The 126,830-nt window shown below is 39.3% G+C and overlaps 2 protein-coding genes and 5 long non-coding RNA genes across 13 annotated transcripts; 3 read left to right on the top strand and 4 right to left on the bottom strand.

Annotated features, from left to right (window-relative positions):
* Positions 1-10,020: 10,020 nt before the first annotated feature.
* Positions 10,021-12,653, bottom strand: LOC134219978 (uncharacterized). The gene is made up of 3 exons (XR_009981733.1): positions 11,870-12,653; positions 11,644-11,796; positions 10,021-10,743 (listed from the first exon to the last, which is right to left on the bottom strand). It is a non-coding gene; the product is annotated as an uncharacterized LOC134219978 (long non-coding RNA).
* Positions 12,654-19,016: 6,363 nt separating this feature from the next.
* LOC134220998 (uncharacterized) lies at positions 19,017-20,209 on the top strand. Its single transcript, XR_009982158.1, has 3 exons — positions 19,017-19,280; positions 19,354-19,504; positions 19,581-20,209. It is a non-coding gene; the product is annotated as an uncharacterized LOC134220998 (long non-coding RNA).
* Positions 20,210-23,398: 3,189 nt separating this feature from the next.
* Positions 23,399-25,076, top strand: LOC134219145 (uncharacterized). 2 transcript variants are annotated; one of them, XR_009981497.1, is made up of 4 exons: positions 23,399-23,723; positions 23,807-24,059; positions 24,114-24,174; positions 24,848-25,076. It is a non-coding gene; the product is annotated as an uncharacterized LOC134219145 (long non-coding RNA). The 2 variants fall into 2 exon arrangements; XR_009981496.1 differs by having other exon boundaries at positions 23,404-24,059.
* A 9,880-nt stretch (positions 25,077-34,956) lies between these two features.
* On the bottom strand, positions 34,957-40,831 carry LOC134220970 (uncharacterized). 2 transcript variants are annotated; one of them, XR_009982142.1, is made up of 4 exons: positions 40,698-40,831; positions 40,392-40,592; positions 36,473-36,682; positions 34,957-35,385 (listed from the first exon to the last, which is right to left on the bottom strand). It is a non-coding gene; the product is annotated as an uncharacterized LOC134220970 (long non-coding RNA). The 2 variants fall into 2 exon arrangements; XR_009982143.1 differs by having other exon boundaries at positions 34,957-35,354.
* A 21,451-nt stretch (positions 40,832-62,282) lies between these two features.
* On the top strand, positions 62,283-72,680 carry LOC134227713 (regulator of telomere elongation helicase 1 homolog). 3 transcript variants are annotated; one of them, XM_062709367.1, is made up of 4 exons: positions 62,283-62,904; positions 70,351-70,453; positions 70,544-70,956; positions 71,023-72,680. In XM_062709367.1, exons 3-4 carry the CDS (start codon positions 70,547-70,549, stop codon positions 71,237-71,239), a joined length of 627 nt encoding a protein of 208 aa, XP_062565351.1. In that variant the 5' UTR covers positions 62,283-62,904; positions 70,351-70,453; positions 70,544-70,546; the 3' UTR covers positions 71,240-72,680. The 3 variants fall into 3 exon arrangements, with proteins under 3 accessions (XP_062565351.1, XP_062565350.1, XP_062565349.1); XM_062709366.1 differs by having other exon boundaries at positions 70,342-70,453; XM_062709365.1 differs by having other exon boundaries at positions 70,292-70,453; positions 71,023-72,679.
* Positions 72,681-72,803: 123 nt separating this feature from the next.
* LOC134227714 (uncharacterized) lies at positions 72,804-78,091 on the bottom strand. Of its 3 annotated transcripts, XR_009983740.1 has the most exons (8): positions 77,899-78,089; positions 77,735-77,821; positions 77,269-77,662; positions 75,807-76,910; positions 74,470-75,480; positions 73,836-74,413; positions 73,632-73,771; positions 72,806-73,457 (listed from the first exon to the last, which is right to left on the bottom strand). It is a non-coding gene; the product is annotated as an uncharacterized LOC134227714 (long non-coding RNA). The 3 variants fall into 3 exon arrangements; XR_009983741.1 differs by having other exon boundaries at positions 72,804-73,457; positions 73,632-74,413; positions 75,885-76,910; positions 77,899-78,091; XR_009983739.1 differs by having other exon boundaries at positions 73,632-74,413.
* A 44,351-nt stretch (positions 78,092-122,442) lies between these two features.
* On the bottom strand, positions 122,443-124,742 carry LOC134221571 (uncharacterized). Its single transcript, XM_062700761.1, has 3 exons — positions 123,378-124,742; positions 123,153-123,307; positions 122,443-122,884 (listed from the first exon to the last, which is right to left on the bottom strand). The coding sequence occupies exons 1-3, from the start codon at positions 124,740-124,742 to the stop codon at positions 122,443-122,445; spliced, it is 1,962 nt and encodes a 653-aa protein (XP_062556745.1).
* Between the last annotated feature and the right edge of the window lie 2,088 nt (positions 124,743-126,830).

Raw genomic sequence — 126,830 nt, 5'->3', positions numbered from 1 at the left:
AGTACACATTCACATTTGATTTTTGTCATTACATCGAGTTTTTTATGCGTCGCTGAATTTACATCAACGTACATTACAATAATTTTTGCTGTGTAGGTCCTTTTGAAAAGTTATGCGGGAAATGATTTTTGATTTTTGTCATTACATCGAGTTTTTTATGCGTCGCTGAATTTACATCAACGTACATTACAATAATTTTTGCTGTGTAGGTCCTTTTGAAAAGTTATGCGGGAAATGTAATAAAATGCGTAAAGCCAAAACTTTTTGGGAACTTGCAAGTGTTCTGATTGTTTAAGTTGACTTTTTGTAAATTTATTGGTCAATATTTAAGAAGTGCAGTTAAAAGAAAAGTGCATACTTAGTTTTTTCAAATTTGATTCAGACTATCTTTTGAAAAGGGTCAAACTTGTTTTTACTGATTTTTTCAAATGGATATAATCGAAAAACGACCCTTCCTACAAAAAAGTGTTGTATGGGTGACTATCGCAAAATCAGTCAAACTTTCTAATAAAACTTTTTGAAAAACTCAAAATTGAACCCTACACTAAAAAAAATCGATTTAAAAAAATTAAAAGTCGATTTGCAAAAAAACGCCCTTTTCGATTTGGACGAAATTTTGTCTCAAGATAGGTGATTATGTTCCCTACACACTTAATCACGGCTTCCCTGTTCGGTAATTTTTTTTACGGTTTTCGAACCGTAAAACGTAAACAATACCGAAAATTCAGTAATTCGACAAAATATTATCGATGGTCAGTGATATGCTTCTTGAATTACTGAATTCGGTAATGACAAATACCGACTTTACTGTAATAAGTGATTGTTTACTTAGTGTTTACTGATTAGATTGAAAAGTCAGTAAATACGAATACCAAAAGTTCCGTATTTCTTCATTTCTACCGACTAGCCCTTCAAAAGTAAACGTCAACTGAGTTCGTGGTTTGAAAAGTCAAGAAATTTCTTTTACCCGCATTTTTCATTTCAAAGTTCTGGAAGCAAATACTGGTTTTTTTTTTAACTCTGGAAGAATCTATTTGTAAATCTCGAAATCGGATTAGTTAGCATCGCCAAGAGCATCGCTGAAGATTACGGGTGCACTAGTGAATCTCCAGTAGAACAAAATAGAAAGTCCTCTCACATACCGGCTGCTGCTGTTTTCATTCGTCATAATTATATTTTAGAAATTATCTGGTTCCCAGCGACAATCCATGCCCAAGCAGTAATAGGGATGGAAGAAGTTCGTACTTGTCGGTTCCAGCTATATTGAGTACAAGTACATCACCCAATTAAAAATATTGAGAAAATTTCCCTATTTTGGTTGCAAATCTTTGGTCACGGTCTTTGGACATCAAATTATATCCAGTAGGAAGCATCAATTTTCATTGCATAAACTCATTTATATAACTACATATCGTTGAAGTTGGACAACGATACATATTTCCTCCCATTTTTTAAATTTGTTCTGCCTGTGATGGCTAATTAAATGATTTAAAACAAAAAAATAACTGGAAAATTCGGTAAACCACGGTAAACTAAATAATTACCGAGAAACTCAGCGAAAAAATACTGACTTTACCAGCATTTTTTTGACATTTTATGAGTTCGAATCATTACCGAATTTTCGGTATCATCTGAAATTACCGAGTTAAGTCTGCTGTTCAAAAACCCAGTAAAATTTTACCGACTTCGGTAATCGAAACTAACTGTGTACCAACCGTCCATACATCACAAGCAGGGCACTTTGAAGGGAAAAAAAATTTCTTACAAAAACTTTTTCTTGACGGAATTGATTTTTTCAGTGTCTTTAACCCTTAAAGGCGCAAGGCGATTTTTTTAGTAATCGTCGGAAATATTTTTAATGTAAATAATCATTGAAATTATTAACATTGAACGTATTTTCGGTTTGTTGTTTTAAAACAACATTGCGCATTTAAGGGTTAAGGGGTGGATTTAACATATGTATACATAATATACTCATATTAAGTATTCATGTACAGTCAGGCAGAGTACAATGTTTTGGTCGTAACTGGTCGCAACTAGAAATACTAGAATAAGAGATCGGCGAAGACGCCATCTTGGTTCCAATCGAACCGTCAAAAGTGGTTCCATTTCGACTTGTTTACTTTTTGCTTCCATAAGAAGCAAGCAAAAAGTTCAAGTGCTGCCAGTATCATTGTCATGATTTCATGCATTTTCATACGTTGCCATTTCGACAGTTTTTCACTCCGCCGGTCTCTGGTTTTAGGGTGGCTAGCTAATAATGGAATATAATATTTTTTTGAAGATATAAACCCCTTCTTAATATTACTCTTAATTTAAAAACAAACTATATTTAGTGACTAAATAAGACAATGTATCATAAAAATAGATTTGCTTGGGGTTCTATAACGATGGCTTTCATTGGTTTAATTTCAGATGAAAATACACTGAAAATAATTCCGACAAGAAAAAGTTTTTGTTAGAAAAACTTTTTTCCTTAAGAGTGCCCAGCTTGCGATGTATGGACGATCGGTAGGAAACATAATCACCTATCTTGAGACAAAATTTCATTTAAATAATAAAGGGCGTTTTTTCGCAAATCGACTATAAAATTTTTAAACTGATTTTTTTCAGTGTAGGGCTCAATTTGGATTGTTTCCGATATTTTCACTAGAAAGTTTGACTGATTTTGCGATGGTCACCCATACAACACTTTTTGTGGGATGCGTCGTTTTTCTATTATATCCATTTGAAAATATTAGCAAAAAATTTCAGCTCTTTTCAAAGGATAGTCTAGATTAAATTTGAAAAACATTTTTGTTTTCATTTCGGATCATCTGGTGATTTTTCATTTCTCATTTTCATTTCTTACTTCTTACTTTTCACTCCTCACTTCGCACTTCTCACGTCTCACTTTTCACTTCTCACTGCTCACATCGGCCCATAGGGAAAGAAATGGCAGAAATGACGCTTAACTTTTAAAAAGAACATATGTCACCTTTTTTCATGAATTAATTTGTGTACTGCAATCAAAAGCTATCATATTGGTCTGTTGATCGCAATATTAAAATTCATTCATGAAAATATATTCTTAGGTCATTTGAAAAAATAAACGAGAATTTTCAGTGTATACATGAAATCTTAAAATAGGTACTTTTTAACTCATTAATGGGTCTCTATGTTTCTTTGTGAAGTTTTTCTTCCGTGTAAGCTGTGTATTCTATGCTGTCAGTGTGCCGGTTTCGAATAAATTGTGTCTTGGGAGAACATAACCTAGAAAATCGATAGCTTATTTGTTACGAAATAATGATGTCTCATAACTCTTTGAATATTTACTATTTTTTTAGAAGTGCCATCATTATGAAACTCAATAGTGAACAAGAAGAAAACATTCCCCATCGAATGCAACTTGTTGTAGCAAAATCGATTCAGGTTTAGTACTAGAAAAATTGGCTAATGTTTCAATGTGCACACACATACGCACACACACACACACACGGACACACACACGGACAGACAGACATTTGCTCAGTTTGTCGAGCTGAATCGAATGGTATATAATACTATGGGTCTACAAGCGCTCTATAAAAAGTACGTTTTGGGAGTGAAATGAAAGCCTTTCTGGTACAACTTTGTTGTACGAGAAAGGCAAAAACAGACGTCACCTCAGTTTGTCGAGCTGAGTCGATCGGTATATAACACTATGGGTCTCCGGGCCTTCTATCAAGTTTTTTAGCAATCATATAGCCTTTCGGTACAACTTTGTTGTACGAGAAAGGAAAAAATGCATATGTTACAAATATGCGATCGTGCGGTAGTACAATGATTAGCGATAGTAAATACAATGATTAGCGCAACGGCGCGTTTTGAAAAATACATATGGATTAAAATTCGATATGTTTCCTGATTCCCACGTAGTGTTTTTCACCAATGTAATATTAAAGTTCAATCATACTACATAGTTGTATGTCATACATTGATTTTGCATCCCTTTGTGTAATAATTGTACAAGTACATTTGTGAAAATGAAACCAACAATTCACATAAATATAAATGAAAAAAAAAAGCCGCATAATATGGAAATAAGGAGGTGTATGAAAACGAACGTTATGTTCAAATCACCCATATGCCCAAACTACACCATCATTTCACCCAAACCACCCAAACCAAAAAGCAGTTAGCTTTAATGACACGCCTCTTCTTTCCTTCCAAAGCATGAAACAAAATGGCAGCAAACGTAACGAGCGCACGAGAAAGCATGTACGTAGGTATGCGATTTTTATTTCCAACGACGAAACTTTTACAGCTGTGTTGAGGCGAGCGGATGAAGTCATCGGCTTCGGGTCTCTAGCGCGTGTGTGTTCGTCCATTAGTTTTCGTGTTCCACATTTGAAGCTTTGGAAAACTTTGCTTGAGAGGTTAGCATCATCAATAAAGCACGAAAGAAGCAACACAAACATTCATGCTGTCAGTTATATACACGGTGCGAAATTTATTCACCGCATGCAGAAATGCTACACCCTTAATTTGTTTTACTCAATATTGTGCGGTTACTTGCTAAGTTTTTTTTAAACTTTATTAAGTGTTATTTTAATCTCCAGATTATGTTCAACACCGTACTTGCTAAATGGACACGGTCGGTTAAAGTAGCTGTTCCTTAAATAGTTCGTTAAAGTAGTCGCTAGATTATTCGCTGTTGGTTTGAGCGAGACAGAGTATATGTCAAAAAAAAATTAACCAGCAATCTGCGGTGTATTGTTCGAAATGAACGTTTATCAGCAATGGACTGTACTATAGATCTCGCATAATTTATCAAAAGGACCTAAGTAACATTTTTTTCATGAATTAATTTGAGTACTGCAATCAACAGAACAACATGAAAGCTATTGCGATTCTTTTCTAAAATTAGCATACTGGCTCACCAGTTACGCGCCGGGTCCCATGCGCCGAGTTGTGCGCCATGCAAAAAGTAAATAAACCAATGTCAAATAGATGTGAGCTTTCGGTGAGCTTTTCCACATTCGCTTGTAAGGTATGTAGCATATTGTCGTCCCTTTACGAAAAGATATTTTTAAGTGAAATTGTTCGAGGTTTAGTAGTTTTTTGCTTTTCTTTCGCCTGCGTTCGGGATATTGTTTAAGTGGATATTAGTAGTGCGATTATGTTTAATTTGTGATGTAATATTCTACACTTAAATTGAGTAAAGTACCATAATATGACACAATACCTTAGCGGCGCACAACTAAGCGAGGCAGAGGTGAATGAGCAAAATGCTATAATATCTCGAGAATCACAATATTGATTGCAGTATTCAAATTAATTCATGAAAAAAAAAGTTACTTACGTCCTTTTGAAAAGTTAAGCGAGAATTCATGAAAAAATTTTACTTAGGTCCTTTTGAAAAGTTATGCGGGAAATGTAATAAAATGCGTAAAGCCAAAATAGAACTTTTTGGGAACTTGCAAGTGTTCTGATTGTTTAAGTTGACTTTTTGTAAATTTATTGGTCAATATTTAAGAAGTGCAGTTAAAAGAAAAGTGCATACTTAGTTTATTCAAATTTGATTCAGACTATCTTTTGAAAAGGGTCAAACTTGTTTTTACTGATTTTTTCAAATAGATATAATCGAAAAACGACCCTTCCTACAAAAAAGTGTTGTATGGGTGACTATCGCAAAATCAGTCAAACTTTCTAATAAAACTTTTTGAAAAACTCTAAATTGAACCCTACACTAAAAGAATCGAAAAAATTAAAAGTCAATTTGCAAAAAACGCCCGTTTTGGTTTAGACGAAATTTTGTCTCAAGATAGGTGATTATGTTCCCTACCAACCGTCCATACATCGCAAGCTGGGCACTTTGAAGGGAAAAAAATTTTCTAACAAAACTTTTTCTTGACGGAATTGATTTTTTCAGTGTCTTTAAGGGTGGATTTAACATATGTATACATAATATACTCATATTAAGTATTCCTGTACAGTCAGGCAGAGTACAATGTTTTGGTCGTAACTGGTCGCAACTAAAGAAGCTAATAATGGAATATAATATTTTTTTGAAGATATAAACCCCTTCTTAATATTACTCTTAATTTAAAAACAAACTATATTTAGTGACTAAATTAGACAATGTATCATAAAAATAGATTTGCTTGGGGTTCTATAACGATGGCTTTCATTGGTTTAGTTTCAGATGAAAATACACTGAAAATAATTCCGACAAGAAAAAGTTTTTGTTAGAAAAACTTTTTTCCTTAAGAGTGCCCAGCTTGCGATGTATGGACGGTTGGTAGGGAACATAATCACCTATCTTGAGACAAAATTTCATTTAAATAAAAAAGGGCGTTTTTTCGCAAATCGACTTTAAAATTTTTAAACTGATTTTTTTCAGTGTAGGGCTCAATTTGGATTGTTTCCGATATTTTCACTAGAAAGTTTGACTGATTTTGCCGTTTGCGATGGTCACCCATACAACACTTTTTTGTGGGATGCGTCGTTTTTCTATTATATCCATTTGAAAATATTAGCAAAAAAATTTCAGCTCTTTTCAAAGGATAGTCTAGATTAAATATGGAAAAACATTTTTGTTTTCATTTCGGATCATCTGGTGATTTTTCATTTCTCATTTTTCATTTCTTACTTTCTTACTTTTCACTCCTCACTTCGCACTTCTCACGTCTCACTTTTCACTTCTCACTGCTCACATCGGCCCATAGGGGAAAGAAATGGCAGAAATGACGCTTAACTTTTAAAAAGAACATATGTCACCTTTTATTCATGAATTAATTTGTGTACTGCAATCAAAGCTATCATATTGGTCTGTTGATCGCAATATTAAAATTCATTCATGAAAATATGTTTCTTAGGTCATTTTGAAAAAATAAACGAGAATTTTCAGTGTATACATGAAATCTTAAAATAGGTTTAATGGGTTTCTATGTTTCTTTGTGAAGTTTTTTCTTCCGTGTAAGCTGTGTATTCTATGCTGTCAGTGTGCCGGTTTCGAATAAATTGTGTCTTGGGAGAACATAACCTAGAAAATCGATAGCTTATTTGTTACGAAATAATGATGTCTCATAACTCTTTGAATATTTACTATTTTTTGAGAAGTGCCATCATTATGAAACTCAATAGTGAACAAGAAGAAAACATTCCCCATCGAATGCAACTTGTTGTAGCAAAATCGATTCAGGTTTAGTACTAGAAAAATTGGCTAATGTTTCAATGTGCACACACATACGCACACACACACACGGACACACACACGGACAGACAGACATTTGCTCAGTTTGTCGAGCTGAATCGAATGGTATATAATACTATGGGCAGGGACTAATACCGGGATCCGACACTCGCGATTTTCTCGTGTTGCGCTTAATTCTCAATCGGTGTGTAGGAGTCCTAGGTATACAACTGAAAAGACACTAAAGACGCTGTCACTTTTCCGCGTGTTTCTCTCACCGTGCATTACTGACAGCATAGTTGTTTTTGTTATGCTTGTCAAACGCTCGGTTTTTCTCTCTTCTAGCTGCGATTTTTGTAAGTATTTTTCGTAAGTAATTTTCAATAAAAGAGTGAAATAACATTGGTTTAACTTCCGTTCCAAGAACGCTCGTCAGCGGTTATCCGGTTTTACCATCACGCTCTACAGCCGGATCTGGACTGTAACAAGGGAGCACAGCAGCGTCGTTGCAAGAATCGCGCCTAGCGGCTGAATTTTTTTCGAATATTTCTGCATCCTTTGATGACTTCCCCTTCGCACCGGCGGCTTTTACACTGAGTGAGATCGTGTCCAGAACCATGTTCCGCCAAGTGTGATTCGTGTACGTCGCGTTATGGACGGATTTGGCGCTTACCAAGGGTGCAGCAAATGACCATGTATCAGTGCGACTTTGCACGAAAAGAAACCGGGATCCATCCAACCCTGGGCCCATGCCAAATAAAATCAGGAAGGAGTCCGGAAATACCAGTTGGTCCAGCGAATGCACGAGTCTGCTGCTAGGTCTGTTCCGCGGATGATGCTGCCAGCAGAAACGCTCAACCGGTTGGTAAACGTCCGGGTGGCGGCCACTGCTCGAGCTGGAGGGTTCGTTTGCGATGGACTCGGCTTCCGAGTCTGAAGTGGAATTCAGTGCCGTGGTAGCAACGGTTTTGCACAGACCGTTTAGAGTTTATTTTGTCTTTTTTTGAGAGCCTTTTAGCCCATGGCTGGCTCGTCTCTAGGACCGATCAGAGTTAAATCTGTTTCGGATCATTTGTATTAAGGAAAAATAATATAATAATTTCTTTTGACCCTTTTCGAGTTTAAGTTCTATTCTATTGACTGCATTACAGTAAGAAAGTGTTTATTTCATTATTGGGGGAATGCTTTTCTAATTTTCCGGTCAATTTCACCAAATAGTGCATGCACTCCTGTATATGCACGATTGTGATGCAAATTGGGCACGTATACCTGGCAATCTAAATGTATTGATTGTATGTCGTTCAGAATTCCCTATAAGGTTCCGTTAAAATATCACAAATTATGTTGGTTGTTTTTGCAAAACGGAAATCTGCAAGCACACACCTGAGGGAGGAAACTTAGATAGTGTGGGGATCGGTGTCCAGTCCATAGTAGCGCAATTCCGACACTAAAACCAAAACCTTTTCCACTAGCCTTTAGTCCTCTTGGCCACCAATTAAGCAATACATCGGGAGATGTGGTTGTTTGTCCAAAGGGAGAGAAAAATACAATGAGTAGGGGAAAGTGGGGTCAATTTCCAATAGGAGGCAAGATCGTTTATTATGACACTATTTACTGCGCATCATATTCACATTTTTTATCACGATTAACAATAATGTCATAGGGAAATAAAACTTAAAAACGCATTTCGGGTATTTATTCAAAAGGACGTATGTGATTTTGTGAACAAAGATTCAAACGTCGATTTGTCCGATCTGATAGCCCTCCCATGTAAACCGTCACCATAGACAGGGAAGGCTGCGGCTACCTGTTGGTGGTGTTAGTTTGCGTGAGAGTGCCATTAGATTGCTAAATCGACGTTTGAAGCTTTTTTCACAACATCACATACGTCCGTTTGATTAAGCACCCGAAAATTCGAAGTTGCTTTAGTTTAAATTCCACTTTTCTTATAATTTTGTGATAACATAATTTAAAATTTACAGCTAAAATTATTAATTTTATTGCATCGATAACAGGGAATCAATATTCGAGCAACGCCTAACAATATACCCTTTGTCGTCAATAGAGTTTGTTACTGACAAACGCACTTAGCGACAAACCTTTATCAGAACCCGAACACAATATGACAAGAATCATTTGCCTTGCATGCTCTGATATTTCCGAAAATACAATGCTAATTTTGTAATCATTGTTCGATTCTCGAATATTTCTCCAAAAGCCAGAAACTATGATAGCTCTAGAAATAATGCAAAATAACGGGATGAAAAGTTAGCAACAAGATTGTCTTCTTTTTTGTTGCTGACAAAATTTTTCGGATCTTTGTCATTATCTCCGACAAAAACAAAGCTTTATCGTTGGTTCTCTTTTGTCGCTTGTTTCGCAAGCGCATCAGAAAAATTGATCAATGCTTTTAAATGGTTATAGCTTCTTATCAACATTTGCGTTAAACTTGATGTATCATTAAAAAAACACAATAATAAAGTTAAAAAAATTATCAACACACAGCTGTTCACAAAGCCATTACATTAGTTTTTGCTTGAATTAGAGATACTAAGAAACAACGAAAATAACTTTGACGATGTAAATAAGCCTAAGGCTAATTGAATTATAGTCATATTATACTATAATAGTTTTTATATAACTTATGGTCCTTGCTCTTCTTACCTCTAGAGAGGGTGGCCTTATTACCCCGTATAGTAAATATGAGCATCACAAAATCATCTTTTATAAAAACCATTTATAAGATACTTCAACTACAATCAAGGTATGTTGAAACTGATATGAAAGAAAAAGCATTACAAATAACGATCATTCAGTGACAACTCTGCGACTATATAAATCCTATATCCTTCCTGTGCCATGAGTTGCATGAGCTGCTGGGAGAACCATCCATCGTTCACACCGCGAAAATCGGACGACTGCGGTGGGCCGGGCACGTAGCCAGAATGTCGAGCAGTAACCCGGTGAAAATGTTTCTCGACAACGAACAGACGAGCACAAGAAGACTAGGTGCGCAGCGGGCAAGGTGGATCGATCAGGTGGAAGATGACTTGCGGACCCTCCGTAGACTGCGTGGTTGGTGACGTGTAGCCGAATGGAGAAGACTCTTGTATACCGCACAGGCCACTTCGGCCTTAGTCTGGGTAAATAGTATTAATATCCTTCCTGTGCACTTCAAAGAGAAAAATGATTAGACGTCAGAAAGCTCAATTGTTGATGTTAAACATTGTTTTTATTTATGTTAGAAACGGAAACATTTTAATCTTTTTTAATCTATTTCACGGCTAAAAAGCTACGTTTTTGAACACTTCGCTAAGGTGGATTCATGGATCATTTGTTCAAGAACGGACGATGAAGGGATGCGCCTGCAGTCGTGGCCACAAGTTCAAGAAGTATCCCACCGGGGGAAGTAAAAATGTTGCGTAGCATGGGATTTGGAACACTATTGCTACCGGAATTTGTGCCGCCAGCTGGTAGAGTAGTCTGCGCAACTGCCTGCGTCGAGTTGGTGTTTTGCGTGGATTATGCTTTTACGTGTCTTATCCAGCGGCTCCATTTATGGCCAATGTTTGAATTTTGCATTAGACCTGAAAAAAACAAAATTGAAAAATAAGAAGTGGAAGCTGCAGAACCATCATTTGGAGTTTTTTTTTGCTTGGTATCGATATCAAGGACTACCCACACTATACTATACAACGCAGAGTTTACACCCTCTCTTGCGTTATGCCATGCTGAAAACAATCTCCTAATCATTTGATGCCTAATTAAAATAATTACAATTAATTTAACACTTTTGATCGATCCCGGGTCAGCCGGCTGTGACGCGTTTAAAGTATGTTCCATGCGTGCCCCCCACATTTAGTAATATTACGACTGCTGATCACTTATGATACTAAATAAAAGATCGTGATTTAAATAGAGGGAGGTAGGCGTAGTTATTAGTTATTGCTTATCAGTTTAGCACCACCAGGGGGAACTTGGCCAGTACCCACTGCACTTTTCTTTCGACAATAATTTGTGATATTTCAACGAAATATTATTGGAAAATTTGAAAAGGCACACAATCAATGCAGTTAAATTGCCATGTAATACGTGCACATCGTAGCACTGGTGATGCATCACAATCGTGTATACTGCCGTCATACGCATATTTCTCCCATGTTTGCTGGGATTTTCTATGTACATGGGACAGTTATGCATATAACGGCAGTATATACAGGAGTATATGCACTATATGATGACATTGACCGGAAGATTAGATAAGCATTTCCCCCCAATAATTAACTATTTCGCAAATTTCTGCAGAAATTACAAAGGAAAATACTGTTACAATTACTTTAGAAATTCCCCCGGGAAATTTATTCAGGGAAGAATTAAACAGTATTTGCCTTTGGAATTTCTGAAGAAATTTGCGAAATAATTAAATAAAACAGAGATTCCTGGATTGTGTGAAATATTTGTTCTAATACAATCTAAATTATACTTACTCGTGCATCAATCGTATCTTTTTCCCTCCTCAAACAACCAGTTGTTATTCCGGTAGGTACATTTCCTACTCTGTTGTGCAGTTGTTTGCGTTAGAAATTTGGCATTCTCTTTTCCCAGGCAGAATAAACTTTTAATACACGCAGGTCGATGGTCTGTCAAAGAAAACATTTTTATTGAAATTAGAATAATTATTGTTCCAAATTATGCAGCAAGTTATCACCCTACCTGGTGGAAATTCGATTGGATGGTAGGTCCGCTTATATCGGATGAATGTCCAGCTATCGTCCTCAATCCAGAAGAGTAAAAATTTGGCCAATCATTGAAGCATACTTTAATTTTGCACCCGTCCGTGGCCGCGACCGTTGGCGGCCGAATGAGCATTTGGTTCTTGCGATCCACCACCCCCAGCTTCATGCCCGGTATGAAGTCCATTGGCTGTCTAGCTGCAATAAGCGATTGGTCAGCCGGAATAATGGCCTTGCAAATCCGTCGCAACTTCATGCGGATGTACTTGATGTACTTGACCAATTCGAGTTCACCCTTGATTCAGCTGATTTGCGCCTGAGCCGGTTGAATTGTGGTCGTTCATTGTGGAATCGACGTTGGTGGCTGTTTTCTTAATGAGAGCCGCGTTCGGTTAGCATTGTTGGCGATTATGATTTTGCGCTTAAAATCTGTAAACGATCCTGGCGAGAAAGCGGTGGGGTAGCGGCAACGTCGTGTTTGTCCAGCGGTTGTGTTTTTGGTCCAAGATGAGAGTTTCCGAGAGGCGGTTAAAACGCCAGTGGTTTCAAGATTGACCAATATCGTTTACCTCCGGTTACTTCCAAGACTTGCAAAGTCTTTCCCAGACCCATACAGTGTGACAAAATCCAACCTTATTGTCTCGGGTCCGTTCCAAACTTTCGAATCACACGTAAAGTTTAATAATAAACAGTTTTCCTCGCGAATTTACCAGTAATCGTTATTAAATAAATTGTTTTTAATAAATATCAAACAAAACCGAACCGGAGGCATTTTTACCATTTTCACGTCAAAACAAGGCGAACAAGAGAAAGAAGGAATCTGTCAAAACTCACAGCAAACACTTCAAAATAAATTTACCATAATATGAGTAAAATACACTAGCGCCTCTGGCGGTGCTGGTCTCGTCAGCTCATCTGGGTTGCATGAATTTTAAATCGGTTCTTCGGGACTCCGATGTCCCGGTTATTAGTTCCTGCTATGGGTCTACAAGCGCGCTATAAAAAGTACGTTTTGGGAGTGAAATGAAAGCCTTTCTGGTACAACTTTGTTGTACGAGAAAGGCAAAAATGTGAATATCTAGAATATCTAGTTTGCAAAACAAATGTGAATATCTAGAAATATAATGTAGTCGATAATGCGTATTTTCTTTGAATGATTTTGCAAATATTCTTCTCAAAATTAACAAATTGTCCATTTCATTTAGACAAAATAAGTATTTATTTACCCATTTTGCAGGAAAAATGCTTCCCCATGATGGGTAAAATAATACCCATCATTTGACAGAAACATGATTTACCCATTAATGGGTATATCGCTTTTACTCATTAAATGAGTAGTGGCGGTTTTGACGAAAATGGGTGCCATAGTACCCATTAATGGGTTTTAGCCAGTAACCGTGTAACAAAAGTGTTGCAGATCTGTCTAATTTTAGTCTCATTTTACCCTAAAGTTAGTGAGAATGTTAGTGTAACTTTCTAACAGGTTACACTCATATTAGACTCAAGTTAGAGTCACCTTGTTTGCTGGGTTATTTATTTCAAAGCTCTTAAGGCCAAGGGCCTCATACGCCTGTCACTGGCGAACAAAGCTCGTGTACTCTGCATCGAACGCATCGAAGCTTAGAACCACTGTTAGGGCGCAATCGTTAATGCGAACATTTTTATATTCGGTTAGTTACTGCAAATAAATTCTTTTTCGAGTCCCTTTAATCAAGCAGGTACACACTTAAATTATTTCGCCGAAGCCGGCAAAACAAATCGCCGAGAATCCAACAGCTGAGATCTCGGCCAAAATCTCGGTGAAAGTTCAAATTACCGACTGGTCGTAAATTGTGCGAAACCCCCAACTGTCAAAATTTACCGATCTGTTCGTAAATGCTTCACCGATCTTTCGGTAATGTTTTACCGAACTCTCAGTACAATGTTTTGCTGAAATTCAGTAAATGATTGGTTTGTTTATTTTCATTGCTCTTTGAAGTAAATCAATTGAAATGCAAACACAAATAATGTACACATGTGATCATAAGTATATTTCGATTTATTTTCAGATATCGTTAACACTCACATTATTATTATTATTTAATCAGACTAAGGCCGAAGTGGCCTGTGCGGTATATAAAAGTCTTCTCCATTCGGCTCGGTCCATGGCTACACGTCGCCAACCACGCAGTCTACGGAGGGTCCGCAAGTCATCTTCCACCTGATCGATCCACCTTGCCCGCTGCGCACCTCGCCTTCTTGTGCCCGTCGGATCGTTGTCGAGAACCATTTTCACCGGGTTACTGTCCGACATTCTGGCTACGTGCCCGGCCCATCGCAGTCGTCCGATTTTCGCGGTGTGAACGATGGATGGTTCTCCCAACAGCTGATGCAATTCGTGGTTCATTCGCCTCCTCCACGTACCGTCCGCCATCTGCACCCCACCATAGATGGTACGCAGCACTTTCCTTTCGAAAACTCCAAGTGCGCGTTGGTCCTCCACGAGCATCGTCCAGGTCTCGTGTCCGTAGAGGACTACCGGTCTAATTAGCGTTTTGTAGATTGTCAGTTTGGTACGGCGGCGAACTCTATTCGATCGGAGCGTCTTGCGGAGTCCAAAGTACGTACGATTTCCAGCCACTATGCGTCTCCGAATTTCTCTGCTGGTGTCATTTTCGGCAGTCACCAGTGAGCCCAAGTACACAAATTCTTCTACCACCTCGATTTCGTCACCACCGATGCAAACTCGCGGTGGGTGGCTCACATTGTCTTCTCTTGAACCTCTTCCTATCATGTACTTCGTCTTCGACGTGTTGATGACTAGTCCGATCCGCTTAGCTTCCCTCTTCAGTCTGATGTAGGCTTCCTCCATCTTCTCAAAGTTACGTGCCATAATATCTATGTCGTCGGCGAAACCAAATAGCTGGACGGACTTATTGAAAATTGTACCACTCGTGTTAATCCCTGCTCTTCGTATTACCCCTTCCAAAGCGATGTTGAATAGCAAACACGAAAGACCATCACCTTGCCGTAACCCTCTGCGGGTTTCGAAGGGACTCGAGAATGCCCCTGAAACTCGAACTACGCACATCACCCGATCCATCGTCGCTTTGATCAACCGTGTCAGTTTATCCGGAAAACCGTGTTCGTGCATTAGCTGCCATAGCTGGTCCCGATCGATTGTATCATATGCGGCTTTGAAGTCGATGAATAGATGATGTGTGGGCACGTTGTATTCGCGGCATTTCTGCAGTACTTGGCGAATGGCGAACACCTGGTCCGTGGTGGAGCGTTCGCCCATAAAACCCGCCTGGTACTGCCCCACGAACTCCCTTGCAGTTGGTGCTAGTCGACGGCATAAAATTTGAGAGAGTACCTTGTAGGCGGCGTTCAGCAATGTGATTGCGCGGTAGTTGCTACAATCCAGCTTATCGCCCTTTTTGTAGATGGGACACACGACACCTTCCATCCACTCCTGCGGCAAAACTTCACTCACATATTACTCCCAAATTTGCACTGGATTTATGAAAATGAAGCAAGTTATCCGAAGTATACGTAATTAGTATACCAATTTACTATGAATGTTCAGGAATACGCTTGATAAAAAATCTTAATCCACTTGAAAACAGAAAAAAAAACAGCTATACATAAAACTTATCTGATGCGCAGTGTAGCTTCGGTAAATAAAAATCGCGTCGTCACTTTTAAAAACAATTGCATAGTTTTCATCTGGATGGGAAATTATAAATGCACATCACGTGTTGAGCTATATAGTTTGGAATGATTCATCCATCTCGCATTCGGCACAATCCGTAGCTGCCTCTGTCTGATTCGAATATGTTCCTTGGGTACTCTTTGTGGCGGCTCGTTTTGGAGTCTCATCCTCGGTCTCATCGAGATTTATGAATTTGCTTAAATAAATAAACTAATAGTTATTAATTTGTTCTGTGTTTTTTTTCAACGTTTTGCTTACCAATAGCAGTTTTCCAAAAGCATCTATGTATGCTTACAATAAAATAATTTCAAAAATTTTTTTTCGCCTTTTCGTTCCAAAACGTGTGATGTCTAAGTTTATTTTTGACAAATGAGCTTTACCGAAATCCGGTGAGATTTAAAGTTTACCGATCATGACTGCAAAATGGATTACCGAGTGATTGCAATCAACATGAAGTACCAAATTTCGTCAAAATTCAACGAGATTTCAGTCAAAGCAAAGTTTGCCGACCGTGTTCGTTGTTTTGTTTTACCGAAATAAAATTTCGCTTTTAAGTGTGTATCTCAAGCATACCACCTCGTTATGTTTCTACATGATTGAGTGTTTAATTTTGATAAAATATCGAAAACTAAAGTGTGCACAAAAATTCCCTCGCCATAACTAAAAGTTGGTAGAGAATTAACACTGTTGTTTACATTTTAGAACCAGAACATGTCGGGGTAGGGATTCAGTGCTCCACCTTCTCCCCCTGCTTAAGGCACGCTTACAACTCGGGAATTTGGTCCGCGGATTTTTTCCCCACACGGTTAGATGACTTTACCCAGAGTCTATTATATAGAGTTGCGCAAAGAGGATCTTCTTACACTTATTCTGAATGATCTTCTTGTTATTCTGTTTGCAACTTTCATTTTTGTTCAACCCTTGAAGTGAATTCACGGGAGTGTTCACTGCTAAAGCTTTTTAATTCGATAACTAAGTCACCCACAGAGTGCAAACACGTGAGTTTCTTGTTGCTACTTTATTGGGGGGTGTATTGAAGTTTTTTGAAGCTGTTTCTAGAACAAATCTAATACATTTCAATTCATGCGTTTTAATTCCCTATTAAAAATCATTAGGCGATAACAATACTTCCGCCTTACCAACAAGCATTTGTTTACTTTGCTCGATAGGTAGACGGTTTGACAGTTCAATAGGTAGATTTGGCTTCACTCTTTGCGTAACTCTATATATGATAGACCCTGACTTTACCCATTAATGGGTACTGTGTTATTATTGATATTATTCCCACCTATAGATAGTGGAATATATAGATGAGCGAAGATAAATCCACTGTCTCCAAACGAACTGTCAAACGTGTCTCCAAACGAGCATGACATCACGATTTCAATGGAAACGTTAAGGGCTGTGACGTCATATGCGCGTGTGCACGGGCAAAAAAATCGACTCAGCCATGCATTCGCTCATCTATAGATTCTACTATCTATATTCCCACCGTGAAAAATTCACCCATTTTCTTCAAAAAGCGCCACTACTCATTAAAATGGGTAGTGGCACTTTTTCAAGAAAATGGGTGAATTTTTCACGGTGGGAATAATATCAACAATAACACAGTACCCATTAATGGGTAAAGTCATCTAACAGTGCATGTATTTTTGCATATGCGATGTTTTCGGAATTTGGGCACGGAAAATCAAAATCCCGGCGGAAAATTTTTTCGAGGTGTAAGGCTGGGTGGTGCGGATAGAATCGATTTGGTTGTCAAACTGAAGCCAAAATTTTCTATTGTGCCGGAGCCAAACATTGAAGAGTGTGGTTATGTTCGTTTCTGATCTAATATTGAGAAGTATTGTTATTATTTGGGGAAAAAATAAAAATAAACTTTGATTGAGTTTTGTATTCTTTGTAACTAATATTCCCACATTATATTTCGAGTGGAAAATTAGTAGGAATGCAACTAGAAAGCACTCGTTACGAATTTTCACGAGATTCAGCAGCTGATTGGAGCATGAATGTATGTAAACAATTGTAAAGTCATGTAGAGTCTAGCGCATTTGTGCGCCCTCATGCAGCGTGGAAAGAGAAATTCGAAGAGCGGGAAATGTTTGACAGCCAAGTAACTGCAAAATAATTTTGTTTATGGGAGTGATTTCAAAATATCCCTCTACTCGCTTGAGCGCAGAAAAGCGGCTCTATCCGCAGCACCCAGGTGTAAGGTAGCCTTTATGATGGTTTTTGAGAATTTTAAAATGAAGCCACACAAGTCCCGCTCGACAGAAACTGAATTGAATACTGTGGCTTCTAAGAAGTTTTTCACCCATTAATGGGTAAATGATTGGTACAGGAAAATGGATAAAAAATCCCCATTATTGAAAAAAATAAAATACCCATTTTTTTGACAGCTCTATATACCGGCAAATTATGTATACTTTTTACTCATTAAAGAGTATTGTCAGGTTTACAGTGCACATGTAGTTCCGTGTAAAGAGCATCGCATCAGCAGAGTGAAGTTGGCTGCGATGAGGATTAGGGCAGAGTCTATTATATAGAGTTGCGCAAAGAGGATCTTCTTACTCTTATTCTGAATGATGGTCTTGTTATTATGTTGAAAACTTTCATTTTTGTTCAACCCTTCAAGTGACTTCACGGGAGTGATCACCCGCATAATAAAAAACAACATGTTATATGGTCAGAATCATTATTACGATGTAAGATATAGCTTCACAGTTTACGTTGCGGTTATCAAATATTTTTCGGTCGATTCAACCATAACTACTCGACATCATCACTAAATGTCAATATACAACATGCTGTTACTAAAAAGTTTTATATTTCCTGCATTATACGTCAACATTTTATCATACTGTCGAGCGAAAATTTTGCACGCGAATACGGCCGATTTTTTATGGTGACATAACTTAACAACCCATTCAACATACTGTTATTTGTCAAATAACCGTACCACAAACTGTTGAAACTTTTCATGAGATTGTTCATTTACAGTTGTCAACAGTAAAGGATACTGTGGCCGAACGCACGGGAAAATATCCATTTACAGTTTGTAATTATGCGGGCACTTCTAAAGCTTTTTAATTCGATAACCAAAGTCACCTACAGAGTGCAAACACGTGAAATTCTTGTTGCAACTTTATTGGGGGGTGTATTGAAGTTTTTTGAAGCTGTTTCTAGAACAAATCTAATACATTTCAATTCATGAGTTTTAATTCGCCATAATAATCATCAGGCGATAACAATACTTCCGCCTTACCAACAATCATTTGTTTACTTTGCTCGATAGGTAGACGGTTTGACAGTTCAATAGGTAGATTTGGCTTCACTCTTTGCGTAACTCTATATATAATAGACTCTGCACGCTTAGATTAGATTACCCAAATGTAGGTACTTCATTCACCCATATTTGGGTATGTGATGCATCACCTATATTATTGGTAAAATTTACCGAGAAAGTTGGTAAAATTCACTCAAATTGTGAAAGAAGTAATATTACCTATATATGAGTGATTTCATTTTACCCATATTTGGATGAAAAATAAAAATTTGAAACCACTTTCCACCATCGCCGCCATTATATCTATAAGTACAATCAAAAGAAGTATTTATGTTCAGAACTAGATTTATTAACAATAATTATTGTTGTTTAAATTTTGATGAGTGCATCGAGGAGTGCATTATTATATACGTAAGTATTTCTAACTTGAAAGGTTAATTCAGATTATTTGCGCTCGAATTCACATTTGTTTGTTTTCATATAGCTTGATTTTTCCAGCGTCTGATCAACTGAATGTCAACATGTCCAGATCCGTATATTTCCAAACTAGGACTGGAATATCGACTTAAACAACAGATTAGTTAGCCGGACAGGATTAGGATCCGGTTAGGACCGGCTTTCAATCGGATTGATCGGTGAGTATTTTTTCCGGAAGTTATAACCGCAAGACTGATTTTGTAACGCAAGGCTTTTTTTCTATTTGATTTGCAGTTTTCGTTGCAATTTCTATCCGTCGGATAGGAATTACCTCCGGGGTCATCAACTAAACGGAAGTGATCTTGATATGATGGATTTGAATGATTATGCCCATTGATCTCCGGGCAGAAAGAGACGTTTCTGTCAGTGATAATGCTACCCGAAAAATGAAATTCCTCACCGAAGCTAAAGTAGCCATCGTTAAGACACCGATTGATAGTTCGTGGATATTTGTTGCATCTCAAGTGTTAAGCCGATTCCATGGACAATTCACTATGGTCCACATTTGTGATAGCCACGTAACCTTGATGTTCTTTTCCTTGTATCGGAAGCAGGAACTGGGACTTGCTTTGGAAAGCAAAACGCGAATCTCGTTGGCAGTGAGTGACACCGAACCGTCGATTTTATATATAGTATTCGAGGATGTCAACGATTCAAAATCCAATATGTGTTTCTATGTAATGTATTAAAAACACAAATTTGTATGCAGGGCCATATGGCGTATTAGGAACAGTTAAGAAAAATTGTCAGTGAGTGAATGAATGATGATCTAAAAGTAATAAGCTATAGCTGAAATCGTGTTTATGTGAACCATAGATTGTTAATAAGAACCTGAGTTATGAAACCAAATAAAATTATGCATAAGCCCCTTCTTAAAAAACCGCTTTTCTATTCAAAACAAAACAATTGAAAAGTTATTTCATTTTGATTTATAACAATTCCCACGGTTAAATTAATAAAAAATCACCCAAATATGGGTGAAATTTACCAATATTTCTCCCTTGTAAATGTACTCATATTTGAGTAAATCACAGTTACCCAAATATAGGTAAACGCTACTTCACCCATAAATACGTATGTGTACTTTTTGGCGATTATAGGTATTCTTCACCTATATTTGGGTGAACTGAACTAAGCGTGTGGATTAGGGATCCTATTTATTCAGAGATATGCGAAAGCGGCCATCTTGAGCCAATCGAGCATTGAGAGATGTCAGAATCTGAGCCAAATGAACATTGTTATCGTTGCGGATTGAGAGGTATTGCGATTGTAATGAAAAAGATTGTACGAAAAGTTTTGTCGAATAAACAATTTGTTTTTACAATGGCAAGTAAAAGTAGTCTAGTTTATTAATGGTATTATGTTCATTTGTATTGCACTTTTATTTTAGTGATAATGCATTGTTGGATGTTAGATAACAAAATCGACTGGTGCCATCATAGGCAAAGTCATGTTCGAGCTCCAACATTTTGTGCCGCGGCAAGCGCTGGCAGCGTTTGTCTACGAAAGTAACAGCGTTGCTAAATCGTCTGGAAAAGTATTCGCACATCTCTTAATATAGGATCCCTAATGAGGATGGTGACCGACACGAAATGTCAAAATTTAACAACAAAGCCAGGGATATAGCGCAGCTGTCAACCCCATACAGATGCACCGTAGTAAACATAAATTTGACATTTTTGGAAATTTTGACAGTTTTGGGCATTCTGACATTAGGCTTTCAGCGATCGTGTACGTACACGCACGTTTCACTCACACTTTTACTCGGTTTGTTTGCAACCACGAGCAGCTGTCACGGCAAAATTAAATGGGATTGTTTGCAACCACGAACCTGCGTTTGTGTTGATGAGAAATGTCGGCGAGACCCTAATTCTCGGTTTGTGCACGATTAATTCAGTTGACCTTTTTCCATGAGTTTAAACGGGGTTAACTCCTGTAAATGACTCGTTTTTTTGGCGTGTACGTGAGTGCACTATACACGACTCAGAGGAACAAATCATTTTTAAGTCATAAATCTGTGTAAGTCAACGAATAAAAGAGTAAACATATTTAGGTATGTATTTTATGTTTGCTTCGGTGATTTTGACTTTTCAAGACAAAATTTTCAAAACGACTTAGCTGCTTTTGTAAACAAAGATTCAAACGACGATTTGACGAATCTGATAGCTCTCCCACGCAAACCAATACCACCAATAGGTAGGTGAAGGTTTCCGCTACCTGTTGATGGTGTTGGTTTGCGTGGGAGAGCTATCAGATTCGTCAAATCGTCGTTTGAATCTTTGTCTACAAAAGCAGATAAGTCGTTTTGAAAATTTTGTCTTGTTTTGCTATACCCGTGAACAAAGCATCCTCCAAGTCAGCTCGATCTTCTCGGCACAGACAAACAGATATGACAATCAATACAGTTTCCATCGTTTACTGATTTTAGTGGTTGAATAAAAAATCAGTAGATTGACGATAGGCCACGGCGGCGCTCATGTCGTATTCGACATGTGGGCCCGCTTGTCTAATGACGGTGTTTTTTTATTGTTTTCTGTGTTGTTTCCAGCACTTGTTGCATTCGGTTGTCTAAGAGTGATAGATTTTTTTCTGCATGAAAAAAAAATCAAATTTTCTACGTCTGTTGTCTGTGATTTTTTTCATCACAGCATTTGATTTGTTAGTTCTCTACCACCTTTTTGTTATGGCGAAGAAATTTTTATGCGCACTTTTGTTTTCGATATTTTATCAAAATTAAACACTCAATCATGCAGCAATATTGCGATTAAAGGTTGCATGAAGAAGAAGAAGTCGAAGGATGATATCTGAAAAATATTGCACGGAGAAGCATACGGGAAGTTTTTTAAAACTCTTCTAAAAAATTCTAGGAGCAATTTAATTAAAAACGGTTAGCAGTACGGGGTTGGACTTTCCTTCTACTGCATAATAAACGCAATTTTTCGATTTTAATTTTTTTATGATATCATACTTGATACACAGTATAAGAAAAGTCCAACCCCGTACTGCATTCCGTTTTTAATTAAATTGCTTCTAGAATTTTTGAGAAGAGTTTGAAACAATTTTCCGTATGCTTCCACGTGCAATATTTTTCTAATATCATCCTTCGACTTCTTCTTCTTCATGCAACCTTTAATCGCCAATAACGATGTGGTATGCTTGAGATACCTGCTTGATTAAAAGGACTCGAAAAAGAATTTATTTGCAGTAACTAACCGAATATAAAAATGTTCGCATTAACGATTGCGCCCTAACACTGGTTTTAAGCTTCGATGCAGAGTACATGAGCTTTGTTCGCCAGTGACAGGCGTATGAGGCCCTTGGTTTATCTGATAGTAAAAAAGAAATTAAAGTGTCAAAATATTTTATTTTTTGTGAGAATTCCCCGCGTGCTGCGTCTGGTTGGCTGGTTGGCTAGTCACCGGACAGACACACAGGGCTATTATATATATGTATGTATGTTTTCTAATAGGACTAATCTGCAGACCAACTTAAATTGCACAGTTGATTGGGGTTTCAGAACGAGTCTGCGCAAATCTGTAATAAATAAATATTGAGGTACGTAAAGAGCAGCAACATTTCGATTTAAAATCAAACTGTATCAGTGTCATTGCGAAATATGATAAAGAACGTGATTATAATTCCATTTTATTTAAGACAGCATACTTAAGACGAAATTTCTCGAGATAAGAGCTGATGAAGCTTATCTCATAACTTTGCTTAAATAAATACGAGACGAGCCAGCCTTGGGCCTAAAGTCTAAAAAAAAACTTCGCATGAGTCAAGTAATATTCCAAAGACGCGATCGCAATGGATCAATCAAGGTAACTCATTTTGCACTCACCGCATCGAAACAACGGCGGCACTGTATACGCATATTTCTATTCGTGTTGTTTTGACAGAACATGTCTACGGTGGCTCGATCTGTTCGTTTCATAGCGGCAGTTTTTGCTTATTGATTGATCCATTTTCATCAGTATCGTTCAAACGCTACAGTAGTGAAGTTTGAAAATATATCGAGTGTAAATTTTTAAAAAGGACACAGTAAGTCGAAATTATTTGAATCAGATTCCAGAATATTTTGACGTATACACAGCAAAAAAAGTTGTTGAATATTACATCGAAATCGCTGTTTATGCCCACAGACCGGGTTATTTTTTATACAGCTGAAACGGCATAGCGAAATTCAACATATTGAATGATTGATTTCGCTGTCGGTTAACATTTTTCTCGGATCGTTAGTATTGTTCGCCTATATAGAGTAATGATTGGTTGTGCTGCTCGGGCCATCCGCAGCGTAATTGGTGATGGAAATATCACCAGGGGTAGCATTTCGCCTTGAATATGATCTTCCGATTCTGTGAAATGACATGACGAAAGGTGAGGCTGCTCAATCGAAATTACCAGGCTTATTTGAGATGAATCACCACCGTGGAAATAATTCCCCATAAAAAATTTGACAGCTCCCAAATTTCACAATCATCCGACGAAATCGGGTGACTATCAAATCGACCTATTTTCATACCGACGAAGTCGATTATCGTTGACTACTTATTTTCGTCGGCAGATTTATTGAATAAATAAATCGGTTGCTGATTTCATCGGTTAAATAATCGATTGATTGTATTTGTTGCCTATTTTGATCGCCTGATTAATGAACGTACGAAATCGGGTGCCTGTGATTATGAATTAAAAATGAAGCAAGCTCGGAAGCAAGTGAGTATTTGATAATTAAAATATTTAAATTCGACTAATTTGAGAGTTTTTCAGACCGAGGTACGTTAAAGAACATGCCGGAAGACTGGTTTTCCGATAATTAGCAGTAATCAAGGTAAGTAATAAGTTTTGAAAGATTTTCACATCTGTGTGGATAACTGGCTCCCAGAGAAAGTTCGACAAAAGTTTGGAAATGGTTCTTTAGATACTCCAGTAGAATGTAACCATTTGACCGTATTTGAAGTAACCGGATCATTGATTAGGTTTACTTTCCTTGTGTTATTTGACAAATATATGGAGAAAAAAAGTCTGAAGCAAAATTTTCCCACGATCTGCGGCTGCAGTTGAAGATAGATATTTAGTCACAGTTTAAAACGGGAAGGTGACAATTTTTGTCGTAAAGAGATGGGATATTTGATCCGTGCCGATATTTTGTAACTTTCACTCTAGAAAATACATCTAACTAAATACCTGAAAACAAAAGGATATTTTCCAAAATGTCATTAAATAGTTTTAAAAAAATATAAAGATTGAGAGTACATAAAGGTAGCATTCGTCGGACTTTGGTCCCCATGTATTCTGATTATGGTCAGATTGTTGATATTCCGTGCTAATTAATCACGTTGAAACATGGGGGCGTACTACATATTCGAGGTGGAAAACTATCTTGCCGGATGATCGCGTCCTAAGGTCCACGTCCTAAGTATTAAAAGATTTCATTCGATTTCAGTGTGTATTCCTAGAAAACTTCATAATTTTATTTACGTAATTCCTTATTTTTCTTGCAGAATCATGAAGTTTGAGGCGATCCCGCTCGATCGAAAAAGTGTTCGTGCACTCTTGTCTGGGTCAAGATCTTCGGAAGTATGGACATTCCTCGAATAATTGTCCAAGGCATCCATTAAATCGATTAAACACCCTATTTGGTCGGATTACAATATTTTGCACACCGATCAATCTCTAGATTTAATCTGATACACTAGATGATGAAATTAAATAAACCGATTTAACCCCATATTTCGTCTGCTGTTAATTATTTTCCTCATAAATTAATCTATAGACTAAGTCTGATCTGCTCCCTGGTGAATTTTAATGAAGCGATTCAACAACCTACTTTGTCTGATTTGAATATTTTATACATCAATAAATCTATATATTTGATCTAATCTGATCTACGATGAAATTTAATAAATCGATTAAACACCCTATTTCGCCTGATTTCATTATTTGCCACACCGATCAATCTATAGATTATTTCTGATTTGCTCAATAATAATTTTTAATAACTCGATTAATTCTCGCGTGATTTTTGAAAACGTCGTAAGTCCAAAAGAGAGACTCTCTTTGTTTACTTTCTCTTTCGATTATTACAAAGCCATACTAACATTTATATTGGATTTTCCAGTACCGATCTAAAGAAAATAGCTTTGTCTAGTGTGCTGAGGTGAAAATATTGCAACAAATTTTAAACTAGCCTAGATATTAGCAAAAGAGAGCGTAATAAAAGAGAGTCTCTCATTTGGACTTACGACGTTTTCAAAAATCACGCGAGAATTACTCTATTTCATCTGGTTTCATCACACATCATTTAATACGAAATTGACCTATGATTCATTCGATTTTGTCGATATTAGTCTACCCAGGTATCTGGCAACCCCAATCCTACCCACTACGTTTGACAATAGCCAACATCTTTGAGTTTCCCATTGTTCTATTGAAATTGGGTTTCCCACTGACAATTCTGTTTTGTAAACAAACCACTATTCCGAAGTGATTTTTTCCAAATAGACGTAATTATTTTTCATAATTTTTCAAGAACTTTTGCGAAAGTATGAATGCGAGGTGCTATTTCAACAAGAATATTGATGCCTTTAATAAATTCTCATATTTCAAACGGCACCAAGCGCTCTACTTCGCCAAAATATCACGATATTCAAAATACATTTTCAATGACAGGTTTCAACGATTATGATTACGCCTTCGTATTAAATTAATCGATGATTTTGATGCTGGCATCAGAAACATGGCCGCTTCGCAGACCCCTGAGTCTACCGATTTCGTTTGACGTCGCGTCGGTGGTGTCCCCTGTAAAAGTCCCATATGGCTTGGTGAAACAATCTATAAATTCGTCGGGTCCTACATAGATCGATCGTACCGACGTGAACCGATTAAGTCGGGGGGAAAGTCGGGAGGATTTTTTATGAGGAACATCACCGTGCGGCGCGGACGTAGGTGTTCTTGGACGACATCAAACACTGAAAACAGGTATTCGCAATGATAGGTATTATATCTGGGTAGATTCATTTAACATGTTTGGTTATTCTACGAAATAACATATAAGACTATCACTGATGATTCACCAGGATGTAAAGAAGTTAACGGGAAGAACCTCCGCAAATTACGAAGGGAATCCTTCTTCCAGCATTGCAAAGCATATCTTTCTGGGATTCTGGGAAGCGAATCCATCTGGGATTTGGAAACGAACCCTTCTGTGATTCCGAAGCGAATCCTTCTGGAGTTTTGAAAGGGATTTCTTCTGGGATTTCAAAATAAATCCTTCTGGGTTCCTGAAAGGATTCCTTCTTGGATTTCGAAGCGAATCCTTTTGGTTTCGGGAGCGTATTCTTCAGGTGTTTGGAAGCGTGTTCTCTGGGATTCAGAAGTGAATCCTGGGATTCTGAAACGTTCTGAAACAAATCCTTCTGGGATTCTGAAACAAATCTTTCTGTGATTCCGTAGAGAATCCTTCTGAGTTTCTGAAGGGATCCCTCTTGGGATTGAGAAACAAATTCGTCTGAGATTCAGAGGCTAATCTTTATTGGATTTGGAAACAATTGCGTCTGGGTTTTCAAAGTGGATCTTCTGAGATTCCAAAGCGAATCCTTTTAGGATTCGGAAAGGGATTTCGAAAAGAATCTTTTTGAAATTACAAAAGGAATCCTGTTTAGTGAATTGAAAATCCTTTTCGGATTCCAAAGAGATTTTGTTTGGGATTCCGGAGGGAATCCTTCTTATATTCAGATGAAAGTAGTTACGGGACTCCGAAGGTAATTCTTTTGAGATTCTTAAAATAATTCATCTGCTAGGCTTCTTTTTGGAAAAACTAAAGGAATCCTTGTGAAATTCCGCAGATAATCTGAAGAGATTTTTTCTACGATTCGTAAGCGAAAGACTCCGAAGAAAATCCTTCCGAGATCCCGAAAGGCATCCTTTTGGGATTCTGAAGGGAAGCCTTTTCGGATTCCGAAGGGGTATCTTTTGAGATTCCAAAAGGAATTCCTAGGGGATTTCAAAAAGAAGTCATTGGAGATTCCAAAGGGAATCCTTCTATGATTTCCAAAGGAATCATTTTGGGACCCCTAGGGATTTTTTTGGGATACCGGATTCCGGATGGATTTGGGATTTGAGGATTTTGAAGTGAATTAGAAATCCTTTACGGATTCCAAAGGAATTCCCGTCGAAAGCCCGACAAGATTCTCGTAGAACTCCCGACAGTATTCCCGACAGAATTCCCGTCAATATCCCGACAGGATTTTCGTCGGATTCCCATAAGAATTCCCATCAAAATCCCGATAAGATTCGCGCCGGAATCCCGATAAGATTCCCGCAGGAATCCTGAAAAAATTCCCGTCGGAATCCAGAAAGGATTCCCGTCGAAATCTTGGTAGGATTCCCGTTGGAATCCCAACAGGATTACCGTTACAATCCCGAAAGGATTCCCGTCGGAATCCAGAGAGGATTTCTGAAGGATTCCGACGGGAATCCTTTCGGGGTTCCGACGGGAATCCTTTCGGGATTCCGTCGGGAATCTATTCGGGATTCCGACGGGAATCCTTTCGGAATTCCAACGGTAATCCAGTCGGGATTCCAACGGGAATCCTACCAAGATTTTGGGATTCTGGCGGGAATCTTATCGGGATTCCGGCGGGAATCTTACCGGGATTCCGGGGGAAATCTTATCCGGATTTCGGCGCGAATCTTATCGGGATTTTGAAGGGAATTCTTATCGGAATCCGACGGAAATCCTGTCGGAATATTGATGGGAATTCTGTCGGGAGTTCTACGAGTTCAACGGGAATCCCTTTGGAATCCGAAAAGGATTTCCAATTCACTTCAAAATCTCAAAAGTATTTACCTTTGAAATCCTCAAATCCTAAATCCTTCCGGAATCTAGTATCCCAACAAAAATCCCCAAGGGTTCCAAAACGATTTCTTTCGAAATCATGAAAGGATTCCTTTTGGAATCTCCAAAGAATTCTTTTTGGAATCATCTAAAAATTCCTTTCGGAATTCCTATATGAATTATTTCGGGATTCCGACGGGAATCCTTTCGGTATTCCGACGGGAATCCTCTCGGGATTCCGACGGGAATCCTCTCGGGATTGGAAAAATCCATTAATTACGTAACGCAAAAATTGGACTTTTTTAACCCCCCCTCCCCCCTATGTCACACTCTTTGTATAAAGCTTCTGTAAATTTTGTATGGATCGTCACACTTCACTCAACCCCCTCCCCCCTCTCAGCGTTACGTAATTTGTGGACGTTCCCATTCCGACGGAAATCCTTTCGGGATTCCGACGAAAACCCTTTCGGGATTCCGACGGAAATCCTTTCGGGATTCCGACGGGAATCCTTTCGGGATTTCGACGGGAATCCTTTCGGGATTTCGACGGGAATCCTTTCGGGATTCCGACGGGAATCTTTTCGGGATTCCGACGGGAATCTTTTCGGGATTCCGACGGGAATCTTTTCGGGATTCCGACGGGAATACTTTCGGGATTCCGACGGGAATCCTTTCGGGATTCCGACGGGAATCCTTTCGGGATTGAAAAAATCCATTAATTACGTAACGCAAATTTGGACTTTTTCAACCCACCTTCCTCCCTATATCACACTTTTTGTATAAAGCTTCTGAAAATTTTGTATGGATCGTCAGACTTCACTCAACTCCCCCCCCCCTCTAATCGTTACGTAATTTGTTGACGTTCCCATTCCGACGGGAATCCTTTCGGGATTGGAAAAATCCATTATTTACGTAACGCAAAAATTGGACTTTTTCAACCCACCTTCCCCCCTATATCACACTTTTTGTATAAAGCTTCTGAAAATTTTGTATGGATCGTCAGACTTCACTCAACTCCCCCCCCCCTCTAATCGTTACGTAATTTGTTGACGTTCCCATTCCGACGGGAATCCTTTCGGGATTCCGACGGGAATCCTTCCGGGATTCCGACGGGAATCCTTTCAGGATTCCGACGGGAATCCTTTCGGGATTCCGACGGGAATCCTTTCGGGATTCCGACGGGAATCCTTTCGGGATTCCGACGGGAATCCTTTCGGGATTCCGACGGGAATCCTTTCGGGATTCCGACGGAATCCTTTCGATTCCGACGGAATCCTTTCGGGATTCCGACGGGAATCATTTCGGGATTCCAACGGAAATCCTTTCGGGATTCGGACGGAATCCTTTCGGGATTCCGACGGGAATCCTTTCGATTCCGACGGGAATCCTTTCGATTCCGACGGGAATCCTTTCGGGATTCCGACGGGAATCCTTTCGGGATTCCGACGGGAATCCTTTGGGATTCCGTCGGGAATCCTTTCGATTCCGACGGGAATCCTTTCGGGATTCCGACGGGAATCCTTTCGGGATTCCGACGGGAATCCTTTCGGGATTCCGACGTGAATCCTTTCGGGATTCCGACGGGAATCCTTTCGGGATTCCGACGGGAATCCTTTCGGGATTCCGACGGGAATCCTTTCGGGATTCCGACGGGAATCCTTTCGGGATTCCGACGGGAATACTTTCGGGATTCCGACGGGAATCCTTTCGGGATTCCGACGGGAATCCTTTCGGGATTCCGACAGGAATCCTTTCGAGATTCCGACGGGAATCCTTTCGGGATTCCGACGGGAATTCTTTCGGGATTCCGACGGGAATCCTTTCGGGTTTCCGACGGGAATCCTTTCGGGTTTCCGACGGGAATCCTTTCGGGTTTCCGACAGGAATCCTTTCGGGTTTCCGACGGGAATCCTTTCGGGTTTCCGACGGGAATCCTTTCGGGTTTCCGACGGGAATCCTTTCGGGATTCCGACGGGAATCCTTTCGGGTTTCCGACGGGAATCCTTTCGGGTTTCCGACGGGAATCCTTTCGGGATTCCGACGGGAATCCTTTCGGGATTCCGACGGGAATCCTTTCGGGATTCCGACGGGAATCCTTTCGTCGGAATCGGGTCCCGGAAGTTCCCGGGTCCCGAAAGGATTCCCGTCGGAATCCCGAAAGGATTCCCGTCGGAATCCCGAAAGGATTCCCGTCGGAATCCCGAAAGGATTCCCGTCGGAATCCCGAAAGGATTCCCGTCGGAATCGAAAGGATTTCCGTCGGAATCGAAAGGATTCCGTCGGAATCCCGAAAGGATTCCGTCGGAATCGAAAGGATTCCGTCGAATCCCGAAAGGATTCCGTCGGAATTGAAAGGATTCCCGTCGGAATCCCGAAAGGATTCCCGTTGGAATCCCGTCGAAATGCCAAAAAGATTCTCGTCGAAGTCTCTAAAGGCTTCTTGTCGGAATCCCGAAGGATTCCTGTTGGAATCTCGAAAGGATTCCCGTTGGAATCTCGAAGGAATTTCCTTTGGAATCTCGAAAGGATTTCCGTTGGAATCTCGAATTATTTCCCGTTGGAATCCCGAAAGGATTCCCGTCGCAATCCCGAAAGGATTCTTTTCGGAATCCCGAAAGGATTCCCGTCGGAATTCCTAAAGGATTCCCGTCAGAATCCCGAACGGCATCCCGTTGGAATCGCGTCGAAATCCCGAAAGGATTTCCGTTGGAATCCTGAAATGATTCCCGTCGGAATCCCGGAAGGATTCCCTTCGGAATCACGAGAGGATTCCTTCGGAATCGAGAGGATTCCGTCGGAATCGAAAGGATTCCCGTCGTAATCCCGAAAGTATTCCCTTCGAAATTCCGAAAGGATCCTCGTTGGAATCCCGATAGGACTCCCGTCGAAATTCCGGAAGGATTCCCGTTGGAATCCCCGAGCCGGTGACAAGCGCGGTGTCATCATCATCAATAGACGTAGCCCGCTGTCATCATTGAAATGCAGTATGAAAAAATTATAGGCCAGGACATCCTGGCTACAATCTGGAGCTGGGCTAAACAATAAGATGTCAGTAGCTTGGGATTTCCGTCGGAATCCTAAATTGATTCAAATCGCAATTTCAAAAGAATGTTCATAAGAATCCCGAAAGGATCATTCTCATCAAAACTCTGAAAGTATTCTCATCGAGATTTCAAAAAGATTTCCATCGATAATCCAAAAGGATTCCCTCCGGAATTACAAAACTATTATCATCAAAATTCTGAACGGATTCCCGCTGGAACAGATGGTAGTTCTTCGCGGTAACACTTGCAGTGGCAAAAATAGCTCCCAATCAACAATACATACCATGTTGCATCCATCTGGTGGTAGTCTGAAACTACGCCTGAAAGCTTGTCTCTGCTGCAGCGATGTGTGAACAATTTTCAAAACCATGTCCGGTCCGGATCATCCTAGACATTGGTGAAGTTTGGTGGTGAGCGTCGCCTCGATTATTAAAAGCGATGTTGGCAAATACACCCCTTATTCCATTAAACGATTGAAAATCCGGAACACAGGATGAGATCGCCCGTCATATTGATCAGAGCTTGTTTTAGCAGAGATTTTGCTCATTGGAACCTGTCATCGCTTGATCACCCGAATCACATAATACGTCGTTGTTCGATTCCAGCTCTTTCCGGTAAGCACCAGCACCGTTCCTATAGTGAACTATCGAGTTGTTTCCTCCATCACTCACTGGACGTCGTTGACCTCCGTAGTCTCCGTAGATTGGGTGTCCTCGAGAAAGTGTCATAGAAAGAGCGGTTCTAAAAAAAGTAGAAAATGTCACTAATTTTTCGGGCACTTATCCTCAACCGATTTGCTCGCAACAAATTGCATTCGCGGCAGAATCCTGTTCCATTGTTTCCTATTTGAAATTGGCCAGATCGAACTATGGGATCGAAAGTTATGGCCAAAATACAAATTCATACGAAAAAATCGCGTAAAAAATGTCACTCATTTTTCGGGCACTTATCCTTAACCGATTTGCTCGCAACAAGTTGCATTCGACGCAGAATCCTGTCCCATCGTTTCTTTTTTTAAATTTGGCCAGATCGGACTATGGGATCAGAAGTTATGGCCAAAATATAAATGCATACGAAAAAATCGCGTAAAAAATGTCACTCATTTTTCGGGCTCTTATCCTCAACCGATTTGCTCGCAACAAGTTGCATTCGAAGCAGAATCCTGTCCCATTGTTTTCTGTTTGAAATTGGTCAGATCGGACTATGGGATCAGAAGTTATGGCCAAAATACAAATTCATACGAAAAAATCGAGTAAAAAAAGTTACTAATTTTCCGGGCACTTATCCTCAATCGATTTGCTCACAACAAGTTGCATTCGACGCAGAATCATGTCCCGTTGTTTCCTATTGAAAATTGGCCATATCGGACTATGGGATCGAAAATTATACCATTTTTGCCTTTCTCGTATACTAAGTATACGGTAAAGGCTATATGATCGCTCCAAAAACAAACTTTTTATAGAAGGCCCGGAGACCCATAGTGTTATATACCAATCGACTCAGTTCGACGAATCGAGGTGATGTCTGTGTGTGTGTGTGTGTGTGTGTGTGTGTGTGTGTGTGTGTGTGTGTGTGTGTGTGTGTGTGTGTGTGTGTGTGTGCAAAACTACTCAAAAAATGTCACTCATTTTTCGGGCACTTATCCTTAACCGATTTGCTCGCAACAAGTTGCATTCGACGCGGAATCCTGTCCCATCGTTACTTTTTTTAAATTTGGCCAGATCGGACTATGGGATCGAAAGTTATGACCAAAATACAAATTCATACTTCTGTGCTTCTCAGGTCGCTCGCCACAGATTGCATTCGACGCAGAATCTTGTCCCATTGTTTCCTATAGAAACTTGGCCGGAGCGTACAATTGAGTCAAAAGTTATGGCGAAAATACTAATTTTAAAACTACCAAATAAAACGCCATTTTTTGCTCTTATGCTCATCCGATTTGTTGGCAACAAATTGCGTTTGGCGAGAATTTTTTTTATGCATTTAAACAAATGTGGAAAATAAGACTAATCCACATATTGGTATTAATTTAGATTTTTCCAAACCTTTTGAACGAACGAGAAAGGCACCATCACCGCTAGGTGGATTAATCTGGGTTTTTGCTGTGTAGAGTTACGTCCTTCGGTAAAGCTATCAGTATTGTCGGCGTAGCACCAACTTAGAATTCGGAAGTCCGGACTTCCGAACCGAACTTTCTTCCGAAGTTTTATCTGTCAAACTAATGGATGCGTTGTTTAGCGCATCTTCAGGGGAATCCAGCGCACTACTTCCGAAGTTGGGAAAGTTGCCTGTATCTGGAGAAAAATCCAACTTCGGTATAAAAAGCGGTATAAATTTATTCCGGATACACAATACTGTAAGTGTTGGTTAGGTTATGTCGAGAGTGTTACCGAGAAATCCGTGTTTAGTGTAGTGTATTTCGTGGAATAAATGTTGTAAATGCAGGTAACACTCGTGTCTCAGTGTAGGTTTTTCCCAGTCAGCTCCCTGTAGTAGGCTAGACCTTAAATTGAGCTCTACCACCACCCTACGCAGCCAACCACCCACTGAAGTACAGTGTCCCACCACCAGAGGACCAAGGAAAAGCCCTTTGGACGGCCATGAAGGGGTGGCGTAATGTGGCCATTTGGTTGGAAATGAGGTCACTGCCCGAGGGACGAGGTCATAGACCTCAATGCATGGTATTACCGTCTCCTGTCCACAGAACTCTTCACTAACGAAAAAGTCGTCGACCAAGATAGTTTGAGTTGGAAAATTAGGAGCTAGCAATTCGAAAGTATTACATAGTGAAAGAGAAAGTGGACAGTGGAATAAAAGTCGGTGCAGTGGACATCAGGTAAACGGTAGTTACCTCGTAGTAGCAAAACCTGAACGCATTATTCCTCCAATTATCAGAACCCCGCCGTTTTTTGGACAAAAACCAGAAGGCCGCCGTTTAGAGTCCCGAAGAAAGCCGTGGTGTACCGTCCTCGGCCAATACCGGCATAGTATCCGCCGAAGGCCAATCCGTCACCATATTGGCAGGTCGAGAGTGCGCGTCTCCGTCCCGGAAACTACAACGGACGCCCAAGCCACCCCGAAAGACAGTGGGACGCCATCGCTAGTCGCCGGCGTTCCTGGATTAGCCGCCATTGAAGAACAGGAAGCAGGAAAGGAAGGGAAGGTGTGGTGGAACTGTGGAAGGAAGTAGGGGCCCCGAAGTAAGGTTAGATTAGCGAATAAGGAAGTGGGAAGGAGAGATTAGAAGGGAAAGAGGTTAGAAAAGAGAAGCCGAATAAAGTGTGTCCTGTTAAAATACTGTGGTTTTCCTATTTGGAGTGCGAGAATTACCTGTCCGCGAGTTTCTGGAGGTGAGCGTGCCGACCCTGAGGCCGTTTGATTCAGGGAGTCTCTGTGTTGCTCGAGGTATACTTACCAGTAATTACACTTTGGCGCCAAACATAAAGTTGACTTACCATCAGTTTCTTGTTGGCAGCTCGGAAAATCGCACTTGAAATAGCTGGTCACTACAGAGGTCTCTGGGAAAACTTCCAGGCCTTCACGAAACAGTTGACATTAGACAGTATTTAGGAAGTGAATCTGTGACTTAACTGGTTCGGCTTCTAACCGTATTCGGAGGGTTTTGATAGTCCAAAAAGAGTGAAAATAACGATTGTTTGAAAAACAAGTCGGCAATTATTTAAATAATATCGGAGCACATTTGTTCATGCGTGTGTGATTGCGGACTTTGTCAATAAAACACAAAAAGAAAAGTGGTTTATTCCCGATTTCTTAAACTAGGATTTTTTTTAAATTATTAGAATATACAATTTTTCATTTTTTTTAACGTGCAAAACCGTTCAACATAAAACTAGGTAGTTCTTTTCTAATTTTTCAATTTTTTTTAACGTGCAAAACCGTTCAACATAAAACTAGGTAGTTCTTTTCTAATTTTTCAATTTTATTTAACGTGCAAAACCGTTCAGCATTTAACTAGGTAGTATTTTCAATTATCCAATTTGCATTATGGAGCTAGCCCATTTGCAGGTGCAGTACCACTCGCTGGATGCTGCACACCTCGCGGATGATGAACTTCATCATGAATTACTCATTCGTAACATCGACATGAGAGATGAATCGCGCAGCAAGCTGGAACGAAAATTGAGAACGAAGATGAAGGCTGAAAGAGAGAATAAAGAATGCATAAAGTACAAATACGACGATATTGACTCGATGAATGAACTAACTGAATGCGATGCGAAGCTACAGACAGTGAAAGTGGTGTTAGAGGGTAGAAAAGTGCTGAAAGCACCAGAAAGAAAGTTTAAATCTAAATTGCTACACGTACTGTTTAGAATGCAGCGATTGAAATCACGTGTGGATTCCGAAGAAGAGTTGAACAGCATAGCAATGATAGCAGGAGAATGTATTAGATTAGTGAACACGTTTTACTCTATTACTTCGCCAATAACAGCAGTGAGAGAGGCTGAGATGAAAATTTTAAATGATAGTTTGAAACAAATTCGTGAGCAATCAGATAAGCAAACTTTAGGAAAGGAGTCAGTTACGGTAGAAAACGCGAATGAGGATACCAACAAAAACACCGAAAATACCCAGATACGCGAAGATAGGCAGACTACTGAAGTTGCAGGCGCGGTAGGATTTACGGTTGAAACAAACGATAAGGAAAAAATGGAAGAGCTTTCGCAGGAAAATGTAAAACTGAAGGAAATTGTGAATCAGCTGATTCAGCGGATTCAAGCTTTGGAAACTCCGGCAGTTCCAAAGCTTCGCGAGATAGAACAAGCCAAGCAAAGCTCTAGTACGCCAATGGAAAGACGGTCGGTTCAAAATGAGAATGTTGTAGAAGAGAAAACTAATAATGAGCATGATTTTTATGAATGGGTAAAAACAAAATATGGTTCGATGGAGAGTATATCTGAGAGAAGCAGGCATTCTCAATCCATCAATTTAGATGTTAATGAGAACGCACATCCGAGAGAAGTAGAAAGGCCAAGAAACAATCGATTACCAGTCCATAAATGGTCGGTTAGGTACGATGGAATGGACAACGGAGAAAACTTAACGAATTCCTAAAAGAAGTGGAATTTAACGCGCGGTCGGAAGGTTTCTCGGATGCGGAACTGTTTGTTTCTGCGCATCATCTTTTACGCGTAAAGCTAGGTCGTGGTTTATGGAGGTCAACGGTAATAACGAATTGCGAACATGGGCTAGTCTAGTTAAAGAATTGAAGAGTGAGTTCCTACCTGTTGATATCGATTACCAATACGAACGTTTAGCCAATGCGCGAAGACAAGGTCCGCGGGAGAAATTTCAGGACTACTATCTAGATATGGTTCGAATCTTTCGTAGTATGTCCAGACAGTGGGATGATGACAGGAAATTTGACGTCTTGTTCCGAAACACCAGGATCGATTGTAGAACAGCAATGTTAGCTGCAAACGTGACTACCATTCCTAGAATGAGAGAGTTTGGTAAAAGTTTGACTCTATCAACTGGCAAATGTACGCTAGAAAAGACATTCGATTTGAAAGGCCTAAAACAGAAATAGAAGAAGTTAATCAATCACAGTACAGAGGACGAAATGAGTCAGATAATAGGTTCCAATCTAATTACAAAGGAGGGTACCAAGGACGGAATTACAACCATAATTACAAGAAAATGGGCAACCAATATGAACCCACAAAATATAGAAAAGAAGAAGTTAGTATTCAGCAGAAATTTCAACCCAAACCTAAATCAACTCCGGTAAATTTTCAACCGCAAGAAAGAAGGCAGGATGAACAAAAACCCAGTTCCAGCGGAACTAGCGCGTTACAAAGGATTGTTAAGGCATACACTCCTATCAAGCGTGGTTTATGTTTAAATTGCCATGATGATGGACATAGTTTTCGGGAATGTCCTGCGGAAAGACACGATTTTTGCGAAAAATGTGGATTTCCTGGTTTTCCCACACACCAATGCCCGTTCTGTCAGTCAAAAACTTGAAAAGACTGGTCAGTGAGGCAGAACAGTCTTTTAAATTCGGAAAGTCCTCCGTCTAAATTGTCAAATGATCCAACTGCTATTCTACGTCAGTTAGGCTATTCTAGGATGGATGGCATTCCCGAAAAGCAAGACGAGATTGCCACTTTGCTTGTCAAACTAAGTGGAGACGCCAGGCCATTTACAAGAATAGATATGATGGGAATTGAGCTAATTGGTCTCCTTGACAGTGGAGCTGCACGGACTGTTCTAGGGATAGGTGCGAAGAGAATTATAAAACAATTAAATCTTAAAATGGAACCCACTTCGGTCACTCTGCAGACAGCCTCTGGAGATGACTTAGAAGTCCTTGGATGTGCTTATATACCAATCACATTCAATGGTACTACAAAAATCTTGCCGGTAATAATTGCTCCGAAACTTAACCGTCGGTGTGTACTTGGGTACGACTTTTGGCAAAAGTTTGGCATTAGACCAACAATCCAGGATCTACCAATTGATGCACTAGACGACGGTGTACAAAATGAGTTGGATATTGAGGAAGAATTAACAGACAATCAAAAGGAGGAATTAGAAAAGGTTAAAAAGGAGTTTCTAGTAGCGATACCAGGCGATTTTGGAAAAACGAGCTTAATAGAACACACGATAGAGATGAAAGAAGAGTTTGAGAAGGCAGATCCAATTAGGAAGAACCCGTATCCCTGGAGTCCAGAAATCCAACGGAAGATACATCTGGCGTTGGACAACATGATTCGTGACGGTATTGTAGAGGAATCAGATTCTGACTGGGCGCTACCTGTGGTTCCAGTCAAGAAAAGAGATAGCGAAGACGTTAGGCTGTGCTTAGATGCCAGAAAATTGAATGAACGCACAAAAGGGACGCGTACCCATTGCCACATCAGAACAGAATACTGAGTCAATTGGGAAGAGTTAGGTTTCTTACTACCATTGACCTATCCCAGGCCTTTTTACAAATTCCTTTGTGTCGTGGGTCAAGAAGGTACACAGCATTCTCAATCCCAGGTAGAGGGCTATTCCAATTCACTCGGCTACCATTTGGATTGGTAAATAGTCCTGCTACGCTGAGCAAATTGATGGATCGTGTGCTGAGCCACGGTGCGCTCGAACCTGCAATATTCGTGTATTTGGACGATATTGTAATCGTGAGCCAAACATTCGAAGAGCACATACAAAAACTGAGAGACCTAGCGAAGCGTTTGAGGGAAGCCAATCTGTGCATTAATTTACAAAAATCAAAATTTTGCTGCCAAGAATTGCCGTACCTTGGATACATTTTGTCCCAAGAAGGATTGCGGCCTAATCCAGATCGCGTTCAAGCGATCCTTGGATATCAGGTTCCTAAATCGGTAAGACAGCTTCGTCGATTCCTCGGTATGATAAATTATTACCGTAGGTTCATCGCAAACTACAGCGAAATCACGGCACCTCTCACTGACTTATTGAAAAATAAGCCAAAGAGGGTGCAATGGAACGCGGCAGCCGAAAATGCATTTCAGGTCATCAAGGAGAAACTTATCTCGGCTCCTGTGATGACCAACCCAAATTTTATGCTCCCTTTTACGGTCCAAACGGACGCGAGCGACAACGCTATCGCTGGTGTGCTCACCCAAATACACGACGGAGAGGAAAAGGTCATAGCTTACCACTCCGAGAAGCTCAAAGGAGCTGAATTAAACTACCATGCGGCAGAAAAGGAGGGACTCGCTGCACTGCGCTGCATAGAAAAGTTCCGGGGTTATATAGAGTATAGATAGTAGAATCTATAGATGAGCGAAAGCATAGCTGAGTCGATTTTTTTGCCCGTGTACATGCGCATATGACGTCACAGCCCTTAACGTTTCCATTGAAATCGTGACGTCATGCTCGTTTGGAGACACGTTTGACAGTTCGTTTGGAGACAGAGGATTTATCTTCGCTCATCTATATATTCCACTATCTATAATATAGAGGGAACCAAATTCACTTTGGTAACAGACTCTTCTGCCCTTACTTTTATTATGCGAGCGAAGTGGCGGTCATCCTCCAGGCTGAGTCGATGGAGCATCGAACTGCAGCAGTATGACATGGAGATTCGCCATCGTAAGGGAAAAGAGAACATAGTGGCAGATGCGCTCTCCCGATCGATCGAATCGCTTGATGAGGAGCCCGAAGACGGGTGGTACAAAAATTTATTTGATGCTGTAGAAGAGAATCCGGAAAACTATATGGACTTCAAAATAGTAGACGGTCTGCTCTATAAGTTTGTAACGGCCAGATCCGACCTACTGGACTACCATTTCGAATGGAAACAATGTGTGCCCGCTTCAAAACGAACCCACATTATGAAGCAAGAACACGACCAAAATCTCCACATTGGATTTGTTAAATGTGTCGAGAAAATCAAACGCCGGTATTATTGGCCTCACATGAGTGCCGATATAAAAAGGTACATTTCCAAATGCGTATCATGCAAGGAAAATAAGCATTCGACTGTGTCTACCGCTCCCGAAATGGGGAAACAAAGAATTACCACACGACCATTCCAGCTAATTTGCATGGATTACATTCAATCACTTCCCAGGAGCAAGATGGGCAACACTCACTTATTAGTGGTCATGGACCTGTTTTCTAAGTATTGCCTACTTGCACCTGTGAAAAAGATTTCTAGTGTATCTCTATGCAAAATACTGGAAGAGCAGTGGTTCAGAAAGTTCTGTACTCCGCAAATCGTTATCACCGATAACGCGACCACATTTTTGTCGAAAGACTTTAAAAATTTACTTGAACGATATGAAGTTCAGCACTGGGCCAATGCGCGACATAGAAGCCAAGCAAATCCCGCTGAACGACTAAACCGAACGATCAATGCTATGATACGATCGTATGTAAAGCAAGATCAAAAGCTTTGGGACACCAGGATCTCTGAGATGGAATTTGTGTTGAATAACACATTCCACTCGACAATTAAATTCAGTCCACATTGCGTTATATTCGGGACAGAAATAATCAGCAAAGGTTCTGAGCATAAGCTACACGAAACCGCTGACATATCAGTAGAGCAGAGAGTGGATAAGTTGAGAGGAGTGAGCAAAAGGATTAGTGAGTTGGTAAAAGATCATCTCCAAAAAGCTCACGTAGATACAAAAAGACGTTACGATCTCCGACATAAACGTTACTCACCGACGTTTGACGTGGGTCAACGAGTCTTCAAGCGGAGCTTCCGCCAATCGTCGGCAGGCAATCAGTTTAATGCCAAGCTCGGACCGCAATACTCGCCTTGCGTCATCCTGCGCAAAATCGGCACCAGTTCGTATGAGGTAGGAGATTCACAGGGGAAATCATTGGGCGTTTTCTCCGCCGCCGATTTAAAAGCTTAGGTACCTAAAACGAATGAAAGTTAAAGTTCTAATCGTCGATAATTTTGGATAGGGAACGAGGAAGAGATTTTGATAAAAATCATCTCGAAATACTCAGCCTTCTTGTCACCTGCCAGAAGTCGACAGACAGTCGAATCCCGGGTAGTAGAAGTAAATATGTACGTAGATGTCGTCAGTTGAGATGTCCAGTGTACGATCATAATTAGTTGCAACGTTGCTCAATAGTAGGCAGTAGTATTTTCGTCATAGTCATTTAGTCGTCGTAATTGTCGAAATGCATGTTTTTGCCTTTCTCGTACACTAAGTGTACGTAAAGGCTATAATATTGCTTCAAAAACAAAATTTTGATAGGAGGCCCGGAGGGCCGATTTTTATATACCGATCGACTCAGCTCGACGAACTGAGGTGATGTCTGTATGTGTGTATGTATGTATGTGTGTGTGTGTATGTGTGTATGTGTACAAATTTTGTAGACACACTTTTTTGAACTTCCCATTGTCCGATTGGCTCGCAACAAGTTGCAGTCGACGCGGAATTCAGTCCCATTGTTTGCTATTGAAAATTAGATCAATAGCTCATCGCAATCTGGAGTTATGGCCAAAAAACTGTTTTTGCGTATAAAAAAATAGCAAAATGTTCTATACTGATTACACCTAGATTCGAACTGCTGACCTCTGGGGCGCAAAGCGCTTGCTGTACCACATAACCATCGGATCACACTTGGTATGAGTAAACATAAGTCGTACAGTATTCATCAAAATGGTATATGTTCATTTCTTTTCAAAGCCACAGAGTTCACTCGCTAGGGTGACGGTACCAATATTGGAAGTATTATTGAATCAATGAAAGAAAATATATAATTGATAATTCGAAATTGGTAGTTTTAATGCATTTACTTAAAAGACAAACTTTGAATTAGCTAGAAATGAAATTGGATTCATTTCGTCTTGATAATTAATCTAAATTTCTTGGAAGTAAAATGAGCTCCACTATACTGCCGTCGCAAGCATAATCGTCCAATATTGATTTTGCTGGAAGAAAATATGGAACAGTTACGCTTACGGCGGCAGTATATAGGTAGGAAAGCCAATTTGTTGGGGAAATTATTGTTTTCAATTAGTATTTATAATGGCATAATTACAACGTGTCGTTTCAAGTAAACCAAACGTTCAGTAATGCAATGATGAACAATATTATTAAGAACCCATTGTCTCCACTGAGGGCATGATCGCCCTATAAGTGTTTATTTGGGTAACCTTTAACGAAGAGAAATCTGTTCAATAATTATTAATGTTTCTCTTTACTAAACGTACTCAGGCCCATTTTTTCTATTATTTTGCTATCATGCGCTCGCATACCCTATATACGAGTGAACTTCTCACGTGGTATCTTTTTTGTGGCGTGCAATAAGCGTATGGGAGCGCAGTTGGTTTGCGTGAGGACGCTATGCAAGCACATTTCGGCGGGAGCGAACGGCACTGCATTCGCTTCAGTCGCTTGCCGTCGGATGAATATCGCAGAAGGAAGCATCACCAACACACCGCATTGGCCCTGACGAAAGCGAGTAAACAAAATGGGGTCGGATGATGCTTTTTTATTTCACCCGGCAAGGGATATAGGGCGTCAATTTTAAAATGGTTGTTAAAAAGTTAAAACACATTTTAACCGAAAATAGTTGGATTTTTCAGGTTCGAAATTTAATTTACTTTTAGATTGGCAACACGAAAGTCTAATTATTTCGATTAAACAACATGTGTAAATATGTAGCCTGATATATTGGTGAAAACTTCGGCTATCTGTTGGTGGTGTTGGATTGCGTGGGAGTGCTCTCGCCGCTTAGATTTGACGAATCGATGTTTTAATCTTTGTTTACAAACGCAAAGAAGTCGTTTTAAATATTTGGTATTGAGTTATAGAAAATAAAAATTGTATAAAGTTCATTGGTATTATACTAGAAAATATATTTAAAAAAAAAAAAGAACCGAACGAGCGTCAAACATAGACTCTCGAGGGAGAGCCTAGAACATTACCTCTTAGCTATCTTTACATCTTGGAAGAGTGGTGATCGAAGTATAACAGGTTATACGCAATTTGCATTGATCATCGGCTGCTTGTGCATTCGTGCGGCAACGCGCGGGTGCTGTGTTTAGGTTCCGTGGCATATTTAAATCATCTGACGTTGAAAAACATTACGATTGAGTTTACATCATATGCTTTTGTGTCAATTCGGTCAATTCATTTAAATATGTCACCTAATATTCATAATGTTTTGGTGTGCCGGGAAGCAACTTCAGAATCAATTTCAACATTTAATTTGAATCCATTCTTCCTGGCATTGCAGCAAATAATCCATATTGGCAAAACATGGCTGGCCTAACAATTAATTTGTTAATAAAACAATTTATTTTAGTAAATGGTTTTGATTTTTCTATAAATATTAATTTACTATATTCGTATCTTTCCGCTTGCATACCTTCTTTGTGGTTTTTGATAGACTTCGCTAGACCAATTAATTGGAACATTCATAGTGACAACATATCTGTTTGAAGATTTCAAATAGCACTCGGATTATGTGGAAGAAGAAGCTGAGTTTCTGAAGAATTCGGAGAAAAATTTTCATTCTTGCAAATCAATGGAAATGTATCCAAACTTTTCTACAATCCACGCATGTTTTGGATCATGTAGTAATCTAAGTTCGATCATTTAGTTTGTCGGTGACTCATTCCGGAGCTTAAATTTCAAAACGTGTTTTATGGTGGACTTCTGGTGCGAATATTGTTCCACAGCTCTGCCCTACAGTTTGTTTTTTTTTTAATTTAACTAATAACAGAGTTAAAGCACTAGTTTGTAATAACTTATACTAAATGATAACAACATTATTTTTGCCTTTCTCGTACACTAAGTGTACGTAAAGGCTATAATATTGCTCCAAAAACTAAATTTTGATAGGAGGCCCGGAGGGCCGATTTTTATATACCGATCGACTCAGCTCAACGAATTGAGGTGATGTCTGTATGTGTGTATGTATGTATGTGTGTGTGTATGTGTGTATGTGTACAAATTTTGTAGACACACTTTTTTGAACTTCCCATTGTCCGATTTGCTCGCAACAAGTTGCAGTCGACGCGGAATTCAGTCCCATTGTTTGCTATTGAAAATTAGATCAATAGCTCATCGCAATCTGGAGTTATGGCCAAAAAACTGTTTTTGCGTATAAAAAAATAGCAAAATGTTCTATGCTGAATTCACCTAGATTCGAACCGCTGACCTCTGGGGTGGAAAGCGCTTACTCTACCACAAAACCATCGGAACACACATAGTATGGGTAAATATAAGTCGTACAGTATTCATCAAATTGGTATTCGTTCATTTCTTTTCAAAGCCACAGAGTTCACTCTGCTAGGGTAACGGTACCAATATTGGAAGTATTATTGAATCAATGAAAGAAAATATATATTTGATAATTCAAAATTGATAGTTTTAATGCATTAACTAATAGACAAACTTTGAATTAGCTAGAAATGAAATTAGATTCATTTCGTCTTGATAATCAATCTAATTTTCTTGGAGGTAAAATGAGCTCCACTATACTGCCGTCGCAAGCATAATCGTCCAATATTGATTTTGCATGGAAGAAAATATGGAACAGTTACGCCTGCGCGGCAGTATATAGGTAGGAAAGCCAATTTGTTTGGGAAATTATTGGTTACGGGTGCCCCTCAGGTTACGGGTGCCCTATGGAAATTACTAACAGTAAACTTTTTACGATAGGATATCCGTTCAGTAATTAAAAATCCTCTTCTCTGCTAAACGTTAGACATGACTTTTCCCATGTCTTTTTGCTATCAAGCGCTAAGAAAAGCACAAATACCCTATATATCAGCACTGTGCTTTATTCAACACGTTCAACGTTCTCCCGTACGAATGCGCCTAAAAGAAGGAATGGCAATGTGCCGTCGCGCAGTGGTGGTCCCCCATACAAATACTCGACTAAACTTACGATTGCGCTTAAAATTTAGCAACAGTAATTTTGTAACGCTGCATTCATTTTGAAATTTAAATAGTTATCCGACATATACTATGCTATCCAAAGACTTCCGGAAGCCCATGACTTAGGATCTGCAGCCACAGTAGCGTCTCAATTCTAACCTTGAAACAGTAAATTTTCCGTTTTGGCGCAGCAAGGCGCAATTCGCCAAACTAAACACCGTTAAGTAGACAAAATATATATTTCAATGCATGATATCAGTTCTTTCCGATAAAGTTTCTTCAGTTTCTTTTGCGATAAAAAATTTAGTCAAATTTAATTTTCCTATACATTAATGTTTAGGAGATACTTCACAGCATCAACTTGAACCAAGTCACCAAAAATTAAATTTACCAACTACAATTAACAAATTGAGGAATTATCATTGACTGAATGTGCAAAATTAGATTAATATCAGCTTCACGAAAGAACGATTTTGTTTTAGGTTTTGTCTGGGTTTCCGCCACTGTGGATGGGTCGGCTTAACCATCGTAGCATCAGCGGCAAGCCGTGCTTCTGGTGCTTCTGTTCTATTTTTACGCATATGCATCTTTCTTTCGTTCAATCAGCATATGCACTATAGGATTTCGGGCGGTCATTAATCGAAAATGTCATGTCTTCCGAATTATTTTAAAATATTTTCTCTCCATTGTCAATACTCTAATTAAGAGAAATTCTGAATTTGAAGTCTCTAGGTGCACTAGTTCCAAAGATATAAGGTGGCAAAGTCAGAAATGGGTAAAAAAGTTAGCAAATTTTCTGAAAAAATATTTTATTTTCAACTATTTATTGAAATATTTTTTAAATGTTTTTTCTTCAATGTTAATACATCATTACAAAGGTTATTGTATAAGCTTTTAAATGGTGTGCAAAAACTAATGGTTACACTGTGAAAAAATTGAAAAAATGCGGAAGCAATATTTTTTCCAAAACGACGCTATTTTCAACTTTGATAGTGAAGAACTTTTTTCCTCAGGAATCCCCAGGTTCTTTTATGATACACATCAAGGACAAAGCTTCGACTAAAATGTCCTGAAAGAATTTCTTGCCAGTATTTGCAATTAACAGAGTTAAGTCACTCTGATTTTTTTCATTTGTTTTTTACCGTGTTTTGCCTCTCTCGTACTCCAAGGTTAATGCTCATTCCAAAACGAATGTTTGATAGAAGGCCCGGAGACCCCTAGTGGTATATATCAACTAACTCAGCGCGAAGAATTGAGGTGATGTCTGTATGTGTGTGCATGCGCGTCTGTATGTATGTGCGCAAAAGAACGCAATCGCCATTTAGACACTTATTTGTGTCCGATTTTCTCGCAACAAGTTTCATTCGACGGGAAATCTAGTCCCATCGTTTCCTATTGAAAATGGGTCAGACTGAACTATGCGCTCAAAGGGTATGGTCAAAATACATTTATTGGTAATAACTTCGACTTTATTTATAACCATTTGAGCTCATTTAATTAACTTTTCAAAGGAGTAAATGAATAAAACCCCCAATGCAATGCAGCACAACGGTAACGGAAGGATTTAACAGTTCGCTCATATATTTCCTGTCAAATTTTACCGTTTCCGTCGCCATTCCGCTGAAATGCGTTTGGGGCTTGAGTGGTTTGAGTCATTCTCTAAACCTAATTTTCTGAGCTATTCATTAGCTACTGATGGAGAACTAAATATGAGATTTCATAATATGTAAATATTTATAAATCTCCTGGAATCAATAATTCTGACATGTTTATTGCAAAAGTAAAGACGAACAATATCTTAGTTAGAACGGAGCGTATGAAATTCCTGCTAGTGTTCATGAATGTCTGGCTAATGGTAGGGAAATATTTATTCACTCATCTACACTTTGAGGTTCACTGGCTGAACAACCAGCGGAAAGTCAATATAAACAGTTGAAGAAATTTAGAACTCATAATGCAAGAAAATGATCAAGAGAGGCAAATGTTGACATTTTCCTTCGTGCCTTACATGAATCAGATCCATTTTAAGCTCGATTTGGATAACGAGGAGACGTTGGAAAAAATTTTTCACTTAGTTATTCTTATGCCATGCGTAATTTTGTAATATTTGAAGATTTTCAAAAGTTCTTTATCTTCTAATACTTTAGATGAATTTATCTCATCTTCCATCGTTGATGGAATTGAAGAAAATATCATTGAAGACTTAAACCTTGACACAGAAAAGAATGATGCTGTATATAACTTGTAGAAATCATGAAAACAAATCAAAAGTAATTCAAATAGTGTTGTTATTTAAATTAAAAGAATTTTGCTTTTCGGAAGAATGGAGCATTCTTACATTCCACAATGAATGTCCACATTTTTTGAGAATATATTAATCTCATTTTTTGAATAACTTGTACACGTAAAAATGTCATGGGATTGCGATTTCTAATTTGCTAATACCCTTTTTCAAAAGTTATTTTCAATTCTGATTATTTGATTAACATTTAATGCTTTATGATCCTTCAGATCCTAGTACTTTGTCAAACAAATTCAGCTGGTGTGCGTGAGGACGCTATGCAAGCATATTTCAGCGGGAACGAACGACACTGCATTCGCTTCAGTCTCTTGCCGTCTGATGAATATTGCCATATAGGAAGCATCACCAACACACATCGCATTGCGTGAGGCAATGTTCTATTTTTAGCTCAGCTGGGTTGAATGTTGATCCGAGCAAATAAGATTTGGGGGAACTGGTTCATGAGCATTAGGAAATAAAAAGAAAAATTTGGATAGCTCCGCGGAAATAACGCGTAGAGGGAAATCCCCGGTCTTAAGACAAATCAAGGTAAATCAAAAGCTATTTTGTTTCTGCTAACTTCTCAATTTATGCATTTATGTTTCATTTCCTACCTCCATCATCTAAAGTTCAGACCTGAATTCTTTCAAATATCCCAAATAATCAGAGGGATTCAATTATAGAAATGTCATGAATATAAATATAAACAATACACACCATTAGGTTCCATTGATTATTAGCATGGAAAATATAAAATACAAAAAAATATTTGAATTTTCTAGTATTCAAATTTTTCTTGCAATATTATACCACACACCTAGAAAATATGAGTTTTGAAAAAAAGATGGCTAGCACGAGGATCGAACATAAGTCCTCTGAATGAGAGCCTATTACGTTACCACTGAGCTATCTTTATTTCTTGGGAGAGCAGTGTTCGAAGAACAAGACTTTACGCGATATGCAATAAATAACTATTTCACTGCATCAAGACATCGGCTGCTTGTGCATACGTGCGGTAACGCACCGGGTGCTGTGCTTTGGTTCGGTGGCATATAATCTGATGTTGAAAAATATAAACCGTTTTGACTCAAGTCCCGAAAAGGACTCATATTCCGAACGCTCGCATTTAAATAGCTATATAAACCTTATCCGCGTGGTTCTTTCCATAGGATATTCATTTCGTTTGCAAAGCACTCGGATTTTGTAGGAGAAACTGAGTTCTGGAAGGATTTGGAGAAAATTTTCTATTTTTGGAAGTCAGAAGAAAAAATATCCAAACTTTTCTATAATCCAAGTATGTTTTAGGTCATTTAATAATCTTAGTTCGATCATTAACAAACTACAATGACTCATTCCAGAGGTTAAATGTCAAAACGTATTACAGTGGAGTTCTAGTGCGAATATTTTTCTATAGCTTTCCCTAATAGTTTGTTGTTTTAATTCAACTAATAACAGAGTTAAAGCACTAGTTACTAATACTAAATGATAACAAAATTTCGATCAGTCTGTATAATAAGTTACTACAACTAGTGCTATTACTCTGTTATTAGTGCAATAGAAACAACAATTAGGCAGAGTTGTAAAAACCTTCGCTCTAGAAGTCCTCCACATATCACGTTTGAAATTTAACCTCTGGAATGAGTTATTGACAAACTACTAAATTATCGAACCTATATTACCAAATGATCGAAAACACTCTTGCTACAATCCATAACAAATTACACGAAGGCAAGCTGATAGCATATCAGGTATGTTATCATTACGATATAAAGTATTGCACAATATGAGCTCAAGAATGCTGGTTTTGGTAACACTAGCTCTGTCACGCGTAATTTATCAGATTTTGTACTTGGATAGTTTACCTGTAGAGTGATCTGATAAATAGATTTGGATCAGTTTAGAAATTAAAATAATCAATTTTAACCATGCATTCATACCAATTACTGCGAAATGCTTTCCATCTAAAGAAAAGCAACCCCAGTAGAATTCTCTTCAGATTTTTTTTAAGTCGGTTCAAATTCATAAATCTTGTTGAAAAGTATTTGAATGATAATGACAAAAACGGAACTGCTTATCAGCAAAAATTGACCTTTCCCGTCAAAAATTTCTATTCGCTTAACAAATGTGAATTTTCAATTCAATCTATCTTTATTTAGCTATCTTTATTCACGAGATTTTCGACCCTAGGTCGGTTCATCTGATATAAACAAATGTGAAAAAAAGTCTTATTCACCAATTGTTATTTTAGACTTTTCATATATGTTTATCAACCATTTTGAACGAGCGAGAAAGGCATCATCACCGCTAGGTGTATTAATCAGGGTTTTTTTCTGTAAACTTAGGAATTTTTTTTAATTAGCATGTTGTAGCAGTAGTTTAGGTCTTGTTTTAAAATGTTTATTTGGAAGAGTTAGTTGGTCTCGTACGCAATATTGCAAGCAAGTTTTCGTTTGTAATGTATTTGAGCGAAAATTGTGTGTAGGAGATTGTAAAAATGTGAGTAAATTGTGCAGAAGTAATTCCGAAGTGTCGCTGCGTCACTGTATCACAAAAACAAAAGCAAACACTATTCATACCCACCATTCAATGCCACGTGGTGCACCATAGAGAAGCAACTGATGAGCTTCTAGCAGGAAATTAGTTACGATCAACTTAGCGAAAAACCAGAACCAATGGATAGATCAATTGGCCAATATTTAATAAAACACTACCCACGATATTAAGGTTTTTCGTAGCCGGCAGATCATAAAAATTTCGTGCTAAAACCACATCGTACTTACCACATGATAACAGCATATTGTCCGTGCCACATTGAACATCCTTTTGACAGTTTTGACAGAACCGAATCACGCACACAAGAGTAAATGATAACGTTATCTCGAATAACGTACTAGAATAAAGTCCGACAACACAAATGAAATAATTCATAATACATTTTGTTTGAATTTATTATTATACAATGCTCCAATTTATTTATTATTAGTATTTATTATATTTTAATTTTTATGCATGTCGTATTAAAGTTTTTTTTTAAGGTGTTTTCCAAGCAATCGGTGAATAATTCGACACGGTTGTTTCATGAGGGCCAATGTCGCAAACGTAAACAATGCCTTTTCCTGCAAATTCCTCAACAACTACGACCGCTCCCAGCTAACAACCACTTGGAACTGGTGGCGCTCCGCGCCTTCTATCGAGCGGAAGTGGAAAATACCGCCATAAGTCTTTAATCTTTCAGAAATTAGCAGAAGAAGTCAATGTTTACGTTTGAGACTTTCGCCCTTTTGAAACAACAATGTCGAATTGGTAAAAATTGCACAGAGGTTGCCAGGTTTAAAAACCTAGGAATTTGTACGCAGGAGACCGGAGTCACAGACGGTGATGGTCAGTAATAACAAATGTTTATGAAACTGAGTTGAGTTGATAATTTCAACAATGATAACTTATGACCCCGTAACTCAATTGCAATATTGCCCAAATTCACACAATTTTTACTGTTATTTGTTCTATTTTAATCTAGTACGTCATGGGCGAAAAGTTTCACAGTCTACAGTCAAAGAAGTTAATACTGTCTCTATGTTGGTTTTTCGTGTTGTGCAGGTTCAGAGGTACGTGTGATCAGTGAAAGCTAGTGAGGTTTGCAGATAAAAAAATATTCACTTTGTAAATATTTTTTACCTGAGCTGGGGAGAGTGTAAGTGTTGGTTAGGTTATGTCGAGAGTGTTACCGAGAAATCCGTGTTTAGTGTAGTGTATTTCGTGGAATAAATGTTGTAAATGCAGGTAATACTCGTGTCTCAGTGTAGGTTTTTCCCAGTCAGCTCCCTGTAGTAGGCTAGACCTTAAATTGAGCTCTACCACCACCCTACGCAGCCAACCACCCACTGAAGTACAGTGTCCCACCACCAGAGGACCAAGGAAAAGCCCTTTGGACGGCCATGAAGGGGTGGCGTAATGTGGCCATTTGGTTGGAAATGAGGTCACTGCCCGAGGGACGAGGTCATAGACCTCAATGCATGGTATTACCGTCTCCCTGTCCACAGAACTCTTCACTAACGAAAAAGTCGTCGACCAAGATAGTTTGAGTTGGAAAATTAGGAGCTAGCAATTCGAAAGTATTACATAGTGAAAGAGAAAGTGGACAGTGGAATAAAAGTCGGTGCAGTGGACATCAGGTAAACGGTAGTTACCTCGTAGTAGCAAAACCTGAACGCATTATTCCTCCAATTATCAGAACCCCGCCGTTTTTTGGACAAAAACCAGAAGGCCGCCGTTTAGAGTCCCGAAGAAAGCCGTGGTGTACCGTCCTCGGCCAATACCGGCATAGTATCCGCCGAAGGCCAATCCGTCACCATATTGGCAGGTCGAGAGTGCGCGTCTCCGTCCCGGAAACTACAACGGACGCCCAAGCCACCCCGAAAGACAGTGGGACGCCATCGCTAGCCGCCGGCGTTCCTGGATTAGCCGCCATTGAAGAACAGGAAGCAGGAAAGGAAGGGAAGGTGTGGTGGAACTGTGGAAGGAAGTAGGGGCCCCGAAGTAAGGTTAGATTAGCGAATAAGGAAGTGGGAAGGAGAGATTAGAAGGGAAAGAGGTTAGAAAAGAGAAGCCGAATAAAGTGTGTCCTGTTAAAATACTGTGGTTTTCCTATTTGGAGTGCGAGAATTACCTGTCCGCGAGTTTCTGGAGGTGAGCGTGCCGACCCTGAGGCCGTTTGATTCAGGGAGTCTCTGTGTTGCTCGAGGTATACTTACCAGTAATTACAATACACTGTTTGTCATAATGACAAATATTTGTCAAGTCAGCCTGATATCCATGTCGATTTCTGGTCAGTCTGATAGATATCCGGATAAACTTGACAAATATTTGTCATCATGACAAACAGTGTACTGAGGGCTTAAGATACACTACTAAAAATCCACACATATTTATTGCACGTAAAAAAATGACCTTGGCAAAAAACCATTCGAAAATACTTATACTCTTGATTATGCCACCTAATGAATGATCCCATATCAAAAAGCTAATAACATTCATAAGTCAATGAAAAGTATTAGTTTCCGAATGTATGTGACTAATGCGATGTATAAGTTTTTTCTTATACATGTCATTAAGCGCCTGCTTTAGCAAAAAGTATTAGAAATATTTATAATAAACAAAATCAATTTTTTTATGGCAAAAATCCATAGATTTAATAGGTCTGTGCTTTATGTGTGGTCTTGAATTAGCAAATGTTTATTTTATGTGTGGTTCCATATCGATTATATTTGGGTGGAACTATTGCAAAATTTTATAATGGCGATACATATATTATATAGATATTTTCAAGCTTCAAATGTGGGACCGTCACGAAAATAGGTCAAAAAGTATGAGCTAATAACTCAGCCGTTTTTCAACGGATTCCGGAGATTTTGGTACGAATCGATCAGTAAACTCTCTAAGATTGTATACACTGCCAAAAATATCTATATAAGATATATGTGTCGCCGTTATAAATTTTATAGCAATAGCTCCACCCTAATATAATCGACATAGAACTACACATAAATTAAATAATTGCTAATACGAGACCACACATAAAGTTTATTTAGATATATATTTTATTAGTAGTTCGCGTGGAGAATGTTTATGTGTGCGCTGATATACATCATAAGTTAAATCTATGGATTTTTGCCAATAAATATGTGTGGATTTTTGGTACACACTTAGAAATTATTACAGACTTCGGTTGTATTTTTTAACCGGGCCAGATCGGTTCACCAATAAAGAACCGAACAACCGTTTAAAAGCAAAACAACTAACATATATTTTTAAATTTCACCGAAAATCGGTATTATTGTTGATAATATGACAGTTCGGCACGCTAGATAAACCGAACACTCCGGTTAACCGATTGTATGAACGAGCTCGGTTCATTAAAACCGAGAATACTCGGTTTCAAACCGTTTTGACGTATATCGAAACCGAAAAACTCGGTTGACGCATCAGTCAAGTAAAGTCGAAGAAACTGTCAGCCATTTCTTTTTGTCCGAAGTTCTTTCTCACAGTTTTCATGTAACTAGTTTCAAAACAATGATCATGGAAAACTAATTTCAGTATGGAGATCAAGACCAAGAATACATTGGGTAGCGTGAGAGAGTGGATAAATGTAAAGTAAATTACACATCACTCATATATGAGGTAATCATGTTTTTCTAATTCCAGACAGATGAAGACTATTTTAGAGGATCCAGCCTCTGTTAGGATCGTATCAATCTTGGCTACAATGCAGCTGGATGTTGCCGTTGCACTTGAATTGTGGTTCTGTGTTGGTGTGGTGATTAAATTTGAACTAATTCCATGATTTTTCTTAACGTTATATGAATTTTATGTATTTTTTTTTATCTTTAGTAAATAAAAATAAGATTGAGAATTGATTGGAAAGAGCATATTTTCTTCTAATTATAAACTGCTACATATTTGTGCGTGATCCTGGGAACCGAATTCCGTTATTGCTACCGAACTTTCGGTTTATTTGACATCTCTCGGTAAAATTTGAAGAAAACTGAACAACCGAGGTTTTTTCATGAACCGAGTTTTTTCGGTTGTTTTGACAGAAAAGGCTTGCTGAAAAGTTTTACGACTGCTCGGTTGTTAACTCTTGAACCGAGCAGACAACCGAGCGTTCAGCAGATAAAAACTCGGTTAAAATTTAACCGAATTCGGTAAATTTTTTTAAGTGTGTAGTGTACAACTATTGTAAATAATTGATTCAATGCATTTTACTTTTGAAAAATTTAATTTCGCTAGCCAATGTTAAAATTGCACATTAAAAGTAAATTGCCTACATTTCGGCTATTAGCCATCCGGCATAAACATGCATAAAATGTTGATGATCAAATTTCGTATGCACTATCGCACTATACACTCAGAAATATATTTATACCGAATAGTTTAAAAGTCATTCTAAATGGCTATTCGCCTGGTTGACCCCAACCTCGTATTCGAACCAACAATTCTGGGATAGTATAACTTTTAAAGAATCGTTCGTTAGTATAAGTTGGCTTTATAATGTTTAGTTTACTGTCGTTTATCGTTTCTATTATGTTCGTTTGTTTGTTTTTCTTATTGGAAAATACACACGTAAAAAAATAACCTTATATGTTATGGCAAAAAACCATTCACGTCACCTACTTGGTTGACATGATGTGTACAAAAATACATTTGAGAGAGTTAGTTCTGAAAATGTATTGCGAGAGATCGGCTGGTACCTGGTGCTGGGAATTTGGTTTCATCAGTACCCGCTAAGCTGCGGTGGACGACGAAGGTCCTTCGTAGCTTAGTAGGGAAAGCACCTGTCATGCGAACTGGGGTCGTGGGATCAAACCCCACCGAAGGGGCGGTTACCCTCCAATACCTTTTCCGAACTAAATCTATCACATGTTGTACATATGCATAATCAAGTTTCAGACATAGTAATTAATTTCCACTCCGGGTGGCTTAATACCCGGCATATAGGCAATTAACTTTGAATGTACTGAAGTAAATTGTGAAATTAACATATTGTATTTTCCCTTGAAAAAGTAAGAAAAATTACCAAATGGTTTTCCAAATAGTGAAAGATAAGACATACGGTCATACGGTTCATTGATTTTTTTCGTATCATAATATTATTCAAACCTTGTATACCATATTGTTTCAATCTGAAACATGGATTGTACTAGAGTCCTACAAGAAGAGTAACGTCATGTGCCACGTTTGACAGGTCTCCTGCTCGTTTGGAACGCGCATTTGTATGGAACTGACAGACGATTCTGTTCCAATTCTGACACTTGACGACACTGTTATTATAGTCACTGTAGATTGTACATGAACCATATCATATAGCATGCAGTGAAAAAAATGTACAGGAAAATGACCATTTCTAAATAGTAATTATACTTAACCGCCTATTACCCACATGGTCGTTTTTCCAACAACAACATACGGTATTGCGATGACCATTTATGACGAGGTTAGTTTATCTTAAGTAAGTACAACAGTCAGAACAGTAGGGATAATGTTATTTAAAGTTATGAATGATCTGAGAAATGTTACGCTTATGGTTCATGATTATGCGGGTCTACACTCAGAAATAAATAGTTACTAAATAGGTTAAAAGTCATACTAACTGGCTATTCTCCTGATTGGCCCCGCATTAGTTTAAACTTGGATAATACTGAGATAGTATAACTTCAATTTATTAGCGCATAGTATAGCCCGAATAGATTAAAATTATACGTGTATTTTTCTAGTTATCGTTTTTTGATTATAGTGAATTGTAATTGAATTTTTAATGGAATCATAAAAAATATCGAACAACAATTATACCATGTATAATATTTACGATACGGTTTATAATAATTTGGTATTGGATGATACACTGAATGGGTTGTTAAGTATCGTTACCATTCAAAAAGCCAACTTTTCCGAATATTTTTGCTAAGCGATTTTACCAGATATCATTAGTTTATCATCATGTTTTTTTCAAATGTTATGATTGGGATTATTCCAACGAAAAAGATTAATAGTATGATTTTTCTCAAATCGAATTCGAGATAAAATAATGATTCAGTGATAAATTCAAATTGAAAGATGCATAATAAACATTCAATTATACGATAACCGTATTATAGGATGTATAATACTGTTTTACGAACTATGATACTGCATATGATAGTTAAAGACCACTACTATTGCTCTTAAATTATGTTATTTTCGGTTTATATTTAATTAAATAATTGAGCACAAAACATGTTTTTATTATATTTTATTTACAATGTTCTATAATAATAAAATAATGTTCTTAATCTATTCGAAAAAATCACCAGGTTTTTATAACATATTGTTATTATCAATGTTCCACCGAACCGTAATCATCAGATATCTAATTGTATCTTGTAATTTATTTTTATGTTTTTCTTGCCTAATTTCATCTTTTTCCAATTTTCTGGCAAGTTTTTGGTATCACTCAAGCAAAAAAGCCCATCAGATTCATGTGCCGACCCACATGGATTTTTGCAATGGGGTTTGCCCAATAAACAGTATGTGTAAAGCTCATGGATTTTCTCCAATGTTCAGTTCTATTTAATTCATATTAGCATATTATGGGATCCATAAAATTGGCACATACTTTTTATAGTCTTTATTAATGAAATACATTCATGCTGCAAATGGTTTGAAATGCTGCTTTTTTTATATTTTTTGTATATTTTCTTTTTTCTATTTTAAGAATAAATGAAAATCATTCAAAGTATGGCAAGCAATTGATACAAATGCATATTTTATTCTTCTATCACATGATATTTATAATTTCTATTTGATTCCGAAAAGTTTGACTAGCGGAGCTGGATTTTCTCCCATTTCGGCCAAAAACTCAACATTGGAAGCTGTGAGCTGTTCTCATTTAGAAGTTACACCGCTTTTGATGTTGAGTGCGAGAGAAAGCTTCATAATCTCGATCTCACCGTCGATAGAAGTTGTCTGATACGCTGTCGTGACATGAGAGTCGTGAATTTTCCGTACTACACGGATAAAAATTAAAAAGCTAAAAAGATTAAATTCTAATCTAAAACCATATTCGGTCCATCCACTCATTGCTTTGTATAATTCTACGATAAGCCTATGAATGAATACCATAAATTTAATCATTGGAAGGATTATTCCTTTTTTATCTAATAATGATTAAAGTTAATTAATTTAGTCAGTAGATTTTTATCCCAAAACAAAGACATCTGACTTTTCAAAATAAATAGAACGGAATGTTGTTTCAGCTGTGGCTTTTGCCGTCACGCCGGTGAAAATGATTTTTGCCGGGTTCTGCATGGGCATAAAACCGAGATTAAAACCTTGATGAAAACGTAAAAAAAAACAAAAACCAAAAGTGAGCTTCTTTAAGTATGGTGGGTTCGAACGAGGGTGATGGTGGTTCGATTTTTCTCAGCCTTATCGCGGGATCATATGGGAGAAACATTGTAATAATTGTTGGATTGCCAGGGAGAACAACACATATTTTTCCAAGCCGTTTGCCAATGCCGAAAAGATATCATGCAGCCAAGAAATACAGCAAAACCCGCACAAGAATATGCCGTCTTTTTCGGCTTGATTGCTTGGGGATTGCTTTGTCGTTTCGGTGCAACTCCAGAACAAGTGCGAGAAATAGTTTCTGACACGATTTTTCGTATTCTTATCGCTGACTGCGCAAAGCCGAACTCGGAGCGGACGGAACTGACGTAATCCGATCAATATGGGCTGGAACCACCTGAAAAAAAAAATCTGAAGAAATTTGGCACCGATTCGACCTACCTTGATGAGCGACAAATATATAATGAATTCTCAAGAGTAGCAATGCGAGCTTGTTAATCACGAGGTTAATCATTCAAAAGTTTATATTTCAGAAAATCATTGCAATGCTTAAATAGCAACCCATGCTAAATTTATTAATAATCCTTGCAACATTTAAAATTTGAAAAAGCATAAAAAGGAATAAATATTAAGCTAATAAGCTTTTTTCATTTTATCCGTGTACGGCATTTTCCGGTGGAATCTGAAATACATATGTGGTCGGGGTTCTGCCAACTGACACCAAGCGCCAATGCAAAATTTCAATTCTTTTGCCAAAGCTTTTTTCGAACAGATTCAATTAATTACAAATCGCATCGGACATCGTTCTGCGCCCTAATTGTACAACAAATGTACACATGAATTGACATAAAATACTTCCTGTTTTCTTCTTGTGGACAAAGTCTGAAAAAGCCGCTTGTTGTGGTTTGGCTGAACCCCGACCATGTAGTGCACCGGATCCAGCAATCGATATAATATGTTTTGCCTTTCTCGTACAACAAAGTTGTACCGAGAAGGCTATCATTTCACTCCGAAAACGAACTTTTTATAGAGGACTCGTAGACCCATAGTGTTATATACCAATCGACTCAGTTCGACGAACTGAGCAAATGTCTGTCTGTCCGTGTGTGTGTGTGCGTATGTGTGTGCACACTGAAACATTAGACAACTTTTCTAGTACTAAACCTTATTCAATTTTACCGCAGCAAGTTGCATCCGATGGAGAATGTTTTCTTTTTGTTCACTATTGAATTTCAAAACGGTTGAACTTCGCAAAAAATAGTAAATATTCAAATAGTTATAACATATGATTATTTCGGTATGAAATGCTCTCGGATGAAAAGGTTATGTTCTCCCAAGACGCACAATTCGAAACTGACAGCATTCAGTTTTATAACAAGTTCAGGCTCAGCATCATGATGTCACATGAAAAGGCCTTTTCCATCGTACACGGAAGAATAAGTACAGTATACCCCCGCTGATCCGACAAATGTATGGCCGGACTAACGGGGTTTCTCTCGTTAATCCGACTGTCAAATCCATACAAATGAATCAAAACAAAAGCACAGCACAAATTTGAAAACTGACAGCATAATGTGTTTAAATGGGTGTTGATACTTTTTAATCCGGAAAATTCCGAATAAGCGAGATCCGGACTAACGAGTCGTCGGATTAGTGAGGTCCGGATAAGCGGGGGGATACTGTAGCTACACAGAAAAACATAAACCCATAATGAGATATAAAATACCCATTTTAAAGTTTTATACACGGTAAAATTGGAATACTAATTTTCGGAGTAATACTTTTAAATCAATTTAGAGAATATTGCTCATATCTAAAAAATGCGATCCTTAATAATATTTATTATTACCGAGGGGTATTTTTCACGTTTTCGAAAATGTATACTTGACATTTTGACAAATGCATAAAAAGTAGCCTTTTACGAGGGAAGACATTTCCAGTCTAGTGTCATTGCCAAAATGGGATTTCACAATTGTTCTTAATTTAATGGACTTAAAATGTCTAATGTTCACTCAGATTTCCCTGAATTTTCCGAAGCATTTTTCATTTACACTAATAGAAATCCACACATTTTTATTGGCAAAAATCTAAAGAAATTTACAACTAAATTTGATGTGTGCGTTAATAACCACCCGCTATTGGAAAATCCACATAAAGGTTATTAGTTAACAAGGTTTATGAGTGTTTCCACATATATGCTATGCAAACTCATATAGCCGTTATGTGGGAAATGCTATAGTCAAAATTTATGTGTGCTAGGGTCTGTTCACAAATTACGTAACGCTTTTGGAGGTAGGGGGAGGTCCAACTTGCGTTATACTTTGTTACACTAAAAGGTGAGGAGGGGGTGGGTACTACCAAATGTTACGCATAAGGGCATCTTTAGTAATGTTACAGTTATAGTTATATTTATTTCCCGAGTTTTACATTTTATAACTGTCAAAGATATAAAACAAGTAATGCATCTTCAGTAGCAGTTATAAACTGCACATGTTTTATACTGGAAAAAGAAAAAATAATGTTCCGAGGCCAATTCAAATGTCAAATTGTTATGCTGTCGATGCAACAGTATTTTTTGTAGCTGATGACGTCATCTTCTATTGTTTTGAACGAAATAAAACTCGAGTAAATTCTGTTGCAAATTCGTGCAAAAATACAACTGAGCAGTATTCCAGTTATAAATTTCCAGATGAAACTGTTCGAATTTTTAAAACTATAACGTCTGTTGAAGACGGCATTTTTACAGTTCCAATTTCATTTCCTAACTCCCATACGATTTATAACTCTACTAAAGATGCCCTAACGCGAATGAAAATCTATTTGAATGTTTTGCCTTTCTCGTACAACAAAGTTGTACCAGAAAGGCTTTCATTTCACTCCCAAAACGTACTTTTTATAGAGCGCTTGTAGACCCATAGTATTATATACCATTCGATTCAGCTCGACAAACTGAGCAAATGTCTGTCTGTCCGTGTGAGTGTCCGTGTGTGTGTGTGCGTATGTGTGTGCACATTGAAACATTAGACAACTTTTCTAGTACTAAACCTGAATCGATTTTGCTACAACAAGTTGCATTCGATGGGGAATGTTTTTTTCTTGTTCGCTATTGCAAACTTTGCGCCGTGTTCGACTCCCACGCAAAAAATATTGTCCCACCAAAATATGTTCCCACCATAGTTTCTCCATATATGGATGACGTCTCCACTGCAAGAAAGAGCTGTTTGGGGTGTGAGATAAGGTGCAAGAATTATGTTTTGGATTGTGCTTTTGCTAATTTCTATACAATTGGACGTGTGAGCATTTGTTTTGGTACTTCGAAAAATTTGCACGGTAGTCTATTCTTCGGTGAAAAAAGCAATATTGAATTTCATAATGATGGCACGTCTCAAAAAATAGTAAATATTCAAAGAGTTATGAGCAGGGTAGAAATATTTCACAGTCAATGCAGTGAAAAACATGGATCTCAGTATAATCTGCAGTCGCCTTCATCGCCGCCGTGGTGAGTGCGACTGGGTGCAGCCGAAAAATCACTTCCAACACCGACAGTTCAATTTCGCATTCAGCCACTCACAAGTCGCTCTGACAGGCTGCTCAGTTCGCGCCGTACCGTATGACTGTGAGTGGCCCATTTAAACGCGTGGTGAATTTTTTCAATTTGGTGGGTGAATGTGTACATTTTGCTGTGGTAAATTTCATCTTCGCGGCGCAGTGGGTGATGTGAGTTCTGTTGTTTACTTTTCTGCCTCTCCGGGAATGTGAGGTTGATTTCAAAGCAGGAAGAAAATAAAAACATGATATAAAAAAACATCACCTTCATCCAGTGCTGCCGAAAATTTACAACCCTGGTTATGAGACATCATTATTTCGTAACAAATAAGCTATCGATTTTCTACACACTTAAAATAAATCGCCGAATTCGGTAAAATTTTACCGAAATCTCAACAGCAGAACTGTTCGGTAAATAATTTAACTGATTTTCGGTGATTTTGACAGTTGAGCAATTGAGAAAATTACAAACAATCTGTAAAATAAATTACCGAACAGTTCAGCTGTTGAGATTTCGGTAAAATTTACCGAATAAGGGGCGATTCAAATATGACGTCCACTACTTTTTGGGATTTCTAGACCCCCTCCCCCCCCCCTCTGTCACGCTTTTTTGTATACCTAGTACATGTACTGTCACAAAATCTTAGACCCCCTCCCCCCCTAAAACATGTGACATCATTGTTGAACGACCCCTAAGGTGAAATGCAGCCCGGTGGCATCCCTACACGCTTAGTTCAGTTCACCCAAATATGGGTGAACAGTACCTAAAATCCTCAAAAAGTGCACATACCTACACTCAGAAATATAAGTAAGCTTGGAAAGATTTGAAATTAAACCTTTTTGTTATTTCTGAATATTATACATGGCTTAGTGTAAAAATGTATACTATCTACATTATAATTTAAACTAAGCCGGTATAACGCGAATATATATTTGGTTTGTATAAATCTGTCTCTAGCAGAATTAGATATTTTCTTCTCGCGCGTAGTTAATTTAATTCGTATCGGGTCATAGCCATTCCTTTTATTCTTTATCTACAAGTGTTTAAATATGTTTTGTAATGAACAGCATCTGAAATTCCTAGACAAAAACTGTAAGATACTGAGTTCAGTTTAAAATATGTTTGTGGATGTTCAATGTAAATTATTTTCCCTTAGCAGCAACGGCATCCGGAATCGAAATTTTTTTTGCGCGTCATCAATTCTGGATCAACGGACTCTTTACCGGAGGAGGAGGAAGTTCTACACATATTCATCAAAAACTGAGGAATAAATTGGCGTGAAGGCATGAACGAGCAGCCAAACAGAAGAGGGGCAAAGATGCCTTGGAACTGCAACGCCAGCGGATTGTGGCGGCACCCTTGTGCAGCCAGGGGCCCAGGCGGGTGACTTCGAAGACCTTGGTAGTAATTTATGCCGTTCCGATGAAACTCTTCCAGGAAACTAGTCGGAAAAATCGTAATGCCGTGACACTTTTGTGGATCAGTTGACGAGATGAAGAGAGTGTGTCAAATCACTCACTCGCCGCTGCATATTTTTTTATCGATTTTTGATGCTAAGATCTCGGCTAAGATACATAACTTTATTTAAAACATAATTGCTCTACTCCATTGATTTGGCCGTACAATCTACGCCCTGTTCCTTGCCATCCGTCTGGATATAGTATATTTTTCGGTAATTTATGAATTAATAAAGATGAAAACACTAGATTGTTTTGAATTTGATTGGCACCATTTGAAAATAAAACTAAGAAAATGCATACACAACCTAAAAATCCTGGATAATAATCTGCTCGGAAAGATAATCTAAATAATAATAAAGCTAACTTATACTAATTCACAATAGACTAACGCAAAATGAACTCCCCCTATAAATTATGACGTTTGAGCGGGTCGCATAATGAACGCAAAATGAACTTTTGTTCGAGAAGACGACCCGCTCAAATGTCAAAATCCATCAGGTGAGTGAATTTGATGAACTTCTGCACAGGTCTATTAACTGAAAGTTATACCAGGAACTAATAACCGGGACCAGACACTCGGAATTTTTCCGTGTTGCGCTTGAAGTCTCCATCGGTGTGTAGAGTTCTAGGTATACACTTGAAAAGACACTAAGCAAGTTGTCAGTTTTGACGTATTTCTCCATGTTTTTTTCTCCGTGCAGCTTTGTGTTTTCGTTTTTTTTTTGCACCTCTCCAGTCACCTGCCAGGAAAGCCGAGAAAAAATCCTTCTTATCCAGTTGTGAATTGTGATTTAGTGCAATTATTTTGAACCAAAAATGAATAAATTCGTTTACTTGTCGGAAAATTGAGACTGAGGAGAAATGAAACATCACGTGGGAAAGCCGAGGAGAAAGCTTTCACTGGATATAGGAAACAAGAAAAACAGTCGGATCTTGACTTTCATCGCTGCGTTTTCCCATCGAATGTACATCGGCTGACGAGACGAGTCGTTCCCAAAAAAGTTGCTTTGGTGCTTTGCTAACGAACTGGCACTGGTCTTCCAAAGCCTGCATCAGATTTACAACCGGAAGTTAAACTACTTAAACGGATAACTTGAAAGGACATAATCAAGATATTCATTACGGCTTCACTGCGCGCCGCTTCTGCCGATACTACCAGGTATGTTTGCGTAGGCCTTCGCGTCGTACGGTATTCGCTGTAAATATCCAGAATCTACAAGAGTGCTCTAGCCCGGGTTCCAGGTTACCGAAACACGCTGCTAAGCGGACATCGTAAAAATCGTCCCACAGGCACGAAAGACCACCGCCTTGTCGAAACTCTGCGCAATTCAAAGGGACTCGAGAATATTCCTGAAACTCGAACTACGCACATCACCCGATACATCGAAGTGTTGTTGTTTTTCAGCCGTCCAATCTACTGGATTTCCTTAATACACTGCCATAGCCGGTTTCGATCGATTTGTATCATATGCGGCTTTGAAGTTAAGGAATGGATGTTTTTTTCTCTTTTTTTTTAATTTCGAGGAATAGATGAAGTGTGGGCACGTTGTTTTCGCGGCATTTCTGCAATACATTGGGAGAGTACCTTGTAGGCGACGTTTAGCAATGTGATATACGATACCTTCCATCCACTTCTGCGGTAGAACCTCATCTTCCCAAACCTTGGTAAATACCCAGTGGCTCACCTGTTTTAATAGCATTCCTGGTAGTTGGTCAACCTCAGGGGATTTGTTGTTTTTCATCCGGACAATCTCCTGGAGATCCGGAAAACGTATGTCCTACGTGTCCCTAGGCTCGTCACCATACCGCTAACGGTTTTGCCACATCGCCGTTCAGGTGCTTTTCGTAATGATGCCGCCACCTGCCGGATTACCTCACGCTCGATCTTAAGTAGATTCCCTAGTAATGGAATACTAGTATACGAAAACACAATTATTTTTAGAAAATCAACTATCTTCGATTGTACGACATTTCGCGGTAAAACATTCCGCAATTAACCATTTCGCGGTGTGCTAGTTCACGGCCTACCGCTTCGCGTTCAGTATCATATCGCGGTTTAACATTTCGCGGTTTATATTATTTAGCGGTATACCATTCTGCGGTTAGTACTATTTCGCGGCCAATACCAATTCGCAGGTTTAATTTTACTAATGTTACGTTACAAGTAGTTCAATAATGTGTTCTTTAGCTTTGTAAAGCCTCAACATTCATTTAATTGTTATGTAAAGCGAATAATCATTGAGTTTACACCAGACTTGTATAAATTCAAATCCCAACAAAAAATAAATATTTCAAAGCAAAACATATTTGCAAATGCGACTATGTAAAGAAGGCGAAACAACATAACAGTTTGCTTGTCATAAGACGAGTTTGAACCATCCCATTTAATTCCACCACTTGATTGTAGCTTGACAGATACGTATTTCGACCTCAACAGTAATGTCGTCTTCAGTGTCTCGTATTTAACTCGACTCAAAAGTCGGTAAAGACAATAGAAAAAAAATAAAAAGATTTATTATAATTGAATATTGTGCACACATGTTTGTACTGATACAAATCTGAATTTATCATAAAACTTGTTTTTTTTTTCAAAAACCACTCTCCATGGGGCAATATGGTCATACCCAGGGATTAAACTTATCATTTCATTATCATTTAGTATTCAGCCAATAACTCATTCCAGAGACGGAATTCCGAAAAGTGTTGTATGCCGGACTTCTAGTGCTGATTCCCCTCTACAACTTTGTCTAAGAATCAGAGCATAAAATATTCACTTTCATGAAGCACATTCACTCCGACTTTTGACATTCGTGTTTTGATTATTCAAAACATAGAATGACTTACTCAGTTTACTTCTTCATAAATTCATTCATTTGATTACCACTGAGTATGGTAACCGCGCGCAAAAAAAAACAAATTTGTCTTGATTATATTGACATTCGGCGCTAAAAATGCCCCTCAATTGAACGTCGGGATTAGATCTATACGTGCAAGTCACTATGGGGGATCCCCATACAAGCGAGCGGTCAAAAATAAAATTGGACTTTTAAAGTGATTTTCCACTTAGTTTTAGCTGTGTATGGTCGAAATAGCATGAATATACAATTTCCAACCCCCCCCCCTTTGGGGATCGTCTATGAATTACGTAATTATTTTTTTCATAGGTTCGATTAACGTGACAAAGCAAACCTATTTGGGAAGTTGAAATTTCGTGCGTTTTCTTAAGGAGAAGGAAGGGGCTGTACAAAAACTAAGTTCAGCAATTTATGGACATTATGGCGGCGATCATGTTAAATGACATTAATTTCATGACATTCCGTGATATTTTTTGTTCTCACTCTCATGCCTCACAATTTGTATTTAGAACAATTTGTTTGACAAAGTACTAGGATCTGAAGGATCATAAAGCATTAAATGTTAATCAAATAATCAGAATTGAAAATAACTTTTGAAAAAGGGTATTAGCAAATTAGAAATCGCAATCCCATGACATTTTTACGTGTACAAGTTATTCAAAAATGAGATTAATATATTCTCAAAAATGTGGACATTCATTGTGGAATGTAAGAATGCTCCATTCTTCCGAAAAGCAAAATTCTTTTAATTTAAATAACAACACTATTTGAATTACTTTTGATTTGTTTTCATGATTTCTACAAGTTATATACAGCATCATTCTTTTTCTGTGTCAAGGTTTAAGTCTTCAATGATATTTTCTTCAATTCCATCAACGATGGAAGATGAGATAAATTCATCTAAAGTATTAGAAGATAAAGAACTTTTGAAAATCTTCAAATATTACAAAATTACGCATGGCATAAGAATAACTAAGTGAAAAATTTTTTCCAACGTCTCCTCGTTATCCAAATCGAGCTTAAAATGGATCTGATTCATGTAAGGCACGAAGGAAAATGTCAACATTTGCCTCTCTTGATCATTTTCTTGCATTATGAGTTCTAAATTTCTTCAACTGTTTATATTGACTTTCCGCTGGTTGTTCAGCCAGTGAACCTCAAAGTGTAGATGAGTGAATAAATATTTCCCTACCATTAGCCAGACATTCATGACCACTAGCAGGAATTTCATACGCTCCGTTCTAACTAAGATATTGTTCGTCTTTACTTTTGCAATAAACATGTCGGGAATTATTGATTCCAGGAGATTTATAAATATTTACATATTATGAAATCTCATATTTAGTTCTCCATCAGTAGCTAATGAATAGCTCAGAAAATTAGGTTTAGAGAATGACTCAAACCACTCAAGCCCCAAACGCATTTCAGCGGAATGGCGACGGAAACGGTAAAATTTGACAGGAAATATATGAGCGAACTATTAAATCCTTCCGTTACCGTTGTGCTGCATTGCATTGGGGTTTTATTCATTTACTCCTTTGAAAAGTTAATTAAATGAGCTCAAATGGTTATAAATAAAGTCGAAGTTATTACCAATAAATGTATTTTGACCATACCCTTTGAGCGCATAGTTCAGTCTGACCCATTTTCAATAGGAAACGATGGGACTAGATTTCCCGTCGAATGAAACTTGTTGCGAGAAAATCGGACACAAATAAGTGTCTAAATGGCGATTGCGTTCTTTTGCGCACATACATACAGACGCGCATGCACACACATACAGACATCACCTCAATTCTTCGCGCTGAGTTAGTTGATATATACCACTAGGGGTCTCCGGGCCTTCTATCAAACATTCGTTTTTGGAATGAGCATTAACCTTGGAGTACGAGAGAGGCAAAACACGGTAAAAAAAATAAATGAAAAAAAATCAAAGTGATTTAACTCTGTTAATTGCAAATACTGGCAAGAAATTCTTTCGGGACGTTTTAGTCGAAGCTTTGTCCTTGATGTGTATCATAAAAGAACCTGGGGATTCCTGAGGAAAAAAGTTCTTCACTATCAAAGTTGAAAATAGCGTCGTTTTTGGAAAAAATATTGCTTCCGCATTTTTTCAATTTTTTTCACAGTGTAACCATTAGTTTTTGCACACCATTTAAAAGCTTATACAATAACCTTTGTAATGATGTATTAACATTGAAGAAAAACATTTAAAAAATATTTCAATAAATAGTTGAAAATAAAATATTTTTTCAGAAAATTTGCTAACTTTTTTACCCATTTCTGACTTTGCCACCTTATATCTTTGGAACTAGTGCACCTAGAGACTTCAAATTCAGAATTTCTCTTAATTAGAGTATTGACAATGGAGAGAAAATATTTTAAAATAATTCGGAAGACATGACATTTTCGATTAATGACCGCCCGAAATCCTATAGTGCAAGTATGCGTGTCTTTATTTAAACCATCAAACATGTGTTTAGTTTTACGATTATTTAGTAATTTGCGATATTCAAATAAATACTCACTGACCCATATTCATTCTGAAAATTGACGGTACAGAGCCGAATATGAATATGTTTAGAAGTGAAGTGACAAAGAAGGCCGATGGGCTTCATAAAAAATAATCGAATATTTAAAGCTCTGCTAAGAATACATTGCTGTCTAATATTCACCGCGGGAAACGCTAGTATCATTTGATATATTAAATGATGATAACACTTATTATCAATTAGTATATTGAGTGATCCTAGCGTTTCACGCTGTTAATATTAGACATAGAGCAATGTACCCTTACACAAAGTTGTAGATGGGAATCAGCACTAGAAGTCCGCCATACAACACTTTTCGGAATTCCGTCTCTGGAATGAGTTATTGGCTGAATACTAAATGATAATGAAATGATAAGTTCAATCCCTGGTCATACCTACACAAAGCAAGATATTTGGCTCTAATATGCTAACAATTAACAAGCTCAAATTTCAGTTGCCAAATACAAGAATATTATCATCTATGTTAGATTCATTACGGATAAATTACAACACCGCATTACTGCGATCGAAACAGAAAATAGTAGTTTGTGCAACTAGTTGCAAAAAGATGATTTTTTCAGCACATGATAATTTATCCAACGAGGCTTGCCGAGTTGGATAAATACTACGAATGCTGAAAACATCGAGTTTTGCAACGAGTTGCACACGCTATTTTTTGCAATTACGAAAAATGAACTTTGTTATAATAAATCTGTACCAAAATAGTAAAGACCGATTTAGTCCACATGATAATTCTTGCCAATAAATAATGTTGCTGCAGAGAACAATCAGATTCCATGTTATCATGCCGCATGGCAAAGCTCTACAAGCCTTGAAGCGATAGATGAACTCGTCTTTGGAAAATTCTGATGTTATGTCCATCAAGCTATTTCATTTATTACGCGACGCAGAGAACACACTATCTGAACACTATCCCGAGCTATAAAAGCTGCATGTATCCGCAAGTAGGCCTCAACAAAGCGACCGTGTGCCGCTCAAAGCGCACAAGCCCAAGTCCTGGTGTTAGGTGGGACGCTAAACAGCCCTGACACGACGGCCCTCCGACGAGACAGGAGGTTTGCGCAGGCCCAATAAGCCGCCTGGAAAACCAATAATTACGAACAATATAAGAGATAATGCAACTCGATATAATCGGCAAAGACCTAGGCGACAAATAAAGGATCACGATTGGAAGCTTGGAACATGGAACTGCAAGTCGCTAGGCTTCGCAGATTGCGACAGGATAATCTACGATGAATTACATCCCCGCAACTTCGACGTCGTGGCGCTGCAGGAGATTTGCTGGACAGGACAGAAAGTATGGAAAAGCGGGCATCGAGCGGCTACCTTCTACCAAAGCTGTGGCACCATCAACGAGCTGGGAACCGGCTTCATAGTGCTGGGTAAGATGCGCCATCGTGTGATTGGGTGGCAGCCAACCAACGCAAGGATGTGTAAGATGTGGATTAAAGGCCGTTGCTTCAACTATAGCATCATCAACGTCCACTGCCCACACGAAGGGAGACCCGACGACGAGAAAGAAGCGTTCTACGCACAGCTGGAGCAGACTTTCGATGGATGCTCACTGCGGGACGTCAAAATCGTCATCGGTGACATGAACGCACAAGTCGGAAGTGAGGAAATGTATAGACCGGTCATCGGACCGGATAGTCTGCACACCGTATCGAATGACAACGGTTAACGATGCATAAACTTTGCACCCTCCCGCGGAATGGTAGTCCGAGGCACCTTCTTTCCCCGCAAAAATATCCACAAGGCCACATGGAGATCACCTAACCAAGAAACGGAAAACCTAATCGACGGTAAATTCTTCTCCGACCTGCGTTGCAGCATGCCTGCGCTCAAGACTCTCGACGGTGTACAACACGCGTCAAAGTCGGACGCCGCGGCTTAATATTGGGCGGCTACAAGACGGTAGACTAGCCCAAGAATACGCGCAGCAGCAGGAAGCGGCACTCCCAACGGAAGAGCAGCTAGGCGCAGCATCTCTTGAAGATGGCTGGAGAGATATTCGATCCGCCATTGGTAGCACCCCAACCGCTGCACTTGGCACGGTGCCCCCGGATCAGAGAAACGACTGGTATGACGGTGAATGTGAGCAGTTAGTAGAAGAGAAGAATGCAGCATGGGCGATATTGCTGCAACACCGCACGAGGGCGAACGAGGCACGATATAAACGGGCGCGGAACAGACAAAACTCGATTTTCCGGAGGAAAAAGCGCCAGCAGGAAGATCAAGACCGTGAAGAGACGGAGCATCTGTACCGCGCTAATAACACACGAAAGTTCTATGAGAAGTTGAACCGTTCACGTAAGGGCCACGTGCCACAGCCTGATATGTGTAAGGACATAAACGGGAACCTTTTTACGAACGAGCGTGAGGTGATCCAAAAGTGGCGGCAGCACTACGAAGAACACCTGAATGGCGATGTGGCAGACGAAGATGGCGATGGACCTGGGAGAGCGCACGGGATATAATTTTACCGGCTCCGGATCTCCAGGAAATCCAGGAGGAGATTGGCCGGCTGAAGAACAACAAAGCCCCTGGGGTTGACCAACTACCAGGAGAGCTATTTAAACACGGTGGTGACGCACTGGCAAGAGCGCTGCACTGGGTCATTACCAAGATTTGGGAGGAGGAAGTTTTGCCGCAGGAGTGGATGGAAGGTGTCGTGTGTCCCAGCTACAAAAAGGGTGATAAGCAGGATTGTAGCAACTACCGCGCAATCCCATTGCTGAACATGGTACACTCCCAAATTTTATGCCGTCGACTAGCACCAATTGCAAGGGAGTTCGTGGGGCAGTACCAGGCGGGTTTTATGTGCGAACGCTCCACCACGGACTAGGTGTTCGCCATTCGCCAAGTACTGTAGAAATGCCGCGAATACAACGTGCCCACACATCATCAATTCATCGACTTCAAAGCCGCATATGATACAATCGATTGGGACCAGCTATGGTAGCTATACTGCACGAACACGGATTTCCGGATAAACTGACACGGTTGATCAAAGCGACGATGGATCGGGTGATGTGCGTAGTTCAAGTTTCTGGGGTATTCTCGAGTCCTTTCGAAACGCGCAGAGGGTTACGGCAAGGTGATGGTATTTCGTGTCTGCTATTCAACATCGCTTTGGAAGGGGTAATACGAAAAGCAGGGATTAACACTAGTGGTACAATTTTCAATAAGTCCGTCCAGCTTTTTGGCTTCGCCGACGACATAGATACTATGGCACGTAACTTTGAGAAAATGGAGGAAGCATACATCAGACGCATCGCGAGCGTATTCACAACTGACACAGGTAAATGTTTTTTTTATTGTAAAACGAAATTCAAGAATACTATAGGACAATTTTGAAATATTTGTTTGATAATATTAAATTTGTACGCAGATAATGCAGGAGATGAGAAATACGAGCTACAGTCATAAAAAGGAGCGTGCATGTCCCTTCTTCCTATCCAAGGAGATAATCGAGAGCGCGGATATACTCTCCATGCCGTATAATTATTTGCTGGACCCGATGATGCGCAAGGCGAACAATTTGGAGCTCCCGAACACGATTATCATTCCGGACGAGGCTCACAATGTGGAGAAAACGTGCGAAGAATCGGCGTCGATGCAAATTCGACCGACGGACAAAGCGTGCATTGATATTATTAAATACGTCGATTATGAAGGTGATGGACCACTTGGTGGCTATAACGAAGCGAAGAAAAATTTCACTATCGATGATTTGGCGCTACTGAAAGAGATGCAATTGGAAAGAACGGGAACATGTATTTTCGAAATATTCGATAATATAACGTGAGTATTCAAACTAAATTTAATTTTCGGTTATTTATTTATCTAAGCCATTGTTTTCCTTTTAAGATCAAAGGAGGTGATTACCTACCATGTCGTTGCTCACCTGTTGAACAATATTATCCAGTACATTGCTACCATAACGGAGATGAAGAACTTGTGCGTGTGCGTGGCGGTGGATTTCAGATTCTGGCGGAAGCGCAATGTAAAGCATACAGATGGATGGACAGCGTCCAAACATTTGTTTCCATCGGTCAAAGCTAATGCGAACGTTAAGAGGCACTAACGTGGAAGAAACCCTAGGAGTATCATTTTGACCAGCGATACTACCCCCCCCCCCCCCTCTGAAGCCGTTGATTGTTGATTTGAGAGGAAAATCCACACATCATTGATAGTAGTCAGGTGTGTGTCAAGATTGTGTCAAGGATCGGATAAGGAGAGTTTCGTATCCATCACTGAGCTGTGTCAAGAGACAGAAAGTTGGGCTCAAATCAGTCGGACGAAACCAATCTTTGTCGAAACTCGGGGGAAGGCACAATTCCTGAATACGATGACTGACTACTACCACAGAATAAACTATCCCAACGGAAAAGCTGCGGTTTTTATGGCCTTTTGTCAAGAAAAAAGTATCATGAACGGACAAAGATTATACTTAACCTGTTTGCCATTTCCACCCTTAAAGCACAGACAAACAGACGTTACAGCTTGAACAATTTTCTGAAAAATCCATCGCTCAACTCATCTACCACTATCTCGCGAGCATGTTACACGAAACGATGTTTCGTATGAAATCGTCACCAGAAGGCGCTGGAGTGAAATGTCAAACCCGAAGGATCACGACACTAGCGCCTCTAGTTGTGAATTGCGTAATCAATCAAATTCAAATTGATCGTTGAAGTCATGGTGGATGGTATTTTATCTAGTGTTACGTCTGTTTGTCTGTGGTTTAAGCATTGAGGAGCGAAAAAGTCAAAATTTGAATACTCTATTAAACACTCAAGTCAGTACAATCGATTTCAAAGACATGTCAACGTACTTCATGCCTTCTTAGTGCTATTCCTGTGGCTGCTTCCCATGAACAACGCGTATTTTTGTCAAAACTATTGTCACAGAGTTTTGTCGCTAGCTCCGGGCAGTGGTGAAGTATACTATTTCTAAAAAAGATGCTTGCTGAAGCTGACGTCACCAGTCACTCAGATTGCTCAGGTAATGATTGACAGGTAATGAATAAATTAAGTCTTTTGCCATGTTTCATGTAAAAAGATATTTTAGTTACTAGATAAAGATTGTCGCTTCGGTTCCCTTTGTTCTGCTGTCCGGAACATGTTGGGTACCAAGCTGTCAAATCGTATGGATTTTCCTTCTTTGACATTTAGTTCCCCTATCCTCGCCAGCAAAAGATGTTCTGGACAGCGACGACAGCGACAATCTTTATCTAGTAACTAAAATATCTTTTATCATATAGTTCTGAAAACGCTCAAATCGCCGCCAATCAATAGGTGTCGGATACATGAGCGAGCATGAGCAGGATAACCGTATAATTCGTAGTTGTTACTCCGTGATTGACTACAACTTGCGAAATTGTACAGGGAACCAATTGAATGGAGCTTGGGTTTAGCTATCATTCTCAATTCTCAATGTGCAGTCAATTACGGCACCGGCCACGTCCAATTCAAATCCAATCTAAATCCAATCCTAATCCAATACAAATTTAATTCAAATCCAATCTAGAACCTATTCAAATCCAACCCAAATTGAATCCGATTTTGAACTAAAAAAATGATCATATACAGTATTTTTGGAAGCACTAATAGCATTTATTTCATTTTTTTCTTGATCTGGTAGTTGATCGGAAGCAAACCCTGTCAAGTACTGCCACGTACCGATCTTCCGCAATCGAAAGATGTCTATACCCCATCGCTGTCCACAACCACCTCCAGAACAACCGAGCGGTTCATGTTTACCCGGTTCAATCGCGCGGATCGTGTCCAGTTTCAGCTGTTCGAGAAATTCGTTTCGTTTTCTTATCGGCAGCAGCAGCAGATCCATTATCCCTCGATGGGCAGTTGTACCAGTGCAGTCGCCCTGTTTGCGATCCCGATAGGACTTCACAGGACGTTTAACAGCATACAAACGGATGATTGTGCCTAGTTGTGATGGTTAGGTGGCAGCCAGCTTCACCATCAATCATCATACTACGAGCGTCCGTTGAGAAGCGCTTGTCGGTGATGTCTTTTCGTAGGAATGCGAACATAATGGAAATTTAATTGGGGCGACCAGTTGGGTCGGACACGGACTACGGAAACGTAGGATTTAGCAACACGGGCGCATTGGGCGGAAGAATGCAGAGCAGTGGATGAAGGCCTTGAGTCTCGTAGATTTTTCGGGTTGCGATTACTTCGTACGTGGATGGGTCCGAGGATGGGTCACATTGGGAGCACAACTGCTTCATCGAATCCTTCAGATTGCACCTGAACTCAGTGGATTGCTGGAGAACTGCAGCGCTGCGGAAAGGATAAAATGTATATAAGATGGTTTGTTGGTGTGGTGTATGTGAACTTCCAAAATCAGCAAGAAGCAAGATTCAGCAGATTCTTAAATTTTAAAATCATGAACACAATCGATACAAATTCTTTTGTATCAAAAACAAACTAAATCTAAACTAAACCGTGACTTACCTTCCCGACTATTTTTTCTTCCCGTCACTTAATGCATTCGTCGCGATCAAAGTTTTGTCCCGCATTATCTACTGTTCGGTGACCAGCACTTTGTACTTCCGACACAGGGCGTTCAAATCGGCTTGAGACTTGGCGTAGCGCTGCAATAGCGGATAGTTCGTGCATTGGTCATTCTGGTTCAGGGAAAATTGAAAATCGACGTACTGAGAAAATAGATATCGACCGTTCACCGAGGTCTAAATCCTCTTCACCGTGGACATCGATTGGAACGTCTGTCAGAAGTAATGGTTCTAGTTTGCGTTTTCGCTTCATTCGAACTTTCGGAGCACTCGAGGAACAGTAGCGTAATAAGCTGTAGACTTCGAACAACCACCATTTACCGGTGGTCATTAAACAGTAATCGAATTTGTTCCAACCTTTTGTGGTAGGTTTTCGGCACTGAATCCATGTGTTGATGAGAATTGCAAAGTCGATATCTATTGGACGATTTACGATCACGTCGTATTAGATCTGTTAGGCGCGTTACAATTCGAGTATGTGGCGCAGAACCAGTGCAAGGTTTTTCATCATTCCGTTGTTGATCTCAACACTCTGGTCCATGCAGTAACGCCGCAGTAGTCTGATCATTTAACAACACCATTTCTCCTGTGCAGTATTGGTCTCAAATTGAGACTTTCAATAATACCTTGTAGGCTTCCGAGACGTCTGGTACGTGTTTTTTAGACTTTTGTATCGAGACATGCAACTGATGTGTATGTCGTGAGTGGAATTACTTGTTGATTCTGAAATAGTCGATAATTTGAGGGAGTGAAATGAGAAGCTAATATCAGGTACTTACAGGTCAACAAATGGATCAGAATCACTTGTGCAGTTGAATTTTGAATGGTGGTGAACCTGTTGTTTAGTAACCAGTTGACGAGCAGCTTAAAGTCATTCCACTGTGTGCTCCAGCGCCAAATTTATCCTGCTCGCGCTAAATATTTATATCCTTCTTCACTGGCTGCAGCAGAGACACCAACGAGGAATGCTCGCTTATTTTGTCAAAAGGACCTTAGTAACATTTTTTCGTGAATGAATTTGAGTTATGCTTAAACACGATATTATAAAGCAGATCCTTCACCGAATTGCAGCTGAAGTCTTCGGCATATTCGTTTAGACAATCGATCTTATTTGATAATCAATTAAATTGACATAAATGTCATAAAGTCCCGTCAAATAGATTTAACACAATCGTCAGTATGAACTCGATGCCGTTAATCTCCCTAGCGAGCTATGTTAGAAAACACCTGTAGCAAATAGTACAAATCCTTCGGTGGTATCCTTACTAAATCATTTCTGAATTTCTCCTTCTGATGATCACCAACGCAAATTATTAATTGCTGATCAACTTCATGTTGAGTTAGTCGAACTGCAGGCAAAGTTTCCACAGCGTATATTCATATGTAGTTAATCGAACCCCGTCAGGAACTGCCACATACCGGTCTTCCGTAATCGAAAAATGTACTGTGCGGCACGGACCAATTCAACTCCAAACAATTTCGTGCGCTTTCGTAGCACAACATTTCTCACGTAGAATACGGTGTGCTTTATCAGTCATGCCAACCTCTTGGCTGGCACACTGCATCGTATGTGCACTAGTCCATTTCCCAGCAACATATCCAAATGCGATCGACTTCAACATTGTATATCTCCTCTTCGTCTAACCGTAGACTGCAGTTCAACTTCCAATCAGTTAATGCGCGAAAAACTTCTTGAGCCCGATATGAAATCCGAGCCGTCGCTGTCCACTATCATCCACATCTCCTCCTGAACGAACCCATCCAGAGTGGATTGCTGGATAACTGCAACACTGCGGAAAATATAAAGTATATTTAAGACGGATTGTGGATGTGTATTTAGAAAAGATATTTTAACGACACGAGCGGTCATATCAAGCAAACAAATTATTGGAAACAAAACAATTAGTAGCGTTGGAGAAATCACTTGCGGCGAACTTTTGAAAGAAGAGTAATTTCCGGACGATCACCAACTCGAACCAGTTCATCCAATCAGGATATTTCCGAAAAGATTTGCTTTGCGCCATTCTAAAACTAATCAATTTTCCTGTACCATTGAGAGCTAAGTAAAGACCGATGAGGACGAAGTGTTCAAAGCATTTTCTTCAACATATCTCACCAAAACATATCTTCCTCAAAAACATCATCATGAAACTTCTTCCAGTCACCGTGAAATTCACTCAAAATCGAGACAAACACCTGCACCGTCGGCTTCTTCAGTCTTTCCTCCGTTTCTTTAGGGATTTCGATGAGAATCCTTTAGGAACTCCTGGAAAAATTTCAATGATTCCGACGAGAATTGCCGCTGCTTCGTTCACCGCTGACAAAATGGAACAGTCCTCCTCCATGCTAGGGCTACCGCTAACGGATTTGTTTTTTTTATGCATTTCGTCTATTTATAAGACTCGGTCACAATATGCACGATAAATGCGCCCGAACTGGCGGAAGGAGGCTAGAGGATTTTAATTTTGAAAAAAAATTGAAAAATTTAGAAAATTTTTGATCGGCCGGGAGCACAGAAAAACAATGATGAAAAACTGGAACGTAAACATAAACAAAACTCACAACAAAATGCGAAAAAATAAGTCTACACAGAACAAAACACTTTCAAATAAATTTATCCAAATTTGAGTAAAATACACTAGCGCCTCTGGCGGTGCTGGTCTCGTCAGCTCTTCGTGGGTTGCATGAATTTTTAATCGGTTCTTCGGGACACTCACGTCCCGGTTATTAGTTCCTGGTTATACTATCGCGGTATTGTTGGATCATATACGAGTTTGGGGTCAACCAGGCGAATAGTCAGTTAGTATGACTTCTAACCTATTTAGTATAAATTTATTTCTGAGTGTAGATATGGGTGAAATGGTCAACACTCAAATATGAGTAAACTGAGTTTACCCATATATAGGTAGTTGAATGGAGATGATTTATTGGTAAACTTTACCCAAATTTGGGTGATTTTTTTTTTGTTTGGAGCCATTCTTACTTTTTCTAATAAAAACATATTACTTTTAAAAATAATCATAATATCTGTCATTTTATTATAACAAAAAAATATAATTTTTAACAAAATAAATATAATACAATAATGGTTGGTCTGCACCAACATAAGTTCGCTCATATAACTGCAGGAGCCGGAAATTACACCGTGGTAGGAGTGCTTCCGGATACTCAGGTTTGCTGCTTGTACATGGGTGTGTTTAATCACGGGTGTCGGTAGTTCCTGTTAAAAGAGAAAGGAATTTAGACATTGTAAAAATAGAGTTGTGCACCAAATACTCATTTGGTGAATAGGGAAGATCCATTAATTACGTAACGCAAAAATTGGGTTTTTTCAACCCCCCCTCCCCCCTATGTCACACTTTTTGTATGAAGCGTCTGAAATTTTTGTATGGATCGTCACACTTCACCGAACCCCCCCTCCCCCCTCTAAGCGTGACGTAATTTGTGGACGTTCCCATATCGGAATCTTCTCTATTGCGATTTTACGATTAATGGTACTACTACCGGAGTAAGAATAATTCAAAACAAATTGTGAAAAAGCTTCCTAATTCCATTAAGAATAATTCACCGAAACTTACCTCAACGGTACTTGGTGGGTCCGGGGGTTGAATACTGATAGGAGGGTATCGGTGCAAGGATACTGATTCAAAGATTATAGGCTAACATTCGCATTTCACTGTGTTGAAAATCCGGGGGCTAAAGTTCTGTTTGATGGTGGCATTGTGAGTTGTCCACTTCACTGAGGAGCACACTGGCTGCGGTTACATCACCGACGCAGTTGTATCTGCGGTCCCGACTGCGCGCTGGCTTGAAGCAACAAAAAAATAGCCCACCTTCTTCCCGTATTCCTAGAGTAGACCGCAAAAGGTTTGGAATGCAGCATCTAGACAGGTGTCTTATTGTCGGAGCGGTCGCAGCTGGAGATCCGGCAGGATTTATTTGCGATGTTGTTGAAGGTGTCCGTTTCCGCGGCTGGAAGAGGAGAAGGAATAATATATTTGTTACGGTGTTACTGTGAGAGAAGCGGATAACAAATTGGCTTACCTGTTTATGCAACGGGTGCAGATACTCCATTGGTTCCCGGGAGGTTCAGATTGGTCCGAGCCTCTTGTGACTTCTCATGCTCAGTACCTTTTAAACGACAAAATGCAGAATAAGATAAATGCAAATGCAGTTAACCATTATTTAATAAGCCTGAATTTACTCACCGTCATAATGTTCAGCCAGACGACCGAAATAAATTCAATCTGGACATGTTTTATGTTTTCTTTAGTTTTATGAAAACGATGAAAACAAACACGCGAACACTAATTTTTTTTCACCCAAATATGGGTAAATATTTTTACCCATATATTGGTAAAATCACTTTATCAACAATATGAGTGAAATTTACTGATAAACTCCGTACATTTCACCCATATTATAGGTAAATTAAACATTACCTAAATATGGGTGATTGAAGTACCCATATATAGGTAAATTGATCTAAGCGTGTATCTCTCACAATAGGTTTGTTTTGGCACACTGACAGCATACACTGAAATACGAAACTATCCAAAATTAAGTCTTTTTAACTCATCTTGACAGCTAAGTGCAACCACTCAAAATTGAGTTATTCGCAAAGTACTTAATTTTAGGTAGTTTCAAAGAAAAACATCGTTGAGTAAAATTAACCTGTTCCCCAAAGACTTACTTCTGGATTAAAATTACTCAAAATGGAGTCCTGATAAATTTCTGGATAAAAATAAAAAAAAGGATTGATTTTAAAAGTAACAGCATATTCGTACCATAGAAAAATAAACTTGGAGACTTTATTCAATTGTATACAGAAGTGTTACAAATGTTAAAATGAATTCAACAGGCAGTTTAGTTTGATTACATCTTTGGTTCGAGGTTTACTCGACCCTTCTAACTATGCTTAGTTTCACACCGCGCTGCTTCCACTGCGAGCTTGATTTTCATAAACTATGTTGGCTGTCTCATCGGTGCTTCGAGGTTTTGTATTTGAAGTTCATTTCCGCGCCAAGATTTCTGAATAAAGGAAGAAAAACCGGTCTCATTATTAGGATCCCGTATATATTTCTTGTCGAAAGCAATGCGACGAAATGGCAACCTAAGTTGCAGGATTTGACAGCCATTGTGTGTTCAAACAATGTCCACCACTTCCGTTGCATTGCAATATTCCGACTTCAAGTTAATAAATATATATTAAGAAAATATAATCACTCTTTACCTTTGCATTATACTCCATTTTTGGCTCCACACTCCACCTTTGAGGATTCCTTGCGCAAATCTTGTAGGTTAGGTTTCTTAAAATGGCAAGCAGAATACCAGATGAAAAAAGTATTTTTGGCAAACGACACTGCTGAAATCATAACTTTAGCACACATATATATATTAAAATAATCATTCTGACTTACCTTTTTGCTATTCAATGGATTGTTTATTATAGATAAGTATATTAAATAATCTTTTTTGGCAAATTAACGCTGCAATGATGGTGCCAAATGAATTCAAAGTGGCGTCACCAAGTATTTTTTCATCCAAAATGATGTATAGTCAAAACACTGCATTTTGGATACTTTCTCAATGCAGTGAATTACTGAAAAGTAAGTATGTGTAGAAGACTTCAAATATAAGTTAAAAGTATCCATCAATCAAAATAGAAATGTATCCAAAACAGAGGTCTTGACAAAGAACTTATTTTTGAATTCTTTTAAACTCCATTTTGGATAGTTTCGGTTCTCAGTGTATAGAATACACAACTTACACGGAAGAAAAAACTTCACAAAGAAACATAGAAACCCATTAATGAGTTAAAAAGTACCTATTTTAAGATTTCATGTATTGCCATTTCCAGCTCTCGATGGATTTTTGGGAAAATCATAGATCGCACTTTGAGCAGTGATGTCGAATATTTTACAATATCTATTATTATTCCAAGCTTCATCTAAATGCATGAAACTTGGAAATAATCGTCTGTTGAACCACTATTGCAATTATTGTAATATGCTTCCACAAAGAATTCAAATTATAACTAACTTGAAAGTAGCGAAAAGATTAACTTTCACTACAAATCATTATTATTTTTCTAGAGTTTGATCAAACGAATGTACTGGCAACCCTGCCGAGCCCACGTGTTCATTTGAAAACATAAACAACTTTCGTTGGCGCCAACCCGTTTCACCCGATTCATCAGCCCGCCAACCGGGAGAACAAAGGATTTTGACATCTCGCACTTATGACTATCTCGCACTTCTGAAGTGCGGAGTCCAACGAGGTGGGAAGTGCGCAATATACACTGAAAATTCTCGTTTATTTTTTCAAAATGACCTAAGAAACATATTTTCATCTGGGTGGTGCGGATAGAATCGATTTGGTTGTCAAACCGAAGCCAAAATTTTCTATTGTGCCGGAGCCAAACATTGAAGATTGTGGTTATGTTCGTTTCAGATCCTACATTGAGAAGTATTGTTATTATTTGGGAAAAAAATAAAAATAAACTTAGATTGAGTTTTGTATTCTTTGTAACAAATATTTTCACATTATATTTCGAGTTGAAAATTAGTAGGAATGCAATTAAAAAGCACTCGTTACGAAATTTCTCAAGATTCAGCAGCTGGTTGGAGCAGGAATGTATGTAAACCATCGTAAAGTCATGTGGAGTCTCGCGCATTTGTGCGCCTTCATGCAGCGTGGAAAGAGAAATTCGAAGAGCGGGAAATGTTTGACAGCCAAGAAACTGCAAAATAATTTTGCTTATGTGACTGATTTCAAAATATCCATCTACTCGCTTGAGAGCAGAAAAGCGGCTCTATCCGCAGCACCCAGATTTTCATGAATGAATTTTAATATTGCGATCAACAGACCAATATGATAGCTTTTGATTGCAGTACACAAATTAATTCATGAATAAAAGGTGACATATGTTCTTTTTAAAAGTTAAGCGTCATTTCTGCCATTTCTTTCCCCTATAGATCATTGCGCGCGGCAAACCTAACCTCACTATTTTGACAGGTACTGGTCCTGTTGTTTACGTTTCGGACTGTTGTTGATGTTCATGTTGTTGAAGACATTCCGTACATTCCGCATTCAAATATTGGTAATTATCGATAAGTTTAGGCAACTATCGATCAGAAAATCCAAAGAATGGTAGAAGTATCTCAAAATTAAAATAAAGTCGTCTGTAAATAATAGGACCAGTACCTGTCAAAAGTCGTGCGTGACGTCACTGTGCAATGGAGTATGGGCCGATGTGAGCAGTGAGAAGTGAAAAGTGAGACGTGAGAAGTGCGAAGTGAGGAGTGAAAAGTAAGAAGTAAGAAATGAAAAATGAGAAATGAAAAATCACCAGATGATCCGAAATGAAAACAAAAATGTTTTTCCAAATTTAATCTAGACTATCCTTTGAAAAGAGCTGAAATTTTTTTGCTAATATTTTCAAATGGATATAATAGAAAAACGACGCATCCCACAAAAAAGTGTTGTATGGGTGACCATCGCAAAATCAGTCAAACTTTCTAGTGAAAATATCGGAAACAATCCAAATTGAGCCCTACACTGAAAAAAATCAGTTTAAAAATTTTAAAGTCGATTTGCGAAAAAACGCCCTATTTTATTTAAATGAAATTTTGTCTCAAGATAGGTGATTATGTTCCCTACCAACCGTCCGTACATCGCAAGCTGGGCACTCTTAAGGAAAAAAAGTTTTTCTAACAAAAACTTTTTCTTGTCGGAATTATTTTCAGTGTTTAAAGGCTGGCTTCGCCTTTAAGGCTACCTTACACTTCGGGAAATTTGTCCGCGGATTTTTTCCCCATGTGTTTTTGCATATGCGATGTGAAAAAGAGCTTGAAATATTTTTTCTGTATATAGGGCTATTACAGAGCCTGTATAAAGTTTGTTAGCTCTGTGGCAGCGTTAAGCAGACCCCAGACGACAGGAAAAGTTTGACAAACTCTTGAATATTGAAGAAAAAGATTGAGGCTGAGGCTGAGATCTCTCAGCCTGCCGTAACCCCTTACCACCGTCTTTCCTGGGTGAACGAACCTTTCCAGCTCCTTCCTCCCCCGGTTTTGGAGGTACCTGACAGGGGTTCAGCTTCCCAGCTCCACTACCCTTGTTCGGGATAGTAACCCTCCGCGTTTTGGAGCGGCCCCCAGGGAGCTCATCCCCTGGAGACTGTCTCCCCCGTTTTTGTGTCTGCTCCGTTGGAGCAGTCACCCCCGACGTGCCCGCGAATACTTGAGCCTCAATCTGGGTAGACTTTGGCGCCACCGTGTTCGCTGGCACGCCCTCGATCGATTCGACCTTGCCCGAGTCCGCGAATCCTTGGGCCTCAGTCTGGGTAGACCTCGAATCCACGGATTTCACGGGTTTAGACTTGGCCGTCCCGACCGCCCTCTCCAGCTTGGCGTCCAACATCGACTTTCGAAGTTTCAGCAAGCTCCTCTTGAGGTCCTTACTGATATTATGCATCGATGACGCAAAGTCGATGAAGGCGTCCAGCTGTTCCGTCGCCATCCGTCGCCTTCACAAGCCATGGGCCGTCTATAACCTCTACCGGCGGAACCTGGTTGATGGTTAGGTGACCCACGCTGGCGCTGGGCACTGAGCTGCCGACTATTGCATCTAGCCTCCTAGGCGGAGACCTGAACAACCCACCTCTTGCGAAGGGGTTGTCGCCTACACTACTACCACTAATTGAAGAAATGACTTGGTTTTCCATTTTGGTCCCACGAGTTGCTCGGGAAAAGAGGTTCACCACGCCAGAGCCCAGCATGACGCGGTAAGGGACAATTACTGTGGAGGGTGCCCAGGTACCCCACAGGCTCCATTCAAGGACTAGCTCATTATTTCACCCCCCTGGCCATGCATCCCCTCGGCACGGGTCGCTTAACGCCTTGGGATTAGGGGTTAGGGACGATGTGTGTATGTGTGTGTGTGTGTGTGTGTGTGTGTGTGTGTGTGTGTGTGTGTGTGTGTGTGTGTGTGTGTGTGTGTGTGTGTGTGTGTGTGTGTGTGTGTGTGTGTGTGTGTGTGTGTGTGTGTGTGTGTGTGTGTGTGTGTGTGTGTGTGTGTATGTGTGTATGTGTACAAATTTTGTAGACACACTTTTTTGAACTTCCCATTGTCCGATTTGCTCGCAACATGTTGCAGTCTACGCGGAATTCAGTCCCGCAATCTGGAGTTATGGCCAAAAAACTGTTTTTGCGTATAAAAAATAGCAAAATGTTCTGTACTGAATTCACCTAGGTTCGAACTGCTGACCTCTGGGGTGGAAAGCGCTTGCTATACCACGAAACCATCGGAACACACATGGTATGAGTAAATACAAGTCGTACAGTATTCATCAAATTGGTATACGTTCATTCCTTTTCAAAGCCACAGAGTGGCCTTGTGGATATTCTTGCGGGGGAAGAATTTGCTTCGGACTACCAATCCGCGGGAGGCTGCAAAGTTGATGCATCGTTGGCCGTTGTCGTTCGATACGGTGTGCAGACTACCCGAGCAAAAATGAATAACTAATTGATGATTAATTATTTTAGAGCGTCTTAGGGGAAATGCTACAAGGTTAAAAGACTATTATTCTGGAAGTAAATGGAAGAATAATAGTCTTTTAAACTAATTGATAACAAATTCTATTATCCGGTTATCGAACATATTGATAACTGAACTTGTTATCACTTTGGCTGAATTAACAGCCAACATAACAAAAATGATACCAGAATTTTGTTCCAGAAATAACTGCCTGAAAACAAATTAGGTTATCACTGATACCAAATTGATAACACATTTTGTTACACATGTTATTCACTCAAATAACTAATTTAGTTTGGAAGATGATATTAGCATTTCCATATCATTAATTTAGTTATTATTTAGTTATCAGCCATCACTGTTTTATCGACCAAAATAGTTAAATCTTCTTTGCCGACTTCGTTACGCATTGAAAAAAATGTTGGCATTCACTGGGATTCGAACTTGAATCGAATGATTGTACGGCGTCGTCTCTAGGCACTCACCCAATTGGGTCCTAAAATGAAGATTCGATATTCGATTTTCTCGCCGGGAACGATGGAGTTAATCATCCTGAATGCGTCAGTTTATCTTCCGACTCAAAAGCCGAAATGAACATTGTTTAATTTGAAATTTAGAAATAGATGGAAAATGCTTCCTCGGCATTTTCGGTCTTGTTTGACGTATGGAATAATATAAATATGAATCAAATGCACTAGCGAAACGCCGCAGGGCACTTGACTCAACCTTTGACAGTTAATATACGGGCCTGACGTTTAGAGCTGATGGTTCATTCGTTCTGAAATGTTGCTTTTCCAGCAACAGGCGTTGCTCAGCCCAAAACATGTCTTAAAAAGTCTCAAACACAAAAATATCATTTTTACTGACTTAGACATTTTTCAGAATTTATGTAACATCGGTTCGTGTATTCTTGACCGATGCACTATCGTTTGCAACCATAAACGATGTAGGGCTTTAGGACCCAATTACGCTTTCTTGAAGAGCAGGAGAGAAGAGCACTATGCTTTCTACGATCTTGCATTTACTGAAGACTATTTATAATCAAATCATGATACCATAACCACCTATGTAAATAACAGTCGGCTGGACAGAGTGCAAAGCAGAATAACTTATTAATAACAAACTTAATTATCCAGTTATATTGATAACTAGAATTGTTATCATTATGGTTGAATTACAAGTCAACATAGCAAAAATGATAACCGAAATGAATTTAATTCAAAATAGCGAATCGGCAATCAATTAGGATAAATACGGTTAATCGTCCTTTTATTGTATTGAATACATTTTGTTTTCAGTTGTGACCAATTAAATAATAGGCTTAGGTTAGTTTTTCTCTCTTATATTATCAATCATTAGATTGCTAGCAGCACCATGCTGTAAATCGATTTCGGTTATAGGTTTTATTCAAACTAAACCACAGCCTTGCATTTCACAGTGAAATGTTTCATGTTTCCATATGCATATATAAACTAAAACATTGCTGATCCCAGGAAGAATTATTCCGTGAAAAAATGTTGCTATTCGGTGGATCCAGGACCGGACAGTTTTCGGGGGGCCCGAAATGTACGAAAAAGGTTGATTTTGGTACATAAGGTTATGTGGGAGCCCGGGGCCATGGCCATTTCGTATGGCTACCTAGTCCACAACGCGCATTTTCGCTTACAATGTATGCCGGGTCGACTAATTAAACATATTTTTTGGGCTACTGTGATGGTCCATTCAAACACCTTCCAAAGGATTTTCTATTTCACATATCGATATTCTCATGAGTCGACCGTCCTTTCAACATCGACTATTGGAGGTTTGACTGCAGATGATCTTGCTCGTTAGGTTTAAACTGTCAGTAGTTGAGCAATTACTCTTTGGTTGAGCACATTAATAAATCGACTAAAGTGCGAGCATAATTGTTTTCTCCACACGTTGAAATTTTTTTGATTATCCGACACTTCCAGTTAAATTTTCCGCTTCCCCATATACATAAACACTGTGGATCCCAAGACGAATTATATTGCGGTTAGTCAAGACTATTCAACGTTCCTGAATGAGCACATGCCCTTGGATCATATGTTCTGGGAGCCGCAAGGACATTTTAAGTACTTATCAAACTACAACGCTTGGTTCTCAGATACATATTTCATTATTAAACAACACCTGAAATGAAAGTAAAGTTAATAGGCATAGTATAAAACAGATAGGAAAATTTCAACTTTTGTGGAAATTCCTATGTTGACAGAGAAATAAACCAATCAGTAGATATCTTTAGTAACGACGAAAGTCACAGTCTGCTTAGACGAAAATTTCAGTTCAGTGTTTGGAAACAGCTCATGTTTTTTTCATAGCATTGGCCGGGTACATTTGGCAGAAGTATTGTGACATCTTTCATGATCATTTTTTCAAGGCTTCTACATCGCTACAAACCACCGCGTGGCGGTCAAATTTTCAAAATTATCAAAGTAGCTTTTTTGCTACAGGTATGTTTTTCTTAAGCGCCTATGGGCTCATTCACAAATTACATAACGCAAAAAAGACAAATTTGAACCCCCACCCACCCCTCTGTGACTTGTTTGTAACATTTCCGGTATACCCACCCACCCCCATCTGTGACGCATAACGTCCTACCAAAATTTCATAAAAATGATAAATTGGTATTTTTAGTGAGCTCTACCTTAATTTTCTGCATAGTACATAATAATGCTTTCAACTTTGAATTTAATTAGTAATTTTGTTTTTAATATTTTTTAATTATCAAACGTTACCCGTAACAGAACTGAACGAACCCACCCACCCCCTGGGCAAACCGTAACATTGTGTAACGCAATATTGTATACCCACCCACCCCTTGTTGCGTTATGTAATTTGTGAATGAGCCCTATCTGGCGCTTAGTTTTGGTTGCGTCGAAAACGTATTAGTAGAATTTTTTGTGCGCTGTACAATAAGTTTGAAAGAATAGAATGCTTAGTCCGATATCTGAACGACACAAAATTTAGAAGAAAATACCAAATTTGTATTGATAATACATTTTGTTATTATTCAGTTATCAGTTAATCTCATGATTGATAACTAAATATCAAGATGATAATAAGGATAACAAATCCTGTTATCAGTTTGATATCATTTCAGTTATCTGCCTTTGCTCGGGTATCCGATCCGATAACCGGTCTATACTAGCAACCCTATAACCAGAGACCGGCGGAGTGAAAAACTGTCGAATTGGCAACGTATGAAAATGCATGAAATCGCGAAAATAATGCTGGCAGCACTTGAACTTTTTGCTTGCTTCTTATGGAGGCAAAAAGTAAACAAGTCGAATTGGAACCGCTTTTGACGGTTCGAATGGAAACAAGATGGCGTCTTCGCCGATCTCTTATTCTAGTATTTCTAGTCTATACATTTCCTCCCTTCCTACCTGAGAGTTCATGTCACCGATGACGATTTTGACGTCCCGCAGTGGGCATCCATTGTATGTCTGCTCCAGCTGCGCATAGAACGCTTCTTTCTCGTCGTCGGATCTCTCTTCGTGTGGGCAGTGCACGTTGATGATGCTATGGTTGAAGAAACGGCCTTTTATTCTCAGCTTGCACATCCTTGTGTTGATTAGCTGCCACCCAATCACGCGTTGCCGCATCTTTCCCAGCACTATGAAGCCGGTTCCCAGCTCGTTGAGGTGCCACAGCTTTAGTAGATGCCCGCTTTTCCACACTTTCTGTCCTGTCCAGCAGATTTTCTGCAGCGCTACGACATCGAAGTAGCGGGGATGTAATTCATCGTAGATTATCCTGTCGCAACCTGCGAAGCCTAGCGACTTGCAGTTCCATGATCCAAGCTTCCAATCGTGAACCTTTATTCGTCGCCTAGGTCGTTGCCGATTGTATCGAGTCGTATTATCTTCTATGTCGTTCATAATAGTTGTTTTTAAAGGCGGCCTATTGGGCCTGCGCAAACCTCCTGTCTCGTCAGAGGGCCGTCGTGTCAGGGCTGTTTAGCGTCCTACCTTACACCAGGACTTGGGCTTGTGCGCTTTGAGCGGCACACGGTCGCTTTGGCGGAGCCTACTTGTGGATTCATGCAGCTTTTTATAGAGGTTTAACAGGGCCCACTGTCAAACTCCACCACATCCTAGGCATGCGCCACAACTCACAGATGGCCTGGGGAGGGATTTTTCTATCCCTTGGACATAGTCCCTGCTGCCCACAAGGCATCATCACTGCTAGGTGGATTAATCTGGGTTTTTTCGTGGAACATTTTGATTTGTTTATGGAAAATTCAGGCGGGTGCTAAGCTGTCAAATGTTTGTTGCCTCCAATAAATCGAATGCCGACGGCACTAACACTACGCCGTAGTTTATGAAAAATAAACACTGCAGTGAGTGAAAATGTTCTGAAACGCACAAAGTTTGGATAATGCAAGAAACAACTGTTTTTGCTCAGCACAGAGTTTCTTCTACCAACATAATTATTTATCTGCATATTTCGCGTAAGGAATAAAGTAGAAACACTACATTTTTACGGATTTGGTGTATTTTTGTTCGTTGCAATCTTTAATTTATTATGTGCTTTCGACATCACTCTCTCTTGTGAAAAGCGTAAACAATACAAATTTTCACAAATACCACGACAGTTTATGATAGTATATGAGCATTTTGACATTGGAGTATAAATTTATGCGCCAAATAAGAGGGTACTGTCATACTTGCCAAACTCCATATGAAAAAAATCCGTTGTCGCCCCTCTGGGAAAATTCTTCTGTGATAATTGCAATTTTTGCTTTCAAAAGTGCTTATTTATTTTTGTTGTGTGGAAAATTCCTAATTGTTTATGGAGATTTTGTTTTATTAGTCCACCGGTTCTCAACCTGGGGTACATGTACCCCTGGGGGTACTTTCGATGGCCCTAGGGGGTACCTCGAGTGAAAATGCATAATGGCGTACGTATTACAATTCCAATCGGATCTTATTGATAAAGTTTTGATTATAGTGATTATTTTATTTGAAAACTTTGTCTTGTACATGCATGGCGATCGGTAAATCGAAGGTAACGAATTGTTGGCAGCAGGGTAGAAATATTTCACAGTCAGTGCAGTGAAAAACATGGATCTCAGTATAATCTGCTGTCGCCTCCATCGCCGCCGTGGTGAGTGCGACTGGGTGCAGCCGAAATATCATTTTTAACACCGACCATTCAATTTCGCTTTCAGCCACTCACGAGTCGCTCTGACATGCTGCTCAGTTCGCGCTTTACCGTATGACTGTGCGAGTGGCCCATTTAAACGCGTGGTGAATTTTTTCAATTTGCTGGGTGAATGTGTACATTTTGCTGTGGTAAATTTCATCTTCGCGGCGCAGTGGTTGATGCGAGTTCTGTTGTTTACTTTTCTGCCTTGCCGGGAATGTGAGGTTGATTTCAGAGCAGGAAGAAAATAAAAACCCAAATTAATCCACCTAGCGGTGACGATGCCTTTCTCGATTAAATCAAGATATACTGAAGGTGGTAACTTATGTCGAATTCGTTTTTAAACCTGGGTCAGTGCCAACCCGAACCCTGAATAAAAAAACATTTTCAGTTCCATCTGTCATTGGATATGTTGGTGTGCGTAGCATCGTGTTTGTTTTGATTTGAAACATATGATCCAGGACATCCAGTGCACTGGCAGTAGGTTGGCCTTGACTAATCAGATGATGATAATTAAAAATGTTTTAATACGTGAACTGATTTTTGCGGTTAATGGAATTTGTATTTGTATTTAATTATATTCTATAATCCCGTGCACATTTTTATACCAAAAATTCCGCATAGAAATAATGTAAAGGCAGATTTTCTATTCTACAAGAATTCATCTAATAAATCATATTGAAATTCCAATCACTATTTCAGCAAAAGCTTTTTTTTTGGAAAACACTCAGAACCATGTAATAAAAATTCTCCAGGATACGCTATTTTTTTCCTCGCCACCTCTCATGTTAAAGGTAGCCTCACACCTCGGGAATATTTTCCGCCGGATTTTGTGCCCCGTGCATTTTCAATGGGATTTTGATTTTCCGTTTCCAAATCCTGAAAATATATGTAAAAATACAGAGGGAAAATCCGCGGACCAAATTCCCGAGGTGTGAAGCTACTTTAATGCTAGGAGTCCCTTCTGAGATTCCTTATCTTTCAATAGTCCAACATGGAAAACATAACAACGTTTTGCTCCGGAAGTTCCTTCAGGAATTCCCTCGCAGGTTTCATCTCTACATGTTCCTTGAGGAAATCCTACGAAAGTTCCTTGAGGATTTTTTCCATGAAGCATTCCTCAGAAAGATCCTTGAAGGATTCATCCGAAAGTTCCTGCAGGATTTCCTCCGGAAGTTCCTTCGGGATTTCCTCCGGAAGTTCCTTCAGGAGTTCCTCATTAACTTCCTCCGGAGGCTCCACCAGGAACACCTCTGGAAGTTCCTTCAGGAATTCCTCCGATAGTTCATTAAGGAATTTCTCCATTAATTCATCCAGGAATTTCTTCGAAAAACTTCCTGCTTCTTGGATGAGCTTCCGTAAGAATTTCTGTTTTAGCTTCCGGTGAAACTCGTGAAGGACTTCCGGGGGAATTCCTGGAGGATTTCTTGGAAGAACTTCCGGTAGAACTCCTCCAAGAACTTCCGGAAGAGCTCCTCCACTTCCTGAGGAATTCCTCAAGGAACATACGGAATATTTCTTCAAGGAACTTCCAGAGGAATTTCTCAAGGAATTTCCGGAGGAATTCCTTAATGACCTTCCGGAGGAATTCCTCAATAATCTTCCAGAGGAGTTCCTAAAGGATCTTCCGGAGGGATTCCTCAAGGAACTCCCGGAGGAATTCCTCAAGGAAGATTCCGGAGCAATTTGTTAAAGACCTTCTGGAGGAATTTCTCAATAAACTCCCAGAGGAGTTCCTAAAGAATCTTCCGGAGGAATTCCTCAAGGAACTTCCGGAGGAATACCTCAAGGGACTTCCGGAGGAATTCCTTAAAGACCTTCTGGAGGAATTTCTCAATAAACTTCCAGAGAAGTTCCTAAAGGATCATCCGGAGGAATTCCTCAAGGAACTTTCTGAGGAATTCCTCCAAATTAATTCCTGGAGCAACTTTCAGAGGGAATCTTGGAACAGTATTCAAAGATATTCCTAGAAGATTTCCAAAGGAATTCATCTTTAAGGGATCTCTTGGAAAACAATATGGAGGAATACCTGAAAGATATCGCGAATGAATGCATACAAGAATTCAAGAAAGAATTATTGGAATTGAATTCTGAAACGCACGAAAGAGTTTTTGGAAGAATTTCAAAAAAAAATCTGCATATTATTTTAAAAATTTAGTCCGGTATTCCTCAAGAATTTCATTTGGTATTCCTCAAATATATTTTTCTGACAATTCTTAGCGGATTTTGTGAACGAGTTTCAAGGGGAATTCCCAAATTAATTTCATCCACCGACCTAATTTAGGACACAATCTGTGAGGCAAACCCTGAATGAACTTATGAATAATTTCCCTAACAATTATTTTTAAAACTGAGCTAGACAACAGTACCGGATTAATTTCATTTAAAACTACAATAACAAATATAACAAAATTCCCGGAAAAAAATTTCAACGCGCATTTTATTTGAATAACAGACAGTTTCGTTTTTCCCTTCTGCTCGTTTATTCCGCCCAGTCCCACCCACTCACATGGTTTTGACAGTTGAAGTACAGTTGTATTGGTGAACCCAGTGCGAAACCGTGAAACAACACAGTGCGAACCCGACAGCTTTGGGGTTGGAACTAGTGCGAACCTAGTTCCAACCTGAGCGAATAAAAAAACACTTTGACAGCACTTAGGTTGGAACTGGTTCCAACACGAATTCGACATTAGTTTTTTTCAATTCCTATCTACCAAAAAATGTTGCCAATTTTGTTTTTCTGTAAAATAAGCATAATAAATTATGTTATAATCAAGTTATGATGATCGTGAAATTTTCTTTCATCCATTTTTGACAGAGAAATTATTTCAAGTATGGGGCCGTACACTTATTACGTAAGCACTTAATGGGGGGAGGGGAGGTCGGCCATATTCTTACACTCCATATAAATAAAAATAGATTTGTATGGAAAAAATCTTACATGAAGGGGGGGGGGGTAAAAACCCAGAAAAATTGCTTACGTAATTAGTGTACGGCCCCTATTGTTATTTGTAACACATATTGATATAATTGTTATGACTAACTGGTCGGGTTGGTATATAACATCATGGGTCTCCAAGACTTCTATAAAAGGTTCGATTTCGGAGTAAAATGTACACGAATATTTTGAAAATTAAGCCAATTATTCCCAAGGCCGACTAGAATATGACGTCAAATACATTTAAGATTATTCAACCAACGACACCCCCACCCCCCTTCGCCAAGGCCCCGATGCCATTTTTGAACAATTCCTGGATATAATTAGAAGACTAACAAAACCGCATACATAATATAATATGGGAATAAGGATATGTATAAAACGAAAACTATATTCAATTTGGCCCTTGAAATCACCCAAACTTCACTATAACTACACACCACCACCCAAACCAAACAGCATGTTGAAGCATCAATGAAACCCCTCTTTTTCCCCTTCTAATGTATGACACAAAACAATCGCACACATCACCATAGCCACGAGCGTACGAACCAGCCCGGTGGCATCCCTATCTCACACAACAGGTTTGTTTTGCAGCCAACATTGCGCGACCGTATCCCACTGACAGTTCTGTATCCTAATGAGAATCAAATGTGATGTTTGTAAACAAAACACATACTATCATGAATTTTACACTGAGATGTTGGCTGCAAGAACATGGCGTCGTGCCACCCACCTGGTACGAACCAGCAGTTAATCGTGTCGTTATCGAGTGCAATTTCTGCAACCCCCCCACAACTTGACATTTGGCCTTAGTTTCGCGTACCCACTTGCAAATCGCAGATGGCGCTGCGAAACATAAACAATGGGTCATCCTACACCGCCGCCACACTTTTTCTCCATTGAAACCATGTTTTTTGTTTCGTCATTTGTTGTCACCAAAGAACGGACAGGAGCGTCATATGGATAGGGTGAATTGGTTATTGCAATTAATGAAAAGAATACGAACAAAACTTCCAATGCTTTACATGTTGAATTTTATCGCTTTGGAAAACGAAATTTGTTTTATATATCGCCCATTTAATAAAAATTTTAGACAACGAGTTCCCACTTGTCTCTGCAGTTTTAATAGTTGAATCTAAGAAGTTAAATTTAATTGCTGTATTAATGATTATTCTCTGTCATACAGCTTTGTAACTTGATTCTAATAAAATTATACATATTTCTTCGTGGTATTTTCTTAACGAAGGATAGTTTAGTAGAGTATTCAAATCGATGTGTCATTTTAATTATATAAACAACCGCCACAGTTTATTTTCACTGCGCATAATGGTAAAATCAAACGGGTTTGTTACCTGCAGAAAATCGACGGTGCATATTCTTAAATTAACCCACGGTACGATAATTTAAACTGCAACATCTTTTTGCGTGAGGAAAGTCAAGAAAATTTCCAACCCAAAATTTCATGTTAAGGTAGCCCCACACCTCGGGAATTGGGTCCGCAAATTTTTTTCCCGCGTGTTTTACATATTATGCGATGTTGGCCACGAATTATTCGAAATTGGGCATGGAAGATCATAATCCCGGTACCATTTGAAATACACGGGGACGCGGGGACCAACATTCGGCGGAAATTTTTCCCGAGATGTGAGGTGACTTTAACCTCAAAGAAAGCCTTTCGTTAGTCCGGCTAGTTCAGATTTTTCCAGAAAATAAATTACAAACACTAATTTAAATATATTATCCTGTTTGTTTTCAAATGGCTGTGGGTTTATTTTGGTTCATTTGTACGGATTTGACAATCAGATTAACTAGAGAAATATTTCGCGGGGGTTTTCTTTAAATTAAAAATTGATAGGATGAATCACCCATTTTAAATGGGCTTGGGCTTCGTGGCCGTGCGGTTAGCGACGTCAATCGTCTAAACGTATGTGCTGTGGAGTGTGGGTTCGATTCCCGCCCCGGTAAGGAGAAAACTTTTCGTAAAGCGAAAAGTTCTCCACTGGTGCTGTGTAAATGTCCTTGTCCGTTGTCTAAAGCTAAATGTTAAGTGTTCAGTATGTGCGACCTCTGGTCGAAGACGGTGATTCTGTCTTTATAAATTAGATTTTTATAAGTTACTAGTCGACCCGGCAGACGTTGTCCTGCATAGTAGGCGAAAATATGCGTTCTGAACTGGAACAAATCCTAATTTCAGTTTTTCACGATTTACTCAACTTAAGTCGTGATTTTCGTAAGAAGAAATATCATATAAACCCATCGGAAACATTACAGAGCCTATCTGCTGAAGGAACGAAGAAAATCCATCCAGCCGTTTTCGAGTTATGCGGATACGAACACAGACCATTTCATTTTTATTAGGGACACGGCAGGTATTTTCGTCTGTTCGTCATAGTCTCGAAAACCAATAAAAAAGACGCTTTTTTGTAAAACTCATACGTACCAAATCGTAAGTTCAGGAGAAATGTTCTGCTATAGTGGAGTTCTAGCAAATGTACGTTGCTTTCGTTGGTTTTAGCCCCTACGACGAAGGACGGAAATACCTGCCGTGTCCCTATATAGATTTTAAGAAGCGACATCCCGTTTATGCCCGTTTATGCAATAACGTTAATTTCCTCCTCTATATTTCCAGTCCAGTTCACCCATTAATACTTCACATAACATATTCTATATGCGAAATTCTTAAAAACTCCGCCATTCGATTTCTTTTGGCAATCGCTCCTACAACCGTTAGTCGGTCATCTTAGGATCATCAGCTATCACCTCTTTCCTAATATTAATTCTAGTTTGAATGATTTTTGTCACGGTATTTTGCACTGGACTTATTGAACCAAAATTTCTGGGTACAGTGACATCGTACTACAGATGTCAAATTGTTCCCGGATTGGTACCCCTATAAATAATTGTTTCGGATCATCCACACGTTGTCGTGATATCTATATTTTAAGGTACCCAGCCCCGTAGTGCTTGAATATACGAGCCTATATAAAAAATAACTAATGAGTAATGCAATTGTGTTATTAACAATAATAAAAAAATAAAAATTAGTTTTATCTTTAACCTTTTACGCCATAATCGTGAGATGCTCCCGATATACACTGTGCCGCCAAAGTACTCTTTAATGGGTAAAAAAACACCCATTATGAAGTTAAATAGTTCAACTCATTAAAAGAGTAAACACTGTTTACTCATTAATGGGTAAATGGCCTGTACGTCAAATTTAGGTGTATTTTTTACCCATTATTGGGATGAGGTGATTTGACATAATGGGTGAAATTTACTCTTGTTTTGCAGAATAATTCGTATTAAAAGATAATGATTTGATTTATGTAGATTATTTTTTTATGTTTAAAGGCATTTAGTTTTTATTGATCAACTTTAATAGCATGTTTACATAGAAGACATATAGAGGAAAATATTAAAGCACTGCCTAAAATGTTGTGCTGCGCGGTGCTGCGATCATCTTCCGTCGTCCTTCACATTGTCCTAAGGAATACCGGTTCACTTTCAGCTAAATGCTTAATTTGAAGTTAACCACATCTTCCGGCTACCGATCCCTGCATTTTGGACGAAAAGTTTCGCTGACGCTAGATCGTGGTCGTTTGCTGAAATCAGTAAAATGTATTGAATTTTTTTTTTATAAAATAAATTATAAAAATAGAAGTTTTACCTTATTTGACCATTAGATTTTTTTGAATGTCAAGATGAAAAGGCGACATCATATGTTGGATGCTTGTTTCATATTGGAGCAGTGGCAACAGCAGATGAAACAATTCGTTGGATCCACATCCGGATCAGATTTACGAATCCAGCTTTTGATCGATATCACCGGTTGTTGATCAACGAGATTCTTTCGTTTTCACATTGAGCTGGAATAAAGGAATGTTGAAATAATTGATAATAGCAGCAGAATACTTCTAATCTTACGTTTCATCGCCATTGATTGCACCGGATTATTCATTTTATCACATCAAGTTACTTGCTTCCGCACACAAGAAGATTTTCACCCATTAATGAGTAAGCATTCAGTTCGATAGAATGGGTTCAAAGTACGCATTATTCAAAAAATCAATATACCCATTATTTTGACAGCTTCGTATATCGCCAAAAAATGAGGAATTTTAACTCCTTAATGAGTAATGCCAGGTTCACAGTGTAAGTAAGTTTGACAGAACCACCTGAACCAATTTTTCGGGGTACACTGACAATGTACTGGAGCTGTCAAGTTGCTCACGGGTTGAATTTCTGTAGCCAACGATGGGACTTACAACTGTGTTGGTGCGAATGCTCCGATAAAGTATAATGGCAATAATCATCATCAAATCGGCTCTCAGCTTAAAAGCGCGTGCGTTGTTTAGTTTTCGTGTTCAACACGTTCCACATTGAAAGCTTTGAGAAGCTTTGCTGGTTGCGTTAGCGTTATCGAAATTGCCGTAGCGAGGATTCTAACCCATCGAGCGAGCGTAATTTATATTATAGTCTGGTAGCTGCTCAATGCTCGTAGTCCCGATTATATGGGAAAAAAATGGAAAACTGCCTAAACCATTTTCCTTGTCAGCTGCGAACGCATTAATCAATCTTGATGAAATTAAATAGCATGAATTAGAAGAGTGGCTCTGCGGAATGCAACTTGTTGCGATAAAATCAGTTAAGTATAAGTACATGAAAATCGTGTGAGTTTTTGAGGTTGAAAAAGTGACCATACAGGCACACAAACATACACACACACATACATACACACACAGACATCACCTCGATTCATCAATCTGAGTCGAATGGTATAAGAAACTTTACTATCAGATGTTCCTGTAAAAAGTTCGTTTTCAGAGTGAAATCTCGCTTGACTTTTCAAAAGGTCCTAAGTAACATTTTTTTCATGAATTAATTTGAATAGCGCAATCAACAGAACAACATGAAAGCTATTGATTGCAGTATTCAAATTAATTCATGAAAAAAATGTTACTTAGGTCCTTTTGAAAAGTTAAGCGAGAAATGATAGCCTTTCGGTACAACTTTGTTGTACGAGAAGACAAAACATGATATAAAAACCCTGATTAATCCACCTAGCGGTGATGATGCCTTTCTCGCTCGTTCAAAATGGTTGATAAACATATATGAAAAGTCTAAAATAACAATTGGTGAATAAGACTTATTTTTCACATTTGTTTATACCAGATGAACCGGCCTAGGGTCGAAAATCTCGTAAATAAAGATAGATTGAATTGAAAATTCACATTTGTTTATACACATTGTAATAATTGCTGCGGATGCAATTTGTTGCAAGCAAATCGGATGAGGTTAAGTGCCCGGAAAATGTGATGAGGTTGTGCAATTGCACAAATTGAGTTTCAGGCATAGTATAAAAATTTGTATTTTGGCCATAACTTTTGAGCCCATAGTGTGTTCGGCCTGATTTTTAATGTGAAACAATGGGACAGGATTCCCCGTTTAAATAATCGGTTCAGGATAAGATTTCGAAATATGAGTTAGATTTTTTTGCACACACACGCACACACATGCACATACACACACTTCTTCTGAAAGTTCGTATCGTTTGATTTGAATACGAGAAAACAAAAAAACGGTGGTGAGAAAAAACAAATGTTTACAGTTATCTAACTTTCGAGTGCTTTCCGTTTTGAAACCAGAATCCAGCTGAAATTGATGTTTTGAATAATATGATTCTTCATATAGATAAAAATTCAGTTGAGCTTTCCTGTCAAAAATTGTATTTCGTTTCATAGTTTCAGTCGATTCTTTGGCTTATTTAAGGTCAACTTTCCCAAAGAAAATATGGGTTTTTTGAAGCCTCTAACTACTAAATCGAAAACAAAAACCGAAAACGTGTGCACGTGTGAACCGGCCTGAATAAAATCACTCGATGTTCGTACAAAATCGGGCCAATCTTAAAAAACAGCACTTTTTCGATTTTAGTTTTAAATTTAAAAAATACTTGGAGGCGTAAAAAAATATAGGTTAATTGAGAATGTTGACCTTAAATAAGCCAGAGTATATTATATAGAGTTGCGCAAAGAGGATCTTCTTACACTTTTTCTGAATGATCCTCTTGTTATTGTGTTTGCAACTTTCATTTTTGTTCAACCCTTAAAGTGACTTCACGGGAGTGTTCACTGCTAAAGCTTTTTAATTCGACAACCAAGTCACCCACAGAGTGCAAACACGTGAGTTTCTTGTTGCTTCTTTATTAGGAGGTGTATTAAAGTTTTTTGAAGCTGTTTCTAGAACAAATCTAATACATTTCAATTCATGCGTTTTAATTCGCCATAATAATCATTAGGCGATAACAATACTTCCGCCTTACCAACAAGCATTTGTTTACTTTGCTCGATAGGTAGACGGTTTGACAGTTCAATAGGTAGATTTGGCTTCACTCTTTGCGTAACTCTATATAATAGACTCTGAAATAAGCCAAAGAATATATTAAGCGAATACAAATTTTTGACAGGAATGGTCAATTTTGGCCAGGGATGCCAGATTTGAAGACATGTCTTCAATTTGAAGACATTTGAATCTCTGTGAAGACATTTATTTCATGAAGACATTTTAAAGACTTTTGAAATATTTGAAGACTTCTTCTTCTTATTGGCATTACATCCCCACACTGAGACAGAGCCGCCTCGCAGCTTAGTGTTCATTAAGCACTTCCACAGTTATTAACTGCGAGGTTTCTAAGCCAGGTTACCATTTTTGCATTCGTATATCATGAGGCTAGCACGATGATACTTTTATGCCCAGGGAAGTCGAGACAATTTCCAATCCGAAAATTGTCTAGACCGGCACTGGGAATCGAACCCAGCCATCCTCAGCATGGTCTTGCTTTGTAGCCGCGCGTCTTACCGCACGGCTAAGGAGGGCCCCTTAGACTGAAGACTTACCTTCTTATTTAAAGATACTTGAAGACAATCAATAAGCTACCGAATAAATAATATAATTTGATGACTAACTTATAAATTTTGTGACTTCTATATGAAGATCATATACATATATTTCAAAAGTTTTATACAATAGACTAATGCCTCGGGCTTAAAATTTCAAACGTAAAAACACATTTACACTAGCCGGTTGATAAGGTAGACAACTGCAACACATTTTAGTTTAAAAACTCAAAGGTGCAGCCCAATCGGGTTGTACGCAAAGGTGACGTTGAACTACGTAGCTGTATGAAATATACAGGTTTTCGACTTTTCTGTTCGATGAGACCAAAGCAAGCGTGTTTCAAGCCCAGGGTGAATCTGTTTTCGCTGTTTATCCTGCTCTCCTGAGATTGAGTGAGATTTTAGACTAACATTTAAAAAGGATGATAATAATATTTTTTTCAAATAAACGAGGATGAATAACACTCTCAAGCGATCACATATCCAAATTATCAATTAATAAAAACTCGCTAGAGAGTAAGAATCGTTCGATAATTGTATCTTGATTCGAAGCATTATTGGCGAATGCTACTTTTGAACTTTTTCCCTACATAACACCAAAACACAATGCCAAACATTCGATTGAGCTTCATTGTTTACAATGAATTGGTATTAGATTAGTTTGGTTTACATTAAAATAATAATTTTGTATTGCAAGATTCGAAAAGTTAGCGTCGATAACAACTCGCCTACTTTTCACACCTGCGATTGACCGATTCACCGAAACCAATTCCTGAACTGTTAGCAAGTTTCAGTACTAAATATTATCATACGTATATATTGTAATACACTGGAGTCATTTTTTATGCAAATGATATGGGCCACGTGAATTAAAACAAAGTTAAACCCAGCGTAAATTCCAAAGTATGTCTGAATGAACCGCAGAAATCCCGAAATTCGAGTGAAAAAAATCGCATAAAAAGCGATTCGTGTAAAAAACAACCGCGTAAAAAACTACTTCAGTGTACATCGGGAATGAAGCGTTGACTCTTCCTTGATCGAATGGTCCAAGAAAATTGAAAATCCATCGAGAAATGGCTGAGATATTAACGATCAAAGTCTATCATATTTTCGTGACGTTTTTCGATTTTTAGCAATTTTAAAGTGTACCCCAATATAGAAAAGACAGACGTAGTTCTACGTCAAAAATTCCCGATGCAGCATTCGTTTAAATTTTCCTTGGTAGCGGTGGCGTTTTCCACGTGTCTGCTAAAAAGGTATTTCGACCATTGTATCAGAACGCAATGAGCGATCTAATTTATTTCAAACGTCAAAAAATTACAGAATTTTACTATAAGTTGTTGGGCTAGAACCATTTTTTTAAAATTTATTTATAATTTATCTGATCTTTTCGGTATTTCCAGAACACCCGTCGAGAAAGAGAATAAATTTTGAAGAACTCGATGAATTTTCCGTGGATTTTAGAAAAAACAATTCAATGAATATTCGTTTTAAGAAATTAATTCGTGTAAAATAAGGAGAATTGGGTCCCAAAGCCCTACCTCGTTTATTTTTCTTTAGTTTCCATGAAAATTCTTACGAATGTCGACAAGAAATTGAAATTGTTCTGGAGTTAAATGGATATTTCTCAGAATGGCCACGGTAAATTATTTCTAATTTGTTCAGGAGAACATTCTGAAAAAAAAAATCAGAGGAATTTCCTAAAAAAAATCCGGCAGAGTTAAATATTATTAATTATTATCTTCATTAGTGAGGTTTTCGGCCCTGAGCCGGTTCACCTCGTACATCCGCCAGTTTTTATTAAAGACTCAGTAGAAAGTTCAGGGTAAACTCGTTAAAGTTCCTTGTTGAATTCTTCCTTGAATTCCTTTGATATTTTTTCAATAAATATTTTTGGGCACTCTTCCAGTATTTTAACGTGTTTTAACTGAGAATCCCTCTAAGAATTTCTCCAGTAAACACATCTCTGGAATTCTTTCTGAAATTTCCCATGAAATTCCTCCAGAAATTCGTCCAGCAATTCCTTCAGAAATTTTTCAGAAAATTTCTCCAGAGTTTCCTTTGGAAGTACCTCTAGCAGCTCCTCCACAAGTTCGCCAGAAATTTCTCCGTTAGACCCTCCAAGAATTCCGTCGGAAATTCCTGCAGTCGTTCCTTCAGAAATTCCTTAGTTTGTTTCTTTCACGACTTCCTTCAGCAGATCTTTCAGGAATTGCTCTCGAAGCTCCTGCAGGCATTTGTTCGGAAATTCCTCTAAGAATCCTTTCGGAAGTTTCTCCAGGAATTCCTCTTGATGATGCTCCGAAAATGTTGTCGAAAGATTCTCCAATAATACAGCGTGAACTATACTCTGGAATTTATCTGTTATTCCCTCCAGTAATTCTTTCGAAAATTCCTGCCCAATATTCCTGAGCAATACCTCAGGAAGTTCCTCCAAAAAGTTATCCAGAAGTTCCTCCGGAAGTTTTATTAGACATTTCTTCAGAAATGTGAAATGTGAAAGGTTTAGTAATTGCTTAGGAAAATCCTTCAGGAAGTTTTCAGGAAAATCCTTCTTCTTAGTTCCATTAGCATTTCATCCGGAAGTTCTTTCAGAAATTTATCTGAAAGTTCCTTCAGAAATTCCTTTGGATGTTCCAACAGCAATTCCTCCGGAAATTCCTTCAGGGATTCCTTCAGAAAGTCTCCGAAAAATCCATCAGGAATTTATCCTGAAGTTTGTCCAGAAATTCTTCTGGAAATTTCTCTAGAAAATCTTATGGAAGTTTCTTCAGGTATTTCACGGTGAATTTTTCCGAATCCCTACAGGCAATTCTTCAAAAATAAATTCAGAAGAATTCCACAAGGAAATTCAGTTAGAAAAATCCGTTGGAATTATATTTAAAGACTCACTATAAAATCCAAGGGAAAGTCATTTCCCTTACTCATGAAGATTTAAAAGAATATTTTCTTGAATTCTAAAAATTTGAGTGTTAAAAAGTAACCGATACATAAAACAAGGGGACGATTGCCATTACAAAGCTATTGGATTTTGAATTTTTTTCACTGCTAATCATAATTTTGATATTGAAGACATTTGAAGACATTTTTACTCGGCTGTGAAGACATTTGAAAATATCCCCTGGCATCCCTGATTTTGGCTGATGAGCAGTTCCGTTTTTGACTTTATCATTCAAACACTTTTCCAACAAGATTTATGGATTTGATCCGACTTAAAAAAAAATCTGATCAGAATTCTACTGGGGTTACTTTTCTTTATATGGAAAGCATTTCGCAGTAATTAGTATGAATGTATATTTCAATTGATTATTTTAATTTCTAAACTGATCCAAAAATATTTATCAGATCACTCTACAGGTAAACTATCCAAGTACAAAATCTGATAGATTACGCGTGACAGAGCTAGTGTTACCAAAATCAGCATTCTTGAGCTCATATTGTGCAACAATTTATATCGTTATGATAACATACCTGATATACCTACTATCAGAAAATCGAAAATCGTTGCTTGCCTTCGTGTAATTTGTTATGAATTGTGGCAAGGATGTTTTCGATCATTTAGTATTATGCCTTGCAACAAAATGACAACTTTTGTGATCATTTTCCAAGGCTCTCAAAGATGTGAAAAATTTCTCCGCAGTACAAATAGCACGTGCTATCCAAGCATTCACCACCGGAATGTACCACGTGGCGGCCAAATTAAAAAATATCGAGTTGGCTTTTTTTCTGGAAGTATGTTTTTCTTAGGTGACTATCTGGCGCGTATTTTTCGTTGCGACCAAAAATTAGCGGAGGAGTAGATTTTTTTATGAGCTGTACAGTAATATAGGTTCGATAATTTAGTAGTTTGACAATAACTAATTCCAGAGGTTAAATTTCAAACGTGATATGTGGAGGACTTCTAGAGCGAAGGTTTTTACAACTCTGCCTAATTGTTGTTTCTACTGTACTAATAACAGAGTTATAGCGCTAGTTGCAGTAACTTATTATACAGACTGATCGAAATTTTGTTATCATTTAGTATTAGTAACTAGTGCTTTTACTCTGTTATTAGTTGAATCAAAACAACAAACTATTAGGCAGATCTGTAGAAAAATATTCGCACTAGAACTCCGCTGTAACACGTTTTGACATTTAACCTCTGGAATGAATTATTGTAGTTTGTTAATGGTCGAACTAAGACTATTAAATGATCTAAAACATATGTTGCGGGAGGACAGGGTGCTTTTGGCCGATTTCGTTTAGCAGACCGCAAACTCCAGTTTTGGGTGCGAATACAGCTTTAAGCTGGAATATTTTATTTATTTTACATTTTAGTTACGTTTAAATATATGATTACTCACAATTTTCGGTGTTGTGCATGTTTAACTATGTTTGCCTTTTGTACCTCCCATAACGTCCTATGTGACTGTATTATAATCTGTGTTGTAGTTCTAGATTAGATTTAATTCATTTAGTTCAATTATTCAAATAACTCACTGTGATAAATAATAGTATTAAGTATTATTTTAAGGTAGCAATTTAGACTGATTCTAATTATCGCTTCACACCAACTGTCGAATCCTCAACTACCGTGGAAAATCAAAATTCGGACACACTCAAACTTCGGACGCTTGAATTCGTATGGGAAATTTTCTGAAATATTTCATCGAAATGTTTCGTCAAGCTGGAACGGAAGGACTAATAGTTTTTGCTTGATTTAGTATAGTTACATTTTAATAAGACATGTTAAAACAATGCGACGAAATGATTAAAAGACAGTCGGAGCTGTACAGTGGAAATTGTTTTCAATAATTCATCCCGTAACTGTGTAATCAAGTCTCGCTTAACTTTTCAAAAGGACCTAAGTAACATTTTTTTCATGAATTAATTTGAATAGCGCAATCAACAGAACAACATGAAAGCTATTGATTGCAGTATTCAAATTAATTCATGAAAAAAATGTTACTTAGGTCCTTTAGAAAAGTTAAGCAAGAAGTGTCCGAAGTTTGAATCTTTGTGTCCGAAATATGAATCCAACCCCGCCGGTGTCCGAGGTTTGAATCAAACAGAAGCCGGACATTTTCATAAATTGCAAACATTTTTGGCAATATTCTGCACGTATTAAATACGTAGTTCAAAGATGAATACTGTACGCAGTGATTGCAATGGTGATTTAAACGGTGTGATTTAAAATGCGACTTAACAGGATGATTGTATATCAAAAAGTGCTTAAGCGTCCGAAGTTTGAGTTTGCACGGTACTCTTCTTTTCCACTTCTTCTTTAAATTCCTCCTATATCAACCGATCTGTCACGATGACACTCTGAGGCAGTGCTGGCAGCAACATACTTGGATACTTTTTCTACTGACTTCCTAAAATAGAAAATTTTCTTCGTATCCTTCCAAAACTCAGTTTCTCTTACATAATCCGAGTGCTTTACAAACGAAATTAATATCCTATGGAAAGAACCACGCGAATAAGGTTTATATAGCCATTTATGTTTATATAGCCGGAATATGAGTCATTATCGGGACTTGAGTCAAAACGGTTTATATTTTTCAACGTCAGATTATATGCTACCAAAGCACAGCACCCGGTGCGTTACCGCACGTATGCACAAGCAGCCGATGTCTTGATGCAGTGAAATAGTTTGTAGCAGTCAGGAATTTTGTAAATATTTTTTGTACATAAATACCTGTAAATAGTTCTCATAAGATAGGTTGTAAGAAAGGCAATCTATAAATCGCCAATAGTTTAGGATAACAGATCCCTTAACATAGGCAAGCGGGCATTTATCAATTAGCCAGGCTCTCCAAGGTCGAGGCCATTTGTTTTCTGGATAAGGTGGGAGAGGGAAAGCAGCACAACTTTCGTGTCAGATTATCCATCGTACCAATAAGGTCACGATTATACACGAAGGGAGTCGGAAATGACGTATTTCCGGTTGTGTCCGAGCCCACCTACCTTGATCTGAGGATTCACAGGCCCAATCATTTCGTCCGTGATCATCCAATAAGTTGGAAGTGTCCGCGTTGGTTTAGTAATGTTTCGTTGTGCATAAGTATGTACCCTTAAGTGACGTTAAGTGTAATTAATTAATTGAATAATTTGTTCGTTTCATAGTAGGCCAAGATTAAGTGTGCGTTGCAAGATTGTGTGCGGTAGTAGGAAACAATTATAAAGATAAAGGTAAATTGACGTGCTCATAGTGTGATGTTTAGTGCTTGTGCTCATATTGTTCGTCCAGCCAGATTGGCGTGTATTTTCCCACCCGCAGCAATCACCTCGTACCCCAGCGCGACATTTCTCCCCGACGGACGAAACATTCCTGGCGATCGTCACCTGCTAGAAGCGGACCGATCCGTCGCCATATCGGTCCGAGGGAAGGCCAGGGGACCTCCACGTGGACGAGATCCACCAGCCGGCAAGCAACCGCCATTCTGTTGCGTCGGCTTCATTAAGAAGCGTCATCGCCGGCATCAACAAGCCGGGAGCGTCGACCCCACCGGCAGGTCATCGACTGGGTCAGTAAGCCCAAACAAACCGGTGAGTCACCAATCGCTTTTTTTATCGGAGTGCGGCGTCCGAGGAGGGCGCCGCGGAGGAAAGTTTTTTGTGCCAGTCTTAGACTGAAGAGCCATGTGCTAATAGAAGCCGAAACAATTGTCGCGAGTCGCAATCCACCGACGACCGCTTGGGTCCGCCATCACGGACCCGTGAAACATGCGTGCGTGAGCCGTTTTCGCCACCACAAAAATAACATCAAGTAGCAGGAGCGCAGACTAGTCAGCAGCTGCGCTGCGTGGAAGAGTGACGTCACATTAAGACACAGCATAGAGCACAAACGAAAGAGAGAGCTAGGGAATAGAAACCGCACACAAGCTAGGGAGTAAGAAGTTATGAACGAACACAAACACTAAAACGAACAGAACACAAACCCCGAACCAATATGTGCCCCTGTTAGTATTAAGTTAATAAATATGCTATGTGTTTGCCTCAATAAAATGTTTCTATGTAGTCCCCTAGCCATTTGATTGAGTAATTGTGTTTAACGTCACAGCGCGATATTGTTTATTAGTTTTCGAGTCCCGTCCTCCAAATGTTGAGTTTGACTGTGGGTTGTTTATGTTTCTTCCAGCTTATTAATGGTTGTTGGTGAGAGGAGAGAGTCTGCCGATGATGAGAGGCGCACACTCCCTTAGAGTGTATTAGGTTCTGGTGGGCTCTCACCGACTCTTTGAGTGTTTGGTGCGGCTGTACGGTATAGAGGGAAGATAGGGTGGACCCGATTTGGCACTTTTCGTTGTTGCTGGCTGGACCGATCCATAAATCCTTATCGGGAAAATTTAAATGGACTCGCCTTGAGAGAGTCTCATCCGGGCAAAATAAATTGGGCCGTGGTCTCCTTAATGGAGTGGCGCTTAAGCCACGTGCTTTTTGATACGGATCGCTCCGTGCCGGCTACAAAATGGCGCCCAACTGCAGGTTTTCGAATGATTATTGATGAATTTTTGTTGAATTTCAGTGGGAAAATACAGTTGAGATTTTTCATTTATATTTTTTGCTTTATGAAGTTATGTATATTTATTTAGGCCATCGAATTAAGTTTTCGTTATGTAAATAGTTTTCTATCGATATTTTTGAGCTTGTGGAAAGTTTTGAGTGAATTTACGGATTTTGGTTATTATACATAAATATTGTGGAAGTTTGGAGTTTTCGAGTAAGAATTGGGTAAATGCAGTAAAATTTGGTGGGGTTGTTTATAAGTCATTGTCATTCATTATTTTGTAAAATATATTTGTCTGTTTCTTCATATTATTCGTTTCATTAAATATTTAAAAAATATTGATTTCTATAATAATGGCGTTCAAACATATTTATGCGGACCATTTAAATGGTGAGGAAGTAGAGTATGAACTGAAACTACGTGGAAAACAGGATGAACTCAAGAATGATGTAGAGGCAAAATACCGTCTATTGAGGTATTTGTTTAAAGATGATGAGAAAGAAGGCAGAGTTTATGAATCCCCGCACACTATCGATCAGGAGTATGATTTAGTGTGTTCCAGGTTGAAAGAGTTGCGGAGTAAACTAGCGAGTAAAACGAACGATAAGGCAGTGTATTCGCGATTGAACCATTATTGGTGCAGGGTACATAGAATTATGACGACAGACCCAGAATCAGAGCGTATGCGTAAAGAGTTGCTAAGCGATATCCGCGCGGAATTGAGTAAATTTGAAAAGGCAAGGAAGAAGATAAACGTTTGGATTCATTTAGTTTAGAGTTACGAGGAAATTCGGATGGAAATGCTTATAAGTTAGATCGTTCCGAAGAAGGGGCACAAGGAAGTCGGAAAGAAGTAGGTGGAAAGAAAACGTCAGGTACCTCGGACAGAAATTTGGAACCTGCAAGGACACAAAGTGAACCCAGTGAGCGGGAGAAAGCATTAGAAGCACAGGTGGCTCTTCTACAAAAGCAGGTTGAAGCATTGTTGAATAGTTCAGAAGGGGCTAGAGGAGGAGACGTCGAACATAAAGAGCGAGTTAAAGAGAAAGGAAAAGAGTACGACAAATATGCATTCCAGAATAAGAAGTTAGATAGTTATGTTGAGGGTAGTGTTCCGCCAAGGCAAGAAATTGATGTCCGTGGTAGACAGAGTGAAAGACAGCATGAACCTCCGTTTGGACAGCAGGTTCCGAGATCGGTTTATTACGAAAGGGAGGGGAAGGTAAGGTCTGAAGAGTACGAAGGTGATGATAGCGGAAGACAGGGTAACAACAGATTAAACGATTACGAGATCGATTACAGGAGGACGAGAGTGGTACGCGAAGAAAATGGTCCGTGGAGAAATGATCAACAGAGGAGTTGGGGTACACAACGAGATGTAGAGTTAAGAAGGAATAGAGCGTATGAAAGTAGAGCATTTCACGCGCAGACTTCTCAAAGAGATCAACAAAGAAGGTTGTATGAGTTAGAAAGGAACGACACCACATACGAACCGCAGTCAGGATACCACGATGGAAGAGAAGTAAATTACCGACATCGGGACGAGAGCAGTAGAGACTGGAGTAGAGAACACAGAAACAGACGAGGGGAACTCTATGGGCAGGATTTTCACAATTTGCCGAGGAATCAGATACCGCTTAGCTCGGATGAGTTCTCGGAGGATGAGAGGTTCCACAATTTGATGAATCACCCGAGGCGACGCAATCAACGGAGAATCAGCGAGTCCGAAATCCGCGATGCCGATCGAAGAATGGAAAAATGGCATTTAAGCTTCAGTGGAGAGGCAAGGAGCAGGTCATTGGAGGACTTCCTGTTGAAGGTACGACGACTAGCGAAAATGGACAGAATTGCCGACGATGTACTAATGCAAAGAGTGCACACAATTCTTCGTGGGGAGGCATATGACTGGTACTTATGCTATGCAGATGAGTTCCAGGACTGGGCACAATTTGAAGAGAGAATACGCTACATGTACGGCAACCCTAACAAGGATCAGGGAAACCGTCAAAAGATTTATGAACGGAAGCAGACTCGAAACGAATCATTCCTGAGTTTCAAGATGGAAATAGAACGGCTGAATAAGTTGCTGAGTACTCCACTAGACGAGCAGCGAATTTTTGAGGTGATTTGGGACAATATGCGTCCGCATTACCGTTCGAAGTTAGCATGTATGACGGTTCACAGTCTTCGAAAGCTGGAATATTATGCTTACAGGATTGATGCTAACGACCCGGTTTTCAGGAATGCCCGAGATGGACCAAGTAGGGTGAATGCGGTTCATAACATTGAGATCGAGAAGAAAGAAGACGAATCTTACAGTTCGGAGTCGGATTCAGAAAATGTAAATGCTATAGGCAACCGGTTTGACAGGGACAGGAGGCCCAACCAACAGCGACCAATGGGAGTTAATGGAAGAAGCCAAACTACAAACAATAGAGACACACCTTCTACGACACAGCTACCACTGTGCTGGAATTGCAGAAAACACGGACATCTTTGGAGAAATTGCCAGGAAGAAAAGAGGTTGTTTTGCTACCTGTGCGGTGCTCAGGGTAAAACAGTTACGACATGCGAGAATCATTCTGCCGAAGCCAGAAGACCAGCTAGGGAGAATTCGGGAAACTAAACAGGGAATGCCAGAGAGGGAACGACAGCATTCCGGTCACTAGGGTTCCCATAGAGACAGAGATAACACCCTTCTTGGACCCGTATCAAGACGTCTGTGAAGTAAAGATCCATACAGAGATGTGTCCACATGTGGCGGTAAAGATCTTCAATATTGATTATGACGCACTTCTAGATTCCGGTGCAAGTGTAAGTGTGACAAATTTGGCAGGTATTGCGCAAGAAAACGGCCTGGCGGTACACCAGAGCCCGGTGAAAATAGTTACGGCAGATAAAACGGTGCACAGAAGCTTAGGTTACGTCAATTTACCAATGGAGTTCCGTGGAATAACAAAGATCATTCCAACGTTAATAGTGCCACAGGTGGCGAGGAATTTGATTCTGGGTTATAATTTTTGGAAGATTTTCGGAATTCAACCTATGATTCAAGGATCGGAGGGTTTTGAACAGGTAGCTACGGTGGACACAGCAAAGAACGCTGCGTTGGGACTAGAATGTACAACCAGTGCGCCCATGCTTTCTATAGATATTCTACCAATGCTCAAGGGTTCTGATCCAGATGAGTCTTTGGACATTCCGGCACTGGAACTACCGGAACCTTCAAAGATAACCCCAGAAGCAGTCGAGACTGAACACGAGCTGTCTGTGGAACAGAGAAACGAGTTGACAGATGCTATCAAGGTTTTTCCGTGCACGACGGAAAATCGATTAGGAAGGACTTCGGTTATTCAACACGAGATAGTTTTGAATGACGAGGCTAGACCAAGACGACAACCGCTGTACCGATGTTCACCGACGATACAGGCTGAGATGGATGCGGAACTAGAGCGATACAAGCGAATAGATGCCATTGAGGAATGCACCAGTGAGTGGGCTAGTGCACTAGTTCCTGTTCGGAAATCGAATGGAAAGCTACGTGTGTGCCTTGATTCTCGTAGAATAAACGCGCTGACAAAGAAAGATTCTTACCCAATGAGGAATATGGGCGAAATATTCCATCGATTGGGTAAAGCGAAATTCTACTCGGTGGTGGATCTGAAAGATGCGTACTTTCAGATCCCACTGAAAGAAGAGTGCCGAGATTTCACGGCGTTTCGGACACCCAAGGGGCTATACCGCTTCAAGGTATGTCCTTTCGGCTTAACGAATGCACCTTTTACGATGTGTCGCCTTATGGACAAAGTCATAGGGTTCGACCTTGAACCCTATGTCTTTGTATACCTGGACGACATTGTAATCGCCACGAATACATTTAGCGAACATGTCCGGCTATTGCGCATCGTAGGAGAGAGACTAGCAAAGGCGAATTTAACGATATCTCTCGATAAGAGCAGATTCTGCAGAAAGAGGGTCTCCTATCTGGGATACCTACTCACAGATGAAGGAGTATCCATAGATAACGCTCGAATCGCCCCAATCTTCACGGACAGAAATTTGTACCCATTGAAACAAAAATAACAATTGTTATATTCAACTAGTGAAACCCATTTGAAAATATATAAAATATTATTGTTTACACAATATTAGCTCACATGCATTTCAAATGAAATTATGTTTGTTTCAATAAGACAATTTTCAGTCAAAACTATTGTAAAAACAAAAACAATGATTTATTAAATCAATAATAATTTAGTTGAATGTACTGTAACTTTATCCGTCCGCTCCCTCGGACAGCGAACGCAACAACCCCGTAACCCTTGAGTAACGCATGAATACAACAGAAAGGCAGAAACCACTCCCTCGTCTTTATTTTTGAAAATCGGGAAAAATGTCACACGTATACATAAGTTCAATTGGCAAACGCGTTCCATACAATTTCCGAAAAAAAACAATTTTTTGTTTGATTTTACACTTCAAATTGAAGGTAAGTGACTATTCTACTATCATTTTAGTTGCTCTTCAAATTTTACCATAATTATTCTCAAAGTTTGCCATTACATTGTATGTACCTACGCCCGAATCGTCGACGAATTGGAAAAAATGTTCGTTCCTGTATCCAACTTCAGCAGGCAACATCCGGTGCGGTGAAAGCATCTCAGGTGAATGCAAGGTCCGGACCGGATCAAAGATTGTATCAAGAAGTAGCCTGGAATTGGGACCAATGATCTGCACAAACGTCGTACCAGTTTGGACAAAAATATTCAGATACTTCCTGTGCATTACGCTGCCCTGGATATGCTATAACAGGGAGGTAGCTCGGGAGCGCCACCGCACAGTTTTTTTGACTGCAAATTAATGCAACTTGATTACTATTATAATAATATAATATTTGAGAGAAATTAAATCAATATAAAGTACCCACCATTAAGTGTCCATTATAATAAACAATTGCCTCTAATCAATCAAAAAGAAAATGCCCTAATTTCAATACAAAATATTATTGGAACAACAATTTATTGATGCTTTTTTCAATTGATATTATGATTGATTCAATAAGAAAAAATATTTTAAAAACAACAATACTATTATTATTATTATCAATCAGTAACGCACTATTAGCAAAGAAACAAACCATCATAACATGGGTCCAAGCGTCTCGAAAATTCAAACAGATTTTCTTATTATTTTAATGAGATGAGCTTGTTGACAGACAATAATACTAGATTGTTGAAACAATAATAAATTCTTATTACCGCCAAAACAAATTGAAATTCTTTTTGACTTTACGTCAAATCTTGTTGAATTCACAAGAGATTTTTCTGCGTGTTGGATTATGCACGGCCTAAGAATGTGAAGGACATAAGACGGTTATTAGGACTGGCTGGGTTTTACCAGCGTTTCATTGGAAACTACAGCCAAATAGTGGCACCGATCTCCGATTTGTTGAAGAAGACGAAACATAAATTCGTTTGGACGGAAGCAGCGGAAACAGCATTTGGGAACCTAAAGGCCTCGTTGGTGGCTGCACCCATTCTAGGGAATCCAGATTTCTCGCAGCCATTTTGCATAGAATCTGATGCATCAGATCTAGCCGTAGGAGCAGCGCTAATTCAGCAGCAGGAAGGACATTCACGGGTTATCGCCTACTTCAGTAAAAAACTGAGTAGTACTCAACGGAAGTATTCCAGCGTAGAGAAAGAGTGTCTCGGCGTTTTACTAGCGATACAACACTTCCGCCATTTCGTTGAGGGCACTCGGTTCCGGGTGGTTACCGACGCCCGCAGCCTTTTATGGCTTTTCACCATTGGCGTAGAAACCGGCAATGCGAAACTATTAAGGTGGGCCCTTAAAATACAGTCGTACGACATCGAGCTGGAATATAGGAAAGGGAAAAATAATATCCTGGCGGATTGTTTATCGAGATCCGTAGAAGCCATTTTCACCGTGACTGTAGATAAACGGTACCAGGAATTGGCATCTAATATTGAGCAGAATCCAGCAGAATATAAAGAATTCCGCGTTGTTGATGGGGAGATTTTGCGGTATTGCAAAACCGAAGATAGAATGGAAGACGTTAGGTTTAGATGGAAAAAATATCCTCAAAAAGCAGAGCGCTCTGACATCATTCGGAAAATTCACGAGGAAGCTCATCTAGGTCCCGAAAAGACATTATTTTCCGTACGGCAGAAATTCTGGTGGCCGAAGATGAGCAAGGAGGTTAAACAACAGTGTCAGACATGTATGAAATGCCAAATGAGCAAGGCAACGAACCAAAATACTACGCCACCGATGACAAACCAAAAGAAAGTTGTGGAGTATCCGTGGCAATTCCTAGCGATGGATTACGTTGGTCCATTGCCACCATCTGGAAAGGGAAGGAGTACCTGCTTGCTGGTAGTAACAGACCTCTTCAGCAAATTTGTGATGATCCAGCCATTCAGGGAAGCAACGGCGGAAACACTGACCAATTTCGTAGAAAACTCCATCTTTCTTTTGTTCGGGGTACCTGAAGTAGTTTTGACCGATAACGGGACGCAGTTCGTGTCAAGAACGTTTCAGGACCTCTTGGAGAAATATCACGTGACACACTGGAAAACGCCGAGCTATCACCCGCAGGTTAACGACTCGGAAAGAGTAAACCGAGTGATTACCACCGCCATCCGTGCTTCCATAAAGGGTAGTCATAAGGAATGGGCGAACAACCTACAGCGAATCGCGAATGCAGTCCGTAACTCGGTTCACAGTACAACAAAATATACGCCGTATTTCCTGGTGTTTGGAAGGAATCAAGTGTCTGACGGCAGGGAATATCGCCTAATGCGAGACACGGGGTCTACGGAAAAAGACACTCTAGAGCCCGAGCAGAGGCAAACCCTATTGGAAGAAGTGAGGGAAAACTTAAAAGCAGCGTATCAGAAACATTCGTCCTACTACAACTTGAGGTCTAACGCAAACTGCCCAACGTATTCGGTTGGGGAATCTGTTTTAAAGAAGAATACGATACTATCGGACAAAGGGAAGGGTGTGTCGGCTAAGTTGGCACCGAAATATGTACCAGCAATTGTCAAGAGGATTGTGGGCAGTCATTGTTATGAGCTGGAGACTCTGGATGGAAAACGACTTGGTATTTTCCATTGCAAGTTTTTGAAAAAGCTTGCCAAGCCAGATGCTCCGTAAATTCAAAAAGTTGTTCAGCTATGTACCTGTCTCAGGCAGCGACAACGAGCCAGTGCGAGCCCTAGTCTCACAAAATTGAAAATATTTTCCCAGCTATGATGCTCTTGGGTGGTACCCAAGAGTTACTATTACTCCGTTGAAGCTGTGCTCCGGATAACAAAATATGATTCACCATTGCAAAGTCTAGCGCTGACCTTCGGGTCAGTCGCAGCCCCTACAAAACCTTTTGCTTACTAGGGGCATCCTTGGACTGCCATTCAGTCCAAGAAGAGGCTTTGCAATGTGCTGGAGAAAGAATTGGTTCTTTAAGAAAAGAATTGTCTAAAAAGTTGTTGTAGTTTTCGTGTTCCCCTCGACCGGAAGTAAGAGAGAGCCCTGGGATAGTTCCCGGGCGATGACCTTATAAACAGAAGCTCGGAGCCGTAGCGTGATGACGAGCAGTACCCATAAGGGAAAGTTTAAATCGTGAGTCTGTCAATGGGGAAAAGCAGACGTTGATCGAACAAAAAGACTCAGAAGTTTTCTGTAAGGAAAAACGATGTTGAGCAACCCGAGTTAATCGAGCGAAAAACACAACATCTTCAAATAAAAACAAATCTGTTTTGAAGTACCAAAAAAAAAAAGCACTGCCCAAAAGTGGGAGGAATGCATTAAATTCATAAATATTTTCCTAAATAATAGCCGGGATTGGAAAATTCGAGTTTTTCCTCTTCATTTTTGGAGAATAATGTTAGTAAGAGTAGTTCACAAATGTAAATATATGTCTTTGTTAGTACTTAAAATTAGATTCTTTATTTGAAAAATTAATTATTTTTATTATAGAATTTATAGAAACCGATTGTTCGAAATCGCCCCTCAGCACGTAGTCGTCCATCCTTCTATCCGATGGTACCTAAAACATCAGAAAGAAACATTAGTAACCATTCAAACTCTTAGCTAGGAATTGGAATAATACTTCCCCGTCTTCCAACACTCCGAATGCTGCCTCATCCAGCCGGTGCGATGGTCTTCAAAACAAAGTCGGCTCGGTACTCGACCCGATTCAACGTCTCGCGAAGTCTCCATCAGCAAGGGCTCCGTTTCCGTTATAGACAAACTGCACTATAAACCAAAATTAGAAATACGATTACTTACAATATTACAATATTAGTTTCTAATAGTTTGGTCCGTTTTTGTCCATAATAAATTGGATAATTACCACAACTTTTCGCAATCCAATTAATTTGAACTGCACTTTCCAATGTTTACAGTTTAGTTTGACGTTTCTCTCAGTGGGTGGGTGTATCAGTGTATGGGTGTCGTGAGTGTCTAGAGAGTTTCTCTCTGAGAGGTGTTAAAGAGTGGTCCAGTTTTTTTTTTCTCATTGAATAATATTTCTGCAGAGCTGGGGAAAATCCTCGGCGTTTGAAATGTTATTGGAATGATTGTTTTGGGAGAGTTTATGTTTCTTACGCATGTGTTAGCGAGAGCTAGAGTTCTCTCTGGTGTGCTAATACGTGTGGTGAGTGTTTATGTGGTTTATGTTTACGTCTTGCCATACACAGATACGCGAACACCAGATATCAGGCTTGGTAGTATCTGTTAGGCAAGGCAGTTTCGGTGAATTCAGAAGAGAAGCGCAAAACCAACGAAAAGGAATGGTGTAGTTTCGAATCTGAATGAACCAGTTTTGTTGAGGTAATGTTTATGTGCGGTCATATCGGTATGGGACAGAAACCAACAATGAGGTTTGGTGTTCGTCTCTCGGTGTGTACCTGTTCTGTGTATGTTGTCATTGAGAATTTCAATGCTTTTCTTCAATGGTGTGTTGTTATGGTTGGCTTCTACGGAGACTGAGAGGTGTCAGTAGTAAGGGTCTGTTCACAAATTACGTAACGCAAAAATCCGAGTTTTTGACCCCCTCCCTCCCCCTCGTAACAAAAAGTAACATTTTTGGTACCCCCTCCCTCCCCCATGTAACGCGTAACTGTGAAAATTTTAAAGGCAGTTTTTTTTTTCTTCGCTGGAGCATTTGGGTTTTGGTATTTTTTAAACACTGTTAGGGACAGCACATGATCAAAAAACAAAGGATTTTAAGAATGCAGCTAGTAGAAACGGAAATAGAATTTGCGATCATAACCATTTACATAGTTTAGCGGAACTGTGGTGTTGAGAAATACAATATTCGCTTGGTATTTTTACGCATATCAGTCCCGCTATGTCAGCATGCTTGATTTCGATAATGACTAATGTTCGATAACGATAAACAGCAATTACTTCAATCAGTGATTTAAAAAAAGACATTCAAATAAATTTTTATTCGAGTTATGCATAACATTTGGTAGTACCCACCCCCTCCCCCAGCTTTTAGTGTAACAAAGTATAACGCAAGTTGGACCTCCCCCCTCCCCCCAAAAGCGTTACGTAATTTGTGAACAGACCCTAATGCCGTTTAAGATTATGTTGTGATTTGAGAGTTTGTTAGTGTCTGTATACAAACCCGCTACGAGAACGTCAAACAACTTTGATCTTCCATTGGGATGACCTATGTTTTGTAAATATTGTGTAGATAATTTTTGTAAATATAATATAGATGGATACTTTGTTTTGTTGAATTTTGTTTTTGGTTTGGTAAATAGGTTAGGAAACCGGATGAATTTATTATTAAAAGCTCGAGTTAAGGGAATGTAAATAAGATAAAATGAAAGTTTCTGTACAGTTTTCCACTACGAAAATTTGGTTTAACTCCTTAAACCAAATTTTCGTAAAATAGCCCTGGTGCAATGTAGCAGTCAGGAATTTTGTAAATATTTTTTGTACATAAATACCTGTAAATAGTTCTCATAAGATAGGTTGTAAGAAAGGCAATCTATAAATCGCCAATAGTTTAGGATAACAGATCCCTTAACATAGGCAAGCGGGCATTTATCAATTAGCCAGGCTCTCCAAGGTCGAGGCCATTTGTTTTCTGGATAAGGTGGGAGAGGGAAAGCAGCACAACTTTCGTGTCAGATTATCCATCGTACCAATAAGGTCACGATTATACACGAAGGGAGTCGGGAAATGACGTATTTCCGGTTGTGTCCGAGCCCACCTACCTTGATCTGAGGATTCACAGGCCCAATCATTTCGTCCGTGATCATCCAATAAGTTGGAAGTGTCCGCGTTGGTTTAGTAATGTTTCGTTGTGCATAAGTATGTACCCTTAAGTGACGTTAAGTGTAATTAATTAATTGAATAATTTGTTCGTTTCATAGTAGGCCAAGATTAAGTGTGCGTTGCAAGATTGTGTGCGGTAGTAGGAAACAATTATAAAGATAAAGGTAAATTGACGTGCTCATAGTGTGATGTTTAGTGCTTGTGCTCATATTGTTCGTCCAGCCAGATTGGCGTGTATTTTCCCACCCGCAGCAATCACCTCGTACCCCAGCGCGACATTTCTCCCCGACGGACGAAACATTCCTGGCGATCGTCACCTGCTAGAAGCGGACCGATCCGTCGCCATATCGGTCCGAGGGAAGGCCAGGGGACCTCCACGTGGACGAGATCCACCAGCCGGCAAGCAACCGCCATTCTGTTGCGTCGGCTTCATTAAGAAGCGTCATCGCCGGCATCAACAAGCCGGGAGCGTCGACCCCACCGGCAGGTCATCGACTGGGTCAGTAAGCCCAAACAAACCGGTGAGTCACCAATCGCTTTTTATGGAGTGCGGCGTCCGAGGAGGGCGCCGCGGAGGAAAGTTTTTTGTGCCAGTCTTAGACTGAAGAGCCATGTGCTAATAGAAGCCGAAACAATTGTCGCGAGTCGCAATCCACCGACGACCGCTTGGGTCCGCCATCACGGACCCGTGAAACATGCGTGCGTGAGCCGTTTTCGCCACCACAAAAATAACATCAAGTAGCAGGAGCGCAGACTAGTCAGCAGCTGCGCTGCGTGGAAGAGTGACGTCACATTAAGACACAGCATAGAGCACAAACGAAAGAGAGAGCTAGGGAATAGAAACCGCACACAAGCTAGGGAGTAAGAAGTTATGAACGAACACAAACACTAAAACGAACAGAACACAAACCCCGAACCAATATGTGCCCCTGTTAGTATTAAGTTAATAAATATGCTATGTGTTTGCCTCAATAAAATGTTTCTATGTAGTCCCCCTAGCCATTTGATTGAGTAATTGTGTTTAACGTCACAGCGCGATATTGTTTATTAGTTTTCGAGTCCCGTCCTCCAAATGTTGAGTTTGACTGTGGGTTGTTTATGTTTCTTCCAGCTTATTAATGGTTGTTGGTGAGAGGAGAGAGTCTGCCGATGATGAGAGGCGCACACTCCCTTAGAGTGTATTAGGTTCTGGTGGGCTCTCACCGACTCTTTGAGTGTTTGGTGCGGCTGTACGGTATAGAGGGAAGATAGGGTGGACCCGATTTGGCACTTTTCGTTGTTGCTGGCTGGACCGATCCATAAATCCTTATCGGGAAAATTTAAATGGACTCGCCTTGAGAGAGTCTCATCCGGGCAAAATAAATTGGGCCGTGGTCTCCTTAATGGAGTGGCGCTTAAGCCACGTGCTTTTTGATACGGATCGCTCCGTGCCGGCTACAAGTTATTTATTGCAAATTGCGTAGCCTCTTGTTCTTCGAACACCGCTATCTCAAGAAACAAAGATAGCTCAGTGGTAACGTGATAGGCTCTCAATCAGAGGATTTCTGTTCGATCCTCGTGTTAGCTATCTTTTTTTTCGAAACTCATATTTTCTAGGAGTGTGGTATAATATTACGCATTGCAAGAAAAAATTTGAATACTAGAAAATTCAAACAAAATTTTTGTATTTAATATTTTCCATGCTATTAATCCATGGAACCTAATGCTGTGTATTGTTTATATTTATATTCATGACATTTCTATAATTGAATAAATTGAGAAGCGATATGTACTCAACAGTTTTCTTAAATGATTGTTAGCAGAAACAAAATAGCTTTTGATTTACCTTGGTAGTAATCAAATTTGCCCACCGAGTTTCAATAGAGAGTAAACAAGTGGAAAATTATATTCGATTGCTTCAATGCACAAAGAAAAGATGCCTTACTGAATAGAAAAGACATAATTTTCAATAAAATTAGAAGCTTGCAGTTTATGGGGCAGCAGACGCTATATCCAAGGAATTAAGACCGGGGATTTCCCTCTGCGCGTTATTTCCGCGGAGCTATCCAAATTTTTCTTTTTTCTGTAATACTCATATGAACCAGTTTCCCCAAATCTCATTTGCTCGGGTCAACATTCAACCCATGCAGCTGAGCTAAAAATAGAACATTGCCGTACGCAATGCGATGTGTGTTGGTGATGCTTCCTTCGACAATATTCATCCGACGACAAGAGACTGAAGCGAATGCAGTGCCGTTCGTTCCCGCCGAAATGCGCTTGCATAGCGTCCTCACTAGGGTGTCCCAAAATTTGACCAAGTCTGGGATTTTGGGGGCTCAACCTTCAAATGAAAGCTTAGGGTATAACAAAAGAAAAATTGTTCTACGACAACTCTGGGAAATGACGTTTAGGGGTGGCCCCGACGCGTTTTATGAAAAAAGTGCATTTTTTATAGGTAACATCGAAAATACCGGTATATCGGAAAGAAATTCGATGAAACCCATCCATTTTATATTTTTTACATTTAACTTAGTGTCTATACTTTATGGTAAAACTTTGATACCGCATGTTTTAGCTCTATATATTTTTCACTGATGCTTTAAATGCCCAAAAATGATGAATTTTTCTAAATATTTTTTTATTAATGCATCCAAAACGAGTATCCATCATAATGCTTTCGAAACTGGATGTACATAGAAAGATGGGGAATTTTATAACGAATATTTTGCTAAAAATAGCAACCTCCTATCTCTATCCGTTTAAAAGTTATTCACGATTTACTGCAGCTTGGAAAAAGACTTTTTGAAATTTCGGATCATAATACCTGGATCATGTTTAAGTAAAGAAACGCCTACTTTTCCATACCAACCAAATGAGTGCTTTAATAACCAATATAGCATTCATATGAGTTGCATAAAATTGATTTTAATACTTATTTGAGTGTTATAATGGAAACCCAACGATGGACCAGCAGTAACATGACTGACTACAAATTGTTCAATTAGTCTGGGTGAGTGCTCAAATAGATTGATGAATATGGTTTCAAAACTACCCATAGGTAGGTTCAGCTATCGTTTCATGGTTTGGTGAGCTGTGCAATGTTTCACGATAACATGGAAATTAATTGTTTTCTGACCAACTTGATTTTTTAACCAGCACGATCATGTGAAGTTAATCCGGCTGGATCATTTTGGTCCCGATTTATCGATGCAATCAATTTATCATTGTATTCAGTATTGGTAGGCAAAATAGTTCGTAATTAGTGTAGATTGTTCTTATTTCCAGAGATTCCGTAGATGGTAGATGCCAAATATTTCAATATGCATTATAAAATAATATTGATAATAGTAATTTGTGTAACTAGTTGCAAAAAGATGATTTAATCAGAATGGTTGTACCACAGAGAAACAGACGTCTCACTTTGAATAAAATGCAATCAAAATCATCGTCTCGAAAACATTAGCGCCCAATGCTAAATGCCCTGTGTGTGGTCAAACGGCAACCAGATGGCAGTAGTGTAGAAACGTCAAACACAAGCAAGATCGATGGAAGCGCCATCGGTGGCCGATCGACCACCTTCAAAAAAATTGAATCCACCGTTAAAAAAATTAACGATGAAACATTTTTTGAGTGAGACGTCTGTTTCTCTGTGGTTGTACGTTTATCCAACGAGGCTTGCCGAATGAGATAAATACTACGAGGGCTGATAAAATCGAGTTTTGCAATTAGTTGCACACACTATTTTTTGCAATGGCGTAAAATGAGCTTCAATATGGCGTAAAATATGACAAATCGATATCAAAATGATCTAGTTGGATTTGCTTCACATGACCGTTCTTGCAAAAAATCAAGATGGTCACAAAACAACTAATTTCCATGTTATCGAGAAACACTGCACAGCTCGACAAACCATGACACGAAAACTGAACCTACCTATGGGTAGTTTTGAAACCATATTCATCAATCTATTTGAGCACTCACCCAGACTAATTGAACAATTTGTACACTGAAAATATTATACACGCCCATGCCACTAGTTCCACCCACTGAAAATATTATACACGCCCATGCCACTAGTTCCACACATGAATTTTCAACATACAAAAATAACGTGTAATTCCAGTTCCAAATGTCAAAAATCGAAACGTTCGATACATTTGGTCCACAAGAGGAACAAAAGTGAAAAACACGTTAAATCGGTATGGATTGTTTTTATGGGAGATGTCAGAATTGGTACCTAAGTTTTTTTTTACGAACTCCAAAATATAAACAATTTACTGTAGTTTACGAAGAATAATAAAAACCCTCTACTCTGAATTTTTTTAATGAAACATTTTTCACATTTATTGATCAAGTCATTATTGTTTTACACTGCTTTTATAAATTGGCATTATGAAGCCTGTAGGGGACCTGTAGACCCGACAAAGCCCTGCTGGAACTCAAAACTTGCTCCGTGCCGGTACAACAAATAACTGGCCAATCATCCATTTATCTTTAAATCTGTAAATTCGATCATGTTTTAAAAAGAATAATATTATAGAAAAATAGATTCTGGACCTACCTTTATATTAATCTGATAGTAAAAAATTACCGTCACCGTTTCCAAATCACGCTACATTTTCTTGATTTCGAACTCCTACTTGACAAAGAGGATCAGCAAACTGAACCTCTAGAAAATGATGTTCAAAACACGTTAGAATGAACGGGATTGGCAAGTGGTGTCGATTCAGAATTATTTAAGATGATTTTAACGTGGATCGTTAGTCAAAATGAAAAATTATAAAACACGTTAGATTCCAATGAGAAGAAGCATTGGAGCTAACGTGGATAATTAGTGAAAATTGCGTGTAATGAAACACGTTAGATCTACGTGGAAAAGAACATTGAATAAGCGTTTAGTTTATTTTCAGTGTAGTCAGTCATGTTACTGCTGGTCCATCTTTGGGTTTCCATTATAACACTCAAATAAGTATTAAAATCAATTTTATGCAACTCATATGAATACTATATTGGTTATTAAAGCACTCATTTGGTTGGTATGGAAAAGTAGGCGTTTTTTTACTTAAACATGATCCAGGTATTATGATCCGAAATTTCAAAAAGTCTTTTTCCAAGCTGCAGTAAATCGTGAATAACTTTTAAACGGATAGAGATAGAAGGTTGCTATTTTTAGCAAAATATTCGTTATAAAATTCCCCATCTTTCTTTGTATATCTAGTTTCGAAAGCATTATGATGGATACCCGTTTTAAATGCATTAATAAAAAAATAATCAGAAAAAATCTTCATTTTTGGGCATTTAAAGCATCAGTGAAAAATATATAGAGCTAAAACATGCGGTATCAAAGTTTTACCATAAAGTATAGACCCTAAGTTAAATGTAAAAAATATAAAATGGATGGGTTTCATCGAATTTCTTTCCGATATACCGGTATTTTCGATGTTACCTATAAAAAATGCACTTTTTTCATAAAACGCGTCGGGGCCACCCCTAAACGTCATTTCCCAGAGTTGTCGTAGAACAATTTTTCTTTTGTTTTACCCTAAGCTTTCATTTGAAGGTTGAGCCCCCAAAATCCCAGACTTTGTCCAATTTTGGGACACCCTAGTCCTCACGCACACCAGCTGCGCTCCCATATGCTGATTGAACGCCACAAAGGATGAAGCATGCCTTTGCGTAAAAATAGAACAGAAGCACGGCTTGTCGCTGATGCTACGATGGTTAAGCCGACCGATCCACAGTGGCGGAAACCCAGACAAAACCTAAAACAAATCGTTCTTTCGTAAAGCTGATATAATTTTAATTTTGCACATTTAGTCAAGGATAATTCCTCAATTTGTTAATTGTAGTTGGTTGTTCGGGAATAACAAAACCGTTCTTTTAGCGTGATGCTTTAAGCTAGAATTTTATTATATTTTAGTAAATCTATTTTACTATCGAATGATTAACTCACAATTTCGGTTCGATTGTTTGGTAACTCTATCCCTCGAACAAACTTGCATTCACTGTAGGGTTATGATCTAATTCAATAACGAGTATAACTTTATGATACACTTTAAACGGCTCTTCAGATTTTACTGGGATTGCTATAGAAATATAGTATGATCTTTAGTAATTAACAGTTTCACTATGATCATCGTCTAACCTGCTCAGTTGGATACAACATGCAAAATATCTCCCTCTAATCTGATATTGAATTCAATTGATTGATCCTTCATCCGAATATTTAGCACTTGGATTATATCGATAACGGAAACTTTACTTTTATATAAAAATGCTATTTTAACTAGCTAATAAGATTTTCTCGAATAACATACACCATGCATGTGGTCACAGTATTGCTCGAACTATCTATCTGCCGTTGTCTGGATGTAGTTGTCTATCGCTACGCTTTCGTCCCTATCATAGTCTCGTAGTATTAGACATCAGTTGGCATGGTTGCCAGATGCGGGGTAACGTCTCCAACATTCCCCTCCCCGTAAGGATGAGTGATGACCTCAGCGTTACAGCCATTCGCGACATCTAGTACCGCCAATTTGGAGACCGGTCTTCGGAACAACCCTCTTGAAGTTTGAACTACAGCTTGTCGAATTCTGCCATCTCTTCCTTTCGTCACATCCAGAACCCGTCCACGCGTCCACCCGTTACGTTTCTTATCTTCGATGATGACCACTATGTCGCCGGAATTGACAGGTTTAGCTTCGCTAAACCATTTGGTTCGCCTCGTTAGAGTTGGTAGATACTCCCGTATCCAACGCTTCCAAAAATGATCCAACTTTTCTTGTATTTGCGCCCAGCTGTTACGGAGCACTTGGTCTGGGAATCCCAAATCTACAGAAGGTTGCTTAACACCACTCGAACTGCCCAAGAGAAAATGATTTGGGGTTAGCGCCTCCTGTTCCGGAGAATCAAGCGGCAAGTAAGTGAGCGGTCTTGAATTAACAATTGATTCAGCTTCCAAAAGGTGGGTCAATAATGCTTCATCGTCGAATTTTCTATCCTGTGGTATACTCATCAGTGCTGTCTTGACTGAGCGTACCAGACGCTCCCATGAGCCTCCCATATGGGGAGCGGATGGAGGTATGAAAACCATTTCGTCTCCGTGTTCGTGAATGTTGCTGCAGCTACTTTATCGATGCGTTTGATTTGCTCTTGTAGAATACTATCTGCTCCGACAAAATTTCGCCCATTATCGGAGTATATCTCCAACGGCGCTCCTCTTCTGCATATGAATCTGCGGATGCAAGCGATACAGGACTGAGTAGACAAATCATAAGCGACTTCTACATGTACAGCACGGATTGTTAAGCATGTAATGAGGCAGACCCATCTTTTCGCATTGGACCTGCCTACCTTGACGAGAATTGGTCCGAAGTAGTCGATGCCGATATAACTGAACGGACGCACTCCGGGAGACAAACGAGCTTCAGGTAGTGGACCCATTCTTGGTACAACCGGTTGCGATTTGTATACCTTGCACCATTGACACAATCTTGTCACCGTTCTTACGATAACTCGAATCCGGGGAATGTAATATTTTTGACGAAGTTCATTTACGATCGTCTCGGAATTTCCGTGAAGGAACTTCTTGTGGTAGTAGTCCACGATCAAGTAAGTTACATGATGCTTCCGGGGAAGTATGACAGGATATTTGAGGTCAAATGCATCCACATGTGCTGACCCAGTACGGCTGTCTATCCGCAGAACTCCGGTTTCATCTATCATCGGTGTAAGCTTGTAGATAGAACTTGACTTATCGAGTGCGCTACGCTGATCCTCCGCCCGATTTAAGTTTCTAGTTATGATACTCATTTCATCTGGATAGACGGCCCACTGTACCATTTTCAGAATCTGGATTTCGGCTGCTCTCAAATCTTCGTAGGTCGGTTCCTTCCCCATTATAGTACTTGCTTTATTGGCTTTATGAACGGTGAAAAGATGGAAAACAAATGCTACTGTTCGTAGCAGCCTGTTCCAATTGGAAAAGCGTTTAAAATCGACCATCGGCGTAATCACTTCGTGGAACAAGTGGCATGGACGTAATTCCTCTTCGGTGGAAACTGTTGACGCAACTGCTTTAGGCCACAGTTCCTCCGCCCTGCTCAAGAACTCCGGTCCTTGGACCCAACGACTACCAGCGTCGAAGCTTGGCCCTTTGCCCCATTTGGTGGCCTCGTCTGCGATGTTTAATCTGCTTGGGACCCACCGCCATTCGTTTTCCTTCGTCAACGTCAGCACTTCTCCTACGCGACAAGCCACAAATTGTTTATAGCGGCGATGTTCCGAACGAAGCCAGGCCAATACTGTGTTGGAATCAGACCAGCAGAAGCGCTGTTGAATTGGAATCGTGTGATTCTCTACCACAAACGTTAACAAGCGAGCTCCTAAGACGGCGGCCATCAATTCCAAGCGCGGTATAGACACATACTTTAAAGGAGCGACCTTGGTTTTAGCGGTCACGAGCGAGCATTGTGGGTTACCTTCCATATCGATAATCCTGAAGTACACGACTGCAGCATACGCCGCTTCGCTGGCATCAACAAACAAGTGCGCTTGCAGAGTTTGGTAACGTTCGGTGGTAGCATTTGCGAAGTAACATCGAGGTATCTCAATTCTCCTTACAACGTCCAGTAACTCGATCCATTTTCGCCAACTTTGTTCGATTCGCTGACCCACATACTCGTCCCATTTTATACCGCTTCGCCATACCTCCTGCATAATTATTTTCCCATGCACCAGAAAAGACGCAAGGAGCCCTAGTGGATCGAAGAGGCTCATTACGGTCTTGAGTATTTGTCTTTAAGTCGGTCCACTTGTCGAACGAATGAGTGCATCTATTTCAACCCGGAACGTCGTAGAAAACCGCAGCATATCTGTCTCCGTCTGCCAGAGCATTCCCAGCACTCTATCCGAATCATCACCGCCTGCAGCTGTCAAGTCTTTTGTCGAAGCCTTCGAACGTTCACCCAAATGCTCCAAAACTTTCCTCTCATTGCATAACCAATTACGAATTTCAAATCCACCGTTGCTGTGTATATAACGAACCTGCTCTGTAACCAGTTTAGCCTGCTCCGCGTTCTCGAAACTATCGAGGTAGTCATCAACATAATGTGATTTTATGATTCCTTCGGTCGCCCTTGGAAACTGGGCCTCGTGCTCTTGCGCATTCTTGTTTTTGACGAATTGGGCAGATGAAGGTGAACTGGTTGACCCAAAAGTCAAGACGTCCATAACGAAGATTTTTGGGGGTTCTTCAATGGTATCGCGCCATAGAAATCGCTGGGCTTGGCGGTCAGCTGCGATGACCTTTATTTGATGAAACATTTCTTTTAGGTCACCGCAGACTGCTACAGGAAATTGTCGATATCGGAACAGAACCGAGGGTAGTGAAACGAGAAGGTCGGGTCCAGCCAGAAGAAACGTATTCAGCGACACTCCTTCAACTTTCGCTGCTGCGTCCCAAATCAGTCGTACCTTGGTTGGCTTTTTGGGATTTATAACGGCACCCAACGGAAGGTACCATGTTCGTCTGGGGTCGGATTCGTTCAGCTCCATTTCTGTGGCAGGGTGCGCATAACCCTTGTCCTGATACTCCTGCAGCTGCCTGTGCAGGTTTTCCTTCAGAACCGGATCACGAGTCATGCGTTTCTCCAAACACTTCAATCGTTGCAGGGCCATTGGAAAGCTGTCGGGAAGTTCGACTTGATTGTGTTTCCACAACAGCCCTGTTGAGAAACGGTTACCTTCTCTACGAGTGGTTTGCTCCAGAATCCATCGCGCTCTTTGCACCTCATCCGATTCCAGATGCTCCATCTTCCGTAATCCAATTTCTTCTGCATCGAAGTATTCGCGAATCAGATTGTCCAGTCCATCTCCACTATCGCATTCGCAAATATGATAATTGTAATGATTTTCTGCGAAATCTTCCGACATGCTTCCATATACGCACCAGCCTATGCGTGTTTTCACCGCTATCGGACCTCCTCTTCCTTCTTTGATTGTTTGTGGCACCGCCAGCGATAGATTGCGCAATCCGATCAACAAACGAGGAACAGCTTTCTTGTAGCTGCGGATCGGTAGTCCGCTTAAATGCTTGTACTTCCGTTGAAGTTCTTCAAAACAGAGCGTTTGAGTCGGTAGGTTCAGGCGGTCCACGGTTCTAACGTTGTTCAAACGATATTTTCTCTTGCCTTTCAATTCCGATATCTCTACCGATACTATCTGCGACATTTCTTCAGAACGAAACATATCGGCTGTCCATTTTAGGCACAGTGGGATTACTGGTCCCTGCAGATCCAATTGTTCCGCCAAGCTTTGTTCTAACAGTGTTGCTGATGAACCTTCATCCAGGAAGGCAAAGGTATCAATGGATTTTGACGGTCCTGTTACAGTCACGGGAACTATACGAAATAAAACTGATTGTCCACAGTGGTGGTAGGTGTGACTTTCGGAAAATGTTGTGTTGCTATCGATCATTTTCTTTGTCGCGTGTAGTAATGGATGATGTCGTAACTGACACCCGCTGACCTCGCACCGATTTGACGACCTACAGGCTCTTCGTCCATGTTGACCCAAACAGCATCGACACAATTTTAATGCTGAAACAGTTTTCCACCGACTGTCGATGCTGCTATTCTTGAATGCGTAACAATCCTTAACACGATGGCCACCTTTACCACATACAAGGCATGATTTAGGAATATCCTTTTGAACAGACTGTACAGGTTCAACAGTCTCTACGTGAGAATGCATATATCCCTTTTCCCTGAATTTTTGCTTTTCTGTCTTGTGTCCTTGGTTTCCAGA

Source organism: Armigeres subalbatus, chromosome 3, assembly GCF_024139115.2.
Source record: "Armigeres subalbatus isolate Guangzhou_Male chromosome 3, GZ_Asu_2, whole genome shotgun sequence".
NCBI lineage: Eukaryota > Metazoa > Arthropoda > Insecta > Diptera > Culicidae > Armigeres > Armigeres subalbatus.
This window is presented reverse-complemented; position numbering and strand designations above follow the sequence as displayed.

Bases quoted from the DNA above. Each gene is read 5' to 3' on its own strand.
- LOC134227713 (XM_062709367.1), top strand. From the start codon at position 70,547: ATGCAGGAGATGAGAAATACGAGCTACAGTCATAAAAAGGAGCGTGCA. The intron at 70,957-71,022 runs GTGAGTATTCAA...TTTCCTTTTAAG, and splicing joins GAAATATTCGATAATATAAC to ATCAAAGGAGGTGATTACCT.
- LOC134221571 (XM_062700761.1), bottom strand. From the start codon at position 124,742: ATGCAGGAGGTATGGCGAAGCGGTATAAAATGGGACGAGTATGTGGGT. The intron at 123,308-123,377 runs GTAGGCAGGTCC...CTGTACATGTAG, and splicing joins TCGGACCAATTCTCGTCAAG to AAGTCGCTTATGATTTGTCT. The intron at 122,885-123,152 runs GTAGCTGCAGCA...TCTCTTGGGCAG, and splicing joins AAATCAAACGCATCGATAAA to TTCGAGTGGTGTTAAGCAAC.